The sequence below is a fragment of the Cyanistes caeruleus genome, chromosome 1 (assembly GCF_971803275.1).
Source record: "Cyanistes caeruleus chromosome 1, bCyaCae1.hap1.1, whole genome shotgun sequence".
In the NCBI taxonomy this organism is placed as follows: Eukaryota; Metazoa; Chordata; class Aves; order Passeriformes; family Paridae; genus Cyanistes; species Cyanistes caeruleus.
Genome location: NC_141701.1, coordinates 136520744 through 136646694, shown reverse-complemented (window position 1 = coordinate 136646694; position 125951 = coordinate 136520744). Strand labels below are relative to the sequence as shown.

Genomic DNA, 125951 nt, shown 5'->3' with positions numbered 1-125951 from the left:
CCCTCCCGGCCCCTCCCCGGCCCCTCCCGGCCCCTCCCGGCCCCTCCCCGGCCCCTCCCGGCCCCTCCCCGGCCCCTCCCGGCCGCCGCTTCCCGCCGGGATCGGAGCTGGGAATGCCGGGCTCGGAACGCGGCCTCCGCGCTCCCCCTGCCGCCCGCTGCCGGTACTGCAGCGCTCCCGCCTGCCCCGCGGGAACGCCGGGATTGAGCCCGGAATGTGCCGGGATTGAGCCCGGAATGTGCCGGGATTGAGCACAGAATGTGCCGGGATTGAGCCCGCAGTGTGCCGGGATTGAGCACAGAATGTGCCGGGATTGAGCACAGAATGTGCCGGGATTGAGCCCGGAATGTGCCGGGATTGAGCCCGCAGTGTGCCGGGATTGAGCCCGCAGTGTGCCGGGATTGAGCCCGCAGTGTGCCGGGATTGAGCCCGGAATGTGCCGGGATTGAGCCCGGAATGTGCCGGGATTGAGCCCGGATTACACCCGGGATACACCCAGATTGCTCCAGGACGGCGAGCACGGACTCAGGGGATGTTGTCGGAAAGTGCCTTCCGCCTTGGAATGGACAAACTCACTGTTAAAGGACTCTATATACAGGATAATTATATACGGTATTTTCATGTCCAGAGAGGGGCAACGAGGGTGGGGCAGGGTTTGGAGCACAAATCTGGTGAGAAACAGCTGACGGAGCTGATGGGGGGTTTAGCCTGGAGAAAAGGAGGCTCGGGGGGACCTTATTGCTTCCTACAGCTGCCTGAAAGGAGGGTGCAGCACCTGCGCAGCAGCCTCTTCTCCCGGGTAACAAACTCTCTTTCCTTTGGGGACCAGCAAAGAAAAACTGCTCCTAGTAGATTACTAAATATTAGTTGTTGCATTCCTCCAGAATTTTTGCTATCTTTAGACTAAGAGATGTAATGTCTTTTTTCTGTGTAAAAGGATGAGCAGCCAATGGGCTGGGAAATAACAGGAGTAGGTAGCAGAGAGAGCAGAATACCAGTAATACAGAATTACTTCATGTGTCTTTACAGGTACTCTGTAAGCATCATCAGCTTGATTTTATAATTATTTTCTGATGAAATGTAAAGGCAAGAAGCCAGGCATTGCCATAACCAGAGCCCAAACTATGAATTCCCCTTGATCCCAGGAAAATCTCCTGTGAATTTGGGTCAAGTCCTGTGAAGAGATTTGTGCCTGAAGTTAAACTAGCCATTTTCCATTTTAATCACAGGGCATGGCAAGCTGTTTATGGATTCTGTCATCCAACCATGCTACTGTGGCTTAGGCCTTGAAGTGTTTTGCTGCTTGTGACTGCTGATGAGAAATGTACTGCAAAATCCTCGGATGATCAGTTCGCAGGAGCATTTCCTCATCACACACACACTGGTACTGAACTGACTACATCTGGTCTAATTTATGCTTCCAGCAACCCTGGTACAAAGCTACATGAGGACAAAAAAAAAAAAAAAAAACAAACCAAAAAAAACCCCTTGGCTTCATTTATGGAGATTTATTTTTTTAAAATAACTTTAATTAAGTCAAGATAGGAAATTCTTACTCCTAAGTGAATGTTCATGCATAAACTTGCACTGAAGTATGTGCAGCTGTGGAGGAAAACAGATCCAGTTACTGTCGGAAAATAGCTCAAGAGAGCATCAGAAGACTACTTTTTGCACCTTTATTAACAATCTCCATGTACCTTGCTTTCCTAGAGTAGGAGCATACTGGGGGGACTTCAGGCACTGTGGCATGGAATGGGAATGAAGCTGAGCTCTTTCTTTGGCTGCTGTCCACCCACCCTGCACCCAGCTGAACCTCTCTGTGTCAGCCCTGAGGCACCAGCTCTGTGTGGCTGTTAACTCACAGTGTGGCTCTGATGGTGCTGATTTTCCCTATTTCAGCTGCCATCTGGAGCTCAGGCAAGCTCCTGCACCAAATCCACTGGAATGTCTTTGGGAGACAATTCTTGACACTGTCCTGCCAGTAGACTGGATTATCTGAGAGATATCTCCTTAGCTGGCAGGAAAGTGCATTTATTTCATCGGCTTAGTATGATCTTTGAAAGCAGAGCTTTGAGAGATCTGCTCTGCAAATAAATGACAGGCACCAGGAACTAGGCAGGGAAAAGCCAGAAGTCATTGTCCCAAAACATTTACTCTTCTCACTGTAAATCTCACAAGGAATTGAGTGTTCCTGTCAGGGAGAGACGGACATGTGTATTTCTAACACTATTCACTAGCTGCTTGACTACCCCCATGTATGCAAAGTAACTCAGCAGCACGCTAAAAGAAGGATGAACTGAAAGCTTTTGCGAGGATGTATTTTCTTGTCTCTTGCCCTTTGGCATGTAGAAGCACAGGCAGACACTCAGTGAGGCTGAATGAAGGAATAAATGTTTTTGCCAGTACAAACATACATCTCTAAGTCGTTTCTGGCTTAGAGCCCAAGTCATTTTGGCATGACTGAAAACATTACTTAAAAATTTACCACTGTGTTTGGAAAGCTGAGAGTTGTAGCTTTTGAGAGGTATTGGCAGAGTGCTTAATAACAGCAGAGCCCCTAACAATATGGCAGGATTAGGACTGACAATAACAAGAAGCCAGAAGAATACTCAACCCATAGGCTTATGTGATGAAAATTTTAAGTAGCAACTGGTTAAAAATGTTGCTTACAGAGTCATTTTAAAGCCTGAAGAATTAGAAAAAAATGGATGTTTCCTCCCTGTGCTGGACTCAGCAGCCTCTAGCAGACAGCAGCATGTTGATTCCTTGATGAACTGATGTGGAAAGGCCTCTGATTTCAGTTTAACTTGGCAGTGATTTAGGTCCTTTCCTTCAAAGCAGAAGAATCAAAGCCATTAATTGTACATCTAAGGTCATGATGCACTCCTCTTTCTATCTGAAACTAGACTTCTGTCCTCACCAAAAGCAAATTTCAAGTATTTACATGACCATCAGAAAGTAGGGTATTTAGAATCTTTCCATGCATGTCTTTGTTTTACTTTTTGAGCTGACTGCAGGGAAGAGAACCACTGGTCTCCCTGTTTCTCATGTATTGCCAAAGGGATTATTTTGCTCTGCTTTTCAGAAAATGAAGATATTCTAAAAAATTCACCTTGTCATTGGGTAAAAGAAGACAGGTCCTCTCCCTTTAGTTTTTGGGTTTTTTTTTTGTCTACTCTACAGTTAAAAAATATTGATTTCTGTTGGTTTTGCTAATTGTACTGTAAGTGTATTTGCTACCTCTTTGAAATACCAGGATGAACATCTTGTTTTGCTACTCATTAGTTGGCCAAGTTGGGAAGCTCTGAATATTTTGCCAAAACACTAACCCAGTTCTGAATTTATAACTAATATCAGGAAAATCAGTAGGGGAAAGTGAAAGCATGTGTAGACTGTGTAACAGCCAAGGTTAATTCTTACATGATAGTTTTTACTGTAATAATTTTATCAATGTGGTACACAGACAGCTGCTTCCAGTTCATAGGAGAATATTTATATCAGTGAGCAGCTTTAAAAATATGCAAACTGAGTAGTTTCATAATGAATGTACATCAGTGAAATCATTTTGGGAAATAGAAACATATTTTGGAGCTGAGTCATGATCAAGTGATAAATGAAACAAACCAAGTTACCTCAAAGTTATAAGAAACCCAAAGATCTTCGGCCCTTCAAAAGAGACACATAAAGAAAGACCCAAAATATTCTATTAGAACAGACAGAAATGCAGAAAAGAGGGAAGTATTGAGAAGCAGGGCAATGCATCAGGAAAAGCTTTCTTTAAGTGTAACAAAGCACTGAAGCAGGTTACTTAAGGGTGCTGTGGAATTGTCATTGCTGGAATATTTCAAGGATCAGGTTAAACAAGTGTTTGCCAAGAAAGGTTTTGGGAGACTACATCCTGCCTTGGATTATCTCTTAGCATGTTTCTTTGAGTTTGATCAATATGGTGGACAGAAATAAAAATCCTTAAACAAATCTCTCCAGCTTCCTACACTCTGTCCAGAGCTAACTGCTTTCCCTAAGAGGTTTCATAGTTGTAATTCTTTGTCAGGTTCCAATATTGGTTTTACTTCCCTGGTTTTGACATTTTCAACCCAAGCATTTCAGTATTCACTTTTCATCTGGCTGCTGCGGTCATGACTGTTACCACAAACTTGACGCAGCAGATAAAGCGTTGCCAAGGCTTCAGCAACAAATAAACATGGCAATTAAAAACAGCAAATGAGCCCTATGGAAAGAAAAAAGGGAAAAAGAGAAACCAAGCAGGCTGCTGGCCCCTGGAGCTGGCATCTCATCATCCTCCTGTCCAGCTGACAGGCTCCCAGCCCGGTGCTGGTGCAAGGGAGAGGTGCAGAAGCGTCAGGCCATGGCCGGAGCCACAGGGGGAATGTGGCAGGGACAGCTCACCCAGCATGGCCTGGCCGGGAAGGGAAATGAACTTGCATGCTGAAATATCTTTCATGTGGTATCTGTCTCCTGCAGCGCACTGATCAGCTCCCAGGGAGAAAGGAGGAACACCTGAGGAGAGCTGGGGAACAGGGTGAGATTGAGGGTACTCACGGGGCTAGAATTGAAGCCTTTGAGGTTTCAAAGCCTTTAAGGCACTGCAGCACTGCAGGGACCTCCTGTGGTCAGTGGAAACAGGGCACTGCACCCAGCCCTGGGGATGGGGCACGATGGCCAGAGGGCTTCCTGCTGCACCTGGTCCTGTCCAGCTGCACAGCGCAGGGGTGTCAGCCTTGGGAAATTCTCAGACACGAGGCTGAGAAATTACTCTGGGACTGGGAGGTCCCCACTGAAAAGAATGGAGAAGCTTGATGCAAGCAAAACCCACTTCCTTGTCCCACCCTTCCTCAGAAATGCCCCAAATGCAAAGATACAGCTCACAGCTCATTGCACTAACAGAGAAGTGATACTCCCACTGCTTTCAGCTTTGCTGCATGTTACGTGAACACTGAAAAAACTGCAGGGGAAAGTAAAATTTTCAAGAGACAAATGTAGGTGATGCTACAATTAGTGACAGTAGTCAAAATTTTAATGTTTCTTCTTTGTACCATAAAAGCAATTTTATTAATTTTATTTTAATTCTTGGAGCCTATAGCGTTTCATCTGGGATAAATTTCTTCACAGTAGCTGGTATGAAGTTGTGTTTTGGATTTGTGCTGGAAACTGTTGATAAGTGAGGGATGTTTTAGCTGTGGCTGAGCAGTGCTTACAGTGTCAAGGCCTTTTCTGCTCATCACCCCATCAGGGAGGAGGCTGGGGGTGCACAAGGAGTTAAGAGGGGACACAGCCAGGACAGCCAACCAGAGCCAGCCCATGGGATATCCCAAATCATACAGTGTCATGCTCAGGACACAAAACTGGGGGAAGAAGAAGGAAAGAAGGAAAGGGTGATGGTTTCTGTCTTCCCAAGTCACCATTACACATGTGATAGAGCCCTGCTGTCCTGGCTGAACACCTGCCTGCAACGGGAAGTAGTGAATTCATTGCTGATTTTTCTTTGCTTGTACATGCAGCTTTTGCCTTTACCTGTTAAACTGTCTTTATCTCAACCCACAAGTTTGGTGACTTTTACCCTTCCAATTCACCTCCTCATCTCCTGGGGAGTGAGTGAGTGGCTGTGTGTGGCTGAGTTGCCAGCTGGGATTAAGCCATGACAGATGTTCTGCACCTGACCTTTCTCTTTATTTGACAAATATAGTAATGGATTTAAGTTCAGAAAAATGTCAGGTCAGCTTATGTATTTTTGCCCCTGTGTCCTCTGAGTAGTCCAGACCTGGCAATGGAAGAGCCTTTGACAATTCCAGGTTCAGAACTTCTCAGCAGCAGAAATAACCAGACAGTTCATGGATTTCTTGTGATCAAATGGGTACTGTGGAATGGGCACTGGGACACTCAGAGAAATGATTCAGGTAAATTTCAAATGATGCACAAAGGGGCTGACAGTCTGTCATACATCCCAGATCAATTGTGTTTGTGATATCCAGTGTTAGTGTGCCAGTGTCTACCTATCACTTGGCCTCTCTTTGAGGATATGTTTCTATAAACACTTGGGGTTTTATCCTATTTCTGTGCTATTGCTTGCCTAAAAACAACGCAGCATCAAGTTTTTTGTGCATTGCTCAGTGGCCTCTGAAGAAGAAGCAGCAATCCCACGCAGTGTTAAATCCACTTCTGTTGGTTTAAATTCAGTATTATTTTTTCCTTGGTTTCTAGTAGGGTATTCAAGCTGTGAAGCACAACTTGGACGTCTAAAAGATAAGGACAAACATTTCTCTTTTTGCATGCTTGTTCTGGTTTCAGCTGAGATATTTATGAGTTAATTTTCTTCTTACTAGCTAGTACAATGCTGTGTTTTGGATGTAGTATAAGAATAAAGTTAGTAACAAACTGATGGTTTCTTTGTTCCTTCTAGTTCTTACTCTAAATCAAGGACTTTTCCATTTTCCATGCTCTGCCAGCGAGCAGGTGCTCAAGAAGCTGGGAGGGAGCATGGCCAGAAGAGCTGATCTGAAATAATCAAAGGGTTGTTCCATATCCTAGATCATCATGCTCCATATATAAACCGGGGGGATTGGACTGGAGCTGCCAATTGCTTGGAGCTGGGATGGGTCAGTGGGTGGTGAGGAATTGTATTAAGTATGACTTGTTTTTCTTGGGTTTTATTCCTTTCTCTCTCTCCCTTTTCATTACTATTACAATTATATTAATATTACTATTAATTATATTTTATTTATATTATATTTATGTATTTATTATATTTCATTATTGTTACAATTACTATTACTATTAATATATTTTATTTCAATCACTAAAATGTTCTTATCTCTACTCACGAGTTTTACTTTTTTCTGCCTCTTATCCCACCAGGGGAAGGAGGGGGGTAATTTAGCAAGTGGCTACCTTGTAGTTTGTGGCCAGCTGGACTTAAGCCATGACAGTGCTAAAACCGAATGTTTCTGAAAAGCACCAGCAAACCCAGCATTTCTCTGGACAGGTAACTTGGCAAGTCCAGAGACAGCAATTGATTTCTCACTTTCAGCTGCTCAGCTGTGGTTTATATTTTGAGAAAAGAGAAATAATTCCAGGCTTCCCCTACTGGGAGGAACAGTCTGTATTTCCATAAGCCGTTTGAGGCTTTGTTTCCCCTAAACCTATCCCACCTCAGCCCCATATTTTCCCAAACCCACCAGCTTCTTCTTGCTTGCATAAAGATGCTGAAATCAGGCAGTTTCACTTCTTCATAACCCTGTTGTGCATGCATTCAAGGACCACAGATATTGAATAATCTCTTCCCTGATGTGATGTAAACATCCTTTGAAGAAGATTTAATTAACCCCAGTTGATTTTTAACCAAGTCAGTCTTCAGAGTAAGCACTTTTGAAGATTGCTCAATAGATCAATTTTCAACTTGGTAAATGGACTAAATGGAGTCTTGAAACTGAGCAGGGTTTGCAGCCAGAGTATGGGCTGTTCTCATTTACCACACTAGTATTTATAGCATATAATCTATGAAATGCAGACATAATGTTCATTCATAAATGAACAACAAAAACTATCAAAGCTCTTCCTACCATGTTAAATCTAGTGTTCAATAACTCTAATGTTTCCATGTATTTTAGTTCCTTCTCTATACCTGTGGGGATACATGTCTCAAGTTGTAACAAACATCACTATCTCACCTTGAAACTACTGCCTTTATGACCCCCAAAGTACTTGAATCTGTATCTTCTGTCCCCATGTCACAAATTTCAAATGTCTTTCTGCTAACTGAGAAGAATATATGACTTCTACAGTATCTTCCTCCCTCCCAACAGAGAACACTGGGAATTGTTGCTTACTTATTTCTGGTCTAAACACCAGCTAACAAAGATCTCATCATTACCTCAGAAATTCCCTTCTGAAAAATATAACCTGGTATTTGAAGATCTGGGCTATTTTAGTCACCATTGTGCTGCTGCAAAAAGATACCTTCTTGCTAATCACAGACCATCTCGTGTGTTTTTATACCTTAGGAGCTGTCCCTAGGAGTTTACACTCACACTGTTAGCTGTAAGTAAAAATCTTGTTGCTTCAGCAGGTCTAACCAGTTTCGTAAAGGGCTTATATTTTCTGTAATGCTACTTCAGGCAGCAAACTTTAAACAGATTTTTGTTTAAATAACATTTAATGCAATTCATGTCGTTATTCATTGAAATTATTTGGAACAAGAATTTTTAACAAAATTATATTTCACTTACAGATAAATCCTATCTTGAAAACTCTTTTGTCAAACAGATCTCCCTGAAAGCAATGCTAACACAGCAACTGTGGTGCTGCTTAGAAGGTGGGTTCTTGATCTGAAAAAATACTGCAGCATGAGCAAGTAAGTTACGTGTGGATTTAAGCTGTTTCCAAAGAAGCAGGTACATTCTGCTGAGTTTGCTCAATGCCATCCTGGCCACAAACTGGATTCCATGTTGTCCCATAGCCACATCTAGCCCCAGCAGCCAGCACAGGAGGTGAAGCCACAGGTAACATTGCCCTGTGCCCATCTGCCCTGGTAACAAAGGGGTTTATCAAATAACATCTGAGAGGGGAAGAACTGTTAATCCAGAAATCACAATAAAATAGATGAGGTATTAACAGGCAAACTGTTCAGGTAATTAAATGTGACATAAAATCCAGTCATCACCACTGTTTCCCATGGCTTTCCTAGAAGAAAAGCAAAGATTTACAAGACAAAACAAGGGTTAAATTCCTGGAAGCCTAAGGAATGACTGTCTGTATGCTCACTGGGGCAGGCTTCCACAGTGAAACTGTGAAACTCATGAAAAACAATGTTATTTACTTCATGGAGAGCAGTATTAGAGTTTCCATGCTAAAAATCTGATTTGAAGTTTCAGATTGCAGTAACATACCTACTCGACAGGAAGACAGATCACACCATGCACATTTTCTGCTGTGTACACTATGTTTTGATAGTAAATCTTTCCAATACTATTTCCATCTATTAGTTTTGTCTGTTGCCAGAAATTATCAGTTCCATCACCAAGTGGCTTTATTACTTAAAAAGCAGAATAACCAACTTTTTTCTCTGCAGTTCACCTAGTAAAGGTATGTTATGTCAATATGAAACACTGCGCTCTCTGAATTTCTTAACAGTTTGGCAATAAATGGTATCATGACAAAAAAATGCATTTCTGCACAGAAGCCTGTTCTTCCTGTTCTGAGTCTTGAAAAGAAACCCACCATCTGAATGAAATCTTCCTTTACCCTCACATGGAAGATGTGAGTGTGTCTTTCTGAGCCAGTACTGTGGCTCAAGCAGTTCCATCAGCTGTTATCCGTGTCACAAGCATGGACAAGGCTACTCCTCTGCTGGGAGCTGATACATCCAGACTGGAGTAACACCATAATGAATTTTGTCTGACATTTTCTATATTCAGCCTCTTGTCCAGTTGCACAGACTTCTGCCAAGCATAGGCAGGCCAGAAGGCTACAGATTTTCCATCCATACTTTTGCAGGTTGAATTTCTGTGAATATCCAACAAAATCATTTTGGCTGTCTCCAAGAGAGCACTATGTGAGCCAGCTGTCCTGGATTCCTCCTGCTGCCAGCAGTTAAGCAGGTATTTTGGAGAGGGGAGTCATTAGGCCTCATTCAAATCTATTGAATGGTTTTATCTTGGAAAAGATTTCTATTTTCATTGTGTCTGTGTGCATGGAGTGTCTGTGACTAACTTTGCATTGAAGATGTAACTCTGCTAAAACCATCTGTGAAAATATTAGGAGAATGGGTCAGCTTCTTTCTTGCAGGGTCACATGCTGCTGTCCAACTAGTCAAAACTAACACTGCAGCTGAAACAAGCAGCCTGTCTGCTCTGTGAGGTGTGTCAGCTATTCTCAAAGCACTGTTCCCACCCTCGACTAATCTAGAATGATTTGGTCTGATCTGGAGAGACTAACTGAAGAGGGTCTTTGCATGAAGCAGTAGATAAGACTGTCATCTCCTAATGAATTTGAGGTAGCATATAAAGTCATAGGTAATGATAGCATGCATGGAAATGATATTTTGTGTTTTATTGATGTGTGGGATTTAAGTTTACAATAGAAAATGCTTTATTAAAAGTACAAAAATTATGTCTTAGATGTCAAATTGAATATGATGGTCTGCTTTTAAACAAAAATACTTTTTAAAATACTCTTGGATTTGTGGAATTGCCTTACTAATACATAAATATCATTAAATTTGTCTCTCTGGGCACTTCTTTCAAAAGTGGGGGGTTGATCTTCCCTTAGAGCATGAAGGGTGGTCAAAAGGGACATAAAGGGGGAAGAGGGAGATCAGTCACAGGCTTCTGAATTGATTTGTTGTTTTTTTTTCCCACAAGGCTCTGTTTGATGTGGTAGTGTCACACATTACTCAAGTTTTGAACTCATGGAGATGATCAAATCCATCTGCCAATGGATTTCACAGAATCACAGCATCTTGGGACAGATCTCCAGAAGCCATCTGAACTAACTCCCTGCTCAAGCCAGAACACATAGAACCTGTTGCCAGGACCATGTCTAAAGGGCTTTTGAATACCTTCAAGGATGGAGACTCCATAACTTCCCCAGGCAACCTGTGCTAGTGCTTGGTCTTCCTCCCAATAAAAAATAATTTTCTGGTGTTCAGAGGGAACCTCTTATGTTTCAGAGTGCGCCTGTTTCCCCTGGCTTTGTCACTGGACACCAATGAAGCCTGTCACTTTGCACTCCCCACATGTATTTATATACAATAGTAGGATCCCCCTGAGCCTTCTCTCCTGAATATTCCCAGCTGCCTCAGCTTTTCTTATATGTGAGGTGCTCCAGTCACTCATCCAAACAGCCTAGTGTGTCTGAGTAATTTTGCTGTAGCTTTCCAAGGATCCTGCAAAATATATGTCTTGTTTTGTTATTAATGTCACCATTTCTTATAACTGGCTCTGAGCTCACAGGTACAAACACTAAGTGGCAGAGTCAGGATTACATTCCACCAGCACCATAGGAGCAGCATGTTGAGTAATACATGTCTTAGTCTGTTGACTACATTAAGTAAAACATTTACATGGGTCCGTCTAGGATACAGCATTTTTACTTTACAGTGATAGTCAGTGTTTGATGTACTTGTAAGGTATGACTGAAAGAAGCTGTTATCAGTAACATTCCCACTATCAACTGAAAGCCTATTTCTCTGGAGTGTTATCTGAAGAAGAAAACACATGTTGGCTTCATGAGATCCTGAGGCTTGGCTGCTTGGGCCTGGGGCCAAGGCAGTTCAGCTGGGACCATGGGGAAGAGGCTCCCAGAGGCACAGTGCGAGGCCATGGCCACAGCCAGCCCTGGCAGAGCTTTGGCCACTGCTGTGCTGTAGTGCTGCCACAGGCTGGCTGTGGTCCCTGATCCAGGTGCAGAACACACCTCCAGGCCAACATGGATGTTATCAGGTGTTTTATGATCCAGGTGAAACCAGAAACAGACATTGGTTTACTTGCAGGATAATGCATTTATTAATTCAGCCTGCAAGGTCCTGTTATGCAATAGGAGGATGTTTTGATGAAGTGCCTAAGCAAAAAGTCCATCCGTGAGCACATTTTCCAAAGAAACATTAGGGCTCTGTGCCATTAATTCTGTATTTATGCTGCTTCTGTTTAGAACATATTCAACTAATTGCATTTGTGGTTGTACTCAGAGAAGGGGAGCCAGGTGTTTTAGCAGTTTGTCCAAATGCTATATCACTTCAGGCTCTGCCTGGAAAAATTAATAATTTTTCAACTATTGTCCCAGAGTCATATTTATCTGATTACTGAATACACATCCTGTTACTGGGATCCTTCATCTGATAACAGTATTGAGAGTTTGGACACTGAGGGCACAGAATTATTAAAAATACCCCTATGTAGTTAACAATCTGAGATTAACTGCAAACGACAAAGAACATTGTCATTAGAAGCCTTCTGTTAAACACAGATATAGATTTATTTATTTTTTCACAAGTAATTTATCTAAGTACAAATCAGGTTTTGAGAAGAACATAATTCTTTTCAGGAGGAAGTGGCAGTACAGGTCCCTGCAATCATTTTGACAGCAACTGAAGGGGAAAAAACCCTTTTAAACCTATTTAAGCTAAAGTGGGTGAACACCAGATCCCAGAGGGTGATACTCAGTGGCACAGGGTGTAGCTGGAGGCCTGTCACCAGTGGGGTCCCCCAGGGCTCAATACCAGGCCCAGCATTGTTTAACTTACCCAGCAATGGCTTGGATGAAGGGGCAGAGGCCTCCTCAGCAAATTCACTGTCAGCACAGAGCTGGGAGGAGCAGTCGATACCCCAGAGGGCTCTGCAGCCCTTCAGAGGGGCCTGGACAGGTTGGAGAGATGGGCAGAGAGGAACTGTCTGAAATTCAGCAAGGGCAAGTGCAAGGTCCAGCACTTGAGGAGGAATAACCCCCTGCACCAGGACAGGTTGGGGGTAAACCTGCTGCAAAGAAGCTCTGTGGAGAGGGACTTGGGGGTCCTGGAGGACAAGTTGTCCATGAGCCAGCAGTGTGCCCTGGGGTCCAAGAAGGCAAATGGTACCCTGAGCTGTTTTAGGAAAAGCATTGCCAACTGCAAAGGCCTGTTTATCTGTTCCATTTATGATGTTTAGTAGGATAGAACAGGACTCAGGACTTTCTCATTGCTCTTACAACACTGCAGGTTGTTTCTGTTTTTTGCAGTCCATTCTGCTTCTTGTAGATATCTTTGCCTTCTCCTCCAGCTGGTTGCTGTCCTCAGGACATTAAGCATATCTCTGAGTTATTGTGTCATCTGTTTGAACTTTCCAGGCTATTTTTCTGGTCATATGTTTTATGTATTTATCAGACACAAATGAAAGAGTAGTCAGTGCTCTGCCATTGCTGCCTTACCCTGTGTTACAAATTGCTAATTCTAGTTGCCCTGGCTGCAGCTGAAAATCCTTTTGCCAGAGCATTTTTTGAGATTAGGTTTCTCACTGTATTTCTGGAGGCTGGCAATGATCTTGTTTTTGTTCAAATATTCTGACCTTTGGGACATTTATGGCAGATTCACAGAAGCAGTCAAGAGCAAAACACAGAAGAGATGAGATTTCATAGTACTGACAGAACAGTGATTGCTTTGGCAAGAGAAAACCAAAGAGGTGCAGCCAGCCAAAGTTGGTGCTTCAGTCTTTCAGAATCACAGCTGTCTGTATAAAAGCTGAAATCAATAGGTTCAGTCACAACTGTGCAACGTGGAGATCTATGAGAGATTGTCATACACCTAACATCTGTCTGACATACCTTAATCTACTCCTGCTGTGCAAAGCAGCCCTGTTAGATTACTGCTTTGACCTTGACACCAGTACTGCAAGTTTCTTGTGTTTTTGCACAGGGAACAGGACAGAAAACAAGTACAATGAATATGTGTTTCTCTGCTTTGTAATTTGTTTGGCTGTTGATCAGGCTATGCCACACCAGAACCACTCTGGATTTGAAATCTCCTCTGTGCATTTCTGCATATGTGTATGTGTATGTGTATGTGTATGTGTATGTGTATGTGTATGTGTATATGTATATGTATATGTATAAAGTTAACTGTTCCTCACTTCATTACTGTATTTCCCTCCAAAATGTCTGGGCAAGATCACAAGCATCTCTGCCCTAAGAGACATGAATGAAGAAGTGGTTAGGAATAACCATCATGGATTTTCCACAGAGGTATGGTGACTGTCTAGCCTGATTATCTTGAAGAATGAAAACACTGAGGAGAGAGAGTTTTTATGCACCTTGATTCCATAAAGACTTTGAGCAATGTCTCAATGCATCCTTGTAGCCAAACTGAAGCTAGATAGATTGAAAAAGACAACTGTAAGCTGGGTGGAGTATTCACTGGGCTGCCATGCCTAAAAGGTGATACCACCACAGCTGGCGACAGCCAGGCTGTGCCAAGTCCATCTGGCAGTGTGTCAGTAGCAGCATCCTGCAGGCTCTTTGTTAACAGCCTAGCCAATATCGAGTTAGGTGAGAGCACTTGGCACATCGAAAGGGAAGGCCACTGTTCAGAGGGACAAACAGCTTTACAGGAAGTTCATTATTTCCAACTGTGATGAATGCAAGGCTTTGCACCTGGGATGGCTTATCCCCCCTGCACCTGTTCTGCACATGAGACAAGCGAAGCTTTGCAGTCCAGGGACTGCAGCTTGGATGGAAAGGACAGGGGGGTCCTGATGGGCAGTGGATTGAACATGAGTTCACACACAGTGAAAGCCAGCAGCAGCTGGGCGGGGAGCTCTGCATCACACCGGTGTAACATGCACCACCAGTACACCACCCTTGATTCATTACACCCCATCGAGAACCCTGGTACAGCTCTGGATCCTTCACTGTGAGAAAGGTATAGATAAGCCTGAGTACTTTTGGCATAAGACAACCAAGATCTTTGGGGCTGGTGTACCAGAGCTAGGAGAGACTAAGGGAACTTTTCAGCCTGGGGATCAGATTATTTCAGGGGGACCCCACAGGCCATGGATACTCCACGCAATGGAGAATACTACCAGATCTGCAAGGGACAACTCCTCATAATTAGGGAGAAGAGGAGGAATAATACCATACCCTATTCCCATGTTAAGAGCCTATAAACAAAATTTCCTTCAGTGGAAAAGTCTGTTTTTTCTCACTGGAACAAAAGAAGGGCAGGTATTTGGGTTACAAAATTTAAAGTATGAGAGCAGATGAGTGACAAAAAAATCAAATAAGATAAAAATACACTTTAGGAGGTTTTTTTAAACATTTTACTACTCTTTTTTATTTGGGCTTTCATAAAAATTGGTTAATTCATAATAAAAAAACACTTGCTTTACTGTACGCTTCACAATTGGTAACAATTGGTAAATTGTTAATATTTTTGAAGACATAAGCAAGACATAAGGTTCACAACATCAGACTTTCAAAAAGTAGCCTGTATTTATAAACATTTGGTAATATTAAAAAAATAATTACATATTAACAATAGAATATGACAAAAATGCTGATAAGTTTATTCAGCTTTATGTATATATTTGCTATTTAGAGGTGCAAATATACAGTTTTCATCAAAACTTGAATACAGTTTAAAAAATGCAATGTGCAATAAAATATGAAGGAATTTACCTACTTATTACCAGTTAAAACTATTGAAAATTATGGTAAAAGACATTGAAAATAAAAAGTCAAACAACTGACTGAAATCGAAACAGCTAGCAGAATAATGTCAGAAGAACCTGGCAAAGGGGTTTCTGGGTCAATGCAGAAGAGTACATCCAGAATCACCAGATGTTCTACCCTGTCTTCAATGACAGACATATTCTTAGATGCTGCAAAGGGTCTGAGTATTTTCAAAGCTACACAATTCCTAATTGGGAAAATTACTATGGCAAGATATAATTTTCTGCATTTTCAGCCACAGCATTCTTCTTTTCAAGTGCTCCATTTGCATTGCTTGTTTCTTCTAAAACTACCACTAAACTTGACAGAGTTGTGTGAGGATCAAGCAGTTTCACAAGGGGTATGTCCACCTTTCGCTCCTGAAAGACACGGTTCTGAATTGTCATAGCTAACATAGAGTCTATGCCCAAAGATGAAAGTGGTGTATTCATGGTTAGTTCATCTGCTTTCACTCCTGTGAGGTCGCTCAGCAGTGAGGTGATGTAGTCCTCAGATTTGAGAAAGGCAGTCTCTGGGACTTCAGTTTCCTTGGAGGTTTCAATCTTGTCCCTGAAATCTTCTGACATAAGTGATATAAAGCGACTTTTGAGAGAAATAATCTGAGTAAAAACATGATGATACAAAGCTTGAAAATTCAATTTGACAACAGCTTGCTGTGGGTTGTTTATAAGTAAGGTCTTTCTGAGATAGTCCTGAATTTCATGCACTTGCAGAATGTCTATGCCCTTGGATGCCAGGATGCTCTGAATGTGGTTTTGATTGAGCAGAATGCCAAGGTTCAAAGCACCCCAGTTAATGGCCTGGCCTGAAAGCCCACAGTTCCTCCTGTAGAGGCAGAAGACATCCAGGAAGGAGTTTGCAGCTGCATAGTTTGTCTGGGTGGCATTGCCCAGAAAGGAAGTAACAGAGGAGTAGCACACAAAGTAGTCAAGCTCCTGGCCTCTGGTAGCCCAGTGAAGATTTAGGGTTCCTGCCACTTTTGGGCTCAGCACTTTGTGGAAGTCAGCCAGCCTCAGGACTTCAACGTGGCCATCGTGTAAAGCAACAGCACTCTGGAATACCCCTTTGATTGGAGTTCCCACAAAGGTGCTGGCAATGGACTGGAAAGCTTTCTCAACATCACTGGTCGAAGCCACATCACACTGCACAGACACCACTTTGCTCCCTTTGTACTGCTGCTGCAAAGCCTTCATCTCTTTTTGCTTCTCACTGCTGGGAATTCTCCTGGAGAGTATTGCAATGCACCCTCCTCCATTCTCAGCTATGAATTTCACTGTTTCAAAGCCAAGTCCAGTGAGCCCCCCAGCTACTACATAAACAGCATTCTGCTTAAACAGCTGCCTCTGGGGCTCGTACAGCGGGATGTCTGAAAGCACACTGATGTCCTTCTGCCTTCTCAGAACAGCAAGGGGGACAGAAGAGCAGGTAAAATAGGACGTCACAGATTTTAGCCCTTCAAAGTTCTCAGGCTGCTGAAAAACAGAACCTGAGATATAGTTAAACTGTTTCATATCCATGGAACTGATCCAGGCATGTACAGTCTTCTGCAGCTCCTTTAGAGGTGCTTTCCGGAAAAGGCTGGCAACAGTGAGGATATGAAAGGTGATGTTTTCATGATCAATTTCACTGACATTCTGGATACATTCAGACTGTTGATTGCCACACACAATCACCACATCTTTAAGAAAGTACATGTGGGCCAGATCCTCCTGAGACAGTCTGTTGACTGGAGGAAGAATAAGAAGGGCACTGCACAGGTTGATATACTGGAACACATTAGGAGTGGGCTTTGCAAGGACTGCTCTCCAGCCCATCTCTTCTGCTGCTGCTGAAAGAACATGGCACAAAACTGATGATGGCTCTGTAGTAATAATACCCAGTGTTCTGCCATGTTTCCCCTTGGGTAACCTCTGAGTGAAGATTTCCCATGCAATGATGAAGTATGACACACAAGGGACATTCTGGAGGAATGGGAATTTTCTTGCATTGAAACAAACTGCTCCTGGAATCTCAACTCTGGATGATGCAGCAGTGGGATAGCATGAAACCACATAATCTCCCACTTTCACTTTTTTTACATCAATGCCTGTTGCAGTGACGGTGCCACTGAAATCAAGACCTAGAAGCCTGTGTTTGTCTCCTGCTTGTGAGTTCCAATACAGTGTATTACCAAAGTTGCAGCTAGAAACACTAATGGGAAAATAATCTTCTGAATGCAGACAAATTTTATCTACTTGAATTTCAACACTCTGTTTGTCAAGCTGAGTAGCAGCATTGGTGCATAATTCTCCAGACAAATCCTTCACTGTGTATGGATCAGAAGTGTACAAAGTGAATGGCTGTGATTCCTGGAGAGATCTTACAGGTTGGATGTAATCTGCATCTACAAAAGGAGTGCGTCTGACTTCAGACACATAAATTCTTCCCTGGCTGATGCAAACTTCTGGATAGTCCCCACCTTTGTATTTGACAAGAACATCTGCTAAGGCTGAGATGTCCAGGGAAGTGGAGGAGCTGAGGTCAATCAGCTGAAATGTGACTTCTGGAACTTCAACAATACAAGTTCTGGTCATGCCATACAATGCAAACCCACAGTTAACGTGGTCCACATATCTCTCTGTTGTTCTGTAGGTGATCACTCTGACGGAACAGCGGCACGTCTTCTCTCTTAGGGCCACCACTACCTGGCGATAGGCTTCACAGCACTTTGCCAACTGATCCACTGCTTCACTTGGGAAATCTTCATTTAACTTTTGAATTCCCCACAAGAAGAGGATTTCATCATAATCCTCAACTTCTGCTCTCATTTTATTCTGTGAATCATCTTCCACAAGGCATTCCCAGCCTTCATACATAACATATCTTGAAGCAGGATGCAAGTATTTTTTAAGCTGCTCAGCTATCCCAAATTTGTCTGCAAACACGACAACTCTGGGCTTAACCCTCAGATGTCCAATCGTCTGTGAAAGAGAGATTTCTTTCCACATGTTTTCAAACAGGAACTCATTGTCCCTGGAAGATGCTTTCTTCACAAAAGTGATGGCAACACGCTTGAGCTCAGCCAAAACAGAGCCGTGTTTGTCCACAAAGCATCCACAGACCTCAAGGCAGTTTCCAGTGGATTTGCTCACTCTCATGTATATCATCATTTCCTCCTCCAGCGGGCGGAGCACCACCAGGCTGCCTATCCCTGAAGGAAAACCTGCTCTGGACTGGAGTGTCCTTGAGGTCATGACAGCGGTCATCTGCAGAAAACAGTCGAGCAGCACTGGGTGGATACAGTAGCTGTACATGTCTCTGACAGTCTCCTCCTTCACCTTTATGCTTGTTATAGCTTCCTTTATCTCCTGGCAATAATGAACATCACTGAGCTGCCTGAATATGGAGCCGTACTGAAAGCCAACCTGAGACAGTGCTTCATAAACCTCCTCTTTCCTAATCACTGACCTGCATCTTTGATAGATGGCTTGGAAGGAGATGCTGCTTTCTTCCACCACACCTTCAAGCCCCTTTGCCACTTGGCCAGCAGCATAAACTGCATTGGAGGAAGAGAGGACCTCAAAGGTTGTCATGGCTTTTTGTGGACTCAGCTTGATACTCAGCACTTGGGAACTCTGTGTGAGAACACATGGTGCAGAAAAGCTGATACTCAGCTGGCAAGTGCTCAGAGGCACTTTAGGTCTTGAGCTGCTCATCACAGAGGCCAGACCAAGCTCCACATAGAAAGCACCAGGGACTAAGGCCACGCCATTGTTCTTGTGCTCATATAAGTATGGTGTTGTGTCCTGAGACACCAGGCAGCCAAACTCCATGTTGTCAGTGTTTATGCCATAAATCAAAGGATGACTGGCATTGCCACCTCTTTGGTTTGCTTGCTGATGGATATCCAGACAGCCCATGAGTTTTTGGCGATCAAATTGATATCGTGGAATGGCTACAGGAACACTTTGATACCCGTTATAAAAGTGCTGCCAGCTAGGATTAAACCCCAGTTCAAACAGATTTCCTACCAGGGTGAGGAGTGTCTGATATTCTGCATCTGTTTGCAAAGAAGACAACACCTTTGTGTCTTTTCCTAGTGTTTCTTTTATGCTTCGCTGCAATGCTCGGTGAGGACTTATTTCTACAAACACCACGTTTTCCCTGCCTCTGGCTGCAGTTTGGATGGCCTGTGTGAAAGCAACAGGCTCACGAGTATGCCGCACCCAGAATTTCCCCTGAGCAAAGTCATTTTCAGATGCAGCCACTCCAGTCAGTGTTGAAATCACTTCCATTTCCCCCTTCTGCTTTTCTAAAGGCTCTATCTGCTCCTCCAGCTCCCTGAGTATCATATCCATGCTGGGACTATGATATGCAACTGGAACATTTAAAACATGAAGAAAGATGTTTCTCTGTCTGAAAACTTCAGCCAACTCTCTCTGGACAGCTTCCACAGCGTCTACACTCCCAGACAAGGTGCAGGAAACGGGGCTGTTGAAAGCAGCAATGCACACCTTTCCTGAGTAGGGATGCAGGTGTTCAGCAATCTCTTCAACAGGGATGTTTCCGACCACCAGCATTCTGCCGCTGGCAGTCTTTGCCTGCAGCCTGCTCCGGTGATAAATCACTTTGACTGCATCTGCCAGAGAAAGGTACCCAGCAATATGTGCAGCAGCAACTTCCCCCAGTGAGGCACCAACAACAGCAACGGGATTAACACCCCAGTGCTTCAGGAGGGAAGCTACAGCAACCTGTAAGGTGAACAGCAAGGGCTGGGAAAGCTCTGGATTCAACAAATCCTTTGGGCTATGATTTCTTGCTGGCAGGAGGCTGATGGTAGTGTGCTGCTGAAAAAGGTCTTCTATCTCCTTACACTTGTCTCTGAACACCGGCTCTGAGCTCAGCATTGCCTCACTGAACTCCTTCAGCGTTACGCCGTTGCCACAGAACACAAACACCAGCTGTGGTTTCACTTTGGACATGGCGGGTTCCATGCTCACTGCTGACTTAAGCTCTTGCTGCAAGTGTTGGAGGGAATTTGTGACAAACGCTTTTCGGTACCTGTAGTTGGCATGGCTTCTTCTGCAGGCAGATGTATAAGCCAGGCTTGGGAGAGTTACGGAGTTCCTTGTGCTCAGCTGCTCAGCTGTATCAGCCATTGTCATCTGAAGGGACTTAGGGGATACTGCTGACAGCAGAACTAATTCCAGGGGCTTCTTAAAGGCGGGAAGGGGCCCTGGCTGCTTCACCTGCCTGACTACTACATGAGCATTGGTTCCTCCAAATCCAAAGCAGTTGATGCCAGCTACTCTTCCATACTCACTGGACTCTTCCCAGGGCTCCACAGCTGTGGCAACAGCAAGGTTTAATTTTTCTGTATCAATGCTGCTCATCTCCTTCGAGTAATGCAAGGATGGAACAATCTTTCCATGATGCATCATCAGGAGCACTTTGATTAACCCAGCTGCTCCAGCAGCCGATTCAGTGTGTCCAATATTTCCCTTCACTGAACCGATTTTCAGAATGGAAACTCGGGAAGACCTGTTTTTGGTAATGACACTACCCAGGCTCTCAGCTTCAGTAGGATCTCCAGCAGCAGTTCCTGTGCCATGGGCTTCAATGTACTGCAGAACTGAGGGATCAACATGACTTTCATAAATGCTGCGCAGTAACTCCTCTTGCCCTGTTTGAGACGGTCTCATGATTGGAGTTGTGGACCTGCCGTTCTGATTGACTGCACTGATGTTTATCACACCCCAGATTTTGCTGTAGTCTTCCTTTGCCTGTTCCATGAAAAGTTGAATTATCTTTAATAAACTCATCCTTTCTCTTTAAAGAAGACAACAAAACACCACAACAAAGCCAAGAACAACTAGAACATGACGATGAACTTTTAAATGTGAGATCCTTTCCCTATGCTAGGGGAAGTGCACAAATTCTTAAGAAATGCTTCATTAATCTTAAACTTGAATTGGAGAAACTTCTCTGGAATAGTCATTATTAGAGCTGAAGACACAAAATTCAGGCAAGCAACCAGTCTTATTTCAGGCTGCTTCACAAGCAATCTTACCTTTTTCAGTGGTTTGAGGAGAACAACACCGCAGCCTTCTCCCCTTCCATAGCCATCTGCTTTTTTGGAGAAGGGTTTACTTATGCCCTCTGGAGAAATCATTTTTGCTTTACTGAGAGATACAAAGGTGCAGGGATCAATGATGCAGTTTACCCCGCCACAGATTGCTGCCTCGCATTCTCCTGGAGTCAAACAGAAACATACCCATGTTGATATGGCCCAGGTGATAGACAGAAACAGTAGAAATCCTGATTTCATTGTCCAGCACCTCTTTAGTCCCATTACCTGATTTAATGGCTTGCAAGGCGTAGTGCAGAGCAAAAAGAAAAGATGAACACGCAGTGTCAACAGTCAGAGATGGTCCAGTCAGATTAAATGTGAAAGAGACCCTGTTGGCAGCAATGCTCATTGCTGTTCCAGTTCCATCATAATGATTTATTTTATTCAGTGCTCTGCTGGCTATGATTTCATAGTCTCGATTCATGAGACCTGGAAAACATCAGATACGCGTCAAGTTAACCCAAGCCAACAATGGGTATGTACAGCTCAAAACCTGATGGTGTGGTTTGGTTTTCAGTGTTAAGATGAAACAATGTGGCATCAGTGCTCCTGCCATGAAGCTTTGCTCCATCACAAGTCAAAGGCAAAACTCACAGCAATTCCCCCAGACTCAGCTTACACAAACATACCAAACACTTGAAAATCCTGCCATCCCAGGAAATGACAGGCTGTCCATGATGACTCAGCTCATTGCAGGATGTAGCTAAGCTCTCTCTAGCCTGCTGAGACCCCTGTATCTTAGTTTGATATGGGCTGGTTTAGTTTAGCTATGAGAATATTTATCAACAAGTTGCAAGGAGGGTAGTTCAGACATAAATGTACAAGAACTTAGCTTCAGTTCCTCAGATGCACCAAGTTAAAGGTCATAGCACAAACTACATCCAGTAATTTGTATTTACCTTTGTTTTTCACATTTGCAACCAGTAAAAAGTAGTAAAAACGGACTTTACTATTCTGTTACTATGCCTGTGAGAGCAGTTGTGTGCTCTTTCTGGGAACACTGTGCTTGAAATATTGTGGATCTCCAAGTCCATGAGCACGTGTGGCAAGTGCAGTAGCTCTATTCAGAGAGCAAGGAATAGTGCCCCCAGTGGAAGAAGAGCATCTCTCAGACTAAAAGGTAATCTAAAGCATTTCCTCTATATGTACATCAACCAAACTCCCCCAGAAAACTCCTTTTGAAAGAGACATAGATTACACCAGCAATAATACGTTGTTACTCTAATATTGTCTTTTAAATATCTTTCAACAGCATCTGGGATCATCTCCTCTGTAACTTTTTGGGTACTGACAAAGGAAGTTGGACAAGTGCACTGTGGTACCATTCTAATGTCCACAAGGAGGATTTCTGCTGCTTTAAAGGGATGTTAATCCCCTGAACACCTTAACCAAAAATATACTGGAAAACAGTACTGGGGAAAAAGTGTAGGCCTGTGTAGAAGCCCAGAAGATAAGGGGCTAATGTGGACATGTCAAACATCAATTGCCAGATAGCCATGGAGCTAGGCTTCTAGAGTAGCCTGGTAATTCTTACCAGAAGTAACCAGTACTGCCATAGCACAGTACCCTTAGATCTCCAGTCTAGATCCAGCCTAGATCCAGTGACAGATAACATATTGAAAGGTTATGAAGGATGCCTCCAATCTTTGTGAGGTTCAAACACACTTTGCCATAAAATTTTCATCTTACCAATAAAAACACCTGTTTTGGTGCCACTGACAGATTCTACAGGAACTCCTGCATCCTCCAGGGCTTTGTATGTGCACTCTATCAGTAATTTCTGTTGTGGATCCATACGTTCTGCTTCCATATTATTAATCCCAAACAGATGGTTGTCAAATGAATTAAATCTGAAATACACAGACCAGAATAGGATACAGCACGACATAGGTGTATAAGATACATTTACTTCTAGACTCACAGTAAACATTTTTTGCAACTTCATGAAAAGCAGAGCTGTAACTGGTGTTTAAGCCACAGTTCCCATTTATGAAATTCAGACGAAAATATTTATAAGCCAAGTTGTTTTATGTCCCATCACAAAATATGTCATCTTTTCAACAATACTGCATTTCAGAGTTAAGAGCCCACTCCTACCCATTTTTATTCTCATAGTTATTGCACTACAATCAGCTGCATTCCTCAAACTATGAAATGTGCAGAATGAGACTCCCTCTGCTGTAATGTGGCCATAGACAATAAGTTATAAACAAAAACTGTTTTCTACATTGTTTTTAGCCAATACAGACCAATGCTTTACAACTGAAAACAAAAAGTAGAGGATCAGCTCAGGTATTTTCAAGGGATACCCATGCCTCTCCTACAATTCATTCAAAATGCTTTCTCTGTGTATGTGTGTGTCTTTAAAAGCACCTTCAAAATAGGCCTATGCTTACAAAAGATCCTGTTCAAATGTAATCTTGTGTCCCAAGATCAGATTTATATTGCCTTCTATCATTTCTTGATTCAGTCCAGGATTCAATATCTAACATGGGACTAAGCACTAAATTAATTCTGGGTCCTATGGTTCAACCCTGCCAAGTATCAATCTCAGGAGACAATAAGATTTCTTCTGTGCATGTCAACTTCTCCTTTGACTGAAGCTCTGCAGCCTGAGGATTTAAGGTGAATGTGGAATTCAAATAAAAGACACCTATGCTGACTTTACTGTTGTTTCCTATTCTTTGCACTAGTCACAGCCCCTGAGCAGCTGTACCCATAATCTAAGTACTACAAAAATCAGCGGTGCAGCAGGATAACAGACTCACTCATCGAGAAGAGCAGCTCGTGTTGTACATATTTTTCCTGGCTTGTTAGCATCTGCATCATACCACTCCTTGACATTAAATCTCTCAGGGGGAATTTCTACAGTGCAGTTTCTGCCTTCCTCCAGGACTTTCCAGAAATTGTCAATTCCATCTCCTGTTGTACAAAATTTTTAAAACAGATTAAATTATGCACATCCCCATCCCATGCAGACTCAGAAATGTGCAATCAGCAACAAGGACCTCCCACATGTAAATCCAGGCTGCTCAGATAGACGTGAAACAGAAAGAATTGATCATGCTTTGGTGAGAGGAAAATGTAAAAGCATGACTGATCTCCTCATTGTTTGTCTGAAAGCAAAGGAACCCCACAAAATCCTTAACCACTTTCTCTCCCCATTTCCCTACCATCTCACTGCATCTACTGTCAGTACTGTAATAAAGCAGGAAGCTTTCTTTTAGGAAAACCCAACCTGTTTATATTACAGGCATTGCTGATGAGAATGTCCAGCCCTTCATCTATCCTGTCCCTATGGCTCTAGAGTCCTGTTACAATGCACAATCACCCAGCCAGTGAACACACAGAAAGTTCAAATCATCCCAGATCCATTCAGGTCGTTTGCATGAGTTTCATGTGCAGCTCAATGCCCTGTCCACAGCCAGCACTGCAGCTTCTTTTGTGTCTATCTGTCTGTCTGTCTGCTCTCTGTGTGTCTGAGACAAATTCAAGCCAAGTAGTTTCCACCACAGTACCACCTTTCAAAAAGATCCACAAGCAGCAAAACAACAAATTCAACTAACGAACAAGCATGTTGGTTTCCTCCATTTCAACATAAATAAAAGACTCTGCTTTTCACACTCACAGCCTGCTTTGATTTTACCCCAAGCTTACCTCCAGGAAAGTTGCATCCTATTCCAACAATAGCAACTTCATCTGCAGTCTCAATCTCCATCTCCTGGGCTGCACAAGACAGGAGTCATGTCAGTCCAGTCCAACAACTGTGCATTTACCATTGATAAATACTAGGTTAAAAGTTGAACTTTCCACAAACACACAAACCTGTTTAAAACTTAATTAATCTGGAATGATCTACTGTTGGTTGTGATGACAAATGATACTGCCCACAAGTGACCAGAGCTGTACTATGTTTTGCCTATTTTGTACTATTTTTAGGGGAAATTACCTGTTTAATTCCCCAAATTCTCTCATGCATCATGCATCTCATGCATCATTTTACCGTTTAACCTCTGGTTTTACTGTTTAACCTGATTTACCAGTTTGAATCTAGTTTACTGTTTAACTCTGGTTTACTGTTTAACCTCTGGTAAAAAAAATGTAAAAGTTTCCAACAAATCAGATGGCAAAGACAAGAATTCCTTTTGGCATCAAATTAAATATCTCAGGATAAAATTGACAGACGGTTTCATTTTCCTTGATTCTGGGAAAAGAACTTGTCAGGTGAGAATCAGTTCAGTTGAACTAATTAGAACTCACGAATGCCAAACTTGAAACCAAGCAGTTGATGCCCAACTCTAAGCCCTGCCACCCTCCTGGACATCCTACAACCCACAAAGAGGAGAATTTTCCTCTAGAAAGGTTTTGTGGGGGATTCTTGGCAGTGGGGAGAGTTTCCCATCTCAGGGAAACCATCACAGCAGATCCCAAAGAGGCTTTCTCAGTCACTGACTGACAATAGTGAAGCAGAGATGAGACTGTTTCACAGCCCCAAGTTTCACTCAGAGTTATCATTTCTTGGAGGTTTGCTTTGAAAGGTGAAATTAAGAGTAGCTGCTTAGATTCATACTTTGAAAAATTTACTTCTAGGTTCCATTAAGAACAGAAAAATACAGAAAAAGAGCTACCTAGCAAAAATTAGGAAACCAGGATCTGGCTTCCTAGGAGTAAATTCTATTTTACTAATAATGTGAATTCGAAATTGACACAAGAATTGTTTCCTTTAAATTATTTCAGAATTGTCTATGATTTCTATGATTCTATGATTTCTTATTTTAATGTAACTGCTAAACTAAAGCTGCAAAGCCCAACAAACTTTTTTCATTTCTAAAGTACATTTTAAGCATTTCTCCTAAATTATCACTTAAATAGCAAGTAATAGAAAATTAAGGACCTTCCAGTCATAACATAAAACATATCTTTGTCATGTCTAGAGCTATGTAACTCTTACCTTATATAATCCCAGTGGTGTAGAGCAATAGGCTGTCTGTGGAAGTAATTTATATAGGATTCTGTGTGGTTTCTTTTTCAAGCTGGCATGCCAAATTGGTAACGCCTTTAAAAGGAAAAATGAAAATGAGTCATGTGATTAGTCAGTAAACCCGACTAAAGTTCAAAACTAATTCCCTGAAGTAGTAAATTCTTGATGTCATAAGTTTTCACACCAAAACGGCAGTAAAACCTCTGTCTTATCTAATATTTTACAGTTAGAAAGACGGTTAATTTGAGATATCTTGCCATGAAATAGCCCATAAAATCTTTATGATCCTAAGACTATGATTGAAAAGACTGTCTTTAAAATAACAACTCAATGTGGTTTGCTCTTAATATCAATAAATACAAACAAGCATTAAAGCCCCAACTCTTTGTTGAAGGCATCATTTGTGAAAATGAAGAACTCTCTATAAACTTAAAACCCAAGTCTCATGTTTGATTCCACAGCTGATTTCTTTTACTGAGCATGACCATTCAAATGTACAAGCACAAAAGCCTTGTCAAAATACAAAAAGTCCTAAAATATTTCTGGGTCTACCACAACATGAAAGGCAATATTGAGCTTTCTTTCTAAAAACTGCCAGCTGCTTAAAAGCCAAACCGGAATATCTAGAAGTAAACCCAGAAGTGAACAAGTCCAGTAGTCATTGCTAGATCCCTTTTTCACTCTTCCTCATCTAAATTCATCCCAACTACCTAAAATGATCTTTCTCCTCTTCTGACTTTGCAATGGAAACATAGGGTTACATTCTCTTATGGTTAAAGTTCTCCTTGATGGTAGGACCCAACTCTTTCCACAAAGGCAGCAAAAAACCATTGGGCTAAGAATAAACAGCTTATTCTACCACCAAGTAGCTTTGTAACCTGTACTGAAAAGTTTTAAATTCTGCTCTCCATTTCATAGCTGAATATCTCACTCACTTTTCTGAATTCTGAGGCTGTTAGGAGTTATTTAATGATTTTTTAACTTAATTAACCCACTTCCCTGATATCATTACGAGGCTTATTAACAAGATGGCTAGTCTGAAAGTGTCTTGAGAACCTCCATAGTTTACACATCTCTAAAGAGTGCTCTTACTAGTGCTGGTACCACTTACATTCTCTGGCAGAAGAGATTGTGGATTCATCAAGTGAACTAGGATTGCACTGTGGAACCTCTGTTACAGTTTCACAATCAGCACCTGAAAGCAATGGTCGCTAAGCCATATTTTGAGGTATTGGTTAGGTATTGGTAGAGTATTGAAAAGAATCCTGCACATCTGTCGCCATTAATTTCAATGCAAGTTAAACGAATCTGAACCTCAGTGATCCAAACACAATGGGAAAAATGTGAACACCAGTGCAGGACTAAGAAAGAGCTGTTCACATCATTGGTTCTGAACATTTTTGTTTACAGTTTAGCAGTGTGTTGCCTGAGTGCTGATGACTTGCACTGGTCTCATCATAGTTGGAATATATTAATAAAACCCAAGTGCTTTCCCAATCATTTTAAGAAATGACAGAAGTAGAAATAGGAACTAAGTATGGAAGCAAATGTTGCAACAATGAATTGAGTCTGTTACTAACGTTGCAGTCTATTTATAAATGAATTACATGTTGTTTTATCATCAAGTTACATGTTGATTTGTCATGCATTTAATCTAAATTTAAAAGTAAAAAGTTGAAAAGGGAGACAAAGACCTGCCACATGGGAGGCACTGCATTTGTTTTGTCTCCCATTCCATTATAGTGGGCACATCTGAACAAAACCTTTGGCTTCCTCTATCCAGACCTATATCTGATAATTCCAAAAAGGGAAATAAAATATAGGCGTATTTCCCCAAACAATTACATTCAACTGAGACTCCAGTATAGGAAAATAGCTATTTATTTGCTATTAGTCTTCATTATTTCAATCAAGTTTTTAATGTCTTCTGATGAGAAAACATGCATGAGTGAAGTATCTGTACGACTGCGTGTCTTTCAAGGACAACATGGACAAAAAATATTTTAAATGCTTTTTAATTCCAAGTAGATTTTAAAACTAAAATACTTGTGGGTTCCCCATTTCCATCAGGACACAAGAAGGATTACTACACAAATCACTAGATATCATTTCTTCACTGAAGCAGTGCTCTGACAAGATAGGAGGTTGTGACAAATGTCATTCTGCATTATCATGAAAACATAGTAAGAAAAGGCACTGGCTGTTGGGCAAAACAATTTCCAATCAGTCAAATCTCAAAAATTAGATTTGCATATAATTATAATTAATAATTTATAATTATAATTATAATTATAATAATAATAATTGTAATTAATAATTAATTAATGTGTCATTGAATAAGGGAGTAGTTTTTACCTATTTCATTTTACACCTAGGAAGTTTTCCAGTACACTTAATATCACTGTTGTTTTTGTTTTAGAAGTTTTAATAGCACCAAGCACAGCAGGGTTCAGCTATGCTAGGAGCTGTACTAATCCTTAGGGAGAAAAAGGATCCCACCACAAAGAGTAATATATGTGACAATCCCTTGTTCTTTTTATTAGCTCTGAACTATGGGGCTACTCAGGAGGAACAGAAGTAAAAGGAAGAGCAGCTTTTGGCCTCTAAATTATTTTTCTTGTATTTTTTTTCCACTTTTATAGTAATCTCATGATTGCAAAAACTTTTTATATGACAGTAAATGATGTCAAAATGTGTGCATGCATTTGCTGAAAGCCTGAAACAATATCCAGGCCCTACCTCATTCAGGCCAACTGTGGATAGTGTAGTGCCAATGCCAATAGTCTGAGCATGGACAGAAGCTTTCCTGATGATCAACAAGTAGAAGAGAAGACATGACATCATAGTATAAAGATGTTTGCAAAATTTTCCTAAAATTTGAATGATAAGGAAAGGATGGAGCACAAGAGGATTTCTCTTAACTTCCTTGAGGTGAATCTGGAAGCTGCATGCCTTGTGTAAACTCTGGACATTGCTGGGACAGGGAGAGAGTTCACCCCATTTAACCAGAGCTACGCATGTGTTATGCACATAGTCTGCGGTAACCATCTAGCCTTCTTCTCCAAAGACAACAAGAAAAACCTGCAGTGGGAAGATCAGATCAATTTAGAGAGTTAAAGTTGTATAAAACCACTTTCACTGGCAAATGCAGTAGAACAGTAATTTCCCAATACCTATCTAATATTCCTTTTCATGTATGCAGGGATGGCATTAATTCTTTTTCCCTGCACTTAATCTGAGATGTGAAATAAGGTTATTATCTGACAGGACTCGCAGTTTCCTTTTCAGAACTGCAGCTTCTCAGAAGGAAGTACTCCTTCTTTTCAAATCCCCACTTTATTCTTGATACATGACACTGCATTCAGCTATCTCAAAAAGTTCCCCTGGCAATTCCACTGTTGAGTAACTGCATCTGGTATTTTAGACATTTAAGATGTTATTTTTTTTAAAGATGGAACATATCTGGGCATAAATAGGTACACAAAAAAAAAGTTAGAACTAGCCTTGAGCTATGCGTAGCCTTTATAGTAAATACAAACAAGTATTTCATAGTACTGTAGAATACCAGGTTGGAAGGGACCCCAAGGATCATCTGCTGGAATCTTTTTTAGAAAAAGCACCAGATGGCCCAGCACCCTGTCCAGTTGAATCTTAAAAGTGTCAAAACTGGGGAATCCCACTTCCCTGGTGAGATTATTCCAATAACTGGTTGTCCTTGTTGTGAAGAATGTTAATCTAAATATCAATGTCCAGCTAGAATCTCAATTGCTGTAGTTGACCCCTACATATTCTGGTTTTCCTTATGATACAGCATGACTCATTTTCCTCTTAATCCCTGCCTGTCTTTACGAAACATCTATTGCCATCTATCGTGATTCTTCAGTCATGTGGGTTGTCCCACCATGGTTCACTTATTCCTGAGATATCGTAACTTTCTGACTGATACAAGAAGTTCCAGTTCCTCCTGTTTGTTCCTCAAACAGTGTGCACTGATCAACACACACTTGAGGTATCAGGTTGCTGCCTTCTGGTTCTATTTGACCAGGCAAATAAGGAAAATTTGTCACTACTCTGTTGGCCTGACTTATTCCTCGGTTGGTTGCAATGGCATAAGTGTTGCCACTTTGTACCCCACCCCCAGAGTCCTCCCATTTAAAGTCAAGCTCACCAAGTTGTCCAGTCTGCTACCAAAGATCTCCCTTCTGCTTCCGGAGGGGTGGATTCCATCCCTCCCGAATAGGCTGCAGTTATTAAAGAATATCCTGTTCCCAGGCCAGCAGATGGGTGTCTCAATACCCCTTAACAGAGTGCCACCCACTCACTACAAGCACTTGTCACTTCCTTCCATGGCAGCCACAGCCTGCTGCTGGTACAGTTTCTCCCTTCAGACCTTGTTCACGAGTGCCTACAGCAGTTCAAGCCTCATATCTGTTTTTGGTGGCAATGATGGAGGGTGGAGAATGAGGCAGAGTCAGGCTTTTGTGGGTACCAAGGGTCAAAGATGTCACATTCTCTGTGTTGTCTGCTACGGGTGTGTGGTTCTCAAGTCACTTATCTATCTCCATCTCAGCCTCTCTAGTACTGCACAGCCTTTTAACTGTTTCCTGCACCTCAGCCAGCTGATGCAACACCCTGTGCACATCTTTTGAAGGATTTACCTTTTCTTCAGGAGAAGACTGTGGTCACTCATTGCAACCTACTGCTTCTACTGAAGTCTCCTTTCTTGCCATTCCTATCTTCATGGAAGCCTCAAACATCTCAGAGGCTTTCTCTGTAGAAACACTGGGTTTATGTATGAGGCATGTGCCCACTATTATGGCAGAGACTTAGAGCATCTCCCTGGGCTGTGGGCCCACAGGCAGGGTGCACAGCCCTTCCCACATGCCCTTCTGTGCAAACCACTGCACGCTCTTGATTCCCGTCTGCCATCCTGGCCACATTGCTCCCCAGGGCCATTTCAGCCTCTCACAGTTGCTCCTGGCAAGGCCTGAACTGCAGAAGCCTCTCTCATGAGAGCTGCTGGCTGCAGGCAGGAGCTCCCTGCCCTGCCTTGGGTGTCCCTGGCACCAGGAACCCCCTGTACCCTTTGATCTACACTCAGCCATGATGCACCTTACCATAGCCACCCCTGCATGCCTCACTGACTTCCCTTAATATCCAAGAGCTGACTTCCCTTAATATCCAAGAACAGATAATTTATACTTTTCTTCAGTATTAAATTATTGAACAATTAAGAATTTTAATGCAAAAATAAATTGTGCACATTTTAATCTAGACAGCAACCAAAACAATTATAAGTAAGGCAGAAGCTGTCTATTTGACAGCTGATAAACTGCAGCCTGAGGCCTCAAATAACAGCCCAATCAACTTCTCCTCTAAGAAAAGCTGATTTTCTTGCTGGTTTCTACAGACCTGTTAGCAGCCCTCAACTTGAGAGCATGTATCAGCCTTTGCAGATTGGCAGGCTGTTACAGGATTAGACAGCAAACAAGTTTTCACGGAAATTGCATCTTCTGGCAATTCACAAGGCTCTTTTGCAAGTGGTGAGACAATCATATAACTCTGTTTAAATATACAGGTATTACTGAATATACTGAATAAATATAGGTATTACTGCAGGGAGCCTCTAGCTGGCCAAATGTACAGGTTACTTTGTCAGTCTTGTAGGCAGCAATAACACATTTAACTATTTTAATAAACTTCAAATACATTGACACACAAGACATGCAAACCTCACAAACATATACCAGGTTATGAAGTGCAAATGGCTAATGTTAGCCAATAGAGGTAAGTAAAGTCAAAGGAATTAAATAATCTTTTCTAAAGATAAACAAATTTGAAAATCCCTGAAGGATCTCAGATACACAAATTATACACATTCATACAGTGAAAAAAAACAGTCAACATACAACTTGTCATGCAGATAAGCACTGCACTGTAGAGATACCTCTGGGACTAACATGTGGGCAGAGTAAGAAACAGAGCTTCTCACTAACAAAAGTATTCCTAAGATGTAATATATGTTGTAGGCTCCTAGCAAAGTAAACCCAGATCCACCTCAGACATTTGCAGTTCAGGGTACAATTCCAGTATTTATTAATAATTCTTTACAGCACAATCACCAAAACAGGGGACAACAGCTGAGCAACAGCCAGGAGAAAGACTAGTGGTGACTCTTCTGTCTGCCTGTGTGCTTGTTTCCCTGCAGGCATGACTAATTGGCATGTCAACAAAAGTTGTGGGAAATGCAAGTTTTCATAGAATCACAGAATGGTTTGGGTTGGAAGTGACCTACGGAGATCATCTGATTCAACTCCCCTATTCAAGAACGAACTTAAAGCTTGTCAACAGAGTTCAGTGAAAATTGCAAAGTTGAAGTGAGGCTCCAAAACACATTAGTAATGGAAGTAGAAAAAAGTTACTAAGTAAGTGAAACTGTGGTGTAGAGACCAGCGCGCAATGACCCTTTTATTTTCTGTGCTGCATGCCTCACTCCAACAAGGATTATTTTTGTTCTCTGATTAAAAACATCTTACAAAACATGTTCATCTACCATTGCCAACAGGAAGGCAATGTGGGCTATATCCTAATAAAAATTTTGAGAGCTATCTCAGAATTTCAGTGAATGTTTGTGACTTAACAGACAAATTTAATTAAAAACAAAACAAAACAAACAAATGACCCCCAAACTTAATCAAGCAGACCAGAATATGAACTGGTTAGATACCTCTGTCTTCAGCTTAGAAGATCCCTGAGCTGTCAAGACATCATTGACATCCTGTTCAGACCCAAAACTTCTGTGTGCTGAAAAAGTAACCATCCTGTTCTAGCAAGCCTATGAGATTCCAGAGACACACTAGACACTCCTATGAGTTCAATCTGGTCTAAAAGGCCCAGAGCACAACCAACACATGTAGATTATTTCAAAACATAGCACTGATGACATTCTATTCATTTAGCTTTGTGGGCACTGAAGATGGTGCCTTTTGCCAGAGCTAATAAATTGCTCACCATAATGAGGTTCTCTGTTATCTACACACATAATTACTACAGAATCACCAAGAAGACTTTGAACCATCTACATTGAATTATTTTGCTAGTGGAGGCAGTAGCAATTTCAGATAAAACCCTTAGTCTTGATTCAGAAGCAGAATCAGTCATTTTCATCCCCCCAAATGAGTACCCTAGCTGCTAGGTTGCAGAGCTAAGCTCCATTCTGCTTGCCCTCTTGGCACTCTCTTTAACCTCCTCATGAAGCCACTCAGCTAAAGGCACTCATAACCATGCTCAACCCTTCCTGGACAGTGGCTGTAGGCAATAAGATGCTACTGAAGAAGTTGTCATTTCTGTACCTGGTTGCTATTCACTTCTTTTTAACTCCAGGTGCACTAAATTACCCATCTGCAGCCTGTAAAACATGGGATAATCTATGCCACCCAGAGTAATCGTTTCCTTTTTCTTTTACTGGTAGTAGAACTTCTTCCTACTCCTTAATCTCTGCTTTTCTTGTTGTTCAGCATCCTGAGTCTCCCATTTCTTCATCCCACTAGGGGATTACAGCCACCTACCTTTGGCTTCTGGATTCACTGTGAAGTCTGTAAACTTATCAGCTAGGTGAGTGTCCACCATCAAGGTGTTAAAGTCTTACCCACCAAATGAGTTTATCCTTTCTGGCTAAAGTCTTCCTTATAAATCCACAGTTGATTTCTTCTGAAGGCTGTAAAAAAGCTTCAAAGTATCAAGTGAGATTGTATTTCTTGATAACAAGGTTGACAGCAACCTCTGCCACAGAAAATTAGCCTAAAAAGACTTGTGAACTAATCTTCATCTTCCACATGTTTTCTCAAATGAAAAATCCCCCCCCAAAAAAAAACAAACCAAAAAACACCCACAAAAAAACTGCAAAAAACAAACAATGAATCAAAAGCATTGAACTTTCAAAATCACAGAGAAGATCCCATTCAGAGACAGGTATTATGCTCCAAATGAAAAAGACTAAGATCCACATTTGACCCAATTATCCTGAAGCAGATAGTTAATTACCCTGCTTACTCCTGAGCAAGGCACTCCCTACCCAGATTATGTCCTCTTGTTTATCTTGCATGACAAGAACTCTCTGTGACAGCAATCACAAAACAGAGGAAAGAAGACAGGTAAGTACCGATTTTCAAGGAGTCTTTGGAAGAGGAACAGCAATGTTCTGCTGCACCAAAATTTCTGCCTCTCTGCAAGAGGTTCTGTTCCACATCAACTAACAGTCCTCCCAGTAAGGAAGAATGGGTTGGTTTCTTGGTCTTTTGTTTATTGATTTTTTTTTTAAACTTAAGCCATTCCCATTAGACAAGAGACCTCAAAGTGATTTGAAATACAATAGTTTGGGTTGGAAAGAACCTTTAAAGGTCATCTAGTCAAAGCCCCCTACAATGAGAAGAGATCTCTTCAACTAGACCAGGTTGCTGAGAGCTCTGTCCAACCTGCTCTTAAATGTTTCAAGGGCTGGAGCACCTAACACCCCCATGGGCAACCTGTTCCTGTATTTCAGCCCTCTCATTGTAAAAAAGTTCTTCCTTATATCTACTCTGAATCTACCCTTTTTTATTTTAAAACAATGAGACCTTGTTCTATTACTACAGACCCTATTAAAAAATCTGTCCCAGTCTTGCTTAATAAGCCTCCTTTAAGGACACAACAAGGTCCTCCTGGAGCCTTTTCTTCTCCAGGCTCAACAATCCCTGCTCTCTAAGAGCTGTTTAATCCCTGCTCTCTTAAGAGCAACGGCTTTGGGTTTTTTTGTGGCCTTCCTCTGGACCCCCTCCAACAGGTCCATGTCTCTCCTGTGCTAAGTACTCCAGAGATGAATGCAGTATTCCAGGACAGTATCACAGATTAAGTGATGCATTTCTCCCAAAAGAGAGAAGTAGCAATGTGTTTATTAATATAAACAAGCAATTTAACAAAGTCTGATAGTAAATATGACAGTGGTTTAACAAGATTTAATTCAAGGCACACTTGATTTTTAACCGCGTAAAGGTCAGAGTCAGACAAAACTGCCAGGGACACTTTCCTATTGAGTCAGAAGGTTCAGAAAAAACCTACTGCTCTCTAAACTGCTTTCCAAGAGGAATTTAGATGAATGCAGACTTAGTTCAAGACTAGGTCAGTGGTTTATGCCTCAAGGAAAACCTGCATACAATCAATCCTTTATATTACTCAGCTAAGATTTCAAAGTTTAGCATGCTATTAATCAGTTACCAAGAATCTGTTACAGTAAAAGTCTCTCAGCCATGAAGAGTAGACCCAAGAGGTGCCCCTGCTCAAGGGGAGATCCTGGCATGAAATTCCCTCCCATACAGGGTAGCTCAATGGGCTCAGACTGTCCACTGTTCGTGGAATAAGAAGATTGACTTACATACCATGGAAAATGTATTTTGGATTGTTGCAGGCTCAGCTAGCCCTGACCTGTTGAGCAAAACTAACTGCCCTTAGCTGTCAAGCAAGATTTAGGGCCCTTACCCATTATGGTGTTATCTGTAAGTCAGACACAGCCATCACAACCACCACTGGTGGCTATTACTTAAGCAGAAGAAGGCAGGGTGGGGACTACACTGTCACAATAGTGTCCCACAAGAGGAAAGCAGAGGGGCAGAATCATCTCATTCACCACTGTATCCCCAAGTTGTCTCAGCAGGGCTGCTCTCATTCCCTTCATCCCCCAGTCTGTATTGGTACCAGAGGTTGTCCCAACCCAGGCAGAGAACCTTGCCTTGTTGACCCTCATGAGATTCCCATGGGACTACTTCTCAATCTTGTGCAGCTCCCTCTGGGTGGCATCCTGTCCTTCAGGGCTGTCAACTGCACCATTGAGCCTGGTGTAATCTACAGATTTGCTGAGGGTGCACCCAACCCCACTGTCTATGCCATTGATATAGGTATTAAACACTACTGATCCCAATTTGGAAGCCTGATGACACCACTGATCACTAATCTCCATTTGGATACTGAACAATCCAGCAGTAGTCTCATGTTGTGGAAATTTGGCTCTTCCTAAAAATTTATTTTGGTAACACTGTAGCCTTAGAATGAGCCAGAAGAAACTGAACAGCTGAATTTCTGCTTTACTGACAGAAAAGTTCTTTGGAAACATTATTCTTCTGAACAGACCTCATGTAAAGTCAGACAGGCACATGAACTGAAGATTTATATTCTAATCTAGCACACATAAATTGAAGCCTCTTTACCTAGGACTGCCCACCCACTCTAGATGGTGACAGTATAAGGATCTACTTACATGGGAGATGAGTGTCTAAGTGTGTGCCTTTAACAGTTTATGGTGACCTGGTGTGCTGGTTTGGGCTGGGATAGTTAACTGTCTTCACAGTGGCTGATACGGGGTTGTGTAATGGATTTGTGCTGAGCAGAGTTGATAATACAGAGATGTTTCTGTTATTGCTGAACAGAGCTTACACAGAGACAAGGCCTTTTCTGCTTTTTGTACTGGGGCAAGGAAGTTGGGGGTGCATGGGAGGTTGGCAGTAGACACAGCTGGGACAGGTGGTCCAAACTGACCAAAGAGATATTCCATACCATAAAACATCATACTCAGTATATCAAGCTGGGGAGAAAAATGAGGAAGGGGTGGGAGAGACACAACACATTTGGAATGATGCCTTTTCTCTTCCTAAGCAACTATTGCACATGATGGAGCCGTGCCCTCCTGGAGATGGCTGAACACACCTTCCTGCCAATGGGAAGCAGTGAATTAATTCCCTGGTTTGCTCTGCTTGTTTGCACAGTTTTTGCTTTCCTTGTTGAACTTTCTTTATCTCAGATTATGAGTTTTCTATCTTTTATCCTTCTAATTCTTTTCCCTAATCCTGCAGGTGAGGGAGTGAGGTAGTGGCTGCCTGAGGTTTAGCTGCTGAGGAGGTTAAACCACAATAGTCCTTGCTTGGTGCCCAACATGGGGCTTGAAGGGTTTGAGATAATGACAGATCTGACTGGGTTGTGCTGGACGGAATTTATATCTGTTATTGCTGTTTAGCTGGTGATGAGTGGGTACCTGTGCTTGCCATGGGGCTCGCTTTCCTGACTGGATGTTAGGGCCTGGTGCTAGTTAGTGACTGCTTTTTGCTGCTTCTCACCTTATTGATTTGTGCCTGGGAACATCTTGATAACAGCCATGGCAATGTGCTTGGGCTGGCAGGTGGCCAGGGTACTCCTGCTGTTTTTGTGCTGCTGCACTGGACAGGTCTGAACCTGAGCTGAAGCTCAGAGGGAGTGAGCAGCTGTGTAGTGCTCCTTTACTGCCTAGGGTTACACCACAACATCTGGCCAACTAAGGCAGTGGAGCACTGAAGAGAGCTGTGGACCAGTCAAGTGGTTACTGGACTCCCACTCCAAGTGGATGCAATGAACATGAGGAATGGCTGAGAAAGGAAGAAAAAAGACTCTTTCAGTCAGAGGATAATTCCTATCTGAGAAAGGTAAAGGGAAAGGAAGACAGCTAGCATTAATGTAATGCTACAATTACTAATTTACAATTAGTAGTCTGAGAGCATTTCTAACTGAACAGAAGTGATTTCCATGGACCATATTCCAGCAGCTGACCAGTGAGGAAAAAGAAAGGAATGAAGGAAGACAAAGGTATGAGGGGAACACCAAGGTGGGATCAGGGTGCACTCTGATTCATTGCTGAGAAGTAATATTTAATGTGGTTGTAAATACTCAGGGATCAAAAAGGTTTTTTTTCTAAGGATATGAAGTCTCCATGTGACATGTCAGCATTCTAAGAAACATACTCCCAAGCTGACAGGCATTCAAGAAGCTGAAGTTCTCTACAGGGCTTTGCTATACTGTATGTGTAACAGGTACTGATATCTCTGGAAATATTCTGGCTCACAAAATGAAGTTTAAAACCACATGTTGATAAAAATATGTAGGCATAGATAGAGCCAGACAAGCAGAATTCCATGTTTGCACCAGCAACAGAAGAAGATATTACCCTGACATGCACACCCATAATAAATCAACATATGCCAGGGGAGACTGGATTAACCTGATGAGGAGTCACCTTCTCTAATATCCTGTTGGCACAGAAACACTGTGGGGCAAAAGGGCAGTGGTCACATTAGTTGTGTGTTTGGCAGAAAATTTCCTTGTCAGGGAAGAAAATTTCCTTCCAGTAAATGAAATGGGGAGGGATTTGAAAGGTCATCCCCTCCACGGGTAACAGAATAAATGCTCACATTGGCCCCTACAATATATTTGTTGTGTTTCTGAGCTCTAATAAATCACAGTTTAGGATATATTCAGACCAGTATTCTCTGATACATAAATATACAAAATAAGGTAGTGTTTAAAAAAAAAGCCACCAAAAATTTTCAAGCAGACATTACCTGATCAAAGCAGGAGTAAAAGAGAGGCACTGTAGTTTTTCTTTCTGTTTTTCTCCATAATAATGTGCCCTTACAGTTCCTGAATGACTGACCATTCTATGAGGAAACTTACAAACATATGCAAAAAGAAGCAGACTACAAAGATAGCACACTCTAGTAATAACAACTGATTAAAGAGACAAACAAATTGCAGTTCTCATGGAAGCAAGTTGGGAAATCATTCATGCACATTAAGGAAAGTGAAATGTTATGGACCTTTTATAGGGATGTACAAGTACAAAAGTTGATTGGGTTCTTCAGTAGAATGATGTTCACATTACATCAGATCATTGCCTTCCAGGGTTTTATGCAGTCTTCTTGGGAAACCTCATGCTTATGAAATCTCTGTGGAGACAAGCATTTTTCTTAAGTCAGCTTGGAAAAAATATTCCCCAAAATTAAAGTAATAAAATCTGGCAGCTCACCTTGCATTTCTGCTATCTTACACTGATAAGCTGAAATTCTGTTCATCATGATAATGTTCAATTGAAATAGACAGTTTCTATCCACAGTATCATCCAGACATTTAAAACATGTAAGCATCTTCATTCTTCCCAAAAACAAAAATGGAAAAATCAAATGCATGCAGTCTCATCATGCAGCAGAGGAGGCATTCATCCTGCCAGCACCCAGCACATGGCAATTTCAGTGTCACTGTGCATTCCCAAAGCAAAGGAAAAGCAGCTCCTCAGCATGAATAAACACCTACTGAATAAACTATTAATAAACAAGACTACTTGATGTCACTTTGTTTTACTCCAATGTCCAGTGTGTCTCGCACAATTTGCAAAGCACTTTCCAAGGGCAGACTGGAAGCATTCGGAAATGCCCCTCTGCCCCTGGCATTCCAAAGAGAGGGTCAGAAATAAGCCATTTATGCTCTGACTGAGAACTTGGAACTACAAATGTCCCTCCAGAATGTAAGAACACAGGTCTGCATTTTGAAATTAAAACACACTGTGTTTTCTGATACTTGGTTGTGTTGCCCTTCACCACAGTCTATCACTGAGCTCAAAGACTTTGTGAAAATAGACAAGACAAATTCAGTTCTTAACTTCTTGATAGCTGCACTGGTGTTCACAGAGGATTTTACAACTTTTCTATACTACCTCCATAGTAAGAATCAAACCAAGACCTTTTTACAGTGAGGATTCTCAGGTACTGGAACAGGTTGCTCCAAGTTGTGGAGGATCCACCACTGAAGATGTTCAAAACTGGACTGGACAATGTCCTGAGCAAGAGGGCCCTTAAGCAGGGCAGAATGTACTAGATCTCTAGACAGTTTTCTAACAAGAACTATTCTGTGAAATTTATTTTGCTTTACAATTAATAATGACATTTTGATTTCCTATTTTTTTCATGAAAGCAGACAGCTAAGAAATGAAAAGTAGCTAAAGAACAGTATTAACATAACTTGAAATAAAGCACAGAAAAACGGTAATTTCTCCTGTGTAAACTAAACACTCCAAACAATAGAACATACAAGCTAGAATTCCTAATGAGGTTCTTTTTCAAAAAATTGGGAAAACTTATATGAAATGCTATCTCATGGCATTTTATTTCAAATAACATGATTGCAAAATATCTTCGCAGCTTTATAAGGAAATTACTTTAGGCTAAAGGGATTTATTAAGCAAAAGAAAATAATTTAAAAATCACAAAGATATTTTCTACCTATGAAACACGGAGCAGACAGGGATTTTCATTAATGCATGCTTGGAAATAAATACTCACAGAGCTGAGGAACTAAAAAGCGCTATCCCTTCCTCCTTATTTCATAAGAATTTACACGTCACAGTTTTATTTTAAACCCAGACAACTAAGCATGAGTTAGCAGTGTATGAACATGAGTCAACAACACAACCTTGCGGTGGTGACAGCCAACCACACTGGGGGCTGCATCAGTGAGAGACCTTAGCCAGCACTGCAAGGGAAGTGATTATCTTCTTCCATTCAGCTCAAGACCTCATCATCACTATGGTGCTCAGGGCAGGGCTCTCCAGCACAGGAGAGACACCAGCTCACTGGAGTGAGACCACTGAGGGGCACCATGATGGTTGGGTTCTGGAGCACGAATGTACCAGGGCACAGGACCTAGGTCTCATCTGGAGATGACCGTGGGTAGGGAGCATCTTGATGTCTTCAGCCAATCTATGGGAAGGTACAGGGAAGACACAGCCAAGATGTTCTCAGAGGTATCTTGGGAAAGAACAAAGATCGACTGTTACAAATTGTACCAGAGAAATTTCCATTAGATTTTGTCACAGGCAAAAGCTGTTTCGTCCTTCGGGGAATTTCAATGAAATTAATTTATTTTCCAATTAACAATTTAATAATTACAGATTCTGGTATCAAGGGAGACTGAAAAAAACCAAACAACTCTCAGGACAAATCCTGCTTTCCTTCAGACACTTCCTCCTCCCTCCCCAGACCTTTTGCTCCTCAGTGCCCTCACCCCAGGCCATGCTCAGCTCCTTTGCTGAGGCAGTGGGTAGCACAGGAGACCAGTGCACAGGGGGCTGGTTCCTTCACTGGCAGCAGCTTCTCCAGGCTGCACCTTTCAGCTCTTGCTCTGGTAAAACCTTGGACCCAACCCCCGCCCAGGTATCCTCTCTTCCCTCTTCCTTCTCCGTTGTGGATTCCTTGCTCCGCAAGCATTGCCTCTGCCTGAAGCTCACTGTCCCTTTCCCGAACCTGCTGAGCTGCGAGCAGCCTCTGTGCCTGCAGCCTCTTCGAGCAGCGCATCCGCCAGCTGCCCCTCTTCCTCTTCCTCTTCCTCTTCCTCTTCCTCTTCCTCTTCCTCTTCCTCTTCCTCTTCCTCTTCCTCTTCCTCTTCCTCTTCCTCTTCCTCTTCCTCTTCCTAGGGGCGCTCAGCAGCGAGCAGCCCGCAGCCTGCCCTCACTATCGCCCTTGGCAGCAAGCAACACTTGCTACTAAAGCCTATTTCCTCTCTCGTTTAACTGATCCTGCAGTCCTTTCACCAACCCCTGCGGAGATCCAATCATTTCTCCCCCTGCCTGTTTGTTGGCATACCTCTCCTTTTGGGGAAAAATAGCAGATGAAACTGCTTTACTTTTCTGCTCCCGTACCTTTTATTCACTTAACACCACATTTATCCATTTAAGTCCTGCCTCAGGGCTATTCAAATTTCCATTTGCACATTCTGTGCCCGGGGGAGTTGGGCACACCTTATATTCTTCCCATCACTACTTGTCTGGAATTCAGGGGTGATATCCCAAATGGACCCCTTTAACCACGGCATCCTGTCCATGAAAAGGGATGTCACACCTTAAAGGGAAGGGAGCAGGCAAGATTTGTAAATGCTCATGGTTGAAAGAACCTAGAAAAGTTAGAGGGTCCTCAAAAAAATTGCAAAGGGAGGGAAGGAAGGAGGGAGGGGAAGGAGGGAGGGAGGGAAGGAAGGCCAAAGAGTAATTCACTGGAATCTCATTTTGAAACTTCCAGCAAATGCAACATAACAACAAAGAGAAAGGTTGTGCCCTCTTGCAAAAAATACCAGAAACCTTGATTTGCTGGAAGTCTTATGACTGCTCCTGGCCCTGCCCCAAGGAGCATACTTTATCTTATTGGAACTCAGATAAAGTGCATGAATAGGCCAGGGAACAAGGACAAGCATCCAGATTCTGAGAGAAGACTGGCATGCACTTGTTATAAATACATATTATAATATTGGCTTTTTGCAAGTATTAAGATGAATACTATATGTATAATGTTAAAATGGCCTTGCTGTAATAGTCAATATAGTATGTTTGAACTGTCTGCTTAGTTAGGATAACATTCAATGAACAGAGGATGAGGACCCCGCTGCTTATCACCACTCACCATCTGTGGGAAGAGGGAGCCAAGGCCCAAATTAAAAGGTGATAAGAAGAGGATTTAGACCACAAGCCAAGAAACACACATGCTCTAAAAAAGGTGGACCCAAGGAGTAGCCATGCTAAAAAGTTCCTTGAAAACGTAAACTAGTTAATAGAAAAGTTTGAATATGCATAAAGTCTATGAATATGCATCAAGTTGATGCAATATATAAAGGTATATAAAGGGTGTTTTCAAAACACCAGGTCTGCTCTTAGCAGAGTGCCAAGCACCTGGCCATTTTAACCCTTTGCTTTATTTTCTTTGTCTCCTAATGTCTTTTTTTTATTAAACCTTTAAAAATTTACCAGGAAAGTGAATGTTGTTTTCACATTCTTGAACACCACTCTGAACTGAGAGTTGGTGGAGCCATCTTTCCATGCTGTAAGACAAATTCCCAAGCCTCAGAGTTAACCTAAAGGCACTGGCCTGTGCCCCGTGGGTATCCTGACTGGCAGCTACTGCCAACAGGCCAGTTCCTAGGTTTCAACAAGTTAGGAGCTACAGGAAATAGTTTCTAAGTGCCTGTCTGACATACCCATATCAGAACACCTATGCACGGAAAAGGGAATCACCAGGATCCAGTCTGCCCCAGGTGCTGAGTGAAGCAGGAGATATATAACCTTGCTCAGAGACTGGCTGGCTTTTATACTTACAGGTGCCAAGCCTGTCTTCCCTAGATGTGAGAGAAGAAATACCTACAACTTTTCTGCAAGTACTGAACAGGAGAGAAGGGAGTTGCTTCTCTCAAAGGCAAGGACAAGTGTCTACCAGTGACATTGTCTGGACACCTCTGTAGCACTGTCATATCTGAACTTAATGTTCTTCTCAGCCTGAAACCACTCAAATCACTTGCAGCAGTGTCAGGAACACCAGGCTGCAGGATAGTTTTTGGACTTGCAAAAGGTCCTTTCTATCACTGCTACTGCATAAAGCTCTGACATATCACACCGGTGATATTCTTGTGACTTGACAATTGGAATCACTAACCCTTGTTTCAAAGTCTTTTATTTCTTCTGCTGTCACTTTCTGTTTCCTAAACCAGTACTCTGAGAGAGCAAACACTGCAAGGTTTACATCACCACTGTCTGTCTTTTGCTTTCAGATAGAAGAATAGTGCATTGTAATTAAGTAGCGACTGCAGCAGCTTCGGGGAAAACACTTAAAAAGCCGATGACGTCTAGAGGATGAAATGCAGGCGTGGGGTTGTTTCGGGAAGCGGCAGGGACAGCACGGAGCCAAAGCAGGGCTCCGGACAGCGGCTCAGCAAGGCGGGCGATGCAAACGGGCCGGACCCAGCGGAACCAGAGCCAGGGGGAAAACGGAAAGCAAGGGGGGCACGAAGCCGGGGCGGGACGCGGCGAGGGGAGCCTGCTCTGCCCTCCCGGGCCCCGCTGCCTCGCAGGGAGGCGGCGGAATCCCCGCTGAGTCACGGCGGGGGCGGTTCCGCTCGCTGAAAAACGCGGTTCGAGGTCCTGACAGGAAGAGCGCTGCTCCGAACTCCTCTCTTTCTTTCTCTCCTCTCCCCCGGCGCCGGCACAGACCTCACCGCCGGGCCGCGGCGTGGGACGCGCCCTCGGCAGCAGCTGCGGCCGGCAGCCCGTGTCCGCCTCGCCCATGCCGGGGCCGCGGGACCCCGCGGGGCGCCGCTCCTGCCGCAGCACCGACTGCCTGGAGCGGCCGCTGCGCCGGCTCTTCGTAGGGCTGGCGAGCGGTGTGGCCGCCTGCCCCTGGCCCTTCGTGCTGGTGCCGCTGCTGCTGTCGGGCGGGCTGGGCGCCGGCTTCCTCTTCCTGCCGCAGCGGCAGGCGAACGACATCGAGGGGCAGTTCACACCGACGTGGGGGCCCGCCAAGGCCGAGCGCGACTTCGTGCGGCGGCACTTCCCCACCAATGACTCGGAGCGCTTCTCCGCCCCGCGGCTGCCCACCGAGGGCGCCTACGCCGCCCTCATCGCCGTGGCGACGAACGGCTCCTCGGTCCTGGACCCGGCGGCGTGGGCAGAGGTGCTGCGGCTGAACGCCACCGTGCACGACGCCGAGTACGAGCGGCTTTGCGCCCGCACCGCAGGCGGCTGCGCCAGCCCCAACCCGCTGCTGTCGCTGCGGGGCGATGCGGGACCGCCCGCCCCGGGGAGCCTCCGCTTCCCCGTCAACGACAGCGTCTTCCTGGGGACCGCGCTGGGCGGCGTGGAGACGGAGGGCGGGCGGGTGCGCGGGGCCCGGGCCCTGAAGCTGCTGTATCACCTGCGGGAGGACGGCCCCGAGGCGCAGGACAGCCGGCAGTGGCTGGAGAGCTTCCTCCGGGACATCTCGTCCAAAGTGGCGGAGTTGCACCTCGGCTCCATTCAGGTAACGCAGGAGTGGGTACGGCCGTGCGGAGCCGCCGAGACAGAAATGTCCGGGCAGCTCCTTCCCGGAAAGAGAGAGGAAAAGGGAAAAGGAAAGGGAAAGAGACGGTGGCAGAGGACGGCGGGCTGGCTGCGAGGGCCAGGCAGTGCTCCTCTGCCAGCTTGGTGTTTGGCCTTGCTTGTGTGTGTGCAAAAAGACCAAGAAGAAGAGGAAAAGTGTTTCATCGTTTCTTTCCTTGGTCTTTTAATGGCAGGTGACTTACTTTACCTCGCTGTCCAGACAACAGGAGTTTGAAGGAAATGCCAAGAGTGTGATTCCGCTCTTCTCCATAACATATTTCTTAACAATAAACTTTGCAATCATCTCTTGCCTAAGGTAAAATGTCTCTAATCTATGGTTCAACAAGCAGTGATCTTTGCTCTTCTTTACCTCCCTCAGTTGGTTTCTGCTCTTGCTAAGTGAAGGCATTCTTGAAGCTGCAGAATTTCTGTGACATTTTGGAGGCAAAATTTATTTCTTTGATTTTTATTGTCTCTCTGTGTGTATTTCCCGGCTGCTTAGACGGCAGACGAAAACTTGAACAAGTTTTCAGTACTTAGTTAAGGATCAAGTGGATGAGCAGTAGCTTCATAGATTCCTACAAGTCTAGGTACAGCCTTAGTTCTTTTGCTTGCTAGAATCAGGGCTTTACATGCTGTCCACAGAGAACTTAGCCTGCCCTTTCTTTGTCCTGATGGAAAGTGAACCACAGCAGTGTCTGTATCCTGTACTTCCAAAGAAAATTGTACTTGCAGGGTGAGCAGCCTGGTTTAGTGCTTGCATCAAGCATCATACTGTTAGAGCATTTATTGTGGAATGCTTGAGCCAGCCCTCAAAGGCTGGTAGCCAACCTGCCTGATGAGAAAGTTTCTCTACACAGCACATACTGCCTGAAGGGTGCTTCCACTGATATGCTATGGCAGGGACTGGGGTAAAATCAAAGACATTCTAGAAATTCACCTTTTTTGGGGTCACCCAGAGTCTAGCCTCACTGGTAGAGTTTATGTATCCTTATGTTGCCATCATCTCTTGTTATTGATGCAAAGATCAGTACACATCTTTACTCTTCCAAACAGTGTAATTGTTCAGAATTAATAATGTATTTGTAATATTGGACAGTGGTAATAATGTGTATAACATCTCCTATCTTTACAATTTGGGACAGCAATATAATGATATGAGACTCCAAGCCTTCATTAGAGGGCATGACAGTGAAGGTTTATTAGAAACATGTTCTTTTTTTACACCACTTTGGTACAATGAATGATTGGTCATTTAGAACAACACCTCTTGACCATTATTTCCAAGTAAATAGCAAGTTAGAAAGACACCACCTGCTAACGGTTTTTCACCTTCCAAGGATTGTTTGGATTCCTCCTTATGATTTCCCAGGCCAGAGTGAGAAAGTTGTGGACTTGACTTTCCCACAGGCTCTAGCTAGTGCCTGAAGCCTGAAAATTTCTTATTTGACCACTGTCAGTTCCCACAACCTCCTGGAGAAATTAATTTTGTGTAATGCTGACACCTGGGAACTCTCCTAGCAGCTTTCATCAGGAGTTATTCTGAGAGAGAGTATCACTGGTATCTGTGTACTTGTCATGCTAAACACTTGGTGAAATATAACTAAAATATTCCTTGAAATATTTTCAGACTGAGCTGTATAAGAAATAATATCTGGCTTGCAAGCTGTGGAGTACTTTCTTCTGGCTTAGCTGTATTAAGCAGCTTTGGATTGATGCTCCTCTGTGGAGTGCCGTTTGTGGTCACTGTAGCAAATGCACCGTTCCTGATTCTGGGTAAGTAGAAAATGTGAGTTGTATTCAGATACAAAGACCAGAGTGAAGTTAAAACAATGTCGGTCTTTTATAATGTGAATGTCAGATAATACAACATTTTCTGCTGAAGTGAGGGAGGAGATACCCAGAGGTGCAGCCCCCTCAGAGCACCTACAGGTGGGCAAGCCCCTCAACTCAGCTCACAGTGGGCTGGAGATGGGTTATACTGCAAGGGTAGCTTTTTCCAGAGGACAAGCCTGATCTAAATCTACTGCTACAGCAGGAAGACTGTAAATGAGAGAGTGGTAAGGGTAGTACTTCTGGCATTCTAGTGTCCCTGGAAATGTAGCCAGGATGATTAATCCTCTGCTATATAACATCTGTGTACTAACCAGTCTCATTCAGCTGTGCAACGGAAGTGATGCACCATTTGTGAAAGCAGCTCCCCACAAAAACCAAAGGAAGTTGGTATCTTTGCCTCCTTATTTCACAGACTGATTAACAGCCAGTGCTGAACTTTCCAAATACTGTTAGAGAATGTTGCTGCAAACAAATCATTGCTTTTTAAATCCTTTCTGGTCTCCTATATGATACATTAATCTGATGTTTTCTTGGGCTTGGTCTCATGCTGAGGAAAACAAATGGAGCTCCCTGGTTGACAGAGGCTGTGCATCATCCTAAACTGTCCAATGCAAATGCTCCTTAGGGCAGGCATTATTTCTTTGTTTCCTGCATAATTCCAATGAATTTTTTTATTTACTTTTGTTTGCTCATCAATTGCAGTGGCTCTGACTATCAAAAAGCCCCTTTTGTATGGGAAAGGGCTTAAGCCCAGTCTCTTCAGATCTTCAGAAATAACATACAGAATTTTCCTTGAGTTAAAGCAAACAAATTCTCAGTACATCAGAGGGTTTTTTTTGAAGGCTGCTTGCTTTTTGAAGCAGCCAGGCTCAGTGCCATCCGATAATATCTTTTGACATGCTGCTTAATTCATCTTTGTATGTTTACTGGCAATTGCCTGTTCAGGTAGCAGGTAATGATTTAATCTCTTCTGTGCTTGGCTAAATCGCACTCCACTATTCACACAGCTTTGCTTTCCCTTTTGTGTGAGTAATTTTTAGTGAACACAAGAGCTCTTAATAAAACAACATGGCAAAATAATAACATTAATAATAAACATGGCAAAATACTGAAAGGTGTGAGATAATAATCTTGGGAGTTAGCAGAGGTGAGAGAAGCCCATTGGCTCTCCATTTTTGAACATCAGCTCACTTACTGTAGCATCTTAGCAAAAAGATCCAGGAAGATCCAGTCTTCCCAGCAGGTTTTCCCAGGGACCTGGCAGGTAATATTTGAGTGCATCAGTATAAATGTGAACAAAAATGGATAATAAATTGTGAATAAGTGCTGGAAGATAAACTGGAGAGAAGTGGAGGGCAAAGAGCATTAAAAAAGTAAGCCACTGGAATCATTCTTCTCCCATGTGGTAGCAACTGCTCTTCCTGCATTCTGAAGGCAGAACAAGAAATTACTGGGCAAAGTTGCTGCAGTGCTGAAGAGATTCCTGAGATAATGGGGGATGCTTCCAGTGATAAGAATAGTTGAGTATCAGAATATGTGATGCTTTGAAATCTGTGTCATCTGCATCAGGGGACATGTGGACATCAGCTACCAGACACTTGTCAGAGATGCAGTAGGTGTGCTCAGTCCTTCAGCAGTCAGTGAGGGAACAACAAACCACCAGGTCACCAGGAATGTGCTGAAAGACTATACATTCAGCTACACACAAAGGGTCTGTTTTCCTCATTCTCTTGTAACTTGCATCAGCACTAGAGCATTGCTAGTAGTAAAGCTTCATTTTTCAAAATTTTATGCAGAATGAAATGTGATTGATGTTGTTTTGTTGGGTGTTGGAAGCTGCCATTTGCAGTGCGGCGTTAACAGTGTCTCCTCTTGCAGGGGTTGGCGTTGATGACATGTTCATCATGATTGCTTCCTGGGAACAAAGTTCAAGGAAAAAAGAGAAATCCAATGTTAAATCTCTGCTGACTGAGACTTACGCAGAGGCAGCACTTTCTGTGACCATCACCACTCTCACGGATGTTTTGGCCTTCTTCATTGGCACCTGGACTGCTTTTCCATCCGTGAGGTCTTTTTGCCTCTATACGGGTACAGCTTTTGTCTTCTGCTATGTATATACCATGACCTTCTTTGGGGCAATTCTGGTGTTAAATCACAAAAGGGAGCAAGGGAACCGACACTGGCTGACTTGTATGCGTGTTGATGTAGGTAAAGATCAGGCTGAGAACTCCTGCTTGTACAATGCTTGCTGTATCGGCAGCTGTTCTAGGCAGCCATCTCAGCCAGAAGGGGAGCATCCAATGAGTGTATTCTTTAAAAAGTATTATGGCCCTTTTGTTACAAATAAATGGATCAAGCTGCTCATCGTGTTGCTGTATGGAGCATATTTGGGTGGCAGCGTTTATGGGTGTACTCAGATCAGGGAAGGCATCGATCTCCGAAATCTGGCAAATGATGACTCCTACATTATTCCATATTATGATGATAATGATAAATACTTCTCGGCATATGGACCCAGGGTCATGGTTGTCATTACCGAGGGTGTAGATTACTGGAATGAGTCGGTGCGTCTTGGCATTGAGAGCTGTGCACAGAACTTAGAGAACATTTCCTATGTAGATAAAAACCACTCAGAGTCATGGCTGCAGGCATACACAGAACTTGCCAAAAAAACCAAATTGATAAATATAAACAGTAAGACTGACTTCTTAAATAACTTAACTATACTGTTCAGAATTCTTCCCAGTTTTGAGTGGGACATAGACAAGACTCAGGATGAAATAGAAGCTTCACGTTTCTTCATCCAGACAGTCAATGTGACATCAGCCGTGGATGAGAAGAATCTCCTCAATCAGTTAAGAGAGGCAGCCAAGCAGTGCAGCATTCCACTGAAGGTCTATCACCCAGCCTTCATCTACTATGACCAGTACCTGGTAATAGTGCAGAACACTGTTCAGAATGTTGTCGTTGCTGCCGGGGCGATGCTCGTCGTCTCCCTTCTGCTCATTCCCAACCCGCTGTGCTGCTTGTGGGTGACTTTTGCTATAGCCTCTGTTATAGTTGGTGTTGCTGGTTTCATGACGTTCTGGGATGTCAATCTTGATTCCATATCCATGATCAACCTGGTCATTTGTATTGGGTTTTCAGTAGACTTTTCTGCTCATATTTCTTATGCCTTTGTTACAAGTGGAGAGTCATCAGCCAATAAAAGGGCAATTGAAGCTCTGTCCCTGCTAGGTTACCCGGTACTACAAGGTGCAGTTTCTACAATATTAGGAGTAGTTGTCCTGGCTGCAGCAAACACCTACATCTTCAGGACATTCTTCAAGATCATGTTCCTTGTTATTTTGTTTGGGGCTCTTCATGGTCTTGTTTTTATTCCAGTGTTTTTAACACTTTTTGGAAACTTTGGCAGATCTCCCAATACCAAAACTAAAAAACTTGAGCTTGAGAAATTATAACAGTTGTTTGTGACTAAGTTTAATGTGTTATAATTTATATTTATTATATGTAGATTCAATTGTAATGACTGTCAGGGAATATAAGACATGAAGAAAATGAAAGACAAAAATAATAAACACAACAGGGAAGGAAAAGCTTCAGAAAAGCCAGGCAAGAAAAATAACAGAAAAATTAAAACTTAGAGATCGCATTTGCATTTCTCATTTTTGTGTTGTCTTAATGTTGTTAAATATTTTTTTGTGTTTACTGAATGTATTAAAGTTATTAAAAGTACTGACCAGTGCATCAGCTTAACAGACTACATTACATGTTTGTCAGGACATGCTCACAATGGGGAAGAGTAGCTTCCACCATACTGCATTTTCAGCTGTTTGCCTTGGTGCTGTAACTCACCCCAACACTGAGCTGGAAGACAATTTTTGCCCAAGAGGCTCAAAGCTGGATGTTTTACAGCAAAATTACAAGAGGTCAGAACTGTCTCAGACTGTGATATCTCGTAAGCCTTCAGGAGACAACATGTTCCTAGGTCCCTAATGCAGCATGAGAAACCCCTGGGGAAGACTCACCCCAAGCTGACTCCCATTTTCTATTCAAAGCCTTTTCTTGGTGTCCTGTGTTCTAGCTAAGGTTGAACACCTGGTACCCTTTAAGAAGTTTACATGTAGCTTCTGTTGGCTGCAGTCCCTGCAAAGGGATGTGCTGTAGGTTATTGAACTTGCATGGACCTCCTGAGTAACCACGCTGGGAGATGCTGTGCCATCGTATGACAGGGCAAGGATTCATTAGAGAGAATCACAGCCTGATTTGGGACAAAGTGAAAAAGCAACTCAAGTTTAAGCAGATCAGTCCTGTAAACCCATAAATTCCATTCTGTTCATCTTGTGATGTGTTGATAGAGCAGAGGAGCTTTCACTGAGTAAAAGCTAAGAATATATGAAGTGCCTTCTAACTTATAGGGACAAGACAGTAGGTAGAAGTAAATTCATAATTTGTTGTTGATATCATGAATGACCCATTGGAAATAAAGTGAATTATGGTAACTGGTGTAATTATGGAAAAATTGGTGAAGGACTTATTAAACCATTCAGTCCAAATCTGCTACTCTGGAGGGTGGCTTCTGACTGAGCAAGTGTGACAGTCCGTTTCCTGTGACTTCTGGCCCATTTCATGAGACCCAGTAAACAGGGCAGGATCCTTCTGTTTCCTCCAGAACAGTTTCTGAAAGAGTAGTGAAAGACTGAAAACTCGTATCAATCTTAGAACAAATCTGCTCCTGAGCTTGAAGTCAAAATCCCATGCTGAGTCAGAATTACAGCTAGCAACATTAAGTTTCCAGGACAGGGCACTAGCCACAAAGCTAGATTTGGGGAAAAACAAATGCACTAGACTGCACAACCCCATGCACTAGTCCCCACTTCTCCCACTAAACGTCTCAGTGTTCATAGTAGTGCTCTAATGGCTAATGATGCAGCCATTTATGCACTGATGATGCTGTGGAAGGAGCAGACAATGCTCTCACACTGGCCAATGGCAGAGAAAGGCCTCTTCATAAACACATGTGAGTCATGGGTTTGGGATAATGGAAATTGAGGAAAGCAGAGCAAGCAGCCTATTTGAAGCACATACTCTCACCTCTCATTGTGGTGTTTGGCCATGTTTTAGAAGCAAAAATAGCTCTCCTTGCTTCTAGCCAAAGTTTCCAATCAATAGAGCAGAAAGTTAGGAATGGCTTGATTGTTCTAACTTCACAGCCAGTTTAAAGGATTAAGATTTAGAAAACTCTACTGACATTTCAGCTGAGGTCATCACAGAGTAGGAAGGAGACAGAAGGAGCAGGCCATGACTGTCACTGGAAGTTTGCATTTGCTTTGTATTAAGCTTGCTAGGAGAATTCTGGCATGCCAGCCTCAGCAATACAAAAAATTCAGAATTACGTCCAAGTCTGAATTTCTTATTTTTATGTTCCATCCTGCTTGTGACTAGAGGTATTTAAAATGCAAACAGTCTATCTAAGTACTTAGCTCTGCCCCATTTTCAACAGCAGGTGGCTGTTAGTATTTAAAGGGAACTGAGGTTATTCTTCTCACCCTTTTGACTGATTTCTGGAAGCTGCTTTTGTGGTTGTGATGCATTGACCCTGGCTAGACACCAGGAGCCCATCAAAGCCACTCCCCTCCTTAGCTGGACAGGGAAATCATGGCTAAAGGCCTGTGGGTTGAGATGAAGCAGGGAGAGATCACTCACCACTTAACGTCATGGGCAAAACAGTTTTGAGTGGGTAAAATGAGTTTCATGCCAACCAAATCAGAAATAAAACCAAATCTTACTACCACCTCTTCCGCTACCCCTTTTCTTTGTTTTCAACTTCACTTCCACTTTTCTTTACCTCCTCCCCCTCAAGTGATAAGAGCAGGGTGGGGGTGGGACAGGAATTGGGGTTGTGGTCAGTTCATCACAGGTTGTCTCTGCCACTCCTCCCACTCTAACCCTGCTACATCTCCTTCACTGACCTTGGTGTCTGCAGAACTGTTTCTCCCACATACTCACTCCTCTGGCTGCAGCTGCTCTTAGGGCAGAGCTTCTTCCCCTTCATTACATGTGTTGTCTCAGAGGCTTTACCACTGGGGCTGATGGGCTCAGCCTTGGACAGGAGCAGGTTCTCCTAGAGGTGTCTGTCTCTATTAGATACAGAGAAGCTTCTGGCATCTCCCAGTTGCCACCCATGTAACCTCCTCACTACAAAAACCCTGCTACACAAGCCCAATCCAGTGCTCTTCTATCTCTGCTCTTCTATCTCTTCTATTTCTAATTTTGAAAGGAGATCTTTTAGCTCCTAGGTGCTCCCAAAAGCATCAGTGATCAAATCCAATGCCACAACAGGCAAGTTTTTTGGAAACCTCACATGTTACACACACAAAACCAACTAGGAATGACAATAAAATCTTCAGTAACACTTGTGTTACTAAACTGGCCAGAAAGCAAAGACAGCCTTTACAACTTTATGGCTAATCTTGTAATAATCTTTCATGACTCAATGATACATCACTATGTTTTTTTCCTTTTTGACACTATCCTATGCATGTAGCAAGAAGTTTCTGAATAAGAAAAGTAGCTGGAATTCAAGGACTTACCCCCCCAAACAAGATCATTCAATACAGATTTTAGTAACTTCAAACAAGAAAATGTTTTTTTGTTTCTCTTTCTAAATGCAAATTCACACTATTTAGCTAGAAAAGATTACTTTCATATCCCACTACTGAAGCAGCAATTGAAAAAATGTGTGAATTTCTAGGGAAATCTAGAAATCTTACTTAGAGAGAGTGCAATTTTGCCATAATTCTTGAATTTATTTACAATTTTAAATGTTTTATACATCTCAATTTACATTCTAGGGAACTTGGTATTACATTTTATATCACTTTACAGTGAGTAAGAAGAAAGCCAATGTGCATAATTAAAATTAACCTTTATTACTCCAAAAACAGATGCCAAATATGCAGTATATTTCTGTTTCTGTTGGCATATTTCTGAAATACAAGTACAACTGTAACTAGTCAGCCTAGGTATTTCCTATACTGTTTTATAACATTTGGAAGTTCTCCCACGCTGAGTGGGATGCCACTATAGTAAGCTGACAAAAACAGGCAAGAAGTTGATCTTATTTTGAAAGGGAAAAAAAAAATAAACCAAACGTGCTCCTACTAAAAAAACTAGGTTATAATCAAGTATTACACTCAGAAAACTCTAAAGTACTGTTACTTTTAGTTTCAGGTGCAGCTACTGGTATCCATTCACATTTATTGGCACCAGCCCAACTATTTTAATGTATGGTAACCCTCAACATTAACATGTTGATACATGCCTCTCTGCAACAGAAGCTTGTAATACCACAACGCTGTGAATGATTGCGCAGAAGAATTATGACCAAGATGTGTTATTCCTAAAAAACAGCTCTATGAGATCAGAGGAATACTAGCATATAATTGCTTGCCATCACTTCCACTTGATTGGAAACTGCTCTTGTTTTCAAAACCTTTTTTGTATTTTCTTAGAATTTCCTGAGATTTCTGTAAGGGTTGAAAGAAAAAGTTTTATTTCCCTACTTCTACCGTAGAACAGAACCGGGAATGTTATTTGAAACAACACATGCTTCAAACATTTTCTGAATTACTCTTCACTGAGCAATGTTGTCCTCTTCAAAGAGATTATCTTTTGGATTATCAAACGCCCATACACAGTATTAATAGAAACTAGTTCTGCAGAATCTCCAGCAGTGTAAAAGCACTGTCATCTGTCTACTGCAGTAATAAAAATTTTAAGAAACTTGTCAGCAGCACATCAGAGGTCACAGGTATTTCTCTTATCCCTGCTATGGCTCTGCCCAAAACATGGTCCAAAGATGCTTAGAAACATTTAGCCTGTTGTTTTTGCAATAAAATTTCTCTCCCAGACATACATGTGTGTATTTTAGCCCCAAGAGTACTGGAAACATGGCCACTAACATTTTTGTCTAGCATAGTGCTCACACAATGTAGCTTTTTCATTCTTTGAGATGCTTTGTTTCATTTCTAAATAAGAAGTCTTTAATAGTGGTCTCTAACCTCAGAGTATGAGCAATAGCTACACGACATACTACTGCTTTACATCTCAGTCTGTCACTCTCCATAATGCATTCCAGCGCACATATTGTGGGGTATCACTTCAAACACACATGTAGCAGCATGGCCCAGGAACCTGTGCCAACACACACCAGAGTATCCGCATGTTTTTCTTCTCAGCTTCAACACATTTGATTGAATCAAAATGCTGAATTCAACCCTGAGATTTATCCTTCTGAAAAACTTCTTGTGCGAAGAGTGTAAGGAGCAGAGCATGAGGAACTTGCTTTATTTTGTGTCTTATTCTGATGAGACACAACAAATAGATGAGTAACAGAAGCTCACAAGAGACAGATTAATATTAATGCCATACACACATCAGGAAGAGAAAAAGAGGCTATGCTGCATAAGACTACTGCATTGCTAGATGTACATTCTTCAAATTATCAGTTACATATCCCAGAAGTTATCATCTTACTTCTAGTTTTTTCCCCTCTAGAACAATTTGGATTTCTTTGGCATCCAGAGTCTCATATTTCAATAAAGCTTCTGCTAAATTCTTGTGTTCTTTTGCATGAGTCTTCAGGATGTTCTTTGCTCGCTCATAGGAATCCTAATTTGAAGAACAGGTACAAGGAGATTTTAAGACTTTACAACAAAAACAATAGCAAGATTCCACTTTAAAAATTGTTTCCAGGTAAACACAGCTTGAGACAAACATTTAAAGTTGTGCCTTACATTTCAAAGCTAGCACGGCCCCTAGTTCAGAAAGCTTTAAAGTATAGCTGGCATAATGAATAAAAAACAACCAAACACTTTATGCCACCTGTGTATTTTGCACAAGTAGGGCTAGAAACAAAATTCTGAGACAAACCTTAATATTGTTACATATGACTTGGAAAGACTTACTAGATTTAAAAGTTCCCTGATTTTTGTAACAATTTTTTTTTTCACTATGAGCATAACTACAACATTCACAGATTGTTCCTCAAAGACTAGCATTTTTTAATATTTATAAAACTCAAAATACTATGTAGTTTTAGAAAGCTGAAAGCTACCAGCTACTGAAAATCACCAGTTGCTGCAAGCAGATGCACACTGCCAGCATTACCAGCTTCAACTTTAAGTTCTGCCCTGGTAGCTCTCACAAGGCCAAGTGAGTTCAAAAACAACTACAGCAGAAGTGTTACTCATTTAAATGTTGTAAGTAATTCTCCTGCTTGTACCAAACTCAGTCAGATTACCAGAACAGTGATCAGTAAGTTCAGCGATTATCAAAAGCTACAGATTTTCCTAAGCATCTGACACTGATCACTGTGAGGAACAGGATACTGAAGGCAACACTTTGATCTGATACTACCATTCCTGTGATTTTGTACAAAATTATCTGTCTTGGGAGTTATGAAATGTGAAAGTAACATAAAACATCCATATCTAATCTAAAACAATTTGTAGCCATACTCTTCCTGTGAATTGAATCGGAAAAATACAAATCCTCACCAAATATAAGAGAGTATGTTATATTAAAGAGCCCAACACCACCAACTTGATTCACACTACTTGTGCATGACAATCACCAACAAGTTTTGATATGCAGAGATTCAAAGTTGCAGCTACATTAAATACTTGGGAATATTTCCACCCATTTGTGTATTTTCACCAGTACACATTACTTAAATGAATTAATCAAGCAAGCAGGTGTTCAATTCATGTCAGAAGTATGAGTGGAGGGGGAGAGGCTCTTACCCGTAGAAGCGTCCTCACTTCCTGTTCAATTGCAGACTGGGTTTCAGGGCTGACTTTCCCCGTATCAGTGTAGGTCATAACACCAAGCTAAACAACAACAAAAATATCTCTATCTTGCCACTGCTGTTGCAGTCACACACATAAAACTCTCTGTGAGTTTCAGCACCTATTGCTTCTGCATGCAAACAAAATCATGAGTCAAATGAAGTGCTTTAGGCAGAAGCAAAACAAGAAGCCTATTCATCAACCATGTACTTACTGCAGAATTCTGTTTCAATAGGTCACAGTACAGATCCTAATTAGGTGCTCTCTTACTTAAAAACCAAAACAAAATGCCTAGACTACTAACACTTGATGGACAATCAACACGACTAAAGAAGCTTCTAAAGAAAGTCTAGAAAACTAACTGTTGTTACCCCCTTTGCCCACCCAGATTCAGAATTATCCTCAATTCCAAAATGTCTGGCTTTATTGTAACTATTTCCTGACGATATTACTAACTTTCAAGGCAATTTTGAAGTGAAAATCCTGCAAGGTAATTTTTTTAACTGTCAAATACACAGGTTTTCTAGTTGACCTCTCTGTAGCAGACCAGGTCATAAGGCTTACTCATTTTGTGAAAACTACTTACCCTAATCTCAGAGATCACTGACAGACAAATAGGCTTTAGCTATTGAACAGAACCTGGTTTTGCTCCATATAAATATTAAGGGATTGAAGATACTACCTTTTCACTCATTCCAAATCGAGTCACCATCAGTTTTGCAATTTTAGTAGCATTATCAAAATCACTGGAAGCACCTAGAGAGCAAACAAATCTAAGTTATATTACTGAAACCACATTAAACATGCCAGTCCACAGCCTTGGTCAAAAACTCTTAACTACAAATCTGCTGACCTGTTGTGATGTGGTCACTTCCAAATATGAGCTCCTCTGCTACTCTTCCTCCCATACAGACATCCATCTGTGCAAGCAACTGGGATCTAGTTTCACTCCATCTGTCATTTTCTGGGAGCAAAGATACCTGTAAGGTACAGAACTGTGGTCAGGTAACAAAATCTGAAGAAGTACTGAAGTAATCTCACAAATATTCTAGTTTATATCTGAAGCAGGTAAAGATTTTATGTAACACTTTGAATGCTCTGGCCTGCCTCTAGTATATGCATTCATCAGGATTGCTTGGAGGTCCTCAGTCAAACCACTGAAACAGCCTCCTCAGACCGTGAGCACCCCATCAATGCGAGCAACTTGCACCTACTGCCAGAAGAAACAGAACAACCCATTCTATCAATTTCTCCTTATTTCTTACATCTGGACTGAGTACAAATCAACTTGCCCAGAGGATTCAGACCAATGGCTTTCATTAACTGAACACATAAACTTGAAAATGTTCACCAGGAAGAGATGTAATAGAAATATTTTTCTGTTCAAATCATGGCAGATAAAGGCAAAATAGAAAAACTTATGGGTATCTATGCAAAAAACAAGGCAGGTAACTGATGAAGTTTAAAAAAGCCAAACTGGACAAAGAACAACCTGATAAAGGATGTCTGTGTTAGAAGTACAGTTAGCTTCTACTTGCTAGTCCTTTAGATGTTCTTCAAAATTTCGCTGTTGAGTGCTATTTCAACTGCACACAACATTTCAATAGAATCAAACTTACTTATATTTCCCATGTGAACTGTTATATTAGCGCACAGTAATTTATTACGAAATTAAGAAAGCAAGCTTTTTATCACACAGAAAAGATGACCTTGGTTTTCCAACAGATTGCTCATAACTGAGTATTTCAACAGACTACAGTATTTATTAACATAATCACAGCAAATAGCATCCTTACAAATTCCTCTACACCACCAAACCAACATAAAAATAGAACTAAATAAATAAATACAAATAAACTAAATACAATTAAAAAACACTAAAAAAGCTGGATGAAGAAACACTCACATGTCCCAGTGTTGTTCCTCGTGTCATGATCGTGGCCTTGTTGATCGGCATGGCATCCTTGGTGTAATAGGCAATGATTGCATGTCCAGACTCATGGTAAGCTGTGATGGTTTTGTTCTTCTCATCAATTTCTACACTTCTACGCTCAGGTCCTTAAACGGAGGAACATTAAATTAACTTTTCTGTACAGCTGGCCACCACAATCCACACATACTCAAACAAAGCACAAAGGGGCCGAGGAACAGCATATGATCAAAGGGAACTAATGCTTAAATGCAAAATGTTTACCAGTCAGATTTTAATGCCTAAAAATGGACCCAAACATATTCTACAGACAAGTTGCTTTTAAAGTAATACATTTAAAATGCAGTCTAAGTATCTGAGAAAATTCCATTTCTTCTTTCAAGCATGAACAGACCAGATTTATAGTGGTTACGTCTAAGATGTTTAAGATTTGTGCTGCCACATGAGAAGTTAAACAGAAGTTCCACGTTTCTGGTCTTAAGTAGGGAAAGGATAAGAAATCAAGCCTGTGTCTTCCTCCAGAATGAAGTATGACATGTAGCATTTTTAACTTTAAAAATGGTATGAAATTTTAAAGTATGTATTCCACACTAGATTTTACATACTCTCTGGTCAAGAAAGGTTCTATTCAGAAATAACTAATAGTAAACTTTATTTGTTAAAAAAAATCCAAACAAACAAAAAATCACCCACCCCCACAATAAAAAAAACAAACCAAACAAAAAACCAAACCAACAACAAAAAAAATCCCCACAGTGCAACAACCCAAAAAATAACACCATAAAAACTTCTCTATTTCCCTGTAGAAGTCTTCATCATACAAGAAAAGCTCTGTGTATTGTAATATACATGCATGTCTTTTGTATAAAATCCTACCCATTAGAATTTTGTCCTTGGAGAATTCTAGTTCTTTCATGGTTACCATATCTTTTCCATCAACAGCTGCCTTTAAGGCAGCTTGATTTACAAGATTTTCAAGCTCTGCTCCAGAAAATCCTACTGTGCCTCGTGCAATTATTTCTGGATCAACAGCTGCCGAGAAAGAAAAAGCAAACAAAACAAAACCATTTGGTTTATTAGAGTCCATATTGCTCCTGAAATTTTAAATTAATCATATTCTATTAAAAATCATGCATTAAACAAAACAACAACAAAAAAAACCCACAAAAAAACCCCAAAATAAACCAGTTTTAGAAGAAATTAAGCCTAATTTTCAAGACACTATGAACTCTAAGAGACTAGAGAGAAATAATACATGTAAGACAATTGTTATGTTCTTTATTGATGCAGTAAAGCCACAATTGCCAGTGGAATACAGGACAAATACGAGCGGGTTGATCACTCATATTATATATATATATATATCCCTCATATAAAAGCTGTTACATAAAAAGATACTACAGTAAAACATTTACTTACATGGGTCATATTTGATTTTATTAAGGTACCACTTCAGAATTTCTGTACGACCTCTTACATCAGGCTTGGGAACAGTGACTTGCATATCAAAGCGACCAGGACGTATTAGAGCACTAAAGGAAATGACAGTTTAGTACATTGACTTAAAAATGCTGCAGTAAACTCACTAAGGTATATCAAGGAACAAAAATTCATTGCTAAAAATACGTATATAGATTATGCCTCATGCATATATACAAATAATATATTTTTCTTATCTGCTTGTAAAAAGATGGAAGATATTTATTGACAACTCATTTTAAAGAGTTTTACGCATTTAAAAATTTTGCATTTGAACAAGGAAAGCAGCTTATCAATTTAGCTGAAAACTTTACAGAAATTTCAAATGCTTAGAAACATATTAATTATTTCTCAGTATTTAACTCTGTAACCTATTAAATGCCCAAAAACTGGTCAGTACACATCCTTTTTAACCTGTAAAACTCCAGCTATGACACTGCAATACTCGAAGATTATCACAAGCAACTTTGGATTTGTTGCAGGGGTTTTTTTACTACATGGTCTGTAAAACAAGCAGTGTATTATACTCACTTGTCTAATGCTTCAGGGAAGTTTGTTGCACCAATAATAACAACACCTTCATTTGGTTTAAAGCTGTGTGGAAAACAAGGTGTGAATTCTTTTTTTTCTGGACACAGAATTTACTATTTTGTCAGTAACTACTGCTACTGACCTCACCGGCCAGTCAAAAACATGCTTTCACACAACAACATGGGATCCAAAAATGACCATATTTAACCCAACAACTGGTTAAAAACATGGTCTAATCTCAGTGTTGAGATTCTTCCTATAGATATATTAAACTACACAGGCTAAAAAACCTGAGAAATTATTTAAAATAAATGGCAGCTATTGTGCAAATACAACTCAAAAGCTTCTATATTCTTTACAATAAGTCCATTAATGCTACTGTTGGCAGTACTAGAAAATAGCCATAAAAGCATATTAAATATATATCCTAAAAAGCATTACAAAAAATTACACAAAACTTCAAAGGTGTCAGGAAGAAAACATTCACCCACATATCCAAAATACTAGTTAGTCAAGCACCTCCTGTGCCCTCAGAATCCATATATTTACCCATCCATTTCAGCAAGGAGTTGATTAATGGTCTGTCTTGAATACGGGTGCATTGGAGATTCAATTCTCTTCCCACCAACAGAGTCCAATTCATCAATGAAAATAACACAAGGTGCATTTGCTTTTGCTTCCCCTGACAAAAGAAAAATAGCGGAAGGAGCCCTGAACCACACAAAGGAACAGACAGTGTATCAGGTAGTTTAGGATTCTACTGTTTCTGCTATTCTTGAAATATCAAGTGTTCTATTAGACATCACCAAAAGGGTCTTGCTTTTAGCCTAAAAAAAGGGAAATAGAATCTTGATTCTCTTTATCTTGCCATTTCAAAAGTGTATCTCCTCATCAGCTTATTTTTGTCATGCTACAAGAAATCACTAATAAAATAAACTACAAAATTGTCATATTTTGAACTTCCTACTTCTTGTAGTTCAAAGTATGAACTTCCTACAAGAGTTTATTTTACAGGCTTGGATAGAGAATATTTGCCTATTAAATAAAAACAATATGAAATGTGACAGGTCTCAACACTAACTTCCTTTAATAGAAGTTGTTATTTTACAGCGAAGGGTTCACACTCAAGTCTACAGGCATTAAAACACAAAATAAAGACACATTAATAAAAGTGAAGACCATCAATTGGTACATGAATACCAGGATGCAATTCATCTCACCCCCCCATGTGTATCTGTAACATTATTAACATATATGTAATAATATTGATGTACAAGTCAGGCATCTACACTTCTGCAGTCAACAGAAGGAAATGAATTTTTAAGGTACTACATGTACTGTATCTTGCATCCCATCCATGTGAAGTCACATTTTTTTCAACAAATGCAAACTACTTCATACATTGTATATATTTGACTCTACCAATCTTCCATTTAAGAGGGAAACTGGATTTTCTCCTCCCCAGTAATATTTTCACACTTAAAACAGGAAGTATTTTCTGTGAAAGTTATAAATCTAAGCATTAGTTTTGAAAGTTTTGTTATCATGCTCTTTACTCTGAGCCTGTTGATGGGTCTGAGAAAGGAAATCTCAGCGTATTACCATGCCACAACACCACAAAGCTTTAATTCAGAGTAAAAAAAAAAAAAAATTAAATATGAGGGCAGCAATTAAAAAGGTTAACAATTTTTTTATCCGAAATTTACAATTCAAATTTACAACAATTTATGTATGACTAAAAAAGTTACAACCTCAAGTATTCAATTTAGTTTATAGAACATTACATCTCAAATTACTACTTCTCTCTGGGACCATTGTAAAATCAGTTATAAGTTTAGCTACAATTTCATGTGATGGTTAGGAAGATTCTACAGTTAACTGATGCTCACAGAATTGTGACATTTACCTACACAACTAAAGGTTTATTCATTAGCCTTATACACTACTGCTTTCCAGTAACCAGAATTGTAACTAACCAAGCCATGTAAATAACACTGAATACTTATTCTTGCATGTGAAAAGATTTCAAACCCACGAATATTTAACTTACTGAACAGGCTTCGGATGCGACTGGCTCCCACACCAACAAACATCTCATCAAACTCTGACCCGGACGCGTAATAAAATGGAACATCAGCTTCACCAGCCACAGCCCGTGCAAGAAGTGTCTTGCCAGTACCAGGTGGTCCAACTAACAAAATGCCTAAAAAACAAAACAAACAAACAAAAAAAAACCACAACAAAACCACCATATCCACACAGTCATCTTATATGAGTAGTTTCTTCCACGCATTAAAAGAAATAATGTACACTTGGCTCCAAAAAGCTGTTAAGATCTCATTTCAGGTACTGCTCATTACTGCCAGTCTGAAGGAGCTTCCTTGCAATAAATCTAGATAAAATTTGATCCATATTTAAACAACAAGGACTTGCAAGACCATCGAAACAGAAGCCTCAAGTATTCTGCAGATTCACTGTTGAGTTTAGCAGCCGAGTCCTAAAAGTGTTTGCTTCAAACTGACATCTTCCTGGCTGTTTCTGTGGAATCTTTCATTTTTAAATTAAATCCTTCCAAGTAACTGTCTTTAAACAGTGCAGAGCACTAACAGGAAACAGATTTCTCAGGTCTACACATTTCAGATTCACATGGATTTCCAATGTGATCTTAATCATCCTTTTACATGGAAACATTTGTTTCTGAGCTATCTAAAACAACTAGGAAGCATTCAAGGTGCTAAAAGCCATAAGGAAGAAATAAAGCCCTTTCAAGAGTTCAGTTAATAAAGTCCCTGCTTTACAGGGCAAACTACTACTGTTTATTAGCTCAATAACTGAAGAAGGCACAGTAAATTTTGTCTAACCCCAAAATTTTCGTTTGCATAATACATGAAGAAACAGTAAGAAACCAGGCTGTAGTCACTCAGTACAGAACAAGCCTCACAGCCATGGCTACACAGGTTTTTCACTTCTGCTGAACAATGATTCTTACCTTTTGGAAGTTTACCTCCTAATACAGTAAATTTGTGAGGGTTTTTCAGAAATTCCACAACTTCTTGCAATTCCTGCTTAGCTTCTTCAACCTGTACATGAAAAACATGCCACAAATATAGCTAAGCATTTATAAAATAGTGCATGTTTTTGTACATAAGTTTTGCACTAGAGATTAAGCCCTTAATTTTGTATTGATCAAAAATACAAATTGAAGTGTACCACAGAATTTGTGTGGATACCAATATTTAATTCAACCTACACTAAAACTGTTTGCAGGTCTAAGTAAACAGTAAACTTAGTAACAGCGAAGTAACAACCAAACAGTTCAAGACCAGATATGCCCAAAGAAATAAATACAAAATCAAAAATTCTACATTAAGGTATTAGTCTCATTAATTACAAAGAGATTAATTCTATTTGTCCAAGGGGAAGGAAAGGGGGAAATCCCAAATTTGCCACTAACAGTCAAAGAACAATTGAACAGAAAAACTAGAGGTATCCCGTAAGCAGTGAAATGCCCACTTCTTTCTGGGAATCTCCGTATGTCCTGTCCCAATAACACTGCCTGAAAGAGATGGTACTAAGAGAGAAAGGATCAAATGGCATTATCTTCTCATACTAATTAACTTCTGCAAAAGGTAGATAAACACTGATATTTATGGCCTGTTATTTATTATTCTAGCCTTAATAATGTTATTCAAGAAGTGGAGAGCGCATCTTTCGTAAGGTATTAAATGCCACAAAAACAAAGTAGAAAAAGAGTGGTTAAAACCTTCCTTCTTCTTGGAGTGGCCAATGCATACAAGGCTTCAGTTCACAGAAAGTTATTTCTTGAACAGACCAAGACATTCAGAATAATTAGTTAAACATCAGACAGACTCATAATGATTACTTAAAACAAGAACTCGCAGATATTTTACTTTTGATCTTACCCCTTTAACATGTTCGAAGGTGACATTTTTCAACTGGATTGGATCAACTGCTGCATCAAAGATACTTGATGTTCGAAAGCGTACTAAGAGCAAACAGCAGATGACGAACAACAAATTTACATACAATGTCATTTTATTACAAGACTGAGTGCTGCACCTGAACGCATGCAGGTAAGACACTGACCTCACACCTGCCCTTTTGACAGGACATGTGTTCATTTACAAGTGTCCAGCAGGAATAAGATTTATGTCTCAAAAATAATCTTTAAAATATTTGCAATTAATTCAGTGATACGCATTTTAGTCATGTAGTACAGAAAGCTCTTCATCCAGAAGCATGTACACAAAGCCAGAACTTCTCCCTCAATGTTTCTATCCATATCCTAACTTTCTTGAGACCTTGGTGATAACTTAGCATCAATTTGAATGTTTCCAGTTACATGAGCTCAGCCTTTTGACTGTTCCACTATTTCCAAGAGATTTCTCAAGATGGCAATTTAACAAAGCAAGCTCCTAGTTGCTATAAACTAGGCTGTGATTACAGATAGAAAATTCAAACCATCTTGCCTACAGCTGATCTAGACAACACATCATCTAAACTGAAAGTCCAGTACATAATTGGTGACCAGCCTGACTTCTCTGGTTCCATGCAACTGCTTAACCAAGAGAAATAAAGTAATTATACCGATACAGAATATTTTTATCTTCATAAACATTTTGTCACACTATCATCTGAAAGGCTGTAGCCAGAAGCAGTAAATAACTCTTAGGATAACTTTTCAATGTACTAATAAAACCGAATCATAATGTCAAAATATATTTAATTTATGCTAAACCTGCTGGAAGAAACAACACAAGTGAAACAGTGTGGAAAACAAAAATTAACTAACCAGCATCAGAAAAGGAACCTTTCCCAGGTAAAAATGATGAATATATAGCAAGATAAAAACAAAGAACGAAGAGAAAGAAAGAAAGCAAACGTGATCTTCGTAAGGAATCTGTAAAAAAAAATAAAAACATATTTAATATGGGTTAAAATAAACTTCTTTCTGATTGCAAAGATAAGATATGTAAATTAAAACAACTTACCAAGTGTTTTTTGCAGGAATACCTGTGCTTTCAAAAAGCCTTCTGCAAAACCAGTTTTAAAAGCATCCTGGTGCGCCTCTGGGATGTTTTTTGTTTTCATTAGTGTGTCTAAGTTTTCAACATCAATTCGTCGCCTTCTCAGGATAAAACCCTGCAGTATTTTCCGAAGCAGTGTTAGTATACACCAAGCTTTCATAAACACTTAATTTATCATCTGGCTAACATGGGTGAGAGGAAAAAATAAAATTACAGCAGCATGTAATTCACGTGCTGTTGGGGTGGTTAGAAGGTACAGACCAGTAGTTCAAGTGTGGAATCCCCATGGTTTAAGCACAGGCATTCCCATTTTTGCTGAGCAAATCAGTTTTGGAGCCCTCCTGGATCCCAGTTCCAAACTGAAAATGCAGTCTAAGACAGATCTGTACACAACCAGCTTTGTTCACTGGATTCAGGGGGACTTTTTAGCTTAAGCTTCTTGCTTTATTTCCAACTGCCAAGTATCTTTGCAAGTATTGTTTTGATGGAACTTAAGCAAACACATCTCTTATGCCCTGTCAAATTCCAGAGCAGTACTGTATGGAGCTAGCCCTGGTTTATCTTCATCCACAGTACACCTAGTCCACAGATGAAATAAACCACATATGGCTACAAGGAGGGAAGAATTCAAAAACAATATATGCACACAGTAAAATGAAAAGCCTTAATTAAATTAATTTAATTTAATTAATTAATTAGCCTGACTTCTGTACAACCAATTAGAAGCAAAGAGTACCCAGGTTAACTTGGTTTCATTAGTGCTTTCAATAATTACCTGCTGACTTGAAAACACACATTCTTGTATGTTAAACTAACTGTATTTCTGCTTAAAGAAATAAATCCTTTGACTTGAAGCTATTTTTAGTTTATATTCTGTTTTAGAAACAGAATATGAAGAATTTAATTTCTAGAGTTAAAATCACAGTTATATGCTGAAACCGTTCTCCTAAAAATTCAAATAATCTCAGTATTGGGGATATGTGAAGCAAATATATGCATTGGCAAGAAAAAACAATACATTGCCATTAGCTCAAGTTTTACAATTAAGAATTTTTTTCATGCTAGCGAGAGAAAACAAAAAAATTTTGAAGGTTTGTTCAAGAGAAAGAGATGGCCTGAGTAAGCCCAAAACAACTTCATGTTACTCATATTTACCTTCAAAATTGAAGAAAGTGAACTTTTTGTTTCTGTGAATTGATCAGATGTCGACTGCAGACGTCTTGCTCTTGATCTCAGAGTCTTAAAGTTCCGTGTCTGTATATAAACTTTACATAGTAAGAATAAACAGAAATTAAAACCTAATTATTATTACCACTACAAAAAAAAAAGTCTTAAGAAAATTCAGAAACTATTATATGAAAAAATATGGAATATAATCTTCCCAACATATCCACTGTACTGTAAATGGATAGTTATGTGATCACAAACCCTATTTGTAGTCTGCCCTTGCAAGCAAACTTCTGTTTCACGTAAAATTTCATGTTAAAATAATCAGGGTTCATGTTGTAAATTATATCTAATTGGCCTACTCAGGGAAGAGGAGACAATCAGGCAATTAAATCCAGGCAGGCTGACAAACATGAAACATTCAGAAGCAAATCCAGCAAGATGGGAATGCTTTGTGAGCTCTGCTGATCAGGTGCCCTGAGGAAATCTGTAATGGCTTCAGTGTGCTGTTAACTTTGGAAGTGACAAAAGAAATGAGACCATTTAATCACAGCGAGCTTATGGCACTCTAAAGTCATCTCCTACCACATCAGAAACCTTGTGATGGACATTTTACCACAAGCAAAGAATATTTTTCTCATTTCACTATTGTGCTTTAAAATAAACATCAATGCCAGTCAATTAGATCAGTTTCACTAAGCTTTTTGGTATTTTAGAACAGTACTGGATAAAAAGAACTTCTGCAGCTGACCCTTGAGCCCTGCTCAAGAAAGGTCTAACATTGAATCAGGTAGCCCTGGACCTTGTTCAGCTCAGTTTTGAAAATCTCCAAGGATTAAGATAACCAAACTTCTCCAGACAATCTGTTTCAGAACTTGGCCATTCTCAGTGTGAAAATTTTCAAACAGGTTTTAATTTGCTTTTACATGGGTTTGTTGCCTCTTCTTTGAGGTGTATGTGAGAAGGGTAACTGATATGGCTCCAATAGCAGTTGGATCACTCCTTGCTTTTTATTCTGCTAACTAAAACCTCAGATCCTTCAGCTTCCTTCCCATATAAAATGCTTAAAAACCTTTCTTGTGACCCATCACTGGGCTATCTCCATGTTGTCAGCATTTCTCTTCACTACAGGATACAAACCCTCTAGATATATCTAGAATAGCATCAGAAGAACTGAATTTAGGACAATACCCGAACTTCCTGAACCGCTGATTATGTTTTCACTAATGCTGCTGGTCACCAAACCCCTCAGAAAATTCAACTGGATGAGTACTGAATTCAACATATTTAATTCAACATATTTATTGATTTAAAAATAGTCAGTTTGTCTGTGGTCTTTCAAGTTTATGACCCACAAATACTGACATCTTAGAACAACATGGTGCTTAAATTCTAGAATCACACTACTGAAGTACAAAAATAACTTCATGATTTAAAGTGTTAATATCAATGTAAGTTCCTCCTGGAAGCTTACTGTTATTTCCTGAGTGACGCCTCTACAACAAATGCAAAACTACTTTTCCAGACTAGACGAATTCTACACAGATTAAAACCAGTGTAGTTTAATGCTTTATACCTGGCCAACACCGAACATCTGAACAGAAATTTTGGAGGGGATTAGGATGTTGCCTGTACAAACAAGATGATCGTAAAGCACTGAAAACATCCACAAAACCTGCAAAAAGATAGAACAAAGTATAAATACACCCTATTTTAAATGGTAACTCAACATTATTTCTTGCACAGTTTGTCTTTTCAGTTTTTTAAATATTAATTCTATTTTACTATAGTACTCCACACATCTTAAATGAAAGAAATTACCAGAACATTATCAAAACTTTGAAGCGTTTCCAAGTATTTGTTTGCTTTCAGGCAATGGTCACTGAGATATTTTTTTGGCAGTTTAATATTTTTTCTCTAACAGCAGTCCTGCAGTATTATTCTTAACACTCCTCTCTACTGCAGTACTATATAGGCAGTATCTCAAATGCCAGCTATATACTTCTTTTTCTAATACATTATTAAGCATCTGCAATGTTCGTACTTCCTTCATTTTAGACTAATTCCAACAAAATATCTTCACCTGCAAAGAACTACTCGTTTATTTCAGCAATTAAATACTCTACATGGAGTGTTAACAGTCTGCCACCTTGAATTCCTTTCTAATTAATATCTTTTCATAACATTGCTTCAAGCAAAAAATTGATAAAAATACAAAATGGAGATATCTGTGACATAAGTAGATTAGCAAAATATAATGTCTTGGTGAAACTGGTGGGAGAAGTCACAGCTCAGGCTCATCATTAAGTGAAGTGCCTTGTACTAGAGCTGAGTTCAGAAAAGTTTAACAGCAATTAACTTGAAATCTGAAGGAACGATTTGTTGAATTCTCTAAATTTCCCAAGTTTACAGAGACAAGCTATATACAATAAAAAATAGATTAATACTATTTGTATTAAATATGTTTAACTACAAATTATTGACAGCACAAGAGATTAAACTAAAGAATAATTCTATTCACCTTTATAACTTAACTTCCACCAACTCTCATAAACACTTCACTCAAACATACCATGCTTATTTTCAAAGAAGGACTGAGCAGAGACGTACGACGTGTGCCACTGTGAAGAGACTTTGCTTTCTGTACAGAAGCCAGGAAGTAGCCTGTTCACCAACTCTCTGAACTGGTTAGCTTTCAAATCAGACAATCCCAGATCTCTTAAATTTTTAAATACAGACTGAAAAACAGAAATAAATGTTCAAAATTCACGTAAGATTACCTGAGGGAAAGCACTAGCAACAGAAGCAAATATAGACTGAAGAAAAAAAACTAACCAAACCAAAAAAACCCACAAAAACCCAAGAATGGAATTACAATGCAGTGGTGAGCTGTACAACCCAAGCTATTTTCCACAGTTCTGCAGTTACTGAGGGATTCCATGCTTTTCCTCACAAAAAAAGTGCTTGGTTAAAAACTTGTAAGAAATTAGTTGAAAGAGAAGTGGTAATATCTAATACTACTTGGCACTCTGTTTTAATTTTCAATGTCAAAAGCAAGAAATACCCAATGATAATGAAAGCTATTTTAACAGAAAAATAAAACCAAACATGAAAATATGCCATTTAATCTCTCAAAACCTTCAACACACCTTAAGTTACAGTGTCCATTTTCTCACAAGCAATAATGAAACAAACTTTGCTAGAACTCAGAATAAAAATATAGGGTCTATTAACAGAAAACTTACTGCTACTTTTACAGAAAGAACCATTAAATTGGAAATGAAAACAAATACCTTTTTCATTTGCAAACTACTACTGAGACAAGTACCAGCTCCTTTTTTAAAATTAAATACTGTCTTTTTGTAGAATCCTTACTGGCAAAACACTTTGATTGACTGCAGTTCTGCCACAAAGATACACTCTATATGTTAACACCCTGTTTTGTTTAGTCACATTATATTATTTTATAGACCAGACATATATTACACCCACTTAAACTGTTATTATTCAGATTTAACATCAGTTAAACCAACACTTTTTGAAAAGGTTTTTTGTACCTCACTCTTCTGAGGATCATGCTCTGGAGAGGTGTCCCTCTGGACAGGCTGTATGGATGCTTTGCTGGCAGAAGTTGTGGAGCTTTTTGGTGAATGAAAGGCATTGATAAGATGACTCAGAGGAACAGTAGCCTGGAAAAAAATTAGATAAAGACTTAAGCTTGTTTAAACTATTTAAACATACTTCTGCTCCAAACTCTAACTTATAACTGCATATCTTGTACACTGCTTTTTAACTGAGCACTTAATTATAAACCGTAAGATCTTCAAAACCACAGTGTTAGCTGATACCTTCGTTAAAGGGAAAAAAGAAAGTCTAAGCATGTATGACAGATTAGAAGCTCCTATTTTCATCTCTAAAGCAATACTTCCATAACTCGAATTATCTATACTTTTTCTTGCATTATCATAAGCTATTTCTAAACATTGCCTTTACGTTTTTCCCTTGGGATCACACTTTCACTTTAAGGATCAAAATGAAAGCACACAGTCAAATCTGCAGTTCAGCAGCATTCATTCCACCTCATGAACCAATACAAAAGCCCAGGTGCACCACATACCAGGGCTCCTCCTCTTAACACATGACTACATCTCCTGTGAACATATGGGATAAATAACCCCAGCATTTCCGAACCTCCCCACTCAGTACACGTCACTAGGAAGGAGCTGGGACAAAACCTTGGCTGTTGGAATGATCCCTGACTGAAGCATAATTGGGCATGTCTATGAATATCCTTCTGCAAGGACTATCACCTTTGTGTTGACTAGACAGAATATCAAAAGAGAAAATGCTGTGAGACATAAAAACTGCCCATAATTAATTGCCCAAAGTTGTAATTAGACTCAGAGCTTGTGGTAAAGCCATAAAGCTTCTAGAGGTGAAAGCAAACATCCCAACCACTAACCAAACTTTCCACCTGTATTTCTCGCTCTGGTGAAATGACACGTTACTAGAAACTTAAAAATTCTTCCATGTCACTACTCTGACTGAAGCTTTAAACACACTTTCCACATGTGGAAAGAACAATCAAATCCCATTCCGGAATCAGACTATGACACAGTAATAAAAAGCTTAAAAATAAAAACAAAACCACTGGTTCAGATCAAAATCCATAAAACTCACCAGTCCCATCAGACTCATTGTCTAATTAACGATGCCTTCCCGATTGCATTCGGACTGTTCTGTGAAACAAATCACCGACGGTTTTCCCTCCACTAACCCTTCTAAAGCCATTTCCTTTTGGCTTTCACAATAACCCGTTAAAATTAACAGCATAGTTTAACTGTAGTAACACACGTCACCACCCCTTCCTTCTACAAAAACAGACACTAAAATGCGCCATCTAAGGTTATTTCGTCGTTTCAGAACGCTTTTACTCTTTACAAGCTTTTACAGCTCCTTCCTCTCTCCCCCATTTACGTATCTTTTTCCCCGATGCGGACCCCACACCGCCGTTGCCCCCACCCGCTCCTCTCCCCGCTGCGGCCCCGCTGACGCCCAAAGCCCCGGGAACGTGGCAGGCAGGAACTCGGTTCCTCCTGCCGCAACCCTCGGGCCCTCCGAGCGCCTCCGCCCGGACGGGCAGCGAGCCCCGCAGGAGAGCGGGCCCGGGGCGCGGCGAACCGCGCACCGCACCGGGCCGGAGCACCCCGCCAGCCCCTCACCTGGGGCTGAACGGTAGAGAAGGAAAACATCCTCCCGGCGGAACCGGCGGCGGCCACAGGCGTCTCTTCCGCCTCCCAGGCCAGCCGCAGGAGCCCGCCTGCTGTGGCCGCCGGCGGCTGAGGAGGCCCCGCGCCTCCGCTCCGGGAAATGTCCGCCCCGCGGCCGCGCCGACCGGGCCGAGCCGCCCCGGAAGCGGCGGGAGCCCAAAGAGCTTCCGGGCCGCCGCCGCCCCCCCACGCGGCCGCCGCCCCGAGGCCGAGGAGGAAGAGCGGAGCAGCCGGGACCGGGGGTGGCCGGGCAGGGCCCCGCGGGGGACCCGCTCTCAGCCGGTGGTGGTGCAGCTGCCAGAGGGGCCTGCCCCTGCTCGGTGTCATCGCCTCTGGGTGTTGTCCGGAACGCGGGCTCGTTAACCGGCGCGCAGCGCCAATTCATACACCCAGGCGAGGTATTTCTAGTTTTTATTCTAGTTTGCACAAAGTAGGGAATAGGTGGTGATCCACGAAAGGGTGGCTTATCTATCATAAAACTTGACACTGTACATTTTAACAACGACATCAACATTTATTGGTTACAAATTACATAAGTCATTTGTTAATTCGACTTCAACCCCGTATTTGTTAGCTATAGATATCGCTTCTCATGCTAATCAGTCTGTAGGTGCAGTTCTTCCTTCCATCTGAGTCTGGGGTTCGTTTTGGGTAGATGGTCAATGAGTTGGTGGTCAAGATCTCCCACTGCCAGAATTACCTTTCCCCAGCTCAGTCCTGGCTTCACTCCTGGTGGCTCTTGTCCAGACAGTCCATTTGTCTTGAGATTGTCTTTGCTTTTCCTTAAAACAAAAGATGACCCAAGTGTGTGTTTCTAAAGCAATGGAGGATAGGGAGGTGACTCAAGACAGCACAGCGTCACCAAAGTAAAATCCTCTCCAACCAACCTAGTGGCCTTCTGTGATGAGGTAACTATATCCGTGGATAAGGGAAGGGCTGCAGGTGTCATATATCTGCAGGTCCATAAAGCAAATTTTTGGGGGTTTTATTAGAGTTTTATTTCTTTCACCTGACCACTGTTCTTTGCTGGAAGTGCTACCCCACTGCAATTTACACTGCTCTGGGTGAGCACAGCCCCACTGCTGCCTCCTCTTGCCTTTGTGTACATCTCTCCTGTTTTCAACTAACGCTCTCATGATCAAAGTCATATAGCTCAGCTTGCTGATTTGGCAGAAAACTCACCTGACAACAGCAAAAAGTCCTAAAAGGTGATGAATGTTTGCCTAGATCCACTCCATGAAGCAGTTTTCCACATAGCTGTACAACAGCTCATGCTGTCTTGAGGGAAGGGAGAGGTGTTACACTCTCTCCAGTGAGCTCAGGCTGTAGTGGAATACATGTTCCTGATGCACTATCAGTGCTGGCATAACCTCATGTCTGCTCAGGGTGCCAGCACAAGAAGCAACCCCTCCCACTTCTTTCAGCTGGATTTTTCCACAGGCATTGCAGCCAGTGAGACACACCTAAACTAACGTTGCAGAGTTAAATGACAAACACAGCCAAGGATAAATTGCATTTAATACCATTACAAAAAATTTAATTAAAAACATGTTTTCTGCATGTTCTCATTAAATTGTACATATTGCTAGGATCTGTGGGATAGCAGCTCTCCTTCACAAGTAACAAGCAAGACCTCCCTGAGTAGGGTCAGATTTTAAGTGATGTATTTTGAAGCAAAACAAGGGCCTAATGATTAATCTGCTGTGTGAAAGGAGACCCGCTGTTGTGCACTGAACCTCTGCAGCGTTAGCTCTTTGCTGATGCACAGACTGCAACAGAGCAATTATGATCATTGTGAACGAAACAGGAACAGCAATGTATATGTGAAACCAACATAAAAGCAGTAAGGCAAGGGTTAAAAAAGTGACCTAGAACACAGCTGAGAGCAGTAAAGCTGGTAAACACTGAGGGCTGTGCAGTGTAAACAGAAGGCCTGTGCTCTGGGAACAGGATGGCAGCTAGGTCAGAGTATCCTGTAAACGCCATCCCTGCCCCTGCTGTCACAAGAGGGAGGCTGAATGTAGCCATGGAGATACCCAAAATAAGAAAACAAATTGCGGAACAACGTTGCCTAAGATAAATAGCAGATGAAGTAACCAAGAGTTGGTGGGATGCAACCGATTACATTAATTTAACTGCTGATCAGTATAGACCCGCCCAGGGAGCAGTTATCACTAGCCTAAAGTGAGGTATGAACAGCAGTAGTGAGATCTGGACTGGGAATGTTCTCTGGCAACAAGCCCTCCTGGCCCTGCCGTTTGCATGCAGATCTTGGAGCTATCAAGTGTGAGAAAATTATAGGAAAATAGAATATCCTTGAGTTGGAAGGGACCATCAGGACCATCGAGTCCCTGCAAAGGACACCACAACAATCACACCATGTGCCCGAGTGTTGTCCAAATGTGTTTTGAACTTAGATGTGAGTGAAGCATATGAGAAAATCATAATGTGGACACAAAGTCGTTGCTTCTTTCTAAGCAAAATTGATCTTCCAGTTCCGTGATGTCTCATACCAAGCTCTGTTCAATTCCTGCATCTTCAAGCCTCCCATGGGAATGGGGGCACAGTACCTGCTCATAGCAAGCTACAACCTAGAGCCAAGCAGCGATCAGCCGGCTCGGAGGTGCGGTGGTTTGTCACGGGCACGTTCTGAGGGCAGCACAGGACAGGAGCGGGCGCTATTCCCTATTCCCGGCCAGCGGCGCCATGGCCGGCGCCTCCCGCCGCCGCCGCGCGGGGTCTCGCGAGAGCTCGCGCTGCCGTTGGTGAAGGCGCGGGCGGGGCGGGGCCGCTTTGAATCGCGGCGGGCCCGGGGCGGGCGCGTCATGGCACCCGAGCGGCCCGGGGGGGAGCGGGGCGATGCTGCCGGCACCAGCGCCGCCACAGCCGCCGGCCCGACGCGCGTCGAGGTCCCCCGGCCCCCCTCCATCGAGGAGTTCACCATCGTGAAGCCCATCAGCCGCGGTGCCTTCGGGAAGGTGTACCTGGGCCGCAAGGCGGGCCGGCTCTATGCCGTGAAGGTGAGGCGTCGTCGGGGTCGCGGCCCCATGCGGGAAAGGGGAGTCCCGAGGGGACGGGGAGGCGGGGCCCCGGTATGAGCCCTGGGCCCCCGGGGAGCGGCCGCTGCTCCGGCACAGCCGGTGCCCTGGGACGCGCTGTTCGCACGGCCGTGCCCTGCTCGCACCTCGCCGGGGTCCTGGAGGGTAAAATCAGGGGACCTCTGATAACGACAGCTGCTTTTATAAGTACTTTAAATAAGGGGAAATAACAAAATACCTGACCAATGGCCGCAGCGCTTTTGGCTTCTCGTTTGTAAACAGCTGCTGGAGCTGAGCCCCCTCGGCTGCTGCGCCTGCCGGGGGGCTAAAGCACCGCCTCTGAGAGACAAGACGGGAATGAATTATGAAAAACGTTCTTGCTGAGTGCTTAAACAAAAAACTAATCGCATTTTCTATGTTGTTACACAAAGGACTAAAATCTAAGCTTGTCGTTAGTAAGAGCTTTACCGATTATTTGTGCAAACTTGACTTTGTCATTTAAAGGATTATAACAAGCTACGTAGTACACAAAGAAACATAAAAGCAGTCATGCAAAACAGGTGTTGCTCTGCAGAGCTATATGTCTGTACACGGTTTTATTATGAGCATTTTGAGCTTAAATCATTTTTGTGCTCTGTTTTCTTTTTCAGGTGATGAAAAAAGCAGACATGATTAACAAAAATATGGTTCACCAGGTGCAGGCAGAGAGGGATGCATTGGCTCTCAGTAAAAGTCCGTTCATTGTGCACTTATACTACTCACTTCAGTCAGCAAACAACATCTATTTAGTGAGTAAAAAAATGGCTGTGACGTTTTATGGCAGTCATGGAAATTGAATGTGAACTGTAGTGATATCTCAAAACATTTTTTCCATGGTATTCCTGAGTCACTTTTGCATCTTTCTCAAAATGGTTGAACAAGTAAAATATTTCTCTTCTTCTGGTGTCTTTGGTCTCTTTCCACCCATGTTCCCTTCTGTTACAGGAGAAGCTTTTCTAATCTCTGTCTTAGAGAGATGTAGTAATCTTAGGGAAAGCAAGAAATCACTCTATTCAAGCAGAAGCCAAGTGACTGGAAGATATCCATGGCTCACTTAAAAGAAATCTATTTTACTTATTGCTGGTGCTCCAATTTTGTTATGGTTGTTGGCCTGCATGACAAGATGATAACTGAGTGGCAAAACTAAATGCTGGTCCACATGGAGCACTGTGGAGCACAGCAGGACTTGTGTATATGTTTATATACTGTCTCCACATAAGGATTCACACTGTCTGCAAAGGGTCTGGCACAATTTGTGTGGATTGCTGTAAGCACACACAGGGAACAGCTTGATGAAACAAACAAGGTTGCTATGTACTCCTACAATGCATTCTGCATGTAAGCAAAGGCTTCTTTTTCTGGAATCTCTGAACTGCTATGTGGAGTATAAGACTTTGGGGTGAAGGATTTGTAAAGGAGATGCTAGAACCATGTGTGAGTGTATATATTTGTTTATATGCAGAAGAATATTGTGTTTTGGAATGTAAGTACTTGTGAGATTTCCTGACCAAAACCCCATAAATGCATTCTTGAAATCAAAGAGTGAGTTTCAGAAGCCCTGCTGACTTCTATTTTATTTTAAATATGACGTGGGCCATCATAATGTGTCTGCATAATGGTTTTTTGGGTGTGTATAATTTTTTTCACTCTTTTTCATGTGTCTTAAATGTGTAAAAAATTAGTAACTCTCACTGTTTGCATTTTTGACAGTTTGTACTTAATTCACAAAGCTCTGGTCTGAATTTAATATTGTGTATAAATGATTGCAAGATAAAGTATTGAGATACTTTGATTTGTATGGATCAGGTGGTATTTGGCTTCAGGCCATGAGTTTCACAGGAATGCTTTGCACTTCATTTTCTATACTATAGGAATATCCAATATTAAGCTAAATATAGGTTAATATATGAATATAAATATATGTTAAAATGCATAATATTCAATATAGAAATACATAACACTTATAATATAGAAAATTTTCTACAGTTGACTCTCAAAAGCTATAATCAACTTTCTAATTAGCTTCTAAAAGTAATCTAGGCAAATAAAATAAGCAAATGGTCTAAATTAAATGTAATGAAAATGTTTCATGTCTGCTGTTACATGGAGCTTTAATTATTTTATCCAAGTGAAAAGTATTGTGTGGGAAATGAGGTTTTGCACAAAGGTACTTCTATCTGCTTCTGCTCCTTTAAATAATTTTTTTCAAGGGGTGAAAGTTATTTTGTATTTTACTTGCAATTTTGAATTGTGTTTTAAATTTAAAATTTAAAATACTTGAATGACAGGTGATGGAGTACCTTATTGGTGGAGATGTCAAATCTCTTCTCCATATTTATGGATATTTTGATGAAGAAATGGCTGTTAAGTATATTTCGGAAGCAGCATTGGCTCTTGACTATCTTCATAGACATGGAATAATCCACAGGTGAATTTTTTTTTCTTACAAATAAGTATTGATAGTTCGTTTTTTTTATTTTTTCACTCTAACACATAACCATCACCATTTCATTGTGGCAGCTGCCACAGGCATTTCATTTGCTGGAGCTCCTGGAAGCTCGTTGTTCACATGTGTACTGTGGCAATGTCACAAAACTGGCTAAAATCAAATCTGTCTGTGTGCTGAGCACACAAACCCACACTGATTTCCCCTGCCAGCTCTTTCCCAGTCCAGTGCTGTATTAGCAGCTGTGATGGTTCAGGAACCCTCTGGGAACTGCACACATGGACCTGTAGGGCGAAGGGACAGTGAATGCCCTGATGCTCCCCCATAGTGAGAGTTCTTTTTGCACTCAGCAGTGCTGCAGAGAGCACACATGAAAACTCACTAGAGGTTTGCTTGTCACCTCTAGGAGCTGCACATTAGTGAATGTTATGATGGTGGTACTTTTGAAGGATGCTTGTTGAGCCTGCTGAAGCTCAAACTATGCAACTCTTGACATAAATGCTGATTTTTACAAAGCCTGAGATGTTTGTGCCATATTTAATGCTAAATATATTTAGTTCTTTTAGTGTGTTCCTCAAATTGGAATCTTCTGCTGGCTAAGAGATGTTACTGTTAAACAACTGTAACCAATGTTTTTTATTGAGTGTTTCTGGTCAGTTAACTTTCTTCATGTTGTTCAGTGCTCTTTTTGCTGACTTCAGCTATATTAATATTTTCAGGGATTTGAAGCCAGACAATATGCTTATTTCTAATCAGGGACATATAAAGTTGACAGACTTTGGGCTTTCCAGAGTTACTCTGAATAGAGGTAAGAGTTGTTTCTATCCTTTTGTTTGTATTAAAATGTATTTTTGCATCACATTTCCATATTCTTGAATATTTCACATTCCTGTAAAGGGCACCTTTTAGTTAAATAAGTGCAAAAGTTGCAGTGATACCTGGTTTCTGATAGGTAAGTACTGATTAGCAACATCCTAGTAAGGGGACTGCTCTTTGCATTGCACTTCAGAAGGTAAAATATTTATTCATTGGGACTATGAATGTGATGGTTGTATGAAATACTATCTGGAGCCCTTTCTTTGGAGGGATATGGATTTCCAAGTTTTCTGAAGTCCGCTAGGAGATTTCAAAGGGTGAATGAATAATTTTGACTTGTTCCCGTTTCTCTGACTACTTCTGCCCTTCAGTTTATGTATCTCAGTCCTATGTAAATTAATTTCCAATAAATTAACTGGGACATTCCAGACATTAATTTGAGGGATAAGGGGAGGTGCTAAGTCCATAACAGAAGATTAGATCAGTGCTTTGGCATGTGAATATTCTCTTTTCAAGCAGAAACCATAGCTGAATAGCCTTGACTCTCTGGCACAGGCTGCAGATATTAGGGTGAATAGTCAATTTCTGACCTGGTTTGTACCTCCTTAGCCAGATCATCCAAACTTATTCTGCACAGCACCAGTCCAGGTTTTTTGAGACAGCCGCTGGAGAGCACATCCTTTCTATACAGTTGAAGGAACATAGAAATTCAAAGTTGTCTATGGAGTCTGATTCATGCTTTTAAGAATATAAATGAAAATTGTAGGTTTTCTGTATTTTTTATGATGTACTGCTTTAACTGATGTTCTAATGGGACAGATTATTGTGTCTAGTTGAACGTTATATGTAAACTTTAAAACTACTTACTGCTAGTGAACAAAAAAAAGTACCTAAGGTTGTATTTTCACCTATTAAAAATTCTTGTGTAGCTTTTTTGAGATTTTTTTTTTTGGAGAGATGGAAGGTTTGGAATCAAATTTAGTATCCTGTCCACAAGCCATAAGATGGAACTGCTGCCTAAAAACCAAAGCTGATATCAAATTAGAAAATGTAGTGCTTTTAGCCTAGTATGTTGGGAAAGGACTTTGACTTCTACAGCTTCTGTACATATAAATGTATGGATGTACAAAAAAAAACCACCTTGTGTTAAATAAGAATGTACAGGTAAATCTTCAATTGGTTTTGGTGGCTTCATTTGTATGTTTGTTGAGTATGTGGCTAAATTTTTTCTTTCCTTTTCTTTCCTTTTCATGAAACTTAAGTAAATGTCTACAACTTTGCCTTTGTTTAATATCAAAATGAAAACCCGACCTATTTGATTTTGGTTTTTTTTCTTCTGTAGAGATAAATATGATAGATATCCTTACTACCCCATCAATGGCAAAGCCAAAACAGGACTACTCACGTACTCCAGGACAGTTGTTGTCTCTTATCAGTTCTCTGGGCTTTGTAAGTAATTTTCACTGTATTTGAAGTACTTAATCCTTTTAGTTTATTTACTATCTTAAATTCAGTAGTTGGCATGATAAGGTTATTCTTGCATCTCTTCTCCCAGCTCGTAGACTGACTTAGGTTATGTTTAGATGACTTTGACATTCTGATGTGATTACCTTGGACTGTATTTTGAATTGCTGACTTTTTGCATGGCCAAACCCATGCAAACATCATAAAGAATGGGTGAAGTTACACTCTCAGTCCTGGACTGACAATTTGTTCAGACTCTATTAACTTTTAACTATGCTTCTTTCTGCTTGTTAGCATACTCCCCCTGTAGGAATGAAAGTGCCAGGGCAAAAATCAAGTCCATCATCTGACAGTCTGCATGGAGTGGTTTCTCCTGTCCCTATGGCCCAAAAGGAAAATACCCCTCTTTCAACTAAATTATTCAAACCATGTGAGTATACCAGGCCTTCTGCTGAGGAATACTCTCGCTGTAAGGTTCTGATCTTTTAATTTTATATGAATAGTTTGGACCCACTTCATAAAAGGTGTGATCCTATTGGTGTCTTTCTTTCCACCATTCTCCCAGTGCTTTACATCTGGCATGCTTTCACCTACTCTACTTATATCATCTTCTGAGTGGTTTTGTTTGATTGGCTTTTTTCAAATCATGACCCCTGAATTCAAAATCACGCTTTAACATTTTATGGAAATAGTGTCAGGTCTTGTCATACTTTCACTGAAAATTGTTGAATATAGCAATGTATGTCTTCATTTAAATTGTCTTCTCTTTCTGCTTTCTCGTTTCTCACCTGAAACGAGAAAGAAGGCAACTATGCTGCTAATGGTTGTACTGCTTTTACATTCTTTGCAAGTTCCTAATTAAAGAAATGCTTGAATCGACTATGCAGGAAACGTGACAAGAGAAATTGTTGTCATGCATAGCTTTCCTTAGCTTCCTTTGATGTGAAAGCTTAGCATAGTGTGAAGTTAGTATATGTTGCCTGTTTGTATCAACATTTTATTTTTTTTTCTCTTAAGATCTGGATAATTCTCAATTAACACCTGTGATGCCAGCGAGGAGTTTAACTCCTACTCTGCTTCAGTCAAGAAACAGGTTTGGTACCGCCAGCCTCGGTAGTCAGTCTCACACAAACCTGTCCAGTGTGGAATCAGAAAACTGTAGCAGCCCCAGATGTGGGAAAGATATAGAGGTCAGGACTGTTTCATCTTCCCACTCTAAATTAAAATTAGTTTGTACTTGTGTATAGAGTGTTGCAAATGTCTTCCACTTGCTTACTTGCCTCAGTTATTTCAAGTGTTGAGAAGCTTTCCTACAGTAGAAGGAGCAGGGCCTATAATTTGTGTTGAGTAGGATTTTGGATCAAACCAATATAACCTTTTTCTTCAAACAAATATTAGTCCTGTGTAATATAACAGGAGAAGAAAATCCTATTGAGCCTGCAGCAAAGGACTGAAAGAGAAGGCTTCACTGACAATCATGTTTTAGCCCTATGCTGCACAAGGTGGGCACTGCTGGGAGCAGAGTTTTTTTGGAAGCTGACCTTAGCCCTGTAGCTTTTTCTGCTCAGCATTGTGGGTGAAAGAATTTCTTTAAAAGACAGAACTTGGGAAAACAATAAAATCCACTTCAAATTTCTACTAGCTATTAAACTGAAAAGTTTAAGGCTTTTATTACTGAAGTGTTTTGTATCAACTAACCTAACACCAATAATTATATTTGATAATATTTTATCCTAAAATATTTTATCCTATTTTAATGTGTTAATGAAATTCTGCACAAACACAAAGCTAAAAAAAAATGCTGTTATGCCATGTAGTTCCTTGCCATGATTCCTATTTAGAGCATGGAGAACAACTTACATTTAAAACAATTTATTGTTCTGTATCTATCTGTTCCTTAGGCCTTGGTTTCAGTATTGTGTTATCAAAACATTAGTAATGTCAGATTTTCCTTTTGTCTCCTCTGATTATAGTACCACAGGGTACTATAATGGGGTTCTTTCCTTTGGACTTTCTTGGAAACTGAAAACTTCTTAAAAACTTAAAAATTCTTAAAATAAAAAAATCTTAAAATAAAATCACAAATACAGCTTCTTGCTCCATTTTTTCATCCTTTGATGTTTAAAAATATAAGATTTTGTATTGTATTCTAGCAAGCTTATTTTATGTTCTTAAAAAAAGTCAAATTATCATTTATCCTTAATTTGGTGTTGATTTTTTTTTGTATTTTGGAGTATGCTTTTTCACTAGCAGTAGTTAGAATGAGTAACACTTTCAAAACTGCATTTCATTATGGAGGTTGTAATAAAGTATTTCAAAATAAACGTTTCTATACTGTTGTAATCATATTTTTTCTTGATACTCAAAACCTAATGTGCTTTTTTGCAGCGAAGTGAAGATGAACCTCGTTCTGCAACATGCAAAACCAGTACCAGTGGGTCAGCTCTCTTTTCAAATGTTACGTTGCCAAACAGCAAAGGTACTGAAGTTTTAAAGAAAGAAGAACTTGAGTCTGCCATTTCTCCCATTGCCAGCAATGATTCTGGCAGTAGGGAGAAGTTGGAAAGTGGGCATTTGAGTATACTAGATACTCCTGTGAGCACACTGGATGTGAAAGGTGTAGTAAGAAAGTGTATTTCTGAAAATAAGATTTGGAAAGAAAAAGTCTGTGTAAATAAAAGAGACATGACTTACGAAACAGCAGAGACTTCCAGACTACAACAATCACTTTCAAGGCAGAATGAGCCTGTCAAAGAAGAAGAAATGTTTGAAAAGCCAGGTGTAAAAAGAAGCTTTGAATCAGTTGACACTAGTCCTTGTCAGGAACTTAACTATGTTAAAAAAAGCAATGCAGAATATAAACGTGGCTGTCAAATCTCAGAATTTCCAACAAACAAAGGGACAGGTTTGACAACAGAAATTCAATCCTTAATGCTTTGTAATGACAGATGCCTATCTGACACCTGCAAAAGCAAGGAAGAAGTTGGGAGTTTTATTAATAACCAGGAAACAGTGGAAAGATCGCTTACTCCAACTGTAGCTAAAAATCTTATGTGTGATCTGGATGCAGACTGTGGAAAGGATGATGAAAAGGAGTACCTGAACTCAAGTTTTTTAGGCACTGATGATGAAAAACCTTTAGGTGTCTTCAGTGCAGATTCTGACTTACTTCCTGAAGTGTCTGTTACAGAAAGCCATCTAGAAAAACAGCTTTTAGATTTGGACAGAAGTGTTAAAGACCTCTCCTTTGAGGAACCAAAATCTGAAGGTGTGCTAATAACATCACCAGAGTCCCAAGGTGTCTCGCAGAATGGAGAGGAGGCACATACAGTCCAGGACTGCAAGCCATTGCATCAGAAAAAGGATAATGACCAGAAACACATGGAAGAAACTTACCTTGACACAGTATCTTCTCCTTCAGAAAAGATGATGGAAGCACTGAGTCTCTTAAAAAAAAATGCTGTTGTTTTTCGGAGTTATAATAGTCCAATCAATATATCCAATATATCTGAGCCATGCAGCATGACTTCCTTAGATATAACAGATCTTTCACCCGCTTGCAGTGGCTCTTACCCAACAGCTATCACTCCATTACAGAAAGGAAGACCATATCACATCTATCAGGTACGTAAGGAGACTTTGGTAGATAGAGACTTTGTGCATGCATTGGACATTAGGGACCTGAAATTATTTCAGTGGTAAATTTAGGAAAAACTCAAGTAAGTTGAGATAGTCTGTCAAAATGATCTTTGTTGGCAGGGTTTCCTTTCTGCACTTGTGTGGCCAAAATTATAATTTCTGTAAGAATTTAGCAGTAGATTTATGTTCATTGTTTTGCTTGGCTCAACATGCATTGACTGCCCATCTCTGAGAAATCTTTGCTGTTACAGTGAACTGATTTTAACATCCTGTGCTATTTTGTCTCATTCTGCTCCAAGCACAGTTATTATCCTGCCAAATAATCCATCAAAACTGTCTATGAATGCTCTTCAGCTGCTGGTAACTACCACTGTACCTGCTACTTGCTTTTTTTTAATCCTGGTAAAAGTAATGGTGTAATGTATTCTGTCAAGTGTCAGTTACAAGTCTATTACAGAGACATAAACTGTGATAGCTGCTGGATGTGACACTGGAGGAAGAACTTAGGGAAAAATTTCTCAAAGAGTAGACATCTTTGTGCTTCAAGACTGTTGAGATAAAGCAATGGAAGCACATTTCACATGTGCTTTTCAGGGACTGTTTTGTGGCTTGTTCTTGACTTGAACGTAAGTATCAGTATCCACGACTAAACATGGAGATGGGAGTTTCTGAGCTGGTTTTATTTGACATCTGAAACCATTGTCTCATCTTTTCAGACCCCTCATCGAGGGGATGCTGGCACACCGTACAGGACTCCAAAGAGTGTTCGAAGAGGAGCTGCCCCCGTAGAAGGTGAACGCATCCTGGGGACTCCAGACTACCTGGCACCTGAGCTGCTTTTGACACAGCCTCATGGTAAGACAAACCAGCCATCTGCCAGTACCTGAAAAGTGACATCTTTACATTTCTAAAGATCTGTAGAAATGTAAACCCTTCAAGCAATAAGATTGGGAATTCTTCAGAAATAGCTAGTGCTAAGCTTTTGTCATCATGGATGGCTGTGTTTACTTCAGCTGCTCCTTCAATTCATTTGCTGCTTTCTCATAACCACAAGTTTTGGCTGTCCATCACAGTCTTGCTTGCCAGTCAGCACTGGAAACTGCTTTGGCAGCCTGAGACTTGTATGTTGCTTAGGAGTAGCAACTTGGTCTATTGTTTAGACTAATTTTAACACTAATCTGAGTCCCTCTAAAGATTCTTTGGGAAAGGGGGAATTTTGTGAAATTTTAGACTAAAAGGCTTAAGCCTCCAATGATTTTTAGAATGTCTTCTGCGTTTATTGATATTGAAGTGTTATGTGAAGCCAGACAATTTTATGAAGTTGCCTTAATATAATTTATTGGGTTGAGTGACCTTGTGAAACACTTCAGATATCTGACAGGATTTTCTGTATAAGGGTGCAATAATAGTTGACAAATTTTTGGAGGTTGGTTTTTTGGGTTTCTTTTCAAAATACTGTACTAAAATATCACAACTTTGAAGGGCATAAATTCTTTTGTCTCGGATTCTGAGATCTGCTAAGATTAACAAAAAGTATGAAATAGTTTTCTGCTAACTTGCAAGAAGCGTTAACAAAAATTAAATGTCATGTATCAATCTCTAGTACAGTTATTGATGCTTAATTGCATTTTATTTCCATCTCAAAAGCATACTACTGTTTTGTAGAGCTGCAAGTCTTGGGAAAATTACATGAGAGAGATACCTTAATTGAGAGGTAGTGATTACTGTCCTGTGGAATAAAAAAATTCTGCTAATATAAGTTAACTAAAACCCTATGAAGAGATTTAACAATTTAATGGTAAAAACTGAAAATACTAAATGTATGTAGTTGTTGTTTTGCACTTCCATTTAGGATTCCTGGTTATCTGGCAGATGTTAAAACTGAATAATATTTTGTAAATGTAATTAGTGCTGATTAGACAATGTGAAATTTGGTCACAAGGTGATTTCTTTGTGGTTACTGAGTTTTCAGGACTTCAGTGAAAACTTGTAGAGTCTGGAGTTTGTGTCAGGAAATTACAAATCTTGCAATACCTTCAGCAAAGCTAGGGTTTTGGGAACTTCAAATTTTTCCCCGTTGAATTTTTTGTGTGTTGAGCTGCTTGTAAATGTAGTTAATCCTAAATTAATCATATTACAAAACTATTTTATTTTTGTTTCTAACTTAGATTTAACACTGCCATCTTTCTTTATTGTGGAATACTACCTTAGAAAAAAAAATTCATTCCCTTGCCTTCTGAGAATCATACTTGATATTCAGTGTTTGTATTTGTTTGGTGTTTTTGACAATAATTGTAATATTTTTACTTCATTGTCTTTTCATATGCAGGGACTCTGATCTCTGGTGAGTTTTCTATATTCTGTGCAGGAGTGAAGTGTCCAGCATAAGTGAACAGTCAAAGTATAACCAGATCACAGTTTCTGAGAACATTGTTTGGGTGAACAGTGTTTCTTTATAGAAAGACACTTCCAATATGCCTCCACATAAAAATGTGTGATGCTCACAAAATCAGGAAACATCATATCAGTGTGACTAAGCTATAAGAAATCACACATGTAAACATGTACTTCAGAAGGAAAATCAGTATTCTTAAATTGTGTATCAGAAGGTAAAGCCAGAGATACTTTTTCTCATTGCTGCCTTTCACTTTATTGCACTCGGTCTGATTTACTTTGCCTGTGGGTGAAGGAGGTTCAGATGCTCAAGACCTGGTGTTACTGCTTCTTACTTCAAATCACAGAATCACAGGACATCCCAAGTTGGAAGGGACCTACAAGGAACAATTGAGTCCAGCTCCTCTCCTGGCACAGGACAACCCCAAGAGTCACACCATGTGCCTGAGAGAGTTGTCCAAATGCTTTCCTTGCCAGGCTTGGTGCTGTGACCGCTTCCCTGGGCAGCCTGTTCTAGTGCCCAGCCACCCTCTGGGTGAAAAAGCTTTTAATATCCCACCTAAACCTCCCGTGGCACAGCTTCATGCTGTCCCTGGGTCCTGTTTCACAGGGATGTCGTAGGAGTTTATCTAATTTTAGTTAAACTTTGTGTGGAAAAATTGCTGCTGAAACCTGGTTATGACATTGTTCAGGTTGTGATCTTATTAGACTTTGACTGGAGCTGGGAGGATTTTACTGAACATCAGGTACTCTAACAACAGTGGATATGAACTCACTGCTTTGATGTGCTTAGCTTGGTGGGGCACTCTTACCGCTGTTAGGAGTTGCTAAAAGTGCATTAGATTACTGGTTAAACACTTTGGGTTTTAGCATTTCTAAACTTAACAGTCTTTGTGGAATGGCTCAAAACATTCATTTGCTTGGAAGCATCTTAGGTTCTTTTATATGCCAAAAAAACAAGAACAATTAGATTTATTATCTTTTCAAGTTGTGGTTTTTTTTAACAGCAATCATGGCATCTATTCTTTGTACAGTAGAGTGGGCATGTCTTGAAGATGCAGAAAGCTTAGAATGCATGCAGTGGTGTCTGGGATTGCTTTGCCTGCTGGTTTGTATGTAGGTTAACAGGAGAGACTGGCAAAAAGACAAAACCCTGGAATGTGGAAAACTAGAACTATTGAATAACAAAGCAGATAGCTAGCTACACATTGCCCCAGTCAATTCAGTGTAATGGAAGGCAATGCCAGCTTCATGTGCGCTGGCTCATTTATGCAAGCTGTCTTCATGATGTTCGCCATAACAAAAATTAAGTTCAGTAGTCTAAAGTTTTGGAGACTTTTAAAATAACTGAGAGAAGGGCACAGGCGGCAACATGGAGCACTCATCCAGGCTCTAGTCATGAGGCATCTGTTTCTTATCACAAGACAATCTCTTGGAGAAGTCAGCTCCTGGGTTCTCTGTGATGGGAGTTGATAATTAGATTGTTACTAAGAGCCCCCTTGGTTTTAGCAGTAAACCCCAGTGTTACCTATAATGAATTAAGGAGCAAAGTGGCTTTAAAAAATATTTTTATATATTTTTAATCTGCATGAATATTAAATGCAACTTGTCTCATCATAATTTTCCAGAAACTTGCAGAATTTAAACACCCTTCAGTTTTTGCTAATTTTTAAGTCTTTGCAAGTATCATTTATGTAGATGTAATGATGTGGATTTGTTTTATCAGGTTCTGCTGTAGACTGGTGGGCCCTTGGAGTTTGTCTGTTTGAGTTTCTAACCGGAATTCCACCTTTTAATGACGAAACACCAACACAGGTCTTCCAAAATATTTTGAAAAGAGGTAATCTGTTTCAATAATCAGGGTAAGTGTATATTTCCAGTATTTGTTTTATAGTTTGAGTTACCAACTCAATTGTATCTTTGTCTGTAGATATTCCCTGGCCTGAGGGTGAAGAAAAGCTGTCTGAAAATGCCCAGAATGCAATAGGTATTCTTCTAACAATTGACACTACTAAGAGAGCTGGACTGAAGGGTTAGTATTAAAATGGTTCTTTGCAACTAATTCCAGATTTTTAAGTGGTGATCTCCTCCTCCTGAAACTTAGACTAGTAAACTTCAATACCTCACTAGGTTCCATGTATTGTACTGCAGCACTTAAGAAGTTGTGGTATTTCTGTATTTCTTGTGGGATTTTTCCTTTCTGAACAAGGTAATTCTGAGGCTGGGTTGTTTCGTTGGTTTTTAGTTTTTTAATTGAACTTCCATTTTGCTTTACTGCTGTTCTGCTACACATTTTTAGTGTTTGACATCTGATGTGCCAAAGTTCTGTCTTATCTAATGGGTATTTGGAATTTTTAACCTACATGATATTGGGAACCTTGATTAGAGGATGATAGTTTGGGAGAGAAGCCTTCTACAACAAGCAGTTAATTTAGAGAGAGCAGCTTTTTCTTTCAGCCTGTCTTTGCTGAATGCATAGGATAATACAAAATTGGACAATATGTACTGAATAAAGTCTACTTTTTTTTCCCTTTTAGAGGGGCTTAAACATTTGCTATTGTTAACAATTTTTTATTAAAAATGGTTGATAATGGAAAGAAATTTAGAGTGAGATATTTCAGAAATAGAGAAAGAAATCTTATGAGAACTGCTCAGCAAATCACTGAAAAAGGAAATTACTATGGAAATGCTTACACATAAAGAGACTAAATGCTAGAAGCTGAAATAAAGCCAAATTAAAATAGAGAAGGCACAAGATTATGAATGAAGATTATTATGTCAACAGAAAATCCTATGGGTTTGATAGTTCTCAAAAAGCCATTTGAAGGTGTTTTAGTTAAACACATGTTATTGTCTTTATTTCTGGATTTTAGAGTGAAATCTAATTGCCTGTCAAGGGCAGAATTTTGAAATAGATGACATAATGGTTTCTTCCTATCTGCTTCTTCAAAATTCATTTTTTGTTAAGACTTACAACTGTATCTGGCCTCTTTGTCCAGTTTATAGTCTGCTGAAGTGAAGTTGGATGAGTAGTTATCATTAAGTTTTTCTTCTTGTACCTAAGTTTCCTTCACCATCATCTTCCCTCCCCTCTCCAAAATTTGTGCTCTCCCTTTTGTTGCTACAGGATGAAGCCTCTTGTACTGGGAAATCCCAGTTACGTTGTAGCACTGTGCTTCTCTAAATTCAATTTTTCTGGGTAAGAGCAGCTTTAAAGCTGCTTTTGGCTCAGTGGAACTGTGTGGAACAGGTTCCCTGGACGGGGGTTGCAGCTATTCGTCCTGCCAACAGTTTGATCCTACTAAAGTTGGGGGTAATCAAAGCCCAGTTTCAGTTTGCACTTTCATGAACTTCTAAAAAGGAACATAGAGCAAATCTACTGGCAATTGTAGATGGTGGAACAAAGTGACTATGGGGCTTGGACATAAGGAAGTTGATAATGCTTATGTGAACTTCTGTTTCAGAACTGAAGCATCACCCACTCTTTCACGGGGTGGACTGGGATAATCTCCAGAATCAAACCATGCCGTTTATACCTCAGCCGGATGATGAGACTGACACCTCTTACTTTGAAGCTAGAAACAATGCTCAGCACCTGACTGTGTCTGGATTTAGCTTATAGCATCAAGATAACTGAACATTCTCCATAGTTTTGCACACTTACAGATTGTCTTGTAACCCTGGTTTGATCTTGACTAAGTTTCCTTGCTGAATTTAGTGTGTTTCAAGTTACCAGTCTATTTTTATTATAGGTTCCTTTATGCTAAAGTGAAACTACTGTATGAAACTGGTAATAAGTGCCTTTGTGCTACTTTTTATCTTGATGCACCTTACTAAGAGGCCAGAGCATTGCATTTCTTGGAGCTAATAACTCTTGGGGCTTTTTAATAGCAATGAATTATTCCATTTAGGAAGTGTGGAGTTATTTCCCAGTTAAACATAATGGGGAAAGGATATAAAGGAATTGTAATTGTATCTAATTAATAACTTATATATTGGTGGTTCAGTATGGTGGCAAGCTGGTTTGAGAGCAGGCCTTTCTGACCAGTGTGAATATATATCTACTGTGTAAAACTGGTCATTTCTATTCAAGGTGGAAAATTGAAATATTAATGCAGCATTGAAATGTCTTGTCTCCTGTTTGTCTTATTGCCAAGAAGGGATGAGAAGATACAATGGTGTTCCAAGTTAATTCAGCTAGAAGTGGCACATGAGATTGGCAGGAGTTCCTCTGGTTATTATCGTGTCTTAGAGAAACGGGACAAGGAGAGGATACTTGGGGCAAGTCTGTTAATGCTCTGCTCAAGTTGCTGAGTTGTAACCACTTGGGCTGTAGGAAGCTGGACTGAACATACATTTTAGTAGTTAATGGCTTTATATAGAAAATGGCCAGTGTGTGTGTACTCACTTGTGTCAGATGAAAAGTGATTTTTTTGTTTTCTAACAAGTACTTTTCATATTGAAGCTGACAAATATTAAAGACCACAATATATTGTAGGCTAACAGACTGTTCTGTAAACCCACAGCCAGAGCTTAGATTTTGACTAGAATATAAGATAGAAGTGTATATTCTGTATAAACCTGAATTAGGGGGAAGTATATTTAAATTTATCTTTAAATCCAATACAAAACTTGTGTCTGTTGCGTTTTAGAGGTTTATTTGTAGATAATCCTGTTTAAATAATCTTCAGTATTTTTCTTGCATAGGTATCTCTAACTTAAAGATTTTAATTTTTTAGGTTAATACATGTTAGATAAAGATCATTTGTGCTAGATGGTGTTGTCAGCCAAGGGCCATGTGCCGGAAGCCAAACATTTTGCCAGTGATTTTTGCCAAGTGCCTTTTGGTTTCATGAAGTGACTCTTTCTGTAGCGGCAGTGAGTTGTCCCTTCATTACCCTGCTTCTTGGAAGACAAGATTTATTGATGGAATTCTGAGCAAATAGTGTCTGCCAGGCTGTCCTCTCAGGTTGCTGAGAAAGGAATGGGAATGGTGAAGAAAAAGGAAGTTTCCTAGAAAGGCCTGAAGAGCTCAGAATGACCAATTCCAGCTCTTGGTGTGATAACTCAAATTTGTGAAACAGAATCTTGGCGAGTTGCAAAGCATACAGTGAATCTCACTCCCTTTGCTAAGGACTGCAGTTTCAGAAAACTTCTAAAATTGTTCAGTCTCACTGGAATTATTACATGATGGAAAACAAATTAAAGCACTACTGAAGCAGTATTCATAGACAACATTCTCTGAAAGTCATGAGAAGTTCTACAGTGGTTTTCATGTTAGAATATATAAACTGGGGTAAGAGGATACCTTAATCACTGGTAGTTTATGCAATTTATTCTTCCATTTCTAGTACTTTAGTTTAAGAAAGCAAGTCTTACAAGAATTAACTATGCTTACATGTTGAAGAAATAATATAAACTGAACACAACAGGTTTTTGTCTTCAGTGCTTTACAAATGGTTACACCTGCTCCCATTTGGCAGTATAACACATTCCTATCAAGGTGGAAGAAAATCCTTGCACTGGTATACTCTTTTCTAACCCCTTGTAATAGTTCTTAATCATCTACAAGGGTCAAGTAAGCTTCTATAGAAACCTTATCCTAAAAGAAAATTGTGGGGTTTCTACCAGTTGATTAATGCAATACAAAAACATAGACTCTGTAGAACAGTAAATAGGCCAATTGACAAATCTTAATGTTTGATATAAAGTTATCACTACACTGCTGTCCAAAATTCAAATTTCACACAATTAGCCCTGAAAATACAGCAATACCCTGTTCTCTTTATTATCTTGCATTTATCCTGGTCATAGCAAACATGGAGTTGAATGTCATATTGATTGTTGAGATTTGTGATGTAGTTTTGTTTGTTGTGGGGTGTTTTTGGTTTGTGGGGCTTTTTTGTAAAAAGGTGAATAGTGGCTTTATTGTTCAAGATGGAATTCCTTATCAACTCATTCCCCATTTGTTTTCCCATTTTTTGTCCCACTTGTTGCTTGAACAAGTGAGAGATACTACAGGTAAAAGTTTAAAATGTATAATGTAGTAACTGGAAGAGATTTAGTGTTTCTTCTCATTAGTAATGATCTACAAATTTTGTAGGCTGGCAAAAGTTTCTGATCCTTAGAAGCTGTGGAATACCACTTGGCAAGTGCTCCAGCTGTTACATGGGGCTTCCTGAAGGCCTAAACTTTCTTTATGTGCATAGTACATTTAAACTCGGTAGGCTTCCAGGTTATCTTGGGAGACAGTTGATCAGCCATTAGCACAGTCCATCTGAGAACTACTGGAGAGATCAGTGTTGCACTTTGATGCACAGAAGCAGCAATCTTGGACAGTTATTCCCAGCCCCTAGGTGCCTGGGGGCCGAGGTGCTGAAGTGCTGCCACGTCTTGTTGAGCTCAGAGGTTCCAGTTTCAGCATGGTCAGGTTTACCCATGGTTACTCTGGCAATAAAATTCTTTTCATCTCTACTCATTCTCCAAAAGTTCACTTTGCACTTACTTTAAAATTCATACTTCAAAAATTCACTTTACATTTGTGTAAATATATAAAATAAAATAGTACAGCTGTGCTATTGCTTCTGCATATTGTTTTTCTTTTATTGTGTTACTTTTGCCTGGCTGGGAGTGTGGCAGATTTTTACATGAAGAAACGCTGAGTGCTTCCCATTACCTCAGTGAAGGCAGTGATTTTAAATGAGGAAATACCTACTAGTTTCAGTGTAGGTGTGTATGCACTTCAGTTAGTTCTTAACTTGTGAGCCCTGTGCCTGTAAGCTTTAGTACCTTTAGTCCATTTGTGTACTGAATGGCAGAAGAGCAAAGGCCTGAGCAGGTCTGTAACTCCTGCAAGGTGTGAGTCTCCTCCTCTGCATAACTAGAATGAGACAAGAAAGGATGGTGGCTCCATCTCCTCAGCACTTGCTGTGCTGCCACAGCACCAGAACAAGAAACAGCCCTGAGGATGGAACAGCTGCACCATGCACACACTTAGACCTGGCTCTGGTTCTGTGCTTTCAGCTGAGCGGCTCTGAGGGGTGGAATGTCTAATCTGGTTTGATACAGAGCAAGCTTCTGCCTTTCAGGTGAAGCTTGATTCACTGCAGGAAACCAGCTTGATGTTTGCTTCAGAAGTGCAGTTTGGGGCTGGGGCTGGCCCTTTACAGTGCTGTGCAGAACTGATTTGGCTCCCAGCCCTGCTGCAGAGAACACAGGCTCAAACTCTGTATGCCAGGTCTGAGTTCCACCCACCTTCTGCTACTGCCTCACGTCAAAGCTGTATCTCTTTCCACCTGGGCAAATGATAAAAAAACCAAAACAACCAGTTTTCTTTAAGCTGAAATAGCTGCCAACTAGGAACCTATTCAAACTATGGTGAGTTTGAGATAGGCCCAGTTCTGAGTTACAAGTGAATTGTTACTTGAGTGATGTTGTTTTGTATTACAGTTTTCAGGTTGTGACTGATTCTTCATGATACAGCCAGCAGACTCTTGTGTGCAGTCACAGCATCTGATGTACAGCATTTAGTAAATATTAAGTTCAAGATAAAATACAAAATATTAAGGGATTGATTTATTGAAATATGAATAAATAACAAGGATAGTACAAGCCTACATTTATTTCAGGGGTAGGTTAACAATTAACCTTTGGGAATGTCTGTCCCATATCTAAGAGCTCAACCCCTACAGGTGACACGGTTCTGAGCTGTGGGAGGCACTCCAGGGTGGTTTGTCCTGGCAGAAGACATGCTGCTTCAGGAGGCTGGGGTTTTCATGTGACCTTCAAGCTTGAGTGTACTTCCTGTATGATTTCTATCCCTTATGATAAGAAATCAATCACTTCAGGGATTTTAAGCTCAGGCACAATGGCTTCAGGTCCCAGCAGAACTTTCCTTCTAGGATAAGCTTTGTTCAAACCTGAGTTTTCAGTACATCTCATGCCAAAACTCATCGCTAGCACATGAAACCATCTGCTTGTTACAGCAGTCTTCAAAGAGGTTACAGCAATTTTATTTTTTAGTTCAGCTTTACAATAAGAAAATCAGAAGAGGGGAAAAGTAACTAAAAAAAAATCTGCACGTAACTAAAAATCAAGATTAAAATTTCTCTGGTAAAACCAATATTAAATTCTGTGATTATATTTTTATACTTTATAGCTTATATGAAAAACGTTTTCCAAACTATAGAAGATTTTCAGGAAGGACCAAAAAAACTTTCCTTTAAAATTATTTGTAGGATGTAGTCCTGGTGGAAAATGAAAGCACATCAATAATGGTGAAATTTCTGAAGATTCAGACCTTAACCATGGATTATGTTGTGATATAATTCTTCATAGAAAACTGTAAGATTTCTGTCAAATCTCATTTTAGTTTATTATTTTCCATAGATTTAGACAGCTTATATATTAATTTATTTTAAAATTAAGTGTAAAGCATGGTTTTGTCAAGCAAACTTCATGAGGTTGTACCTCTGTCTGTATATGGGTTAATAAATATTCTGTGGGGAAAAGAAAAATATCAGCTCCAAAATTAGCTGAAAAGGTTTTTTCTGAAAGGAAGTAGAAGGATAAGAGAGACATACCAGAATTGATATGTTTCATGATGTGACTTGGGAAAAATCCACAACAGATTAAATCTTAATTTAACATTAACTGCCAACAAAAAACTTACAGTGCACTGAGCTTTTTAAAAGCTTAGAGCTAGACTTACTGAGCTAGTTTTCATCTCATTTTAAAGCACCTTGTGCCTAAACTATGCATTTCAGTTAAAATAAGCTGTTTTCAACAAGAATACAGTTATGAAAGTTAAAAAGATAAGGTGCAGCCTCTTTACATGGATCCCTTGTACCACACACTGTTTCCAAATTTGTATTTGACAGGCCCCCTGTTATTAATGACTCTAACTTTCAGGTTATATACAAATTCCCAAATCTTCTTTACAATTTTACAGGATAAGTGAAGGATTCAACTTCATTTCTGACCAATTTATATGGAAATTGCCCCCCACTAGTTTAGCAGCAAAAATAACAAGTTGAATTCCTCAGAGCTATCTTTCCAACAGCTTACAATGTATTGAATTTATACATTTTTTGAGTTTTCACTTGGTAATATGTAATACCGTGGAAAAACAGGCAGGGATCTTGAGATTGTAAAATTATTTCACTGTTAAAGTGACGGGTTTACATATTTTTCACTTATTCTTTTACAGAGATGTTATTCTCTTCATCAACTGACATCAGCAAGGCCAGTAATTACTGAAGGCCCATCCACAAGCACATTCCAAAATAATTATTGTTCATATGGTTTTGAGGATGGAATTATTAAATTTATTTGTAACCTAGGAGCTGTGATTCATTCAAGTTTCAATAATATTAGTCCTTAAACGTTTAGCTCAAAGGTAGTACAAAATATTACTGTAACATAAGGAAGATCATCCCAAATTCTGAGATTCTATGAGAATTCAGACTTCCTTTGCTTTCAAGGGCTGTCTTCTTCTCCTAGAAGTCCTTAAGCATAGTAATGAATTCTCAGTTCAGTTTTCTAGAAGAGGAAACAAATAAATTAGTTTAATGTTTAATTCACATATGAGATGATTTTTCATTTATCTAAACAAACATATCAATTAAGGTTACATGTGAAAGGTTTCCATTCCAATAAAACACAACAGGGCTTCAAGATACTTGAAGATTTGCCCTCTTACACCAACGAGTAAAAAATTCACTAAGAATTTGGAACTGCAGATGGAATTCCTCAGAAAAATCCCTGACTCTGTGTCAGTGGTATGCTGGCTCAGCAGAGCAACAGTTCAAGAACTGTTTTCCCCATGATTCTATAAAACATAAAATTAGAGGGTTCTAAAATCATGAGCTGAATCTAGAAAATTTTTATTATTATGAAAATATATTTCTATCTGGGTTTAGGGCCCTTAGGATTCAGGTTTTCAAGCCTTCTTGGTGAAGGCTGCCTTATGAGTACCCAGATGTCAGCATTAAGTTCCCCATAAAGGAACAGGGGACAGGTGCTGGATGGAGCTGAGCTACCCCTGCCCAGGGACAAGAGCAAAACACAAAGCTCTTGGTTAGAGAAGGCTGTTCCTCCACCAGTTACATGGAATTTGCCACACTGTGCAGAAGAGTTTAGAAGTCATGGCTCCACAGCTGCAGCATGAGAACTTTGTGTGGTAGCAAAGATGTGTAGTTTCTGCAGGGACAGTTAATGTAACTTAAAACTGAAAGTACACAGACAGGGTCACACAGGCACTGTGAACAGCTATTGCCTAAGAGCTCATACACCTTAACAGAGGACAAGCTGAGACTAGCCATGGGACAAGAGAAAAGGACTCGTTTTGCAATTCCATTTTCTCACTGAGTGTACTTGATCAGCTTCTTGCACGTTAAAGGAGAAGAACTCCAGATAGAAACATTCTGCAGAAACAGTTTTTAAATTCTGCCTATGAGTAGACTTCCTCAGAAACAGAAAAGCTCAAGAACACTGAAAATTCTTTAGTTGTTTCTGTTATTTAAGTTCATCTCAAAACAATACTTGAATGAGTAAACAAAACACGGGGCTATGCTACCTCTGTGTTTCACACTGACACTGGTAATTACCACTGGTAAAAATCCTGGTGTTCAAAACTCAAAAAGAATGTTGAAAAACTGAAGCATTTGGCAGTGAGCCACAAGAATCATTCTAAGACTGGAAAACAATTTTAAAATGAGATTCCAGTTGTTCCATTGTGTTTTGTTTAAGCAAGAGATTATGAGATGACCTGGGGATAGCAAAAAAGTAACCATGGAAAACACATCACAGGCTCATTGTCAACTGCATAGAGGAAAATCCAGTGGATGCAAACTGAAGCTAGACAAATCCAAACTAAAAGTAATGTATCATGTGTTCATTCATTGAAGCACTGAATCACTAGGACAATATACTAGAAAAATTGCTGGAAAGGGTGCTTTTCTAAAAACTAATTTCTGTCTGAACCTGTGGCTGGATTGAGGGTGCTACAGAGGTCAGAATAGATGATCAAAAAAGATTTTCAAGAACAGCACACTGTTCAGAGAGAGGGAGAGAACATAACCATGCAAGAACAATTAGCAGAACACTGAAATTTACAGAAGCTTTAAATAAAATACTAAAAAAATCGTTTTGATTTAAAACACCCCAACTTTGTCCTTGCTGACAAGGGGAAATTTCTATCTGCTAGTGCAAAGAATGAGCAAAATGTGCACAACTGCCTGAAAGTCTCAGTACTGCAATCTCTGGTTTCGTCAGACAGTGCAGCAACACCAAAGCTGCTGCTGACAGTTCTGAGCCAGTGAGCTCCCTGGCAGATTTGCAGCCTTTGTGGGTGCAGTATTGTTTACAAAGCCATGGGCTGGGCCCAAACAGGATGATCAGTGACAGGAGTGTAACTGGAGACCAGTAATTAGTGGTGAATACCAGGGGTCCCTACTGGGGCCAATCCTGTTTAACACCTTTAGCAATGGCCTGGATGGTGGGGCAGAATGCAGCCTCAGCAAAGGTACAGATTACACAAAACTGGGAGTGGCTGATAGGCCAGAGGGTGGTGCTGCCATCCAGAGGGACTACAGGTGGCTGGAAAAATGGGCTGACAGGAACCTTATGAAAAGCGAAGTGCTTAGTCTGGCACTGTTTGGAGAAAGACTCCAGGCATCAGTATGTACCAGCTGGGAGGCAACTTGGCAGAAAAGGATCTGGGCATCCTGGTGGACTCCATGCTGAACATGAGCCAGCAATGTGCCTTTGCAACAAAGGCCAGTGGTGTTACATGCTTCCCTTCCAACATTATCCCTTTCTGCATTGTCCCTTCGAACAGGGTGAACGAGGTGATCCTCTCTGTTCAGCACTGGAGAGGCCACACCTGGAGTGCTCTGTCTGCTTCTGGCTACATGAGAGACATGGACAAACTGGAGAGAGTCCAACAAAGGGCCACAAAGATGATTAAAGGACTGGAGCATTTCTGAGGACAGAGAAACACTGGCACAGGTTGCCCAGAGAGGTGGTGGAGCTTCCCTGCTGGGAGATAATCAAAAGCTGCCTGTTCATACTCCTGGGCTTCTAAGCGTCCCTGGTTGAGCAAGGATGTTGGACCAGATGACCTGCAGAGCCTTCCTTCAACCTCAACCACTCTGTGTTTCTTTGATTTACCAGAAGAGAGAAAACTATACCATGAAAACTAGCAAACCTTAAAAAGCTAGAGCAAATTCAGATAATTCTCCTAAGATCCATACACATGAAAACTCTCTGCAGTGTGACAGAGGGAAAAAATATAAAAGCCAAGAGCATACTAAGCTAACATAATCAGGTGTGAGGCTGAAGTAAGACAGTAACTAGAGAACACTCACTTGATCTTCTGATGCACAGAGAGCTGAGAAGAGGCAAGATCAGAGTACAGCTGTCCTTCAGCTGAAGGAAGTCAAGGTAGATGTTACAAAAATATAGAGGTGTTAAATATAAGTGACAGATGGCACTCTACAAAGAATGTGATAAGAAAAAAAATTCTCATGACACAATGGGACTAGGAAGTCTAGAAGCAGTGAAAATAGCTCAAGAGAATATAAGGAGTGAGAGGATCAAAGAATGTTATGGAGATGCTTCCAAGCTCACCCACTTGTGTATGCTGGAAATTACTTATCCTGCCTCACATTTCATAGATTTAACTTAAATTGCCATATATAAAGCATACTACATATAAAGTCAAATTAACCTTCTCATACTGTCAAACTTTTAAGGCAAAGAATTTTCTGTCCTGTCTAAATAACATGATAATATTACTTATTGGTTTAAACAGGTAACACACAGTGTATGTGTTCTATTGAATGCATATCTTTACCTTCGCTTTCTTTGGTGATACACATGTACCAACCACTGGGCAATAAATGGCCATACAATAGCAAAAGCTAAAACACCAGGAGAGATGTCAAAGGGCCACCACGATGGTTTCTGAGGAAAATAGAAAAAAATTCCAGTCAGCAATCTGTGTGCACATATTGAATACCAACTTCTCATCACTTCAAATGCTACAGTACCAAAGAAAATGATAGTAAGACCAGAAAAAAAGATTAATCTATCAAGTAATTTCCTCAGACAGATTATTTTTTATCTCCTAGTCAAGGAGAGACAATACAAAAAGCACATACCAAGAGCTAGAGATATTCAAATTGATCTTTTTTCACAGTTCACACTTTTTACATGTCATAAAAACAGTATTTTACCTTGACAGAGGAGGCGGGCTGGTAATTTGACTGTAGCGTTGCAGATTTTGCCTTTAAATACAAACAAAGGCTGGTCAGTATAAAAAAGGAAACTGCAATTAAAACTTTTCTTCTTCACAAAACAAGAATATGAGGTTTTTCATCTTGTGATGGCTTTGCAATCTGTATATATCACAATTTATTGCACAGAACCACTCCCATGTGACCCCACATAGCTGCTAAGTTACCTCTCATATTTCCACTATTTTTATAGCAATTTTATCACTTCTCTGTGTCTTAGAAAATGAATCAATGTCACTTACTGGACCTCTTTATAGTTTTTGAAGGCTCTCCTGCTCAACTTGTCATTGCAACTTTCTCAGCTCTGGTCTAGTCCCAGTTCCAACCCAGAGCAGAAATCACAGCAGCTTAATTTGCCTGCTTGCATGTCTCAGCACCAGTCTATACTAAGGTCAAAAACACTGCTTTAGTTTGCACTGGGCTACAGCTACAGGCATGTCTAACACCATAAAGGAAAGAGAAGGCTCTGTTCCATGTCTTCCAGGCAATCCTGAAAATGGAAATACCAGAATCTTTTCAAGACTATTCCCATACACTATTGTGGTGCTTCCACAAAAGCAAAGCAGCTGTTTTTCTAGGTCTTAATTTATGTAAGCACGAAACAGAAGCTTCTGTTTCTCCTTAGGTAAGGACAGCAAACACAGCATGAACTGTTGGGGAAGAATCTTTTACTACTTCTTCTTATACTGATCATGCAAAGATAAAAAATCAATCTGTATTTAGCAAGACATTATATTCTTGAATATCTGTGATGCAGCAAAATTACAGTTTTAATAAATGCTTTTCTGTGGCTGCCTTAGATTTGGAGTATGTGCTTCCCATAGGATACTGCTTGTACAGCTTGCTCATTATCATGCAGATCAAAATATATCAGCAAGTCAAACAAAACAAAACATTTTCAGGTTGCTGGTTCAACTATATTCACAGCATGTTCTATTGAAACAGAAGGAGAAAGAAACACTGCATCAATAATATCTACACTTGCTTAAGAGTTCTACTGGCTGGGTGAGGACACGATGTACAATTCCAATAAAGCTGGATTATTTCACAAGGAAAGAAAGCTATGAACAATCAAGTATTTTGCTAACTGAAAAATGGAATCTGAAGTTCTGCCTGTGAACATTTACCATCTGAAAGATTTAAGGTAATTTCTCACTTTCTTTAAAAATGCTTTGAATTATCTGGGATCATACACTACTAACATTAACTGTGGAGTCTCCATATAGAGCCCGTGTAATGTGTATCAGTAACTATGGCTAAGATCAGAAATCAGTGAAATAACATATAGTTAATATCTAGGTCAAAAATGCATGGTTTTGCTTACATGTAACAGAGCTCTGAATTGTGCTTCTGAGAGTAGGAAATATTAAGCTGGACTCAACAACAGAATGTAACTGAAATGTCTTTACAGTTTAAGGAAACATTGTCAAAAATTTTCATCTGACAAAGCAAAAAAATATCCAAGGACATTAAATAAAAGGTAATCAAATAATTCAAAAGAATACTACCTGTGATGCTGCAACAGCCTCCAGCATATGCAGCCTCTGCAGGACATTCTGCATGTCCTCCTGTAGCCGCATCAGCACCACTGCAATCTGCTCATTGAGGCTTCCCCGGGGGCCTCTGTCAGAGCCCCAGCGCTCGCCGTCCCCTCCACTGCCCATCTGGCCACCCTGGGAACCGTCTCCTAAAGGCTGAAGTCTATGCCCTGTTGTGAGGAAGGAAAAGCAGAAACACAAAACACAGAATGGGCTATAGCTCTACTGAAAATGTTTAATAGTTCACTTTTCTCCTTCAGTTTTCACCCAGGAGTGTGGTGCTCCTCACAGGCTATATTCAGGCAGTTCAGCAGCCCTGGGGGGTCACTGAAATGTCATCTGAGATGTTTCCCTACAGCCTTAGTGTGACAGTATCATTCAGATTCCTAGAACTGCAAGAACATTTAGAAAAAGCTATCAATACACAACCAGTCAAGTTCAGCAGTAAATTCTGCCCCAGTAAAAATTAAGATCTGTCTTAGTATGTGCTTTAAGTTTGGCAAAGTCTCCAGCTGGAAAACAAGGACCACTGGAATACAGTGATAAGAAAAGATAATTATTTGAAAACTAGATACAGCTACCACTAGCCTGTCATGTTTCTGCCCGTAAGTAGCAAACCAATAAAACAAGAGAGAGAAGAAAATAGTTAACTATAGTATATTCTCTATAATAGTTTTCAACATAAATGTTTTATTTGGATTTTCTTTTTAGTTTTTCCATCTGATTATTTATAGGCGCTATAAAAGGCATGCTATATATAAATAAAATACTTTCTACCTTTTTTTGGTTTGTACAAGAAAAACTGATTTTATCCTTGACTTTATAGATCATACCACTGGAATATGGTGCTGCTTGTAGGTGACAGTATTAGAAGTATAATGGAATTAAAAAGCACAGAGGTCCGACATAAACTGAACACCTGGGCTATTACGTGATTCATTAAGTTTTAAGAATCATAATGGATAGTATCAGAATCACTCAAAGGTGTGGCTAACATTACAATTATATACAAAACAATATGTCATTGATATCTTTCCATGGCATTCTGTGGTTTTAAATAAACCACCACAGAGATACAAATGCATATGTATTTAACAATAAGTATGTAACTTTTAAAGAAACTCCTCTCAGGCACAGACTGGTTTTGAGGATTACATTTCTAAAAACCCAAGTGCAATAAGCAACAGCTGGAGTAAAAGTTACCCACTGTAAAAGGCATTTTGTTATGTATTTTTATTGTGAAGAGCAGAAGCACTACACACATGACTGTCCCACTGGAGAGTGCTGACAGGTGCTTCTCAGACACCAGTGATTTATGGCAGTTAGGAGAGTGTGGAACACAAATGCAGGGTCACAGTACCTCTCCCTCTTCTGACACTGTAGAAATCTGCTTTTTCTCCACCTTTTTTCTCCTTGTGAGGACCCCCATTACTGGCTTTGCCATCTTCTCCTCCACATTTGACTTCACCTTGTTCTTCAGCTGCTCCCTCTCCAGTATTTCCAGGCTGGAGATTCCCATAAGTCACGCATGTGTGCCTTGGAAAATCCGTATTTTCTAACAGAAGACTGTGATCTACATCCAAGAAATGGGATGAATGCTTTAAAGATCCTTTAGCTGATGTGATGATCTCCAAGGGCTACAAATTAATATTAGCAAGTAATTAAATTCTGTAAAATATGACAATTAAACATTAAAAAGGAAAAAAAATATCATCTTTACTTTCACATTAAGAAAATACTTTGCCCAGAATTAAGACTTTTAAGGGAAGCAGTTGTTTCCCTGTAGAATATACTTACTATTGTCTAAATGTCATTTCCAGACTGAGAAGGCATTTCAGGCAAATCTCACAACAGTGATACCACAGGAATTTCTTTAGACATTTCCAACATACACTAATACTCAGTAATTACTAAAATAGAACATTAAGGTCTAAAACCATTCAGTTTTCCCCTCTAAAACTGCCTTTGCTTCCTAGACAGTGAAGTGGCCTCTTCCCTTGAATTTGGGAGCCACGGTCAGAAGGCCCATGCTGTCAGCAGCTTTGGGTAGGCAGTGTTTGCACTGAGCAAAGAGCACACACCTTAGCAGCAGCCTGCTCCAGACAGCTTGGCTGCACCTGCACCTCACACTGAACAAAGGAAAGGCAGAGTATTCTATAACTTCTCACTCAATTAGTGGTACTGAAGGAAGACAGTAAAAAAGGATGATACAGGTGCTGTTCAGGTTCTGCACTGGGACTGCCTTGGTGGATGGCTGAAGCAGCCCCTGGCACAGGGCAAGGACATGCCCTTGCACAAGGATATGCTGAAGCAGACTGGGGACCTCAGTTAGCTGAAAAAGAACTTCATGGACAAGCCCAAATAACCAGAATGAGGGGCAGAGAAATGGAAACTGCTGCCCAAATTTGTCAAATAGTAGTGCTGGATTAGCAGAACTGAAGGGCAAGAGTGCTGGCTACATCTTTTCCAAGAATTAGCTGTATTTATTTCTTTAGGTGAACCTCTTCTAGCTTGAACTGATTCACTTGTAGTTCTACTTGTGCATTTATTTACATACACCTAAACATTTGTTACTTTGTGCAAAACTAGAACTTTCCTCATGCAGGTTGGGAAACTGACATATTATCCACCCACTTCAATTAGAGAATCTCAAACAAGCTTGAATGATGTACAAGATTGGGTAATCAGCTAGATAAGACAGCTTGCAGCACTTCTATCAAATTACGTTTCCCAACATGCTTCATTACTGGGGAGAATTTTGATTTGTTAAAATGAATCCCTACATACTCAGGAAAGAGGCAGACAAGAGAATGATGCAATATTCGAGTGCTTAATGGCTTTTCTGATGCCAGGCACCATTCACACATTTCTCTCCAGAATCAGGAAACAAGGTGTCTGAGTACAACCTACAAAGCCCACACTTAACCTGGGCCTCTGAAGGAGGTCTAGGCCAGAAAGCCAACAAAGACTACATTTATGGGTAGTAAACAGCAGGAGCGTAAATCCAGATAAAACTATGGCAGCACGGCTGGTGCTCACCTTTTACAGGAAAGTCAGAGGTGTACATTATGTCTGAAGAGAATACAAAGGAACACAGAAATCCTTGTAATCCCCCACTTCTTTTGACCTAGGACACTTGCAGGCACTGGCCTACAGGCTACCTGCTAACACTTACTCTTTATTTATTCTAAAAAACAAATGCAGAAGTTACCAGATCAGAAAAAAAGCAAGAAAAAAGTGAATTGTTACAAAGATACTTCACGTTTCTTAAAAATAGCTGAATTCTGGTCCCTACATGTTATGAGACCCTACATTAATCTGTGGACACAGACCTTTGTTTCTTTATACTGTTTTTCCTTTTCTGATAATTGTTTCTGTGTACTGTTGTTTTTGAAGCCTTCTCATCACATAAATTCTCCAAGGGCTTCAAGGCTTTTAGATCAGCAGTAACCAAGTTGTAAAATGCTGACAATGAAAGGAACAAACCCCTGTAGTTCAAAGAGAAGGACAGCATGCATGAACCATATCATTCACCTCTGCATGTCCATGTTCACTTGATTGAGAGGAACTATTAAAAAATAAGCAGCACACCAGCTTCAAAATACACCCCGGAATACTAAACCCCTACCTCTTCTAGTCCAAGTTGCTCCATAGAGTCACAATAAACTTCACTGTCTGAATCACTGGTTAAGTGCTGAGCTGCTGAGATCTCTTCAGTATTCTCTTCACTTGCACCTGCAGGAAAAGTGGGATAGCACACATGCTTTGTAAATGTGAGACAGTTGAGCCAACCCTGGCAAAGTCTAGAGCAATGAGTTAAAATGTGTATGTGAGCATCAATTTATGACCGTTCTATCTGCAACTGTCATCCTAAACTTAGATTCTGAATAAAGATGTTATGTTCATTTAGGAATTATAGAAAACCTTGACTAGTGGGAAAACTATACTTCATCTTGCCATTCCTGCATTATAAATTTTGCCTTTTTCATTACCATCTCTTTCCTAAGCTCAGTACAAAGCAGTTTTCCCTGAAGTTATGTTAGTATTAAAAGTATATATTCAGATCCCAGTTTCAACAAACTAGTATTTATAAAATGTTCAGCTTTTCAGAATGATAAACCAGATATAAGTGATTTTTGTTTTACTACAAATTCACTTTTAAAGGCAAGTAGTATTTGCATAGGTAGCATAATGATATTACAAGAAAACTCTTCTATTTCTGTGGGTTTAGGCCTCTCTGTCTCTCTTAATCTCTCTTTCTGTAGGATATACTAAAAGAAAACCTTATTTTTAACTGGAATTAATTAATTTGTTCTAGTATTCTGTCTTCAGATTTCTGCAACTGAAAGACACCGCTGTGGAATCTAACTAAGCTTTTAAGAAAAGAATATTTTCCATGAAAAACATATGCAAATGAAAACATAGTTTTGGAAGAACAATACCTTGGTGAGCAGTGTTATGAGCTATTTCCAGGCTTGGCTCTATTTTATTTGTTTCTTCCTCTGGGTTCAAGCCATTCAAGGCAGATTTGGTCTGGATGCCATTCTGCATATCTGGGATAAAGCTGTCCTTGCAACAGCCATTACTAACAATACCTTCCAAATCCTTAGCAGCTGCTGATTCGGGTTTCACATTCTTATAATCTGTAAAAGAAAAGAAAACTTTGCAAAGAGAAAGCTCTATACCTAATAGCTCCAACCATATTTCTTCAAGCAGCTAGCTTGCTAATGGGCTGTGCATATAATATATCTGCAGAACAAAACATGTAAATGCTCTGTATTCCCATTTGCGTGGATTGTTCTGTTCTTGTAACAAGCATAAAGAGCAGATACTTAAAACATAAGTAAGTAAATCTGAAATAGGTGTCTCTTCTAAACAAAATAATAATCCTAATGTCCTTGGAGGACATCTGTATAGAATTCTAAATATGTAATTTCATTTGGTTTTCACTAGATGCTGTTATTTCAGCATCAAGTTCTTTATGGGCCCTCTAAATGAATCTCACTAAAAGTTCTGTTTTATTTTCCCTGAAGAAAAAAAGTAGTTTTAAATTCTACTCTTACAGGCCATGTAGCCATTCACACCTCTAAAAAAAAAACACTGGCAACAAAACCCAAAACAACGCAGGGTATAAATATTTAGATAACCTTTTGACAGAACTTGCTAGGCAAGTCAAAAATCATGGCATAGCTTGCAAATTTGTACAGACATTTTTCACCTATGCATTCACATGTATTTGCATCATTTTTCCCTTGAAAAAGTACACCATTCATGATACTTTGGTATTTTCTGTCACTTAAGTGGCAGACACAACAGTCCAATTTACCCTTTCCATTTATCTGCAGTTCTTTTTCTTCCTCTTCACGAAGCCCTTCTTCTTCTGATTCTGCTCCACTATCGCTGCTTTCAGCTTTTCCATTTACAGCTTTCATATTTGGAGTGGAATTCATAACATTACTAAGGTCTAAGAAAAAAAGAAAAGAAAAAAAGATGTATTTTAAAGGAAACAAACTTACACCACCACTACCACCCCCAAAACTATCAGTCACCGTTCTACAAAAGTATGTCCATATTAGAAGATGTACCAAATAATGATAGCTTACTTCTGTAAGGTCTTTATTAATTGGTTTATTGTTTCTCTTTTGTGGCCCATCACTTAAGTGCCTGACTGCTGGTGCAGATATCCTCAATGACTCTAAGGCAGCCCCCAGGGAAGAGACTGCAGCCTCTTTCAGAAGGAGTCTCAGACCAAGCCTATTACTGTATTTAGGTTACAGCTGCAGCTGGGACTGATGTGGCCATGTTCTTTTAAACCCAGAAGTCACTGTTTAAACAGAATTTCCCTTTTGGGCTGAAATGCTTTAAACCTGCTCACAGTTCAAAGGCAAATCTTGAAACATTATATTCAATTATGTGAACAGCAGAACTCTGAATAAGGTAAATACAATATTCCATACATCATCTGCTGTAATTTAGGCAGATGCAAAGTATGGTAAGAAGACTCATGTTTATACAGATCTTTACCTAACAAATGACAAATGGAAATAAATTCTCTGATTTCAGTGAAAAAGTTGATGAAATAAATATATACACTGAGCATTTTTGTCATAAATATTTTAAAAAAAATAAAATATTGAAATAGACAAAGTAACTACCAAAACCTTGTTTTCCACACCTTGGATTACTCACAAGATCAAAATGTACTGTAAATGTACAAAAATCTGAAAGATAAAGATTATGTAAAAATATGAAGTATATAAAGGACAATTCTACCACCTTTTGTAACAAAAGTTATGGTCAAATACATCTTGATGATCATTTAAGCCTCTTATGTTAGGACGGAGTACAAAGGTAGAAAGAAGGGACAGTTTCTTTGACACTTGCACAGTTTACATGTTGGCTCCAAGGCTGAAATCTGACTGTTTTAATTGTCACCACAGCATTTCATTTGCATAATTTCTACGTTCCCTTGTCAGAACCCTGAAAGATTTATTCTCAATTTAGGCTTAACATTAAACAGCAAAATAATATCCAGTTATACTGGAGTTGCCAAACCAGCTTCACTACTTTATCTGCTGCATGGTAATTTAAAGCTAAGGCTTTTTTCTACTTTAACCTTCCCATGAAGAGCCTTCCCACATTTCTCTAGTTTCCAAGCTTATCCATAGCACTTTAAAAAAATAAAAAAAGGTAAAATAACTTATTGTATAGTAACAATGAATATGCTAAATACTAAGTTCACCTTAGTTTTATTGCAAGGTAATGTTTCTATGGGCACCCTGCATCACTGCTTTGGATTGATTTAATCCATCTCCTATCTGAAGATTAAAAACCCCTACTTTATTGTAAAATGAGAATTGGAAAAACAATTGTCTGTCTTGTACACTACAAGAATATAAGCACCTGCTCATTTTCTCCTCATAGAAGAACGCTACTTATTTGCCTTGGAAATTTGCTTCACAAAAGAGAAATCCCGACATAGTCCCATTTTTTTTCTCACAAGTGTGTTTCATGCATTGTGAATCCCAGTTCTCAAGATATTTTTCTGAGAAGCAGCAGCATAAGAAGGATAAGGCAGCAGCTATGTCCTCACAGCATAAGCATCGGGCACAGACACAGCCCCATCGGCACTGTAAGGCACACATAACCCTTCCCTCTAACAACAAGGAGGTGGGAACACAATCATCCATGTGTCCTACCCAGCCGTGGGAGTAAACAGGAAAAACAAGACCAGGACAAGACCATTGAGCTGTGAAGGTGAATTAAAACTGTAACGCTCCTCCCCCTACCAAAGATACTGCAAAAAGCCCCAGCTATGCCATAAGGTTTTTCCCAAGATTTACTTCTTTTCTTTTTGACAGGAATGTTTTTGAATATTCAAGTATGTTCTTTCTTCACATATTTGCAGTAAGGAGATTATTCATTTGGGGGAACTTTTAAGTGATATATCACATACATTTAAATTAAGAGGAGGAACTGAGAGAACGTGTCGACAGTTACAGATTCATGGTATCACATCATAAGACACCTGAATAACTGAAATCCATCAGGATTGTATTGCTTCCATAATGTCATTCTTAGCAACAGTGCTCCCAAAGACCATAAAGAGGCATTGCTTTGATGCAGACTCTAAGAACATAACCCCGTACAGAGTTTGTACCCAAAATTCCAGGCCTAATTGTGTGCTTTTCCTCAGAATCCTTACACTTCTATTCTCATCAGGTCCATCCCCAATTGCCTTTACTACATGGTAAATCCAAGGCTGGCTGCCATTCTCACTGCTCTGAGTATCTCCTAAGGAACCAGACATGATGGTCAATCATCACTTTAATCCTGGGGATGACAGGTTTAAAGACTAAGCAAAGCCAACTAGCAGTGACTTCTACATCCCCTTCTAGTAGGTTAATGGCTGCTCCCTGAGGACTGTATATTCTCAATGTGAATGACACAAGGAAGCTTTTAAAATCTTACTTGGTTTGTGCTAATCCCACCCAGCCACCCCTCACCTCTTTATTTCATGCAAAATGTTAGTAGCTTTCACTGTTGCCCTACATTAGATACTACAGAATTACTCTTGTTATTATTTATTATTAATTTATCTTTATTTTTTAAATTTTATTAATTTATCTTTATCTTTATTATTTTCATCTCACTACATACAACATCAAACTGTGAGATTTGTGACAATTTTTAAAATAAAAAAGACAAAGAAAAAAGCAAGATGGGAAGGATGTGAAGAACAGACATGCAGCTTCTCTACAAGCTTTCACTGGATATTTATTTTCTAGTATCAGCTCCATTAAGGGATTTCTTAAAAGCCATTCTAAATATATTTCTTTAAAGGCAGCACTACAGTTCTCCTCAATGACCTGTATAATGGGGCTGTTTCTCAGAAGTATGTGATTTTTAACTCTCCATATTTCAAGGCTTTTTTTCTCACCCAGATGAAAGTACAGAGCTTAAATAAATGCCTCTGTAGATCTGCCCCAGCTTGAAGGTCATTTTACAAAGAGAACCTTACCTAGCAGGTTTTTCTCAAATGCCTTGTATTTTTGTTTTATGAACAGGCATGTAATTCTTATACAAAATTAACATGCACTGCTGGAGCGGTACTGATGGTTAGCCCAGTACACCACAGTATCATTCTCACACAAGTTCTACAGCCTCTCACCTGCTTTGAGAATACCAATGATCAGGAAAACATTTCATGTATTACCATAACTTTATTATCTGCTCAACATCTTAATCACTAGATTATTTTCATGACCTATACTTGTATCACCTTGTGTAGGGATCTCCCTACACACCTGTGTTTATGTTAAGTCTCAAGGAGTCTATATGCTGTACAAAATTGTTTTCATCATCAGGTAACTGTAATTATTTTCTAGCCATCACCCCTTGATGTTTCATGCTTGTTACTGATCCAAGTAGGCTCCCTGCTTCAATTCCAAGTTTGTGCAACCCTGTTCTGCTGTTTCCAATACACTTGGTTACACAAATCCCCACCTCATTTTGAAATTGATGTCCCAAAATACTGCAAGGAGTGACTGCATGAGACACGAGGGGTACATGCAAGCATCTGGGAGCAATAAGCTCTTCAGCTAGAACAAGAGTTTCTATTCCCTTCCTTCCTTGCATTCTTTTTAATATAGGACTATACAAAGAAAATTTCTGAGGGCCCAGCCTGCTCTGTAACATCTGTTCTACACTACTCAAACAAGCAGTCATCATAAATAAAAAGAAATTTTGGAAGTCTGTCAGAAATACAGACTGAAAAATTAAAACTACCATGGTTTTATTTCTTTTGAATTTAAGTGCATTAAGTGCAAGTTCTCTGAATAATGTACACCCTAAGCACACATATTGGGGCAGACACATCTTCCTCTATATAGTTTTCCTTTTTTTTGTGGTTTAGTCTTCCTAAACTTTACTATAACAGAAAAAGCCTCTCCTCATTTTTATTTTTTTTTTAATATACTCCAAAAGACTACAGCCTTGTTTTATCAGCATTCCTCTCTCTATTTATGTGCTTTTCAAGCTGTTACACTCCAAGAGATGCCTCTGTATTTAATAAAATAATTTAATCAACAATACCCACATCTTTATTTACCATTAAAAACATTAAAACAATAGTCTGTGGATAAGAACAAACACAGAAAACAGCAACTTCTCAGGGATTTATAAACACTTGCAAGTACAGTATTTAGGATTACTGGCTAGTCATCCCAGACCTTTACACTTTTCAGCATCTAAGGAGTTTCTTATCTCCATCCATATCACCAGTACCTTTTCCCAAGGATTTTCAGAATATGTGCCATATAAATAAGGATATCAAGTTTTGGGGTTGACTTGGATACATTTCCCTCTTCCCTGATGCTCCTCAGCCTTCTGCAGTAGAGACAACATGCCTGGGATTTCCTGGCAGAGAGAAGCCCAGGCAGAACAGCAGCTGCTCCCCAGGCATTCCCAACACTGGCAGGTAGTTCCACAAAGGCCCCCAGATGTCCAGGGCCACCAAGTGCACACAGCTTGGTTACAGGTGTGTGTGCAGCAAGACCAATGGATCCAGGCTTTGCCAGCTTTTTGTCAGCACCTCAGCCAACATGTGAGAATGAACATGAAGAACAGCTGCTTCTTAGATGTTGTAACTTGAAAGCATAGTAATGTCATTCCAGGATCCAGGATGTCCCCAAGCTTGGTACTACTTCCCTTTGGGAGGAGCAAAACTTGCTAAGCTCTTGTCTGTGCAGAACAAATAAAGTCATCATTGGAACTTTCAGTTTGCATGGCCACTAGGAAGGAGCATTATTACACTCTAGAGTTTTGTCCCAGAAAATACAAAATGCGAGTATAGTGAGCTCAGAACCCTATAAAGAAAACTGAATTATGTTTGAAAACAACACAGGGCCACATAGCTGAGTTGCACATTGTAGCCTGAATCAAAAACTGTTTTGCCCTGTACCAGAAAAAACAAAAATGAAAAAATGTTAAGGCCATATTCTCCTCCCATCTGCTCCAAGCCTACCATCTGATCTGCCTTTTACAAAGCCCATATCAAACACAGCCCTAGAGGTAAAACAAATGGCTTTTCCAATGCATCTTAAAGGCTATAATTAATTATATTTTCCATAAAAAGTTAAATATGAAACACCAGTCTGTATCCACTGGGCACTTTTTTGACAAGCAATCAAGATATGACTACCTACATCTGTCCTTTTCCAGTCTCCCACACATCTATCCACTGCTTCTTTGTAGCTTGTCTTCATAGAACAGAGCTCTGAGAAATACAGATTCCAGTTCTTTAATCACAAGATCTTAACTACAGTAAGACACCTAAAATATAAGACACCAGAATTTTATAGCAAGTGGGTACAACTTATAAATTATGAAACCTGAAGAGTTTTTGACATTTACTTTCCCTTTTGCAGGGAAATCTTGGATTTTTTTCCTCCAGCCAGACAACTTCAACAAACAATTGTGCACCAAAACTGTTACTGTTGACTCAACCCAGCATGAATCACAATACTGACAGGCTTTTCTTTCCATGGAAGAAATCTTCTCATAGCTCCCTCCACTTAGAAAGAAACAATTTTTAATCTTACATTTTCATATTTGGATACTTTGCTGCTCACCCTGTGGCAATATATTTTCTGATCATTCTGTATGAGAGGGGAGGTGTTGAAATACTCAGGCTTAGAGCTACACTGATGCTCTGCCCTGATTTCCAGCACTGTGAGATATCACTGACATAAAGCCATCAGCTTGAACTCAAGTCACAAAGGAGGCTGAGATTTGGTGTGTAAAGCCTGAAGCAGGTATAGATTGCAACAGGACAAGCCATGGCTTGTAGAGACACTGATTCCGTATCTGAGACTCTCCACTGATTGGCACTTGCTGGCCCAGCCCTTAATCTTCTATGATAATCCCATCCTGCAGCAAATGCTGGAGAGAATGTTCTAGACCCTTTTGAAGGCTAAACTACTAAGATTTTAACAAAAAATATTTGTATAGTAAGTTTCACACTCGCCTTTCTGAATATCATTTGTAACCTTGATTATACCTGTTAATTTGTAATTGGAAACTAGAAGGGGAGAAAAGTTTAAAGGATGGGATTTCAAAAATCTCACTCACCCACACACCCAGCAGCTCCTCCTACCTCAATAGTACTCCTCATTGTGGTGCAGCCACTAATAGAACCTAATAATGCATTGCATTTTAGAGCAACACAAATTTTAGCTCTTTTCCCCCTTCTTACGAATGAAGATTCATAAGATGGTAAGAAGATTCACCAACATTGAAATTCCTATGAATTGAAATTCCTATGAAATCTGTAAAATTCCTAGTGAAGAAAGGTGGAAGGAAATCTGTTAAGGAAGTATCTTTGAAGTCAAACAGCAATGAAAAAGTGAGCTTATGAAGCAAACAGAGGGTGTTTCAGAGCAAAGGCTAACACACGATCAGAAAAAGCCACCAAATGCCCCATTAGAAACCAAAGATGTTGAAAACAACCTGAGAAGATCTTTGAGAAAACAAAACTATTTGAAAAGATAAACTAGTCATATGCAGCCTAAAGAAACACAGTTGGAAAATATATTGTATTTTAAGAGTAAGAAAAGTATTTCTACCTGGAAAATAGTAATTAGGAACAGGCTCACTTTTTTCAAAGCTGACCTATGTCCTGTACTAACTACTGCCTTTGAAATCCTAATGTCTACATGTATTTGCCTGTTCTGAAAGCACACAGACCTCAGTGAGTATTGTCTTTTAAACCCAGCTCCCATATCCAATGCAAGAAGACACCAAGCAAATTGTTAACCAGCTGTGTCTGCCTGTGCTGCCATCAGCACTGCCCCATACCAGCACATGCAGCACAGCACCTTGCTCTAGCAGACCTTCATCTGGTGCAACTGCAACACAGCTGGGAGAAAAGCTTTCGGGAGAGAAATGCCCCTTAGGAAGCCAAGGTTTAAGAGTATTATAATGCTGAAACTTCCTACAGCCTCTGCAGTACCTAACTTCTTGTTCCTGGAGGCAACACTTAGTTTTCACAAAGATTTACTAACACCACTACTACTCAGCATGCAGGCAAAGGGTCATCTTTATTTGGTAAGATTTTAGAACAGATTAAATGCCTTATCACAAAGCAGAAAGATTATACAGAAATATTCTACTGAACAACTTGTAAACAATTTCCAGATACTTTGCTTATTTGTTCAAATACCTTAACTTAGTGTGGGAGCCTGTCAAAGAGGGGTTTCTTTACCTCCCTTTGGATTTACCCTCATTCTAAAAAAAGAAAACATCCACAAACATTCTCAGGGAAACATTCTAAAGCATGAATTGGTTCTGAAAGTCTCAATATTTTCCACCCTGTATCAGATCATTAGGGTGCCAATCCTAGTCTACCTTTGGCTTCTTCAGCTATTACACAACAAGAAAACTTTGAATGCCCATTTAAAAAAATTCACATTTACTGAGCAATGGTGTTTTGAAGCTTCTTTGCCTTTTTAACATTGACTTAGACATCAGATTTCTTGTGCATTTACTAGCAAGTGCAAAAAAAGTTAAAATGATGCTCTTCTAAAGCACCCACCCACTTTATGTGTCCCTCTACTCTTCCAGCAGCTACAAACAAGAGCCTTCCCTTCTGCAGTGCTATATCAGCTAAGAGCCCACTTTCTTCTTTGATGTCAAGTATTTCATGTACCCAAAAATAATTTGTCAATGACTTTGTCTGTAAAGAAGCACTTCATACCTGTCAGAAAGAGACTACTGACATAGCTTTCCAGAGAAGTCAGGCTTCTCACACAGCTGCAGGGTGACCTTTACCAAACCACCAGGTTTTAAAAAAAACTTTAAAAAAAACTCTTCGATTTCCTCAGCCTATTTTAGTGAATTCTCTATTTTTCTTTCTTTACCAACACATTAATGTCTGGATATTTGTAACCCACAGATCCAGTAAGTTTGTCCTCGTTTTTGAGTAGATGTTACAAGTCATTTATTTCAATGCTGGCATGTCAGACTTCTGTTTCTTTATTAAGGAGCCACAGGCTCTATTGATTCAGAAAGGCAGTATTTCAATGGTTTGTATTCAACATTTTCAAAAAACCACAGACTAAAAATGCAATTATAAAAGGCTGTACTTTTCTGTCGAGGCCAATCTGCCAGAGACAATACACAAGCCATAACTGATGTTCACTGAGCTTACAGATAATTCTCTTCCACTAATTCAAGAAACTTGATTTTGAGGCAGTGGCATACAATTCTTAAACAATTAGATAATGATCTGCATGCAGATTAAAGTTTGATGGAAGAATGTAAGGCAAACTCAAAACAGTATGGACCAGAAGATGGAGGTACAATATGAAGCAAGGTAGTCAAGAGAAGGGTCCTGATTTTCAGAATGTACCCACTGCCTGTCGCTGAAAAATATACCTTCCACAACAGAACTTACAGACTGTAGGGGTTTGGGGGTGAGAAAATAAACAAGACTGGATAAACTCACACAATCAAAACATAACAATGTGTCAGTTTTTAGCACAGTTGTCACCAGTGTCTACATCACCTCAGACACAGACTTGGGCACGTTGGTTCTTTTCTTTAGTTTGTATCTGAAAGACTGAAGGTAATCATGCTTCTATAGTTCTGTGAAATATTTTTATATCTGTACTGTAAACAACAATAATTATTTTCAGCTTCACTTTTAATCAGGGAAGTGGTTAGAGCACCACAGAAAGGGATTAAAAACCTTAAATGCAATGGTAAAGTTGTAACATACCAGGGACTTTGTGAAAATTCTGTCCTAATTATTGCAGCATAATCAGGTGTTGCACCTGTAAGCAGTATGAATGATGACATATCACCAGAATTATTGCAACAATAACAGAACAAGGTAAAGCTGAAATCTGCTATTCTGTTTAACTTACACTGCCTTATGTTTAAACTGCCTCTTTAAAAAACAAGTATGCTAGATTTGTTATGCAACAGGTACAATTTAACTTCCATGATTCTCTGTGTATCTATGCAAGTCATTTTTTAATGCAGTGGCTTCTGGCCCTGTGCCACAGACACCAAGTGAATAAGTAAATCCTTATTATACAGATCGCTGACCTGAATCTACTGATACTCTTACCTGCCCATAAATCCAGCTGTCAGGCAAACCTATTGCATCCCACACATGAAGTACACACAACTACAGTTGAGAAAAAAGTCACACCCACATTCAAAATGGCCCTGAAACCTAAAGCCTTCTGATAATGTTTTCATAGTTTTAGTTACTTTCCCATGAAAGTTCTGTAAACATAAGTTTATAGTCCTTCTAAGAAACATCTTTTGATGGACGTTTCGCATGACCAGTGTGCTTGGGAAGGTGTTAACTTAATTATCCAATCCCTGGTCGTTGTTGAGAATCTATAAATACTGGAGTTAGAGAATAAAGTGTTTCTTTTCCTGTTCTAACACTGAGAGGCGTTTGTGTGAATCATTTTGTGTCCTTTAGCGACAGCCATGTAAAAAGTTCTACCACTACTTTTCCCCAAAAACAATGAAAAATTATTTCTGTTTCTCGGAGGCTTGATAATAAAACCACATTCCTTTAAGGTAGGGAAAAAAGCCACATACAAAAGCCAACTTCACCAGTTGACTCATACTTCTTAAAGACATTAACCAATTTATTTGTGCAATGGATTTAGCTTTTAAAAACAGTTTCAAGTTTTGCCCTGTTGCATTTCAGTTTTCTAATGTCATTTTACGCCAGATTTAAACAACTGTAAGTCTTACACAACAGCCTTATGAACACATTACCTGTAACATAGTAACTGGTATGATCAAAACATTCTCACAATGGCACTGCTAAATAAAAATCAACACACTTTTTATGCAGCTGTGACACCACTAGGTTTGCCACCTGTCAGTAATTTAAAATGTTTAAATATTCCCTTCATGAACTTAAGCCTCAGAAAACTTGTATTTATTAGAGAAGCCATGATTTAAAAATCATGAGGTTTATTGTTTGGTTGTTTTTTTTAATTTTAGATTAGATGACAGAGCTGGATTACCAGAACTGTATTCAGTTTGACAATCCACACCTTCATCAGAATATATCAGTATACATCAGTTGTTCATTTTCTTAATGGAAAGGCACAAACTATATTTGGTCGGGAGAACTGTTTTGTTTTAAATATCCTCCTTTCTTCAGGCTTCCTTCAGCAGCTCAAAAAGCTTGTAGACAAGGACTAAACATGCAGCTGGACCTAATCACCTCAAAAGTCAAATAAAATAAAAGCCAGCCTAATGAAGTGGCAAGCCCAGGAGTCACAAGTGTTAGCAGGAAGTTCCTACAGCACCAAAACAATGGATATGATGGATTTACACATAATTAATTATTCCTACCTTCCAAATACTTAGAGACTTTCTCCATTCGAACTGCCATATGGTAAAGAGAATGAACAGAGAGATGCAACATTTAGCTTTCACATAATTTACAGAAAACAAGCCCCCAAAAACACTGAGTTATGATTATTAGTAGTACAAAGAAAGTTATTTGTCCGAACCTGATGTTAGGTCAGATCCTCTGTTCTTTTTATCTTCTACTATTTCATAGAATGGGCCTATTACTTGTAGTAACTCTTCAACTTTGTCCGTCATTGGCATACTCTCAAGAATCTGCACAAGTCCAAAACATGAAGCATCTTATGAAACAGCATTTCAATGATTCATTCATTCATTTCCACTGATTTTAGAAACTGCTGGCCATTGTAAAACTCAGTAACATTTCACTAAGTCACTAAACTTGTTGTTCTGATTTTTTTTTTTTACTTTTTTTTAATTACAGGGAAACAACATAAAACTTAATTATTGAACAAAAAATCTTATAATTATATTTTTTTTTCAGGTGAAGACAAGATGAGAGAGCTAATGCATTTGTCAACAGTAAAACACAGCCATGTCAAAGTATTTATTAGTGGACCTTGGAATCCATTTTTTCTGCAATTATGAACTAAACCATCTCAAAGTTCAACAGGCTGTAGTTAGCCAATTATTTTATAGACAAGTCTTTCTGCAGAGAAAGTGAAACAGAAATACTTTTTTTGTCTTAGAGGATTCCTTGTATTGTCAAACCCTGCCACTTCAATGGAACATAAGGAGCAGATCAGAAGTGCTCTACTAGGTCCTTCTAAGCCCAAACAAAAAATGGACACAATACAGCAAAACTGAGACAGCACAAAAACTTAGAAGTGGGTGCTTTAGAATCAAGTTCTGCTCTTGAAGTCATTTGGAGCATTTCTTCATTTCAAATTACAAAAAATAAACTTTTGAATATATGATAGGAATGCAAATCTTAAATCTAAAATAAATTAAAAAGAAGAGATTCAACAATTGGATACTATTTTAAAAGCACATGGTATTATTGTCTCATTCTAGTTTAAGTCCTTTCAAACAAGCTTTTTGCCAATAGCTTTGTTCCTCTTCCATCCTCTACTTTTTTAGTTACCATAATCTAAAAGTGGCAATAGCTATAGAAAAAAAAACAGGCTAAAGCAAACTAACAGCTACAGTGCACCTCCTCCTCCTGAAGGGCACCAAGAAAGCAACAGATGAAGGTACATGCTGGCACAGAACATGCTGCTCAAAGGCACCAAGCATGCCAGCAAGCAGTAGGAGCAAAAGCTGCAGCGTTATTGCACGGAGCGGGAGCTCCAGACAGGCTAACACCTAGAAAGTCAACACTAGCAAGGATACAACCAGTCAAGGATACCAAGAGACAACAATTCTATCAGCCTGCAGTTTCATTGCCACTTCTATGATCTGTTCAGTGTAAATAAGTCATTCTGGCTTTGTTAGGGAGAAACGCTCAGATACACAGAGCTGGATATGAAACAGAGATTGAATAGTTTTGTGATTGCTGACTTTTTTACTTCAATAACATTGAGAGAAACAAGAAGCCTATTCTAGAATAAGGCTTCTATTTGTTATGTATTTATTTCTATGGTCTGCTCTGTAAACTGTTTCATACATGCATTTCTATCATGTCTACACATTATTGCTCTTCATGTATTCTAAACAGACCTCAATATATTCTGTGTTACTTACAGCAATTCTTAAAGTTTTTTCTAACTGCTAGCTTTTAGGTGAGCACAAAAAGAGAAAATACTTCCACCAGCAAAAGTAACTGTTTGCTTATTATAACCACTAGGCTTAATAAGCAATCTCAAAATTTGAAAGTGAAAAATAAGTTATTATGTATCCTGATTTACTGTTTTCCTTGGATGTCCCACAATTCATATATATTCATGTTTCAAATTAGAAACACCACATATTATTAACACTTCATGTTATGATATCAGTTATTTGCAATACATAACAAAACAAATATAACAAATATATATCTGAAATGTAAACGAATTAGTTTAAACAGCATTGCAAAATAAATTTCAGAAATGCTACCTGAAACAAATTAAGCTTGAATCTGAGCTCAGGTGCATTTTGTTTATTTTAACTAAAAATAAGACATTTGGTCATCTCTCACCAGCATATCATAACCTCACATTCCTCAACTGTGATTTTCAAGGTTACCCAATTAAGGAGGGAAAAAAAACCTGAAACAAATTTGTAATTTTGTGACAAGGTCATCTGATGCATGTATAGCCCAAATACTATGTGCAAATGCCAGGCAATGCCCAAGGGCTGCGGGAATATGGCAATCCTATACACCCTTAGACAGTCCTGGGATATCAGCATACAAGTGGGTTTTTGCCCCCTCAGACATGGATACCTACGCAGCAGCAGCAGCCTGCCCACTGTAAGTCCATGAGGATTAGTGCAGTATGTGCTGATAGAACAACCCAGTGGATCCATCTGAAATGCACTTCCATTCACATTGCAAGTAGAATCAATTGGGATGGAAAAGCTGAAGCTAGTATTCCAAATGTGAGAGCTGAAACAGCACCAAAGCAGGGTAAACAGATTCCCTGGTTTCAAAGCTGAGCAAGGCAGAAGTCATTTGCTCTCCAACCCCTACACGTAATCCTCACAGAACAAGAATATTTGTGGTTCATTAGGATCAACGAAGCAGACTTCCTCACAGGAGGCTTTACTAGAGTTGTTTTAGAACAAACATTGCAATTTCACTTGGTTTTAGTGTCCTTACCAGACCAGTTACTGCACTAAAAAAAACCATAAGGTAATCTACTGAAATATCAACACAATATTGAATCCAAGCACTAAACCTTGTGGCACACATTCAAAGGAATTATTAAAATTTAGTGGGATTTTGAATCAAACAAACAGTATTTGGCCTTCTGTGGTTTATGGAGCTGCTTATTTTTTTTTTCATTTTAGAGGAGATACAGTAATAGCAGCAGGAACTAAATTACCAAAATTACAGACAGGAAAAAGAACCATAAATCAGACTCCAGCTCCTTGCCTAGTAAAAATTTTTATTGTATCACACATTAAACAGATTCAGAGTTTGATGCCAAGATAGTGGCCTAACAAAAAAGCAAGTGTATTTGGAATAGAACATTTCCCCTTGACTCAAACCTCAATATAATAATAGATTACAATTATACTTTTATTCAGATTGACAGCAAGTAATCTTTAAACTGAAAAAGTTCTCTAAAAGTTTCAGTGAAAAGACTGCAGTGAAAAGAGTTAGTTAAGACATAAAACTTTTAACTCTGTTTACTTTAGTTAATGCTGCAATTCCTGCTTAATATGGTAACTGTGACTGTCTACAAGTTACACATCTATTTGAAAACAGAGCACATGACTCAATGCTAAATAGTTTCACTGAAACTATAATATTAATGGAATATTTTTGTAACAAGCACAGAAAATTCAGGTTGCTGAGTTCTTCCTCAAAAATCAAAAATTATTAAGTTTACGTATTTGATTATATTCGTGTCTCTAGTCATGAGTGAGAGCTTTTCTCCTAGTCCTTCTGGAAAGTTGTTTTAGTTTCTTTTCAAGGATAAGGATCACTTACCTCTCTTAGCTCTAAGAACTGAGGCAGTGTGGTACAGTTTTTTTTCCTTAATGCCCCCTTTACCATGATTTCAATATTTCACCATGATTTCTTTAGCTCTGTCATTTAAGCTTCATATCATCTAGAGCTCTCATGTTTCTCTGAAAACAACACAAATTCTGTAGCTTTTAAAGGAACTTTGTCATTTTCTTCTCCCAACAGGGCAAACAGCATAGTACTGAAATGTAAGAATTCACTTAGGGGATAACTCATTTGGAGCTTCAGCAGGAGTAGTCAGCAAGACCCACCTCACATTCCTCTATTTCTGAAACATTTGTTCTAGAAAATTCCTTCATTAGTAAACATACCTTTTTCATTTCATCAACATAGGCTATCATGGCTTCTTCTTTGGACATGTTTCCCAAGGCACTCCAAGCATCCCTAGGAAAGAAAGTCGCATATACCTTCAGTATCTTCAGGGCGTACTGGATTTTTTTCAACTTGGCCCTAAGTAGGTCAGTTATGTAATGTCCAAAGTTTCTCTGATACAAGTAAAACGCAAGAATAATTCACATTATTTTTTTAAGTATAAATATATAATTTGCTAGAATAATCACACAGTGGAAGAAGAAGCAACAAACTTAACAGACTGGGGACCGAAGAGTTCCTCACTGACTACCTATGACTTTGTACCAGTAAGTTGAAAATAAGCCCAGATACAAGACACACACATTACCCTTTTGACTAAATTGAGTTTGAGATCCTCTGCTGCATAAAACAAACAGGCCCAGACACCTCAGCTGTCACTGAGGTAGAAAAAGCTACAAGAAAAATCTGTCCTTTTCGAGTTTAGCGACTGGGGAAAGACACATCAGTCTAGGAGGCAAATAGTTACCACAGCAGCTACTTATGACCTAAATAAAATCTTCCCCTCTCCAATGCTTCAAACAGAAAACTAACCAAATTTATCAGTATTGCACAAGGAAGCTGTCAGAACATGGACTGCAGTAAAACATTTCCTCAGTCTTGCACATGATTTGACATTACAGAGTATTTGTCCCACTCACAGAAAACCACCAAGGTTAATGGCTCACATTCCAGTTACAGCCAGAGAGGAAGGATGCAGAAGGAAGCAAGGAAGGAAGCAGAAGGAAGCAAGGAAGGAAGCAAGCAAGGAAGGAAGCAAGCAAGGAAGGAAAAAGTCCTAGGAATCATTTCACAAATTCCCAAGACCACCATGGCCCCAAAGACAGCAATAATATTTTTTCTTCAGGACAAATCATCGTTAAAATATTATAAACAAAACATTCACATTGGCTTTTCAAGGAGAACTTAGCAATTTGGTGAACCAGAATCCCAGGCCAAGGCAAACACAGATAGTGGGAAGCCCTGCCACTGAGCAGACAAACCAGAAAGACATAAACCAAACCTCCCCAAGAGCTCAAAGCTGTATTAGTGGTTGCCACTGAGCACTTATTTACTTCAGGCTCCCATCACACATGAAAACTCAAGAAGGAAGAACTCCAGACACTCATCCACATCACTCATTCTTCAGAGCACCTAAAACTTAATTTTACAACGTGGGATAAACACTACAGAGGTACCATGAGGTACCATGACCAAGAAAAACCTGCCCACCTGCATAATCCAAGGGAACATTTCTACCTGCAATCTGAGAAGTTATAAATTATCTGAGTTAGAAAGTTGGAATACAACAGAAAACTAATTCAAGTGACAAAGGTTGTAAATGTTATTTTTATTTAAAAAAGAAAGAGTTCACAGAGTTTCTTTCTCCAAGTGCTACTCTTCTAAACATCTCCACTCCAAGCAAAAAAAATCCCCAAAATAACAACTCATGAAAAGTTACCATTTGTATCTACCGATTGGATCCCAAAATCCAGGTCGAGGAATGTTACAGGGTCCTTGGGTTGCTTGCTTATAAAAGCTATAGAACTTGAGCATCATTTCATTCGTTGGCTGGAATGAACCTAGTGAAAGCATTTTAAAATACAATTAAATTGTCATCAAGAATATTTTACAAGTTTAATGGTTCTGTGAGAAAAAAACCTGCAGCCTGTTACAGCCTCATTCACAGCAGTACAATGTAAGTCAACAGAGAACAGAGACCATCTTCACCTCATCTACCGAGAACCAGCGCCACTAAAAATATTTACTGTACAAACAGCAAGTTTCAGATAGAGTTTAATGGATTATAACCTTTACTGTTGCTAAGGTCAGACTCCACAATTAGAATAAAATAAAGGTAATAAGTAACATAAAGTCGATGTCCTTTCACTCAGTTTAAAGGGACAGGTTTAGTTCTCAATAAACAAAGTATCATACAAGTCACTTTACTGTTAACAAATTATAACTTACTGAGAGTCTCCAGAACTCAAAAGAATAACCAAACAAGCACAATTAATCCAAAACACAGCCTTCTGCAGTGTTTTTGTTTACTTTAGGTATTTGACAACACTTTCACTAACAGTTTCACTTTACCTCCTGATTTGGTGTTTTCTTCTTTGTGGAACACACTTTTGTAGAGGTAAAGAAATGTAAATATGAAACTCTAACAGCTGGCAGGGAAGATTCATAACCAGTCCATTAAATCAAGTAGCTTGAGGTTGAGTTCTAATCATTAGAAGCTTACAGTGACCTTTACCTCAGAACCTCAAAACCATCCGATTTTACTTTACGTCTGAATTAGTGATGTATGTAATAAACGAATTTTTAAAAAAATTATCATAACTCTTACCAAAAAGATACGTTCTTTTTTTTTTTTTTTTTTTTTCATTTTATTAACTCTTTCAGCAGAGGGGAACTCACGGTAACAGCTTTGTTAAAGTAACTTCAGGATTTCAGGGAGACTGAAATCGCGAGGAGCTGACAGATCCCCTGGTCCAGGCGCCCCACTGAGGAGCTCCTGGCAGGGCTCGGAAGGCCCCCGAGTCGGCGCTTCCCCCGAGAGGCGGGGAGCAGCACTAATGCCGAGCTTTCCAGCGGTTCTCCAGCCGCTGCCGGGGCGGCCCCGCTGCCCTGATTCCCCCTCGGCCTCGGCCTCGCCGCGCCGCTCTTCGGGCCCTGCCGGCTCCCGGTGCCCGCCCGGCCCCGATGGCGCGGCTGCCGCCGGACTCCCCCCGCCACACTCACCATTTTTGGGCAGGCTCTGGATCACCTTCACGGCCGCCTCGAACCTGGTGGCGTGCAGAGAGCCGGTCTCGGCCATGGCTCCGGCCCCTCACAGCCTCCTGCTCGGCTGCCGAGCCGCGTCCGGCGGGGCAGGCTCAGCTGAGCGCCCCCGCCGCAGCTGCCTGCACAGGAGCAGCGCCGGGAGGTGCCGGGCCGTACTCAGCCCCAGCCCCGTTCTCGGCCCCCGCCCCTGCACCCTCCCCTCCGGCGGGGCCGGCACAGCCCTTCGGACCGGCCTCGCCCCGCACCCCCGGCCGGCCCCGCGCTCAGCCCACCCCGGCCTCCGCCCCGGCCTCAGGCGCCCATGTTACGTCTCCCACAGCTGCTCCCTGCCCTTCCCTCCTCCCGCACCGCCCCAAGGCCGCGGCGGCACGCCGGGAAATGTAGTTTCTTTTTCTCTGCTTCCTCTTCCTACCCTCTCTCTACCCTACTTGTATTGCTATAATTCAGGAAAATGAAAATTTCAAAACGTGCCATAATCGGGCTGTTTTACGGACCGCAGTTATCTTCAGGACATCTGCCACCTTACAGCCTGCTGTGCTGCTGCTTCCCCTCCTCACAGCCATCCTCATACCCGCACCTAGTCCCACACAATCCACTTAAATTACCACTGTGGACACATTTTTAAAAATAGTTATAATGACTCCTATTTACATTAAAATTTTAGGCATGCCTAGAACCCAGGCAGCAACTATTTCCATGGTATCCAGAGATGTGGGTGAATACCAGCACAGTACTACCAGTTAGCTCAGTAGCTAAATAAATGAATGGCCCTATTCAAAAGCGCTACACATCCAGCACTCTGCAAAGTCAAACAAAAGTATGCTAAACCAACTGCTTTTGTAGCAAATGGAATAATTTATCCAGTGAGCAACAGGATGAATTAACAGCCCCATTGAATGGAATTGAGTACAAAAACTTGCCATTCAAGTCAGTTCATTTATCTAGTACACAATATATATTTTAAATTCCTCTGAAGGCAGTTGTGTGCTCACAGTGTATGCCCTCTGGTGGGAAAGAAGAGCTCCAGAGAGAGGAAATTAGAGCAGATCAGCCCCAGCTCTGCTGAGCTAGTACATTTCACAAGGTCAGTAGCCAACTGGCCTAGGGAGAGCTTTGCTGGAGAGAAACTGACACTTCCAGAGGTGTTCAGACAGGATTCGCCACCCTGGGCAAATACTGAACCCGTATTAGGAGCATTCCTCCACTCCTGAATGTTACAGAATAATATCTCTGCATTTTTTATTTTGAGTACTAGATTTCTAAAGTACTTGTGAGCTTCATACTAAGATCTATCATCTTTTTTTTAACCATGAAGGTAGGAATGACAGAAGCTCAGATCAAAGGGACGTGCTTTTTGAAGATAAACGGGTCTCTGTATTCTTTGAGCATGCAAGGAATTAATTTCAAAAGTAATACAAAAATTAGGAGCCTTTTGTGAAGCCAGCTGATGTGTAAATTCTGTTTATCCGAGACAATCTATAATGATGTTACCTTTAATTGAATTAAGAGAAATGCAGTCTGCATTTTCATAATGAATGTTCCCAGACTTTCACTGGAAGTAGGCTTTAGAAGAGATGCAAAAGACAACCTATTTGTGTGCAGAAACACAAGCACACTTTGAACTGAAGATGTGTGAGGGTGTAAGATCTGCAGATCCAGAATGAGGTAATTGAAATAAGCCAAAATAATCAGTATCCTCATGCTCTGACACAAACATGAAATAGTAAAGGAGAGCCAAATTTTGAGGACTTTCATTTTGTGAGAACATATCACAAATGACTAGTTAATTTTAATGATCATATTTAATATTAATTAGCATTGTTAACAGATGTCCTTATGTATATTTTTGCATTCTCAGTGCTCACAGAGCTCTTCAATCTTCCATGAAGAGTTAACAATAATTAAATGTGGAGTACAGGTAATAAAGGAGACCCGCTCATGTCTCACAGATAGCCAGGAATGGATCTGCAGCTTTACCTTAAGGAGGACATAGACTCTGCTCTTTAGGGAACAAAATTATATTAAATGCTTGTAAAATCTAATTAAGATGTATGTGTTAAACTGGGCTGTGTTTCTGTTGTTCCACAAGAGCAGTTTCCAAAGTAATCATAAGTATGACTTGCTCTTATTTTTTTTTTAATGATCCAATGTATGACAAGCCAAACTTTGGGGGACCAATGATGCTCATCAGTTGGGATGCAAGAGAAGAGAGGCCATGGTGCTCTGCTACCAGCGTGATTTGGCAGTGAGTGCAATGTGTGACACTTGACATGTCTGAGTGATTTGCAGTCTCCACGCTCCTCTTCACTTGGTGTTTCACGAACCATTTATGGAGAGCCTGTGAATCCCTAATGTGAGGCATTCCTGGCAGCATTGAGACACATGTATGGACACATGAGACACAAATCTTGTATGGGAGCATGCTGCTGTAACTGCTGAAAGAATACATTTAGGGGATGTCTGGAGAAAAGGCAGACAAGCATAATTTTGAC

At 40.2% G+C, this 125951-nt stretch overlaps 5 protein-coding genes and 2 long non-coding RNA genes across 20 annotated transcripts; 3 read left to right on the top strand and 4 right to left on the bottom strand.

The window, feature by feature from the left end:
• The first annotated feature begins 8245 nt into the window (after nt 1–8245).
• Nucleotides 8246–10657, top strand: LOC147655937 (uncharacterized). The gene is made up of 3 exons (XR_015279007.1): nt 8246–8329; nt 9511–9614; nt 10463–10657. It is a non-coding gene; the product is annotated as an uncharacterized LOC147655937 (long non-coding RNA).
• A 4127-nt stretch (nt 10658–14784) lies between these two features.
• On the bottom strand, nt 14785–39831 carry LOC111924112 (uncharacterized). 6 transcript variants are annotated; one of them, XM_023920127.2, is made up of 9 exons: nt 39160–39831; nt 38951–39079; nt 26271–26375; nt 24977–25045; nt 24088–24241; nt 23009–23169; nt 21545–21748; nt 21260–21441; nt 14785–20972 (listed from the first exon to the last, which is right to left on the bottom strand). In XM_023920127.2, exons 4-9 carry the CDS (start codon nt 25035–25037, stop codon nt 15414–15416), a joined length of 6321 nt encoding a protein of 2106 aa, XP_023775895.2. In that variant the 5' UTR covers nt 25038–25045; nt 26271–26375; nt 38951–39079; nt 39160–39831; the 3' UTR covers nt 14785–15413. The 6 variants fall into 6 exon arrangements, with proteins under 6 accessions (XP_023775895.2, XP_086717941.1, XP_086717945.1 ...); XM_086861815.1 differs by lacking the exons at nt 38951–39079; nt 39160–39831 and adding exons at nt 33949–34028; nt 35814–35890; XM_086861819.1 differs by lacking the exons at nt 38951–39079; nt 39160–39831 and adding exons at nt 33869–34028; nt 35814–35856 and having other exon boundaries at nt 24977–25083.
• A 3966-nt stretch (nt 39832–43797) lies between these two features.
• On the top strand, nt 43798–50604 carry PTCHD3 (patched domain containing 3). The gene is made up of 4 exons (XM_023920550.2): nt 43798–44959; nt 45213–45334; nt 46649–46794; nt 48733–50604. Exons 1-4 carry the CDS (start codon nt 44228–44230, stop codon nt 50313–50315), a joined length of 2583 nt encoding a protein of 860 aa, XP_023776318.2. The 5' UTR covers nt 43798–44227; the 3' UTR covers nt 50316–50604.
• On the bottom strand, nt 48621–49465 carry LOC147655936 (uncharacterized). The gene is made up of 2 exons (XR_015278998.1): nt 49391–49465; nt 48621–48769 (listed from the first exon to the last, which is right to left on the bottom strand). It is a non-coding gene; the product is annotated as an uncharacterized LOC147655936 (long non-coding RNA).
• Nucleotides 50605–53642: 3038 nt separating the features above from the next.
• Nucleotides 53643–72492, bottom strand: YME1L1 (YME1 like 1 ATPase). Of its 3 annotated transcripts, none has more exons than XM_086861754.1 (20): nt 71883–72084; nt 71541–71599; nt 70418–70549; nt 69433–69598; nt 68437–68535; nt 66849–66958; nt 65658–65808; nt 65459–65566; nt 64569–64651; nt 63635–63725; nt 62696–62848; nt 61195–61327; nt 60646–60708; nt 60055–60167; nt 59512–59667; nt 58612–58763; nt 57559–57685; nt 57388–57461; nt 56661–56747; nt 53643–55527 (listed from the first exon to the last, which is right to left on the bottom strand). In XM_086861754.1, the coding sequence occupies exons 2-20, from the start codon at nt 71556–71558 to the stop codon at nt 55384–55386; spliced, it is 2160 nt and encodes a 719-aa protein (XP_086717880.1). In that variant the 5' UTR covers nt 71559–71599; nt 71883–72084; the 3' UTR covers nt 53643–55383. The 3 variants fall into 3 exon arrangements, with proteins under 3 accessions (XP_086717880.1, XP_086717884.1, XP_086717877.1); XM_086861758.1 differs by having other exon boundaries at nt 71861–72077; XM_086861751.1 differs by lacking the exon at nt 71541–71599 and having other exon boundaries at nt 72083–72492.
• Nucleotides 72319–92555, top strand: MASTL (microtubule associated serine/threonine kinase like). Of its 6 annotated transcripts, none has more exons than XM_023920130.2 (13): nt 72319–72528; nt 75819–75956; nt 77496–77635; nt 78373–78461; nt 79812–79918; nt 80228–80363; nt 80951–81123; nt 82322–83557; nt 84289–84427; nt 85902–85916; nt 87693–87806; nt 87897–87998; nt 89431–92555. In XM_023920130.2, the coding sequence occupies exons 2-13, from the start codon at nt 75822–75824 to the stop codon at nt 89586–89588; spliced, it is 2544 nt and encodes an 847-aa protein (XP_023775898.2). In that variant the 5' UTR covers nt 72319–72528; nt 75819–75821; the 3' UTR covers nt 89589–92555. The 6 variants fall into 6 exon arrangements, with proteins under 6 accessions (XP_023775898.2, XP_086717836.1, XP_086717810.1 ...); XM_086861684.1 differs by lacking the exon at nt 72319–72528 and adding an exon at nt 73565–75150; XM_086861731.1 differs by lacking the exon at nt 72319–72528 and adding an exon at nt 74926–75150 and having other exon boundaries at nt 75819–76545.
• Nucleotides 92556–93526: 971 nt separating this feature from the next.
• Nucleotides 93527–123767, bottom strand: ACBD5 (acyl-CoA binding domain containing 5). 2 transcript variants are annotated; one of them, XM_086861768.1, is made up of 13 exons: nt 123418–123699; nt 122135–122255; nt 120636–120708; nt 116855–116966; nt 116694–116726; nt 106129–106266; nt 105245–105445; nt 104431–104537; nt 102163–102439; nt 100773–100972; nt 99205–99255; nt 98823–98932; nt 93527–95506 (listed from the first exon to the last, which is right to left on the bottom strand). In XM_086861768.1, exons 1-13 carry the CDS (start codon nt 123491–123493, stop codon nt 95494–95496), a joined length of 1512 nt encoding a protein of 503 aa, XP_086717894.1. In that variant the 5' UTR covers nt 123494–123699; the 3' UTR covers nt 93527–95493. The 2 variants fall into 2 exon arrangements, with proteins under 2 accessions (XP_086717894.1, XP_086717902.1); XM_086861776.1 differs by lacking the exon at nt 116694–116726 and having other exon boundaries at nt 123418–123767.
• Between the last annotated feature and the right edge of the window lie 2184 nt (nt 123768–125951).

Excerpts from the sequence above, each read along its gene's own strand:
- MASTL (XM_086861684.1), top strand. The coding sequence starts at position 74,680 with ATGGGAATGGGGGCACAGTACCTGCTCATAGCAAGCTACAACCTAGAG. Across the intron at positions 83,558-84,288 it reads GACCATATCACATCTATCAG|ACCCCTCATCGAGGGGATGC; the intron begins GTACGTAAGGAG and ends TCATCTTTTCAG. Across the intron at positions 87,999-89,430 it reads TAAGAGAGCTGGACTGAAGG|AACTGAAGCATCACCCACTC; the intron begins GTTAGTATTAAA and ends CTTCTGTTTCAG.
- YME1L1 (XM_086861751.1), bottom strand. The coding sequence starts at position 72,457 with ATGACACCGAGCAGGGGCAGGCCCCTCTGGCAGCTGCACCACCACCGG. Across the intron at positions 69,599-70,417 it reads ATGATCCTCAGAAGAGTGAG|TCTGTATTTAAAAATTTAAG; the intron begins GTACAAAAAACC and ends TCTGTTTTTCAG. Across the intron at positions 65,809-66,848 it reads CACTTTCTTCAATTTTGAAG|GGTTTTATCCTGAGAAGGCG; the intron begins GTAAATATGAGT and ends AAAATACTGCAG.
- ACBD5 (XM_086861768.1), bottom strand. The coding sequence starts at position 123,493 with ATGGCCGAGACCGGCTCTCTGCACGCCACCAGGTTCGAGGCGGCCGTG. Across the intron at positions 120,709-122,134 it reads CCAATCGGTAGATACAAATG|GGATGCTTGGAGTGCCTTGG; the intron begins GTAACTTTTCAT and ends TTTCTTTCCTAG. Across the intron at positions 116,967-120,635 it reads ATGTTGATGAAATGAAAAAG|ATTCTTGAGAGTATGCCAAT; the intron begins GTATGTTTACTA and ends GGACTTGTGCAG.
- LOC111924112 (XM_023920127.2), bottom strand. The coding sequence starts at position 25,037 with ATGGAGATTGAGACTGCAGATGAAGTTGCTATTGTTGGAATAGGATGC. Across the intron at positions 24,242-24,976 it reads AGGATGCAACTTTCCTGGAG|GAGATGGAATTGACAATTTC; the intron begins GTAAGCTTGGGG and ends TTTGTACAACAG. Across the intron at positions 23,170-24,087 it reads CGAGCTGCTCTTCTCGATGA|ATTTAATTCATTTGACAACC; the intron begins GTGAGTCTGTTA and ends TGTGTATTTCAG.
- PTCHD3 (XM_023920550.2), top strand. The coding sequence starts at position 44,228 with ATGCCGGGGCCGCGGGACCCCGCGGGGCGCCGCTCCTGCCGCAGCACC. Across the intron at positions 45,335-46,648 it reads GCAATCATCTCTTGCCTAAG|ACTGAGCTGTATAAGAAATA; the intron begins GTAAAATGTCTC and ends AAATATTTTCAG. Across the intron at positions 46,795-48,732 it reads TGCACCGTTCCTGATTCTGG|GGGTTGGCGTTGATGACATG; the intron begins GTAAGTAGAAAA and ends CTCCTCTTGCAG.